This window comes from Hyperoodon ampullatus (genome assembly GCF_949752795.1).
Source record: "Hyperoodon ampullatus genome assembly, chromosome: 18".
NCBI classification, from domain to species: Eukaryota; Metazoa; Chordata; class Mammalia; order Artiodactyla; family Ziphiidae; genus Hyperoodon; species Hyperoodon ampullatus.
This window is the reverse complement of record NC_136931.1, coordinates 31,673,081-31,794,976: the sequence shown is the minus strand read 5'-3', so window position 1 is coordinate 31,794,976 and position 121,896 is coordinate 31,673,081. Positions and strand designations below refer to the sequence as shown.

At 41.2% G+C, this 121,896-nt stretch overlaps 2 protein-coding genes across 3 annotated transcripts; one reads left to right on the top strand and one right to left on the bottom strand.

The window, feature by feature from the left end:
* Window positions 1-386: 386 nt before the first annotated feature.
* RBL2 (RB transcriptional corepressor like 2) lies at window positions 387-55,393 on the top strand (the record flags this gene model as incomplete). The annotated part of the gene is made up of 23 exons (XM_079723146.1): window positions 387-629; window positions 2,977-3,107; window positions 5,343-5,543; window positions 8,763-8,827; window positions 12,327-12,455; window positions 13,762-13,922; window positions 14,015-14,079; window positions 14,696-14,882; window positions 21,977-22,143; window positions 24,548-24,657; window positions 25,370-25,473; window positions 26,560-26,697; window positions 28,120-28,284; window positions 28,803-28,914; window positions 31,493-31,762; window positions 31,962-32,242; window positions 32,343-32,519; window positions 36,830-36,901; window positions 37,889-37,994; window positions 38,959-39,164; window positions 39,778-39,942; window positions 47,744-47,915; window positions 54,726-55,393. 22 exons carry the CDS (start codon window positions 387-389, stop codon window positions 47,912-47,914), a joined length of 3,426 nt encoding a protein of 1,141 aa, XP_079579272.1. The 3' UTR covers window position 47,915; window positions 54,726-55,393.
* AKTIP (AKT interacting protein) lies at window positions 49,250-56,174 on the bottom strand (the record flags this gene model as incomplete). Of its 2 annotated transcripts, none has more annotated exons than XM_079723157.1 (9): window positions 49,250-50,045; window positions 50,213-50,273; window positions 51,074-51,181; window positions 51,274-51,372; window positions 51,451-51,539; window positions 52,057-52,157; window positions 52,242-52,306; window positions 54,524-54,729; window positions 56,133-56,174. In XM_079723157.1, 9 exons carry the CDS (start codon window positions 56,172-56,174, stop codon window positions 49,935-49,937), a joined length of 882 nt encoding a protein of 293 aa, XP_079579283.1. In that variant the 3' UTR covers window positions 49,250-49,934. The 2 variants fall into 2 exon arrangements, with proteins under 2 accessions (XP_079579283.1, XP_079579284.1); XM_079723158.1 differs by having other exon boundaries at window positions 49,250-50,042.
* Window positions 56,175-121,896: the final 65,722 nt, after the last annotated feature.

Sequence of the window (121,896 nt, the reverse complement as noted above, 5' to 3'; positions counted from 1 at the left end):
TGATGAGTGTTATTTCTGGGGACACTTTGGACACTAAACTTTCACATGTCAACATTTCTTGGATGTTTTCTCTTCAGTACAGCCCTGCTGAATGGTCTCCCGATGAGGAGGTACTTGAAACGGAGAGAAATCGCTTTTATTTCCACCCGAGGGAGACGACGCGAGATGATTTTTCTAAATATGATTTTTGATCCCCGTGGGCCCCCGTCCTGGACTACATTTCCCATCAATCCGTGCTCGGAACTACGGGCGCCGATGTGTGGTCCAGCGCCGTTGGCCGCGGCGCAGTCGGCAAGCAGTCGGCCGACTGGCGGGCGCTTCGCGGTTTGAATGGCTGGGGGCCCAGGCCCTCGGCTCACCTGAGGCCCCGCCGCCCAGGTGTCGCTATGCCGTCGGGAGGCAACCAATCGCCGCCGCCGCCCCCCCCTCCCCTTCCGGCGGCGGCGGCCTCGGATGAGGAGGAGGAGGACGATGCCGAGGCGGAGGACGCAGCGCAGTCGACCCGGTCGCCGGCCCCTCAGACCCAACAGCGGTTCGACGAGCTGTGCAGCCGCCTGAACATGGACGAGGCGGCTCGGGCCGAGGCCTGGGACAGCTACAGGAGCATGAGCGAGAGCTACACGCTGGAGGTGCGCCCGGGGGGAGGAGACGAGCGGCTTTCCGGGCCTAGTGGTCCCGCCCCGCCTCCGGGAATGGGGCCCCTTGTCTCCCCGGCTCGGGCGCCCCGCGGTTGGCGGGGAGGGGGGACTCCTCCGCCCCGGCCGGTCCCGGCTCTCTGGGTCCCCAGCCTGGAGCGGAGAGGGGAGTCCTCTTTGCGCACCTTAGTCCTGGAAACCTGGCTTTTGAAAAGCTCTGTAGCGGCCGTGAAAGTGAACCCTGTCTCGCTGCTCTTCCCCCTCCGGTTCCGAAGCGGGAACAGCCCTTGCCCTAAAGTAGCACCGCGAGGCTGAGGTCGTGCTGCGGTCTGATTACAAAAACACAAGCACCTTGTTGGCAGGATGAACAGGTGCAGTTGTCAAGACCATACGCAGAAGGGGGTGGGGTGGGGTGGGGCGGGGGCTTGCCTGCGTTAGCGCTGAAATTAACCCGATGTTAGCGCCTGCGTTTCCGGGCTTCTTCTTCAGTTCTTTTTGAACTGTACCAAATTGCCTTTGTCCAGGCCATTGCCTCCGTTTGAGTAAAGGCGTTACGTTTCGAGCTGTGTTTATGTATGCGTGAACAAAGACGAATTTTTCCCCTACGCAAATGAAACGGGCTTTCTGCCCGCCTGGATAAAGACACACATTTGTCTCTAGGAAGTCAGGACTGCGACGACCTTGAGGACCTATTGGTCACCCCAGACATTGCCCAGGACTCTTATAGTCGCTGCGATCTAGGCATGTTTTGTCCCTTTCTTCCGACGGGGCTTGCAGCGGAGAAAATGGCCATTCTAGCCAGTGAGGCTCAACCCTGTAGGCACCTCCCCTTTATGGGCCAATGGGAAGTGACACGGAAGTCTGCATTGTTTATCCGCTGTTTGACTGCCTGTGTGAGTGGTATTTAAACTGCAGGCCATATGATTTTAAGTTGTTGAGTAGTTTGTGGAAAGAGTAGGGCAAATAGGCTCAGAATGGGAAGGCCTAACCGAGGTGTTATTTAACTATAAGAGGGTGTTTTTGCCTGTGTGGCACTCACTAAGGTTATTACTTTTTTATTCTTGCATTAATAGAATTTTAATTCAGTTCTTTCCCATTTTTACATCTGCAGCGGGGCGGGTGGTGGTGGGGAGGGGAGGCTAGTAATATACTGGCTTTGGAACCTGACAGACCTAGGTGACTTTGGGCAATTTACTTAACCATTCCAAACTCAATTTTGTGGTATGTTACTTTGAGATATTTGTACCTACCTTACAAAGCTGTTCTGATGGTTAAATAAGGTAACGTGGAGTTTCTGGAGCATGAAACACTCATATGGAGAGTGCTTTGGAGTTTACAAAGCTCTTTCACATGCTTTGGTGATCTGGCTGAATAGGCCATGTTCTTGTTTCTTTCCTAGTGGTTCCTGTAGGCAGACAAAGAGAAGGACTCTTTTTTTGGTGATGGGCATAAGTGCCTCCAAATAAGCTCTTATTTTACCCTCAGGATAACCCTGTAAATTAGATAGAAAAAGCATTATTTCAACTCACAGTGGTTAAGTTGTGTGAAGCCCAGGGTTATATAAGCAAGTGACAAATAATAGATGGTTAGTAAGTTATTTTTAAAAATACTTGTTTGATTTCTCAGTTTTTTAAAGACTTCGATCTCAGATTCTTAGCTCAGTTTACCCAATAAGTGAATGAATATTCATTCATTTCCCAGATATTTTTTGATCACCTGTTCACGGCCAGACACTGTTACATAGGTGCTGGGGATAGAGCAAGGCACAAAACATAAAATCCCTGCCCTTGTGGAACTAGTAGTCAGATGCTGTAAGATAATGTCGGGTGTCAGTCTCGTGGAAGTGTACCCTGGAAAATAAAGCTCATATGATATTTAATATAGAATAGTGGTTACAGAATTTTATCTTTATCTTGTATTTTCTGTGCTTTATACTTGTAATTCTCAATTCTCACAGTCCTCAGGCAAGAAAAGTGAGCCTCTACAATTGTTAAGTAATTTGCCCAAGGTGATCTCCTCCCATGCTGGGACTTCCACGGTGTATGTCCTGAGAGGGAGCACCAGGTGGAATCTGTATTGCCTTTTATGATCTTGAAAGTTACATAGCATCACTTTCACCTGTGGTACTGGTTGAGAGAGTTCAAAGTGAGAGAACACAGACTTTACCCTCTCCGTGGAAGAATGTCGGTGTCACATTATACGAAGAGCATTTGGGACAGGGACATCATTGAAAATGCAGTTTCCCACAAACATATAAATAACACTTTGAATTTAAACGAGTTTTTCATACTGAAATATATATAGTTCATTAGCTAAAAATCAATTTTCTTTTCTTTTACAGGGAAATGATCTTCATTGGTTAGCATGTGCCTTGTATGTGGCTTGCAGAAAATCTGTGCCAACCGTAAGCAAAGGGACAGTTGAAGGAAACTATGTATCTTTAACTAGAATCCTGAGATGTTCAGAGCAGAGGTAACTATGTCAGAGTTTGTAGAGTGTGACTAATATAAAAGCATAGTGACAGTAGGAATTCTCTTTATCATTTTCCAAGCATTTGTACCTATGGAGTGCTAAATTTAGAAGTTAGGTCATGGTTTTTCTTTGCCACATCTAAGTTAGTGTCCATTATATTTTATTTCTTTGGTGAAAAATAATTAAATTTTAGCGTATTTGGCACTTGTATGAAGCGTTTACTATTAGGTTATCATTACATTTAATTACATTAAGATAATCAATTACATTTTCATTACTATTAGGTTAATATTACACAATGACTTATCATTGTGTAATATTGGGAGAATTCTAAGTAAAGATACTCTAAATTGAAAAAGTAAATATTATATGGTATTAAACTGAGAACTACATGTACCGGACTTGTATCTAAAGAGGAGGCAGAAATTGCTTTTTCTACCTGTTGTGTAATTGAATTGATTACACTTATTATTTGTGCCGTTTGGGTTAATCTTCTCATGGCTTATTAAAGATTGGTGGAAAAAGGATGTTTGGCATTTTGGAGGAAGTGCCACTGTCAAAATTTATGGACCTAGTGGTTAAAAAAAAAATCACTTACTATTAAAATAATTAACAAGAAATGTAATCTTTTAGCTGTAGTCTATTTATTAACCTTGAACTCCATCCTGAGTTATATTTAGGCCTAAGAACAAGAGGCAGTGTGTAAAGAGTTGAACACCTGGGCTGTAAACCTGCAGAAGTGGGCTTAAATAAGGTGCAAAGTATAATCATTACAAAGAAGAAGAGTGGAGTCAGACTCATCCAGTTAAATGACAAACAAGGGGCTTTAGAAGCAAAGGTCAAATTATGGAATCATCATTATAAACTCTAGTAAACTAAACTTACCTAATATTTTAATGCAAGTAATATCTCAGACTTCAGTTTTATTTCCAATTCAAAAGCTCAATTTTTATTTTTAAATTTTTACCTATGGGTTCAGATTATTTACTTCTCTGCCATAATGGACTAAATGGATTAAAAAGAAAGAGCAGATTGGGAGAAGATATTTACAGTGTAACAAAAGATTAGTATTCAGAATTACATAAAGGACTACTAACAAATAGTTAAATAATTGACAAATAGCTACTAAGAAATGGGAAAAGTATATGATTTCACAAAGGCCTAAACTCACATAGCTAATAGATGTAGGCAAAGATGTTCAATCTCACAAGTAATCAAGGAAGTTCGAAGTAAAAATAAGGTAATATTTCATTCTCATCAGATTGGGGAAATTTGGAGTCTCCTGATACCAAGTTTGGTCATTATGTAGGGAAACAGGAACTCTGTATTGCTGGTGTACTTTGGAGAGAGTATAAATCGGCACAATCACTCTAGTGGGAAATTTGGCAGTATCTAGTAAAGTTGAAGATGCATATTCTCTGACTCAGCAATTCTGCTTCTCAGGGTAGTTCTTAAAGAAACGTCAGCATACAAGTACAGAAATGTGTTCATTACAGCATTTTTGTTATAGTGAAAAATTAGAAACCTCTATTTCCGTTGGTTGGGGAATGAACGCAAAACATGGTAGTTCATATGAAGGAATATTTTTAGCAATTAAAAATTAGATCTACACGTAGCAACATTAATCTCATAAACATATTGAATGAAAAAACAAGTTGTAGAATGCTACTTACGGTATGATACCATTTATATAAAATTTTAAAACCACACATACAAAAGACACTACTAAACTGTTTATGGGTACATATATAATCACATAGTAAGCGTAAAAACTCGGATGGGAAGACTGAGACTATACAGTGGTGCTTATCTTTGGAGAAGAAGAGTCCAAAGGGAACTGGCTGTTTCTGTAGAATCTGAAGCAAACATGGCAAAATTTATTTGATATGTTAATATTTGTTAAATCTGGCAATTGTTACATGAGTGTTGGTTATGTTCTCTGGTTAACTACTTATTTTCCACTTCTTTTGTATTGATATGTATTTCATACTTTTTAAAAACTTTTAGGTAATCTCAGGAAAAGAGATTAGGGAAATTAGATTTGGAAGATGAGAGAAATAAACCAATCTGTGAGATTAAGCTAGCCAGAGAGACATGAGTTGTGATTTTATATCACTGTCTAAAAGTAATATAATTTAATGAGTTAACTTCAATTTACTTTTAATTATCTAATTTGTATATTTTACCCTGTGTTAATTACAAAAAAAAAATCTCATTTTTTATTTTTAATATCAGCTTAATTGAATTTTTTCACAAGATGAAGAAATGGGAAGACATGGCAAACCTACCTGCACAGTTCAGAGAACGGACTGAGAGATTAGAAAGAAACTTCACTGTTTCTGCTGTAATCTTTAAGAAATATGAACCCATTTTTCAGGACATTTTTAAATATCCTCAAGAGGAGCAGCCTCGTCAACAAAGAGGAAGAAAACAGCGGTATGTTTTTATATTTGTTAAGCAGGAATACACATTTGTCTGTACTACAGTTTTGATCCCTTAGTTTGTGTCCCTCAGTTTATTTTGCTGGTCTTAAGAAACAAATGTGATTTCATAAGTAATCTTTTTTTCCGGTAATAATTTCTTGCTTCTCATTGTATGTTAGCTCTGAAGAGTTTGGCTTCTTTCACGTTGCAAAATGTGTAGAATCTCTGTCTCTATAAACTTTCCCTGTTCATTTAAGCAACCGAAAATGCAAAAATCAGACCTTAGATACTCTCACCAGTTAGCAATCTTGGGTATAGAATTTAACTACTTAATTTTCTATTATCGACGATATTGACTATTTCTATTATTTTCTACATATTATAATATATATAGACTATTTCTTTATTTGACTTTTATGTCAAACTGAATAGTAAAAAAATCCCCCTGAAAAGGCTTCTCTATGTATTTTTATGTTTACAACCAGTGAAAAGTAGAGAAACTGGATTGGGGGGAGAATAGTGGAACTGAAAACTGAAACTATTATGAAATTCTGTTTCTGACTATGTCTGCAAGTCTGTAGACTTATTCTGGCTTGATGTTTTCCATCTTTCCTGGTAGATAAGGGCAATTATGGGATACAAATTCTCTACTTTTATCACGAAAGTTTTTTCATGAAGTAGAAATGAAAATTTGTTCTTAAAATAGAACTAGAAAAATGTTGACAAGAAAAGTAGGGGAAAAGAAGTTATTGTAATTGAATGAATAATGTTTGCTTCTCTTTCAATATAAAATTGTTCCCAAACTGTGAAGAATGTTTACAGTAAGTGAGCAGCTTTAAAAAATAAAACAATGTTTATTTTTATATACTCAACCCCACTGATACGGAAGCAGCTGGTCTAGTTTGCTTGCAGTTTTAGGGAATTGTCTATTTATAATTAAGTATTTTAAAGTTTGGATAGAAGCTTGTTTCTGAGTCTAAGTGAGGCTGATATGATCATTTATAGAAAGATATAGAATATCTTCTTTCTTTGAAGTGTTGTAGAAAATGATTTCAGATTGTATTTGCTTTGATATTTATTAGGGTGTATGGACTACTTAATTCTAATTCAGAAAATTCTAAGATAAGTTTATCTAAAAATTTTACATCTATATCACCCTGTATACTTTTTATTAGTACTTTTGGCTAATATTAGTAATAGTAATATATACCATTTACTGAGTATTTATTATGGGGCAGGGACTCTTCTAAGACTTAAGCATGTATTACTTCAGTTATTCATTATGACGGCTTTATGAGGTTGATACTGTTGTTACAGGTGGGGGGAAACAAGCCTTTGAGAGGTTAAGTAATTTGGCCAAGGTCACACAGTAAGTGTGGAGCTCTTATTGAAACTTAAGTAGTCTGCCTGCAGAACCCATGTATTTCACCATGACTCAGTACTGCATCTCACACACTGGTCTTTGAAAATTTCTCACTGAGTATTTATTGAGAACTTACTGTATGTAGGATACAAATGTTAAAAAAACAAAACAAAACCAAAACCCAGAGTCACTGTCCTTTGAGAGCTTACAGTAAGTATAGTCAGGGAAAGGCATGTATAAGTGCAAAAGATAATAGAAATGTAGGACTTTTGAGGCAAAAATAAGCCACTCTGTATAAGCCAGTTAGGTAAGGTTCCATGGAGTAAGCAGAAATAGGTCTGGAAGGATGGGTAGGATTTTGATAGGTGAATTTGGAGATACAGGTAGCCTTCTATGCAGAGGATGAAGAATGAAGACACCAAAGCAGCAAAGTAGGAGGAAATTTGGCTAAGTAGGTTAAGTTTGTTCTAGAGTTCTAGAAGCCAATTTTTAGAGTGGCTTGAGTGTTGTTGTTTTTTTCTTCCAGTATTATTGCGGTATAATTGACATGCAGCACTATATAAGTTTAAGGTGTACAGCATAATGATCTGACTTACATACATCATGAAATGATGACCACAGTAAGTTTAGTGAACAGCCATCATCTCACTTAGAAATACAAAATTAAATAGAAAAATAATTTTTCTTTGTGATCGGAACTCTTAAGATTTATTCTCTTAGCTTTCATATATAACATACAGCAGTGTTAATTATATTTATATTGTACATTACATCGCTAGGACTTATTTATCTTATAACTGTAAGTTAGAATGGCTTCTAAAATGTTTGACTTTTATCTTGCTAGGTATCAAAACTAGATAGTTTATCACGTGCCTATGTTGGGGAGGCAACTTTTTAAAGCAGGGCAATGACGTTTAATCCTTGCCATCGACTGGTGAATTAAATACAGTATTATACCCAAGTAGAACGATCTTTTAGCAGATGGAGAGACTAAGGCACCTGGAGAGCAAGTGTACTTAGCTAATGACAGTGCGGGAACTAAACCCCAGTCTTCAGATTCTTCTCTTCAAAGCACCTTGGTAGAATAAGGCTATTGGGATACGGAACCAACAGATGTCTTATCTAAACATTGGCAGAGGATTTGGTAGAAAAGGCAAGTTTAAAACAGGTCTGAAACTCCCTGTAGCAAACAACTTAGCAAATATAACAGGTACTTTTTTATTTTCCCCCTTCCTCCTCCCTGCAACAGGTACTCCTAATGATAGAAGTATAAGGAATTATGGGGAGCCCCGAATTTACATTAAAAAGTCCTTTTGTGGGACTCCCCTGGCGGTCCAGTGGTTAAGACTCTGAGCTCCCACTGCAGGGGGCACAGGTTCGGTCCGGTCGGGGTAAGATCCCGCATGCTGTGAAGCACAGCCAAAAAAAAAAAAAAAATCCTTTTGTGACTCGATATATAATCTGGAATGTCTTTAGGGAGGGAGGGTTTACATTTCATCAACTATGATGGAGGGGAAAAAAGTTGGAGGAATATCTGCCTGCATACATGGGTCTTAAAGCAGCATTAGCCTTGCTGATGTCATCAGAAGAACTATTGTTACTCGTTTTATTTTCTACCTTACTTATATTGACCTGCAAAAGCTTTTACAGTTCTTCAGAATTTTCTTCTATGATGAGTGCTTTCCCTCGCTCCCAGCTATTCCCTTACCAGTATTTGGTTGGAGCAGAACTTCTTGCACATTTTCCATGTGAAATGAATCTGCTGTCACTCCCACTAACTGTGGGTTTTGTTTCTCACCTAGTTTACAGTCATTTGTCATGTCTTTTTCTGATTCTTCTGTTATCTCATGACTTTTTTCTCCCCCAAAGGCGACAACCCTGTACCGTGTCTGAAGTTTTCCATTTTTGTTGGGTGCTTTTTATATATGCAAAAGGTAAGGAAAGAGTGATATTTATTTAAATATTAGTTTATTTAAAAGTTCAGGTACTACTGTTGTCAACCTATAATGTGTATCAGGAAAAGATTCTCACTGAAAAATTTCTCAAGGATTTTAGTCCCAGGTTCTTTTTTAAGTATTGCCTTTTCATAAGAGTCTTTTGAATTTCTTTACAGTATCCCAAACTTCCTTCATTAAATGGAAAATCCTTCGTTTTGTTCTTACACAACATTTTTTCCAAAGCACATTATCTCTGAATTATGGACTGAAACACATTAGTGTGTCTGTGCTTATATCTTGGGCTGTATTTTTCATGAGACATCTCTTATTTAATTGAGTGGGACTGATCGTTCTCAGAGTAGTTCAGATTACTTTTTACATCTTGCTCAGATAAATATGCTTGATCAAATACCTTTAGATACAACTTATTTTCTCTACCTCCTCTTCTCACTTAACCTGTCCAAGGTCTGCATTCAGTGAAATACATTTTTATTATTATTATTGTCCTCTGTATTTTTTTTAAAATCAGGAATGAATTGACTATCACTAAGTTTATTGAAATGAAATATAAAACATGTGTAAATTTATGCAGCTTATTCCTAGGCATAGTGTCTTTTTTTTTTAATTGAGGTATAGTTGTTTTACAATGTTGTGTTAGTTTCTACTGTACAGCGAAGTGGAGTTCCCTGTGCTATACAGCAGGTTCTTACCTCTCTGTATTTCTATGTAGAAATGATTCTCACTAATATACAGAAGAGCAGAAAGTACAGTTACACAGATTTTTCTATAGATTATGTAGAATGCCTTTGCCATTAAGATATCCCAATAAAATGCAAAGTTAAAAGCAAAAAATTATTAGAGCTGGCAGGTGTTTCATAAATATAAGAGATTCTCATTATTAGATCAATTTGCCCAACTTATTTAAAGAGTCAGTAACTGAGGCCCAGAAACTAGCTGCTAGAAACAGAGCTAGGATTTGAATCCACATCTCCTAGCTCTTGGTTTCATGCCGCATGTGTAGGCCTTCTAGCAGGGATGTGTCACTCCCTTGGTGTCACTGCGATTTGCCTGATTGTAGCTGGTCCTTTCTAGCTAGTTAGGTTAGAACTTATTCTTCCTTCCCTGAGTTGCATGCTTGATTGAAAAGAAAAATCTTTTTTTGTCAAAAATAAGCTCTTGGTTATTTTTGCTTTCCATCACACTGGATGTTTCTTTAGCGGAGATGAAGGTGGTGTGATCAGTGGCATGAAATTTAGAAAGACTTAAGAGCATATAAACTGTTTTCATGGTGGTTGGAACATTTGCTACCACTTGGCTTACTGTGGCTGGTGTTATATTATGATATTAGTCTTGACAGTAGATTATGGGCAGGTATATCTGACTTCTAGGATTTTTATCTGTTTTATGTCTTTTATGGCATATGTATACTTGGAGGTAAGTATTTGGTACTATATAAATTATTGGAAAATAAGTGTATTGTCTTTATTTAGGTCTTGGTCTCACTTGATCAACTGGGGTGACATATTTTTTGTCTCTACAATTAACTCAGTGTTTGAGTTTTACCTTACTATTATTAATTCCATATATAATTATTTGGTCTAAAGAGCCTTTGTCTACCCACGATCCAGCACTATGATCATTTATGATTCACTAGGATCTTTTCCAATAGAGTAGTTTAGTTGGTTTTATTCAGTTCTTGATTTAGTTACTTGGGGGAAGGTGTACTCTTATAGACACCTTTTTCATGACTTTGTCTGCAACAGTGGGCATCCCAGATTATCTCATTCCTGATAAACAAGCTAACTTTTGCCTGTTATCTTTGTTGACTTCCAATGGCAAGTACACACCAGTGACAAGTTTGGGCTTGTTGTCCTGAAGGGCTTTGTGGACTGAGGACTGTTAGGTGCCACTTCCTGTTTTACATGTTATCCCAAGTCTTCAGTCAGATTATCTTTGTTGATTGAAGGATAAAATATCTCAGGAAGTGAGATTTATTTCTAAAGTCAGGATTTAAAATGTAGAGTATGTCATGATGGGAGAGTCCTGGAGTTTAGATTCTGATCTTTAGGGGCATTTCAGATTTTTGTTAGAAGTCACTGTGCTGCCAGTTATTTCCTTCCATGGCAGGTACACACCAGCGACAAGTTTAGGCTTGTCAGTGTGTAGGGCTTTGTAGCTTGAAACTGGTAGGTACCACTTCCTGTTTTACATTTGAGGAATTGAATATATTTTAATATTAAGCATCTTTTTTGTGAAACCACGCAAGTTAGTTTGGTTATATCAATGCAAAGTTTAGCCTATTAATTATCATTTGTCTTTTTGGCAGCAGACAACTATTTTTTCTCTTTAATCCATTTAAATTGATTTGTTGAAATATTTCCATCTATTAAAAAAAAAAAGAATTGCTTATCCTGCTATGCTGAGGTAAGTGGTAACTTTCTTTAGAGGAAAGGAGAGAAAACAGCCTGAAACAAAGTAGTGTGAGTGTGTGTGTGTATGCATTTGGGTAGGCATTTAGTGTGAAAATGTCAAGGTTTAGAAATAATTCTTCAGATGTATGTTAGCTATTTAAGTTGAATTCATCTGATGTTATAAGAGTGTAAAATCAATATGAAGCATATATATGCAGTGTTTAATGCTTAAAGATACAAAAAATCTAGAAATATTTCTTAATTTCTAAGAATAATAAAACTGTTTTAACTGTCTTTAAAAACTGTTTTCAATGTTAGAGTTAAACCAGAACTACAGAAATGACATGTTTCTTTAGGTTTAGGTTTTGGTTTATTTTTTTCTTACCAAGCATCAACAATTATTCCTGGGATACTAGCTCTAGAACTGAAATATCTTTTATTGTGGTCCTGTTGCGTTAATTTATATGAGCTTGTATTACTACATTGAAAAGTATTTAAAATATTACTGTTAGGAGTCTGATTATAGTTTCTGGTCTTTTTAAAACACATACATGAAAAAATAATTATATTAATCATTTTTTCAGCTTTTCCCATCTAAGTATTTCTACCAGTTTTCTTGACAGAAAAATATTTTCATACCAAACAATTTCTTACAGCTTGAGATAATTTATGAAGTTGTTTGTGTTCAGAATTTTCAAAAGAAAAACCAATGATGATAAAATTTTGATCAGCTACTAGGCATTTAATAAATGCTTATTTAATGAATATTAATGAATGGCATTTTTAGTAAAGTTTTGGTTTTTCTTAAACTCTTTTTTAAAAAATATTTATTTTTTTAACTTATTTATTTGGTTGCACCAGGTCTTAGTTGCGGCCAGCGGGCTTCTTAGTCTTACTCTTACTGTTTAATAAATTTCTAAGAGTTTAATATTTCAAACTGTAAATTTTCCAAAACACTTTCTGTAGCTCTTGAGTCAGCTTTGTACACTGTTGTATAATGTCATTTTAATTAAAGGAAGAAATTATTTTAAAAATATTGTGAAGTTGATGCAAATTTAACTCTATAATTGTTTATAATCCTGCAGGTAATTTCCCCATGATTAGTGACGATTTGGTTAATTCTTATCATCTTCTGCTGTGTGCTTTGGACTTAGTTTATGGAAATGCCCTTCAATGTTCCAATCGTAAAGAACTTGTGAACCCTAATTTTAAAGGTAAGTTTGTAAATCAAAGACTATCAGACAACTCACATTTCTACATTATGTTTACTGTTGGGAGTTGTACACATACCACAGCTTTCCTAGCATCAGAGAACATAAATGCTTTTCAAAGCTTCATCACCGTAGTTATCCAGAGTACTTATAACTAGGCGTTGAGCTCTCTGTAAAAATATTTATGGAAAAAGAAATTGCAAATATCACAAAGTTTAAAGTCTTAGATGACAACTTTAGAAGTTTCTGAAATATATACTCAACAAGAAGGAATTTAAAAACCTGGAGTAGCAAAGATGACATTAGAGCTGACGGTGATTTTCTACATTGGCAAGTTTCATGCCTGACACACAGGAGGAGGTCAAAGCAGATTTATTGAAAGAATCTCCATTTCAGATCTTTTCTACAGAAGAGGAGTAGCTATGGTTCTAAAATAAGTAAAATGAATTTTCAACTCTAAACTAAAAGGTGTTTGGAAATGATAGTTATTTTGGCAATCCATTTAGTAGGCTTTAAGGTATATAATTTCTATGAACGATATACAGTAAGAGACCAACTTATGATGTATAAAGCAAATATTAAAAAGTCTTTATTGAGCTAGTATATAATGCTGCTGCTATTTGAATCATACCTTGGTAGGATTCTGAGTGATTGTCAGTTGTGGAGTGGTTACAATTAGAATTTCAGCTTGTCTGAATCTCAAGGTAGATTTTTAAAGTTAGTGGAGTTAATTCCTTCAGTTGCTTCTGATTTGGTAAGTTTAACGTTCTCTGTATTCTGTCTTTATTTCCTTCCTGACTCCCTTTTATGTTTCTATGTAGCTGCTTCCCTTCATTTTTTTTCCTCTTCTTTATTTCTCTTGCATTGAGTCTAGAACAAGAAGGGCTGTAAATTAATATGATAAATACATATAATATAATTAAAGTATATAAAGAGTATGTACTTTGAACAGTAATTTTTTTCAAAGTGCTATTTTTTATTTGAATGTAACGCTTATTGGCAAAATTTTATTTTTCTGGTTTTTAGATCTTATAGCAATATACTAAATTATTTTTTTAGTTTTTCTTTTTTAACCATCTCCAGGTAGATAACTGAATAACTGATATCTTTTGAGCAGTGATACGCTTTACCTCTATTTGCTATTTTTGAAGTATATTTAAATAGAGTCAAATTAGGCCCTTACACTATTTCCTGTACACTCATATGCTAACTCAAGTGCTGATTAGACTCTCTATTATTTATATTTTAGTTTATTACAGTTTGGTTTATGGAATGCTACCTGCTATCTCTATGGTTTTACCCATCACAGGCCTATCTGAAGATTTTCACGCTAAGGATTCTAAACCTTCCTCCGACCCACCCTGTGTCATTGAGAAACTCTGTTCCTTACATGATGGCCTAGTTTTGGAAGCAAAGGGAATAAAGGAACATTTCTGGAAACCCTATATTAGGAAACTTTATGAAAAAAAGGTTTGTAAGTAGTAAAGAAGTAATTTGAAAATATCTTCTGGGCAAAGACTTGATTTAATACGATGACTTAAGGATCTTTTCTTTCATCATAGCTCCTTAAGGGAAAAGAAGAAAATCTTACTGGTTTTTTAGAACCTGGGAATTTTGGAGAGAGTTTGTGAGTACTTCTGTTATAAACGTACTTTAATGTTTTAAATTATGTACCTAGGAAACCTCAGAGTTTCATGTTTTTATTGTTTGTATCCTGGAAATTTAGAATGTCTTGTGGCAGAATATAGGGATGCAATAAAAAATTCTATCAACTATTACTCGAAGCACATGTTTTAGATTTATTGAAAATTGTATGGCTGTTCTTTAAAGCTTTAATAGTTAAACTTTTGGATCATGATTTTTGAAATAAAGAAATTCTTTTGGAACTACACAGGTGAAGAATGATGATGTGGAAGTACTGAGGTCTTCAAATGTGCCTGGAGCAGCTAAGAAAGATAATTAGGCTTCTCACCAGAAGCTGTACCTACCAGGCAGCTTGGTACAGGATACCCATCCTGAAATACTGTCACCAAAATATACTTACTGTACAATGCATGAGCATAATGGAGCAAGCTTGCATTTTATACTCCTCAGTTTTTATAATTAACAGTAATCCCACTAAAACTTAACTTTCACAAAATTATTAGAATTTTTAGTAAATGAAAAAAATGAAACAAGTAGCCTAAAACAACTGAAATGGCAGTTCTGTGAGTATACATTTTGCCTATTTTTTTTCCCTATAGTAAATCCATCAATAAGGCCTATGAGGAGTATGTTTTATCTGTTGGGAATTTAGATGAGCGGATTTTTCTTGGAGAGGATGCTGAAGAGGAAATTGGGACCCTCTCAAGGTGTTTGAATACTGGTTCAGGAACAGAGACTGCTGAAAGGGTGCAGATGAAAAACATCTTGCAGCAGCACTTTGACAAGGTGAGTTGAGCCATGCCAGAAGCGTGGAAATACAGGAGCAGACATGCCAGAGGTTCTATTTTATTTTGGTAATTGTGTGTGTAGGTGTGTTTTACTTGCTTCCAGTGTGAAAAAGAAAATCCACATCCTACTTACCTTAATTGAAAAAGATATCTCTATGTTTACTGTTTTAAATTTTGTCAACCTTGACTTTCAAAATTTTTGGTTAGATCTGAGAAAAAGAATTTAATATAAATGTAAATGAATGTATCATGCTGATGATTGTTGGTTTTGAGAAGATGGGCCAGTAATATACAGCCCATATTGAACATAGTAAGTGTTTAGAAAATGTTGATTGACCCAAATTGGTACCTTCATCTAAGAGACTAGAGAAACTGAGAATCTGTAGTCTTTAAGGAAGTTCTGTTAAACTGAGTTTCAGGATCATGTGTTATTTCATGCAGACACTTAGGATGATGGTGACTAGGAGTTTCCCTTCTGTTGTGTGGTGTTCATACAACAGTAAATAAGCAACTTCTGACAGGTGCTTCCAGAGGCAGTGTAGCTAATTCCAAGGGGTAACTCACCTGTAAGACCAGACTTAAGACTGGTTTGCTTTCTCATTCAACAAATATTCTCAAGGTATGCTGTATGCCAGATTGTGTCCTGGACACTGGGGCTATGTCAGTGAACAAAACAGCTATGAATATCTTGGAATTTACTGATGGCTTGGATCTAGGGTGTGAAAAAAAAGAGAACAGTGATGACTCCAGTTGGATGAATGGTATAAAAGCTTACAAATGCCTAAAAAGTCTTCAGTGATCTAGCCCTGCTACCTCTCTGAATTCATCTCCCACCACTTTCCTCCTCACCCTTTCCACTCATGCCACATTAACCTCCTTTTTCAGTCTTCAGATATGCCAAGCGTACTCCCAACTCAAAGTCTTTGCTCTTGCTGTTTCCTCAGCCTAGAGCATGTTTCTTCAAGATACTCATGTGGTTTACTTCTTCGCTTCCTTCAGATCTCTGATAACCTGACTACTACAAAAAATAATAACCACTAGCATCCTCCCCTACCTCAGGACTTACTTTCCCCCTTACTCTGCCATTAGTGTTCCTGTTAGTATTTATCAGTGTCTGATGGTTGGTAGGTAGGTAGGTAGAAAGAAAGAATTGTTTGTCTCAAGATAATAGATACATAGAAAGAAAGAGAGAGAAGGAGAGAAAGAGAGGGAGGAAGAGAGGGAGAGAGGAAGAAAGGAAGGAAGGATAGATGGATTGTTTATTATCTGTCTCCCTGCATTAGAATATAAGCTTTATGAGGTCTGTGACCAGTGTTATATTCAGTGCTTGTAGGCATTCCATAAATATTTACTACTGACATTTATTGAGGGGAAAGAACAAGTCTAGGGGGGCAAAAATCAAGAGTTAGAGTTATGAGCATGTTAAGGGTGAGATGTCTTTTAAATATTCTAGGAGAGGAGTTAAGTAGGCCATTTAGAGATACAAGACTAGAGCTCATAGCAAAAGTAAGGGCTGTGTATGTATGTATGTATGTATGTATACATACATACATACATATATATATATATATATATATATATATACCCTTAGGATATATATAGTGTCATTAGGATACAGATGGCTTTTAAAGACCTGGAATTAAGAGAGGTTACCTAGTAGTATGAGTTGATAGACAATAAAAGAGGTCTAAGGAGTTAAAGAGAGACTCTTCTTGATCAGAATGCACAGGAAGCTTTAAACTAAGAACTTAAACAGGGCTACCAAGAAGCCCCATGCTGACCTTGAGGACTACAGGCAGGAAGTTGTTTGTGGTCGTCGTATGTCGTTTCCTTTGTGGAAGCGCTGCTACTTGTGGGCCATGTGGTGAGATGCTGCTGGCTACTGTTGCTTCTCCTCCCAGCAAGGCACTGGTTCATATACAGGGAAGAAGGTGGCTGTAAGAAAAGCTGTTAATATAGGGAGAAATCTTCTGAATGTAGTTAATCTACCTAGATCATCTTATTGACTAAAAAAAATTACAGAATTAATTTCTTTGAAACAAAGTGAAAGTCTTGGCTCTACTCTTGTTTAGTTCACAGAGAAAGCATATAGATTTATTTCTGTATGGCAAATTTCTGTGTTTTTCTGTATCTCATGAAACTTGAATAGTTCTGTTGCCACGTAAAAATTTTGCTGGGTGTTTTTACAACTATCTCTAGAATAAGCACATTTAATACATAGGGAAATATAGTCTATCTTGAATAGTAAAAAACTCTTTAGCTATCTTAACCTTTCAGAGTTTGTTGGAAAAATTAGAAAAGATATTTTATTAGCCTATGTATTTTTTTAACATCTTTATTGGAGTATAATTGCTTTACAATGGTGTATTAGTTTCTGCTGTATAACAAAGTGAATCAGTTATACGTATGCATATATCCCCATATCTCTTCCCTTTTGCATCTCCCTCCCTCTGACCCTCCCTATCCCACCCCTCTAGGTGGTCACAAAGCACTGAGCTGATCTCCCTGTGCAATGAGGCTGCTTCCCACTAGCTATCTGTTTTACATTTGGTAGTAAATATATGTCCATGCCACTCTCTCACTTTGTCCCAGCTTACGCTTCCCCCTCCCCGTATCATCAAGTCCATTCTCTAGTAGGTCTGTGTCTTTATTCCTGTCTTGCCCCTAGGTTCTTCATGACCATTTTCTTTTTTTTTTTTTTTTTCAGATTCCATATATATGTGTTAGCATACGGTATTTTTCTCTTTTTGACTTACTTCACTCTGTATGACAGACTCTAGGTCCATCCACCTCACTACAAATAACTCAATTTCATTTCTTTTTATGGCTGAGTAATATTCCATTGTATATATGTGCCACATCTTCTTTATCCATTTATCTGTCGATGGATACTTAGGTTGCTTCCATGGCCTGGCTATTGTAAATAGAGCTGCAATGAACATTTTGGTACATTACTCTTTTTGAATTATGGTTTTCTTAGGGTATATGCCCAGTAGTGGGATTGCTGGGTCATATGGTAGTTCTATTTGTAGTTTTTTAAGGAACCTCCATACTGTTCTCCATAGTGGCTGTACCAATTCACATTCCCACCAGCAGTGCAAGTGTGTTCCCTTTTCTCCACACCCTCTCCAGCATTTATTGTTTGTAGATTTTTTGATGATGGCCATTCTGACTGGTGTGAGATGATATCTCATTGTAGTTTTGATTTGCATTTCTCTAATGATTAATGATGTTGAGCATTCTTTCATGTGTTTGTTGGCAATCTGTATATCTTCTTTGGAGAAATGTCTATTTAGGTCTTCTGCCTATTTTTGGATTGGGTTGTTTGTTTTTTTGATATTGAGTTTCATGAGCTGCTTGTAAATTTTGGAGATTAGTCCTTTGTCAGTTGCTTCATTTGCAAATATTTTCTCCCATTATGAGGGTTGTCTTTTGGTCTTGTTTATGGTTTCCTTTCCTGTGCAAAGGCTTTTAAGTTTTATTAGGTCCCATGTGTTTATTTTTGTTTTTATTTCCATTTCTCTAGGATGTGGGTCAAAAAGGATCTTGCTGTGATTTATGTCATAGAGTGTTCTGCCTATGTTTTCCTCTAAGAGTTTGATAGTTTCTGGCCTTACATTTAGGTCTTTAATCCATTTTGAGCTTATTTTTGTGTATGGTGTTAGGGAGTGTTCTAATTTCATTCTTTTACATGTAGCTGTCCAGTTTTCCCAGCACCATTTATAGAAGAGACTGTCTTTTCTCCATTGTATATTCTTGCCTCCTTTATCAAAGGTAAGGTGACCATATGTGCGTGGGTTTATCTCTGGGCTTTCTATCCTGTTCCATTGATCTATATTTCTGTTTTTGTGCCAGTACCATACTGTCTTGATTACTGTAGCTTCGTAGTATAGTCTGAAGTCAGGGAGCCTGATTCCTCCAGCTCTGTTTTTCTTTCTTAAGATTGCTTTGGTTATTCGGGGTCTTTTGTGTTTCCATACAAATTGTGAAATGTTTTTTTCTAGTTCTGTGAAAAATACCATTGGTAGTTTGATAGGGATTGCATTGAATCTGTAGATTGCTTTGGGTAGTATAGTCATTTTCACAATGTTGATTCTTCCAATCCAAGAACATGGTATATCGCTCCATCTATTTGTATCATCTTTAATTTCTTTCATCAGTGTCTTATAATTTTCTGCCTACAGGTCTTTTTTCTCCTTAGGTAGGTTTATTCCTAGATACTTTATTCTTTCTGTTGCAATGGTAAATGCAAGTGTTTTCTTAATTTCACTTTCAGATTTTTCATCATTAGTGTATGGGGTTGCAAGAGATTTCTGTGCATTAATTTTGCATCCTGCTACTTTACCAAATTCATTGATTAGCTCTACTAGTTTTGTGCTAGCATCTTTAGGATTCTCTATGTATAGTATCATGTCATCTGAAAACAGTGACAGTTTTACTTCTTCTTTTCCAATTTGGATTCCTTTTATTTCTTTTTCTTCTCTGATTGCTGTAGCTAAAACTTCCAAACCTATGTTGAATAATAGTGGTGAGTGTGTGCAACCTTGTCTTGTTCCTGATCTTAGTGGAAATGGTTTCAGTTTTTCACCATTGAGGACGATATTGGCTGTGGATTTGTCATGTATGGCCTTTATTATGTTGAGGAAAGTTCCCTCTATGCCTGCTTTCTGGAGGCTTTTTATCATAAATGGGTGTTGAATTTTGTTGAAAGCTTTCTCTGCATTTATTGAGATGTTTATATGGTTTTTCTCCTTCAGTTTGTTAATATGGTGTATCACATTGATTGATTTGCATATATTGAAGACTCCTTGCATTCCTGGGATAAACCCCACTTGATCATGGTGTATGATCCGTTAATGTGCTGTTGGATTCTGTTTGCTAGTATTTTGTTGAGGATTTTTGCATCTATGTTCATCAGTGATATTGGCCTGTAGTTTTCTTTCTTTGTGACATCTTTGTCTGGTTTTGGTATCAGGGTGATGGTGGCCTCGTAGAATGAGTTTGGGAGTGTTCCTCCCTCTGCTATATTTTGGAAGAGTTTGAGAAGGATAGGTGTTGCTATTCTCTAAATGTTTGATAGAATTCGCCTGTGAAGCCATCTGGTCCTGGGCTTTTGTTTGTTGGAAGAGTTTTAATCACAGTTTCAATTTCAGTGCTTGTGATTGGTCTGTTCATATTTTCTATTTCTTCCTGGTTCAGTCTCAGAAGGTCATGCATTTCTAAGAATTTGTCCATTTCTTCCAGGTTGTCCATTTTTTTGGCATATCGTTGCTTGTAGTAATCTCTCATGATTCTTTGTATTTCTGCAGTGTCAGTTGTTGCTTCTCCATTTTCATTTCTAATTCTATTGATTTGAGTCTTCTCCCTTTTTTTCTTGATGAGTCTGGCTAATGGTTTATCAATTTTGTTTATCTTCTCTAATTACCAGCTGTTAGTTTTATTGATCTTTGCTACCGTTTCCTTCATTTCTTTTTCATTTATTTCTGATCTTTATGATTTCTTTCCTTCTGCTAACTTTGGAGTTTTTTTAATTCTTCTTTCTCTAATTGCTTTAGGTATAAGGTTAGGTTGTTTATTTGAGATCGTTCTTGTTTCTTAATGTAGGATTGTATTGCTATAAACTTCCCTCTTAGAACTGCTTTTGCTGCATCCCATAGGTTTTGGGTCGTCGTGTTTTCATTGTCACTTGTTTCTAGGTATTTTTTGATTTCCTCTTTGATTTCTTCAGTGATCACTTCGTTATTAAGTAGTGTATTGTTTAGCCTCCATGTGTTTGTATTTTTTACAGATATTTTCCTGTAATTGATATCTAGTCTCATAGCGTTGTGGTTGGAAAAGATACTTCATACGATTTCGGTTTTCTTAAATTTATAGCCTATGTATTCATGCTTAAACTCTTGATGTTGTTATATCTTTTTCATATTTGTGTTCAAAAATTTCACTTAAACTTATTTCTCGGAAGGTCTGTCTGCTTTGGGGGGAAAAACTGTGATACGTTCTAGTAACTAAAGGTAAAGAAGGGCAAGAAGACTGAACAAGGCTATTCTGCATCTGGTTGTATACTGCATCTAAGAATGTTTGTTTTATCCTCTTTGTGAAGCAAATTTGATTATTTTTTATTTTTTTATAAATTTATTTATTTTATTTATTTACTTTTGGCTGCGTTGGGTCTTCGTTGCTGCGCGTCGGCTTTCTCTAGTTGCGGCGAGCTGGGGCTACTGTTTGTTGCATTGTGTGGGCTTCTCATTGTGGTGGCTTCTCTTGTTGTGGAGCATGGGCTCTAGGCACATGGGCTTCAATAGTTGTGGCACGTGGGCTCAGTAGTTGTGGCTCACAGGCTCTAGAGCGCAGGCTCAGTAGTTGTGGCGCACGGGCTTAGTTGCTCCGTGGAATGTGGGATCTTCCCGGACCAGGGCAGAACCCATGTCCCCTGCATTGGCAGGCGGATTCTTAACCACTGCGCCACCAGGGCTGTCCAAATTTGATTATTTAGATGAGCTTTTGTTAAATCATGGATATCATTTGGGCCAGATTTATTCTCAGCTTTCCTTTGTCAATCTTTGAGTAATTACAACAATAGCAGTAGATGGGAATGGTGAAATTCTGTTTGTCAGAGATAGCCTTAATATGTTCATGCTTATGTTTGCCTTCAAGCTTAAGTTTTGAAGGAGGAATAATAGGGAACTATGCCTTATCTTAAACATTTAACCTTTTTTTTTTATTTTTACTTTTTTTTTGGCTGTTGTGGTTGGTGGGATCTTAGTCCCCTGACCAGGGATTGAACCTGGGCCCTCAGAAGTGAAAGTGTGGAGTCCTCACCACTGGACTGCCAGTGAATTCCCATAAACATTTAACTTTTAAGAGACAAACTTCTTAGTTGGCTAAAGTGCAGATTGTCCTTTCACACAACTTCACATGGATAGTGGTGGCTCTTGGTGGTGTAACGTTTAAATTCCAAGAATAGTGACAGAAATCACTAATGTTTATTAATAATACAAAGTTCTGATTAGCTTGAAATTCCCATTCATGAAGTAATTGAAAATAATTTAGGTCTTTTTGACCTAAAATAATGTTCTTTTTCCTCCTCTTTAGTCTAAAGCACTTAGGATCTCTACCCCACTTACTGGTGTGAGGTATATTAGGGGTAACAGCCCTTGTGTGACTCCAGTTTCTACAGCTACACATAGCTTGAGTCGTCTTCACACCATGCTCACAGGCCTCAGGAATGCACCAAGTGAGAAACTGGAACAGATTCTAAGGTTAGTTTGAGCCCTTCTTGTCTTCTAAGATTTGGTTGTTGACTATTTTCTAATTTTCTATTTTAATTTTTCACCCTTTGTGCTTTAATTCACCCACTGATAATTTTATATCAGTTGCATGCTCAGTTCTGTTGTTAGTCCTTAGAGGACATAGCAATATAAAACATATGAATAGAAAATGACCCTTTGTTTTCTCAGTATCTTAGTCTTCTTGGGCTGCTATAACAGAATATGGTAGACTGCTTATAAACAACAGAAATAAATTTCTCACAGTTCTAGAGGCTGGAAGTCCAAGATCAAGGTGCTAACAGATTCAGTGTCTGGTGAGGACTGCTTCCTGGTTCATAGATAGCTGTCTTTTGCTGTGTCCTCATGTAGCAGAAGGAGGCAAAGGAGCTCTCTAGGGTCTCCTTTATAAGGGCTCTAATTCCATTCAGGAGGACTCCACCCTCATGACCTGATCCCTCCCAAATGCCCCACCTCCATACACCATCACAATGGGGATTAGATTTCAACATATAAATTTGGGGCAGGGGGTAAGGAGGGGGGCAACACGAACATTTCAGCCCATAGTTCTCGATTTTTTTTTAACATAGTTCAGGAGGTAGTAACTAATAACACTAGACACTGTAGAATAAAGCACCAAACTATCTATTACCAGTTGTTCTCTCTTAAGATTTCAGGGAAGCGGGGGATCTGTAAAGATGGGTGTTTGTCAAAGGGCTTCAGGAAGAGGATTGGACCTGAGCAAATTTCTGAAGGGTTGGTCAGATTTGAAAAGATAGCCAGTTAGATTCATAACCAATGTAAAACCACTGTAACTTTCTAAGTTTTATAAAACACCCTTAGCCTGAAAAGGAAGTCAACTACCTTTAGTTCCTTTGATCTATGTGATACTAGTAGGAATATCAGGGAGCATTAGTGAAAAACACAATAGACTGAATTTCATTACCTGTGCATAATTTTTGGCAAATTTATTTGACAAAATTACCTCCAAGACTGCTCCTGTTCCTAAAAATTTATGATTTAATGATGTAGACTCTATAGGAGCCAATTTGATTTCTGGTGATATGGTGTAAGAAAGCCCTGTATAAACATACAGTAATTTCCCACTCATAGCTAGACTCATTAAATACCAAGGCTGACTAATTTTCCTGTACATTTTCATGAAGTCTACTTATTCATAAACTTGATTGTGATTGACACCCAGCAGGGTTTGTCTGTATGGCCTCTTCCTAAGTCATATTTCTCAGATGGACCTTGTTTACCTAGAATTCAGAAGCATTTTATAAATACATTTTAGAAGCCTGTCTTAACTGTTATGTCTTCCAGATCTCTTTACAGTCTCTAACTAGGAGTAGCAGCTTCTTTAATCTTAAATAACCATTAGTGGAGTTAAATATTGCCAGTAGATACTAGGTAAAACCAAAGGGTCCTGTTTTTGTAACCTCTGTGTATGTTCATAAATAAAATTCTGCTTGCATATGATATTCAGTAGCCATCTCTACCGGGATTATAATTGATTATATTTCCTTTATAATTTTCTAAACTTGCTGCATTTTTATAGAGAATATTTATGTTTATGATCAAGATAAAGACATAGTTGTTACAAAAGCCCACATGGGGGCTTCCCTGGTGGCGCAGTGGTTGAGAGTCCACCTGCCCATGCAGGGGACATGGGTTCGTGCCCCGGTCTGGGAAGATCCCACATGCCGCAGAGCGGCTGGGCCCGTGAGCCATGGCCGCTGAGCCTGCGTGTCCGGAGCCTGTGCTCCGCAACGGGAGAGGCCACAACAGTGAGAGGCCCGCGTACCGCAAAAAAAAAAAAAAAAAAAAAAAAAGCCCACATTGGTGATCATCTGTATTATGCTTCTGCATTGAACATATATTGCCTTTCTAGTAAAAAAGAAAAAAGAAAAAAATCAATGAAATAAACTTCATTTTGGAGGAAAAAATGTAGAATGTCAGTAATGATTTATATAAGTTTGTTGTAGTATAGATCATATACCCCTTCGTTCTGTTTTCTTCTAGGAGTTCTTAATAAGACCTGTACTGCCCTCTAGGGAAACAGTTGAGGGCAATTTTGTTTGTCATCAGTGATTGCAGATGTGTAGACTAGGTGGGTCATGTACATCAAATAGGCACAGGTCAAAGTTGCTAAACTTAACTGCAGTAAAAGGTACAGCGCCAGGAAAGAAATATTTTTTCATTCAAATGGTAATACTAACACCTTTGATAAGGAATTATGGGATCTCCTGGATTAATAGGGAAGTGTGTAGTTTCTGTTTGAAGTATTTTATATTTACAGGTTAAAATTACTCTGAAATTACAGAGTTGTAAATAGCTTATCACTTTGTGACTTGACAAAACCTTTAAATCAGATAATTTCTTCTTATTTTTTTAGGACGTGTTCCAGAGATCCAACCCAGGCTATAGCCAACAGATTGAAAGAAATGTATGAAATATATTCTCAGCATTCCCAGCCAGATGAGGATATCAGTAATTGTGCTAAAGGTAAGGCTTAATATTATCTATATTGTTCTCATCTTTGAAACTTAACTACATGCATTCCTTTCTTGGAAACTGAGTCCGAAATATGAAGAAAAAATTTGACTTTAGACTGAGGGCCGGAATATGGATGTCCGACTTTTCTGTCAACCAACTGATTTCTGGGCCATTCTCAATAGAGAGAAATTTTAGACTGATAATCTTTATTATGTTGGACTTCTGGCACTTTAAAAAAATCTTTGGTTTTCATTTGTAGACTGGATTTTCAGTATAGAACTATAGTGATTCTTCAGAATGTTAAGAACAAGGACAGAATATAATAGTTGTTACATGCCCAGACCCATTGAAGTTGTTTGATGTCATGAAGTATGAATACCAAGTAGGAGTGGAATAATAAAACAATTACATACCTCTTAGCATAGAGCTGCTCTATTCAAAATACAACAACAAAAAAAAGTGTGAATCTTGATGGAATGCTATTGCAGTTTTTATGTGCAAATTTCATTTCACAATTTTAGAAAAATTTCAGTGTTACCAGGAAGAAGAAATTAAGGAATCTTAGAGATGATTGAAATAGCAACTGTAGGAAGTGCATGTATATGAAGTGTTGGGTTGGTTTTTAAATTTTATTCTGCTGTAGGGGATGGGATGGACCCTAATTTTCCACAATATTTATGTTCTTTGCATTTGATTTTTGTGTTTTTTATTATTTATGCAGAAATTGCCAGCAAACATTTTCGTTTTGCAGAGATGCTTTACTATAAAGTATTAGAATCTGTTATTGAGCAGGAACAAAAAAGACTGGGAGACATGGATTTATCTGTGAGTAAATAGCCAATGTACTGAGCACCACAATAAAATGTAGTTTCCTTTCAGCCCCACCCACCAAAAAAAAAGCCATTATTGAAAAAATAATATATGGCTTTGAGGGAATAAGATGGGCATCTAAGGAAACTTGTGTTCTGAGTCCTCTTACGTCCAGTCCTCCACTTAGTGTTTCTCATTGCAGCAGTTTCTGTGGGTAGTAAGACTCTGTAGTCAAGGATTAAAACATTCAGACTTAACCTTAATTGAGGTTTTTAAATAACATAGAGTTTTAATTCAAGCCATGTATAGAATAAATTGAGTATTGACTATATAGGAATTTAACATAAATATTCAACCATTGATCTTTGGCTAAGATAATTTTTCTAGATTGTACAAGTGATATTACTTTTAATGACATCAATAAAAATAATTTTTTAAAATTAATTTTTAACATTTTAGAGAAAATTGTAAAAATTGACAAATAATTGTTCTAATAACTCCTTGTAACTATTTACATTTCTCTTATTCTATATAAAAATCTGGCTGTGTATACAATGGAATGTTACTGAGCCATAAAATAGAGTGAAATTCTGCCATTTGCAGCAACATGGATGGACCTAGAGAATATTATGCTTAGTGAAATAAATCAGACAGAGAAAGAAAAATACAGTATGATATCACTTACATACGGAATCTAAAAAATATGTGAAACAGAAACAGACTCATATATAGAAAACAAACTTGGGTTATCAAAGGGGAGAGGGAAGGGGGAAGGGGCAAATTAGGCATATGGGATTAACAGATACTAACTACTATGTATAAAAATAGGTAGGCAACAAGGATATATTGTATAGCACAATTATAGCCATTTTCTTGTAATGACTTTATTTAGAGTATAATCTGCAGAAATACTGAATCACTGGGCTGTATACCTGTAACTAATATAATATTGTAAATCAACTGTACTTCAATAAAAATATTGTATGGCTATATATGGTTGTAGGAATTTAAAAGGCTGTTTTAGGATAATTTTTTAATTTTGAAAACATACAGAAGGGTATACAAAGGTTTCTAAGTGTTAAAGTTTTGTTTTTTTAATAGGGCATTCTGGAACAAGATGCATTCCACAGATCGCTCTTGGCCTGCTGCCTTGAGGTCGTCACTTTTTCTTATAAGCCTCCTGGGAATTTTCCATGTATTACTGAAATATTTGATGTGCCACTTTATCATTTTTACAAGGTATTTTTAAAAATCTGAAACTGATGAGGAAATTGTAGATGAGATCCACTTCCTGTGGTTAGCCATCTAACTCATTTTAATATATGAGTACATTTCTTCTATTTTAATTACATCTTTAATAATTTCCACTCTAAATGGGGAGCAGAGAAGAAATAGGAGTCTTAAGAACTATATATATTCTTTCAGTGTATTATATAGACCTATTTTGTGTAAAAGTTTCATATAATTCCTCCTTTTGTCTGATAAAGTCTTTTAGAATACTTTCATTTTATGAGCTAAGAAGGTTTTAGAAAAGTAGCAAACATATCACTAGCTAATCGTGATAGCAACCTTCTTTTTTTAAAAAAAAATATTGACTTATTTATTTGGCTGCGTCAGGTCTTAGTTGCAACACGCGGGATCTTTGTTGCGGCATGTGAGATCTTTCATTTAGGCACGCAGGCTCAGTAGTTGTGGTGCACAGGCTTAGTTGCCCTGCGGCACGTGGGATCTTAGTTCCCCGACCAGGGATTGAACCTGCATCCCCTGCATTGGAAGGCAGATTCTTAACCACTGGACCACCAGGGAAATCCCCACAACCTTCTTTTTTATTTTATGAAAATTAAATGAAAGTGTCTTTCAAAAAAAACAACTCCTTTTCACATGTTATATAGAGGCACAGAGTTACAGCATTGATTTGGTTTCCCTCTTAATATTCATTTAGTGTATGGATTTAATTCTCCTACAGTAGTCAAAACTAATTTTTATAGTGGCATAGACTGAATGTTCAGAGTTTTTAAATGTGAAATTTTGGGACTTCCCTGGTGGCGCAGTGGTTAAGAATCTGCCTGTGAATGCAGGGGACACGGGTTTGAGCCCTGGTCTGGGAAGATCCCACCTGCCACAGAGCACCTAAGTCCGTGAGCCACAACTACTGAGCCCGCGTGCCACAACTACTGAAGACCATGCACCTAGAGCCCGTGCTCCACAACAAGAGACGCCACCGCGATGAGAATCCCGTGTGCCACAGTGAAGAGTAACCCCTGCTCACCGCAACTAGAGAAAGCCCGTGTGCAGCAACAAAGACCCAATGCAGCCAAAAATAAAATAATAAATAAATATGAAATTTTGAGTAATGTTTTTTAATGTCAATAGACAAGGCATGTTTTTTAAAGATTTTTGAAATGTATCACTATACAAAAGATTTTATATAATCCATATATGCAGTTTAAATAATTATTTATGAAGACAGTGAAAGGAAGAGCAGCTGTTTCAAAATAGTACTATTCTTTAAACTTGTAATTTTTGACAACTTGACTTTTTTGTTTCTATAAATATGTAAAAAAGCTTATTTAAGTTTACCAGTTTTGCTTTTGCACTTGAACAATTTTTTTTGTTAAAAAATTATTACTAAACAAACCCAGGCATTTTAAAAATTTTCAGGTGATAGAAGTATTCATTAGAGCAGAAGATGGCCTTTGTAGAGAGGTGGTAAAACACCTTAATCAGATTGAAGAACAGATCTTGGATCATTTGGCATGGAAACCAGAGTCTCCACTCTGGGACAGAATTAGAGACAATGAAAACAGAGTTCCTACATGCGAAGAGGTTTGTGAAAAGATGTTAACATCTTTCTATGATAAAAGTATATCAATATATAGTCTATTCATAATTCTCTTTCACCGACCACAGTTAAACTTAGCATCTTCCTCATGAGTATGGGAGGGTAATAGCTGGGTTTAATTTGGTACAATCACCCCTATATCTAAGAGGAACCAAGAGTCAGAAATAATTTGTGACTGCCCCAAGGTTTCAGTGACAGAGTAAGAGTTCAGTGTTCTTTCTTGATTTTCTAATCAGGTTTCTATGCCTTAAAATGGTTGTCCAATTCTCCAAATCAGTAATGAAGGTTAATTTATATTTAGTATCCAATTATTAGATTTGAATTTTTTAAGCCTGCCAGAATTTTTTTTAACTTCAGTATGAAAGTGGAAAAGACAGGGGATTTTATTTAGGTAGAATAACTGATGAGCCAAGATAGTTTTCTTTTGCCTTAGATTATTATTATATTTCTAATTAAAATACTTTTTTGAATAATGGCATTCTGTGTAAACATTCCCTAATAGGTCATGCCACCTCAGAACCTGGAAAGAGCAGATGAAGTTTGTATTGCTGGCTCCCCTTTGACTCCCAGAAGGGTGAGTGAGGTTCGTGCTGATGCTGGAGGACTTGGAAGAAGTAAGTTTAAAATATTAAGGGAAGTATTTTGGGGCCTAGCATCTGGAGATTTAAATTCCATCTAAAACTACAAGTGAAGTTAGTAGGGTATATATAGAAGAAAATATTCTGTACATTATACATGGATCACTTTAATGCTTTTGAAAAATATTAAAGAACACAGGAAAATGCGTGAAAAGTCAAGTGTCTTTTAAAATTGATAGAATGCTGTATATTAATGTGATTCCTATTTTTTAAGTGTATTTTTTTTTCTATAAGCATGAAAAAGGGCTGAAATGGAAAAACCAAACTATTAATGATTATTGTTGGGTAATAGAATTCTAGGTGATTTCTGTAAATTTTTTAAGATGAATATGTATTACTTTTAAAATCGGAAGAAACAGAAAAATCTTCTTAAAGGTAGAGTGTATGATCTAATTAGGTACACATGAGCCACAGAGTTAAGAGGACTGAATGGCCTGAGCATGTTCAGCTTTTTTTTTTTTTTTTGGCTGCGCCTTGCAGCTTATGGGATCATAGTTCCCTGACCAGGGATTGAACCCGGGCCCTGGAAGTGAAAGCAAGTCCTAACCATTGGACTGCCAGGGAATTCCCAAGCATGTTCAGCTTTGACTCTTGTCAGTTGAGCAGTGCTACCCTGGTTAATACAACAGCATTGCTGGCCCTGAGGTACAGAAAAGGGAAGTTTTGCCTTTCATCTGGTTACATTTTAGGCAGTTCTTTATAACATTTGCCAGGTGCAACATTTAAGTTTACATACTTCAGATAAAACTACTTTTTAAAAAAAGCAATTCTGTAAATCCAGAGAGTTCTAAATCCTTGGATTCCATTAGAAGGATATTCTTGTTTCTAGATCAACTTTTTAATGTAATTGATAAGCACTGGCTATAGAAGAAAGATCAGTTTTAAAATGAGGAATCACTCTGTGTCAGTGTATACTCAGTGAATATGGATGATCTATATGAAAACTTACTCATTTTTGAAAGAGGAGGCATATGGCTTAACGGTTTATTTTTCTGCTTATTATCCACTCAGACCCATAGATCTGATAGCTGGTCTTCCTCAGTCCTATTTCTATAGAGTTTTTCCTTCCCTAATCAATGGATTAGGACTTGACTTTAAACTTCATTTTTTTGTACTTATCACTTCTCCATTTTCATGAGGTCTTTTAATATTTTACGAGATAATGATCATAATTTGAAACACTTTTTTTTTTGGCCGTGCCACGCGGTAGGTGGGACCCTAGTTCTCCAGCCAGGGATCAAACCTGTGTCCCCTGCATTGGAAGCATGGAGTCTTAACCACTGGACCGCTAGGGAAGTCCTTGAAACACTTTTTTAAAAATTTTATTGAAGTATAGTTGATTTACAATGTTGTGTTAATTTCTGCTGTATAGCAAAGTGACTCAGTTATACATATTCTTTTTCATAATGGTTTATCAAAGGATATTGAATATAGTTCCCTGTGCTATACAATAGGACCTTGTTGTTTATCCAGAGATAATGATCATAATTAATGTATTCTTCCTAACTCTGCAGCTTTGTTCCAAATATAAATCTAGTACATTTATTTGCTTTTGTATCACCAGGAAATTATAATGTTAAGCCACAGTCTGTCAGAACTACTCCTGTTAGTCCTCTTATGAACTCCCTACATAGATTTTAGTATTTAAAACCCAGTGATGTGCAGTTTTTACAGCTGGACATGGAAGAGGGAAAGGGATGCCTCTCAAAAATTCAGACAGCGGTGTGAATACTTGACTATAATGGTTAACAGAGTTTTTGTGTGGGATGTTGAAAAAGCTTTGGAATTGGAAAAGATGGTGTTGGTGTTTGCACAGCACTGTGAATGCAGTGCCGCTGAGCTGTACACTTAACAGCGGGTGAAATGCCAAGTCCTATGCTATACGTATTTTACCACAATTTTAGAAAGCTAGTAATATACCCAGAACCACTGAATTATACAGTTTAAGTGGGTGAAATATGTGTGAATCGTATCTCAGTAAAGTTGTTTAAAAAAAAAAACTAAGCTTAATTGAATCCAAAACATGTATGTCCATTCTTGCTAAAGAACCGAATTGAATTTTAGTAACTTTCTACAGGTAAAAAATGACAAAGATGAAAATGTATAAAACAGGGGGTAAATGCTCCCAGATGATACATAGTAATATCAAATCCATCAAGTCTTCTTATCAAGTAGTATCTTTACAGTGAAATCACATCTTACATGAGTGTTCTGTAGAAATTGAATATGGTAGAAAAATAGAAAATTATTTAAATTACCCCTCAGTCCTCAGGACCCTGTGGTAGTGGAGGGCAAAGTCTAGTTTGATTTAGCAAAAGGTGGAGTGAAGAAGGGAACACTGTGAGACACATAGAGAAAAATCCTTTCTTTAAATTTTGCTCTTAATAGTATTCAGTTGAATTTTCATTCATTGAATGTAGCTATGATGTGACTCCTGTAACTTTTGTTTTTTGATTATATAGTATTTCAAACACTAATTAGTTGTGAACATCACTTCTAGGATGGAAGTCAGATCTGTCTCCTTGAGTTAAATGATTTTTTTTTTTAACCCTAGGCATAACGTCTCCAACCACATTATACGATAGGTACAGCTCTCCAACAGCCAGCTCTACCAGAAGGCGGCTATTTGTTGAGAATGATAGCCCCACTGATGGAGGGACACCTGGCCGCATCCCCCCACAGCCTCTAGTCAATGCTGTCCCTGTGCAGAATGTATCTGGGGAGGCTGTTTCTGTCACACCAGTTCCTGGACAGACTTTGGTCACCATGGCAACAGCCACTGTCACAGCCAACAATGGACAAACAGTGACTATTCCTGTACAAGGTAAGGAAGGCAGAGTTGAATATTGTGTTCCTTCTCTGTGGCACTTATTAGAAAGTTACTCGAGATTTGGCTGGAATGATGATTTGAGAGAAGAGTGGGGGAAAGGGGTTGGGAGGGGAAATAATTGAAAACCTCTGCCTGTAGAGTCTTATAGTATCAACATTTTCTTCATGCTTTTTTTCTCTGAAACAAATTTTAGGCATTGCCAATGAAAATGGAGGAATAACATTCTTCCCCGTCCAAGTCAATGTTGGGGGGCAGGCACAAGCTGTGACTGGCTCCATCCAGCCCCTCAGTGCTCAGGCCCTGGCTGGAAGTTTAAGCTCTCAACAGGTGACAGGAACGACCTTGCAAGTCCCTGGTCAGGTGGCCATTCAACAGATTTCCCCAGGTGGACAACAGCAGAAACAAGGCCTACCTTTAACGAGCAGCAATATTAGACCCAGGAAGACCAGCTCTTTATCGCTTTTCTTTAGAAAGGTAATTTTTCTAAAGAAAAATGTACCCTTACCAGTTCTAGAGCTTGGGAAATACAAGGGTTAGATAAACAAAGTTTGAGATATTTTTGTTTATCTACTAGGTTTATCACTTAGCAGGTGTCCGTCTTCGGGACCTTTGTGCTAAATTGGATATTTCAGATGAACTGAGGAAAAAAATCTGGACCTGCTTTGAATTCTCCATAATTCAGTGTCCTGAACTTATGATGGACAGACATCTGGACCAGTTGTTAATGTGTGCCATTTATGTGATGGCAAAGGTGAGTACCATTAGGAATTTAAAGGAAAAAGTAAAGATGCTACTTCCTTACTCTCAGAACACTTTTAACAGCTTTATTGAGATAAAATTCACATACCGTATAATGCACTCATTTAAAATGCACAGCTCAGTGGATTTTAGTACATTCATAGGTATGTGGGACAATCACCAGTCAATTTTGGAATATGATATTCCATTGTATGCATATATAATATTTTGTTTACCAGTCATCAGTAATGGACATTTAGATGATTTCTACTTTGGGGCTATTACAAATAATGCTGCTATGAACATTTGTATACAAGTTTCTGCGTGGACATCTTTTCATTTTGCTTCTGTATATACCTTGGGGTGGATTGCTGGGTCATAGGGTAAACTCTATGTTTATTTGAGGACCTGCCAGACTGTCTTCCAAAGTCATTGCACCATTTTACATTTCCACTGATAGTGTATGAGGTCCTTATTTCTCCACATTCTCACCAACATTTTTTATTATCTTTGTTTTTTAAAATAATTTATTGAGGCGAAACTCACATAACATTACCCATTTTAAAATAAACGTTTCAAGTTTTAAAATTGGTAACTTTTTTCTTCTTTTTCAAGGTTTGGCTAGTCTAAATCCCTTGAAATTCTTTATGAATTTGTCAGTTCTGACTTCTTGTCACAAAGAAGTCAGGTGGGGTTCAGATAGATATTATGTTGAGTCTGTAGATCAATTTGGGGAATATTGCTATCTTAACCATATTTCACTTTCTGATCAATGAACGTTTGGGACCTATGCTTTTCTTTATGGGTAGTTTATTGACGGATGATTCTTTTTCTTATTATGAGTCTATTCAGATTGTCTGTTTCTTCTAGAATCAATTTTGGTAGTGTATGTCTTCCTAGGAATTTGTCTGTTTCCTCTGGGCTTTCTAATTTGTTGGCACACAGTTGTTCATAATATTCCTTTTAGTCCTTTTTATTCTGTGTCAGTAGTAATTTAACAATCTCTCTTTTTATCTTAGTGTAGCTGAAGGTTTATCAATTTTGTTGATTTTGTTAAAGTACGAGATTTTGGTTTCATTTATTATTATATGCTCTAATCTTTATTATTCCCTTCTTTTTGCTTGCTTTAGGCTTAGTTTTGTTTTGTTTTGTTTTGTTTATCCTGGCTGTGCCACACGGCTGGTGGGATCTTAGTTCCCTGATCAGGGATCGAACCCAGGCCCTCAGCAGTGAAAGCGCCAAGTCCTAACCCCTGGACTGTCAGGGAATTCCCTAGGCTTAGTTTTTGCTCTTCTTTTTTCAGTGTCTTAAGATGAATGGTTAGGTAATTAATCTTTCTTCTTTTTTACTATAGGCATTAAGAGCTATAAGTTTCCCTCTAAGCACTGCTTTAGCTGCATCACATAAGTTATGGTATGTTGTGTCTTCATTTTCATTCATCTCAAAGTGTTTTCTAATTTCTCTTTTGATTTGACTTGCTGGTTATCTAGGTGTGTTAATTTCAGCATATTTGTGAGTTTCCCAAATTTCTGTTAATGATTTCTAGTTTCAACCCATTGTGGTAAAAAAACACACTTTGTATTAATTACTTCAATCCTTTTAAATTTATTGAAGTTTCGTAGCCTAGCATATGGTCTATCCTGGAGAATGTTCAGTATTCACTTGAGAAGAATGTATATTTTATTGTTGGGTGGAGTGTTCTATAGATGTCTGTAAGGTTTTTTAGTGTTTTTTATAGTGTTAAAGTCTTCTGTTTCTTTGTTGATCTTCTATCTAGTATCCATCCATTATTGAAAGTGGGGTATTGAACTCTCTAAATATTATTATTGAATTGCCTATTTCTCCCTTCATTTCTGTCAGTTTTTACTTCATATATTTTGGTACTCTGTTATTAGGTGCATGTGTGTTTTTAATTTTTGTACCTTTCTGATGGATTGACCCTTCATCATTATGAAATGTCCCTTTTTATCTCTAGTAACTTTTTTGTTTTAAAGTTAGTTTTATAGTGTGATATTTGTATAGCCACCCAGCTTTCTTAGGGTTGCTGTTTGCATGATATACCTTCTTTCCATCATTTTCTTTCTTATCTGTTTGTTTGTTTTAATGTAAAGTGTGTCTCTTATATAGGGAGTATAGTTCGATCTCTTTTTTCATCTAGTCGGACAATTTCTTTGATTTTGTTGTTTAGTCCATTCATATTTTAACATAATTGTTGTAACTGGATTTACATCTGTCATTTTACTTTTTGTTTTTTGTATATGTCTCATGTCTTTCAGATACTCTCTTCCTCCTTTACTGCTTTCATTTTCATGTGCATTCATGGCATTTTAATTTCAGTGATGACTTTTTAACTTTTTTTTTCTTAGTGGTTTCTTTGGGGCTTACCATATACTTTTTTTTTCTTTTTGCTCTATCCCCCCCCCATTTTTTTGCCCCATCTTTATTGATATATAATTGACATATCACATTGTGTAAGTATAGAATGTACAGTGTGATGATTTGATACATGTATATATTGCATTATGATTACCACCCAGCTACTTTTTCTTGGTAGTAAGAATACTTAAGATCAACTCTCTTAGCAACTCTCAAGTATACAATTCAGTTTGTTAACTATAGCCATCATGCTGCAAATTAGTTCCCCAAAATTTATTCATCTTATAACTGGAAATCTGTACCCTTCAATCAGGATCTCCCCACTTCCTCCAACCCCCACATATACATCTTTACTTATGAAGACCAGCTTCAAATTTATAGTAACTGAATGCCAGTGAGATATAGAAGCGTTAAAGGAGCTGAGAGAAGAAAGGAGTGCAAGTATTTATTTATAGCTTTTATCATATTAACCTTATTTACCATTTACTTATTTACCTTATTTCTCTCTGTTGGTTCCTGGGGATTTGAGTTGTCATCTGGAGTCATTTCCTTAGCCTAGAATAGCTTTCCTCCCAATCTCCTCCTTTGTGCTGTTTTTGGCAAATATATATATCACGTTTCTTCATGTATGTATGTTGTTTTATACAATTTTTAAAAAATCAGTTAAGAGAAGAAATATGCATTTTATACTGTCTTTCCAGTTACATAACGATCTTTAACATTGCTCTTTGTTTTTTCATGTGTATTTGAATTACTGTGTGGGGTCACTTAACTTTTATTTTTTAATTTTATTTATTTAATCTATTTATTTGGCTGTGTTGGGTCTTCATTGCTGCGCACAGGCTTTCTCTAGTTGCGGCAAGTGGGGGCTGCTCTTCATTGCAGTGCACGGGCTTCTCATTGCGGTGGCTTCTCTTGTTGTGGAGCACAGGCTCTAGGCGCGTGGGCTCAGTAGTTGTGGTGCACGGGTTTAGTTGCTCCGCAGCATGTGGAATCTTCCTGGACCGGGGCTTGAACGCGTGTCCCCTGCATTGGCAGGTAGATTCTTAACCAGTGCGCCACCAGGGAAGTCCTGGGGTCACTTACTTTTAGTATGAAGAACTTTCCTTAGTATTTTCATGTAAGATGGTTCTGCTAGCTGCGTATTTTCTTTATGTTTATGTGAGATTGTATTTATTTCATTTTCATTTATGAAAGATAACCTTGTTGGATACCGGATTCTTAGTTTTTACTTTGTCCATCATCTCATAGCCTCCATAGTTTCTAATGAGAAGTTTTCTGTTACTTTATCGGAGTTTCCTAGTAAGCAAAAAGTTGCTTTTCTCTTGATGCTTTCAAGATAGTCTCCATTTCTTTGGCATTCAGCTTTTTTACTATATGTCTTGGTATGGAGCTCTTTGCATTTGTCCTACTTGGAATTTTTTAAAATTCGTGGATATGTAGATTGTTTTTAAAATAAATTTGGGAATGTTTCAGCCTTTATTTCTTTGAACATTTCTTTCAGCTCCTATCCCTCCCCTCCTTCTGATACTCCCACTCTCTTGGTGTGCCACATTTCTTTGAAGCTCTGTTTAATTTTTCCTCATTCTTTTTTTTCCTCTGTTCTTTGGATTGCACAACTCCGTCTTCAGGTTTGCTAAATGTTTTTTGCCAGTTCAAGTCTAGTCTTTCATTCCTCTGATGAATTTTTTGTTACTGTAATTTTTTATTCTAGGTCTTGGCTCAAATACCATTTATTCCCTCTGTTGTTACTGAATTTTAGTAGATTTTCTTGAATATGTATTTCTTCATTTGTTATATGCCTTTTAGGGCCATTTCCAGAGGCTTTGAATGATGTTTTGTTCATATAATTTTCACCAGTTTCACTGGGGAGCAGGTTCACGGACCATCTCATAGTATTATGCTGGAAGTCAAATTCTCTCTCAGAGTACTCTTATTCTTTGCCAGGTCACAAAAGAAGACAAGTCCTTCCAGAATATTATGCGTTGCTATAGGACTCAGCCACAGGCCCGGAGCCAGGTAACTTACTACATTTTCTCTCATGGCTGAAAATAAAGATCAAAGTCTTTGAGGCATACAAAAAAGTTAAGTACAGTTGATTCTGTGGCCTTTTCTCCAGGATAAAAAACTAAGATTCTACTTTAAGGGAAGTCTTTATTTTAATCTTATTTAATTATTGACAGACAGCAACACATCTTTTTTTTTTTTTTTTTTTTTTTGCGGTACGCGGGCCTCTCACTGTTGTGGCCTCTCCCGTTGCGGAGCACAGGCTCCGGATGCGCAGGCTCAGCGGCCATGGCTCACGGGCCCAGCCGCTCCGCGGCATATGGGATCCTCCCAGACCGGGGCACGAACCCGTATCCCCTGCATCGGCAGGCGGACTCTCAACCACTGCGCCACCAGGGAGGCCCCAACACATCTTGATTAACAGACAGCTACACATCTTGATTAGTTTAAGTTCTTAAGTTCTCTTTTCACCAAAAGGTAATGATGTTTCACATCAGTTATTTCATAACTGATTCCTTTTTAATTCAGATAATCACAAGATAGATGTAAATTAGGAAGCTGTTTGGATTCTATGTCACCTTGAATTCAGTCTGGTTTAGGAAACATAATGCTGTACATTTAACCAAAACAGCATTAAGTGAAATTTTAAAACTCTTTTTACCTTTAATGCTACTCATTTGTTTCAAGAGGTAGGTAGGTATGTGAGATCTTTGTATTGATATTTGACTTAGAATGACCTGATTTTACAATTGCATATTATTACTGCTCTGTAGTATTGTGGGCAGTACTTGGAAGTTGAAGCCTGACAGGCCATGATGTAAATCCTGTATCTGTTATTTAATAGATATGTAACCTTGGCTGCATTTATTAACTTCCCCTGAGTAGGAAAACTACTACTATATGGAGTTGTGAGAATTAAATAACATGTCAAAGTCACATAGTCTAGGATGTGCTCAGTAAATAACTCGTTTCTGTTCCCTTCTCATGACCTGTCTAAAGGTGTATAGAAGTGTTCTGATAAAAGGGAAAAGGAAAAGAAGAAACTCTGGCAGCAGTGATAGCAGAAGCCATCAGAATTCTCCAACAGAACTAAACAAAGACAGAAGTAAGTGGGATCTTTATGAACTTACAAAATGAAATTAAGAGCTTCTCTTATTTTTTAGGCCTAGGACTAAGGATTAATAAATTACTGTTGTAGAAACTATGGAAATATTTTATTGGCAAAAGATTTGTTGGACAATAAACCAAATTCTAAATTTAGTCACAGAGCTGTTTGTCCTTTATCCCGTGGCTTTGAGGCACATTGTGCATAACACTTTTCTCTAGAGGGATTAGCGAAGGATGGAGAAGGCAGGCGTTTGTTGACTTGAGTTCGAGAAAAATGTGGCATGTCAACAGAAACCATGCTATGGAAACACCATCCTTAATTGTTGGTTTATACCACTTAATGCAGGGCTCAGGTCCTAGAAAGCTTGGTGCAAATTAATGAAAACTACTCAGTAAGCCCTTGCTACATTAACAGCATGGTAGTACAGTTAGTATTTTTTTTAATTAATTAATTTCTTTTTGGCTGCATTGGGTCTCTGTTGCTGCGCGTGGGCTTTCTCTAGTTGCGGCGAGCTGGGGCTACTCTTCGTTGCAGTGCATGGGCTTCTCATTGTGGTGGCTTCTCTTGTTGCGGAGCACGGGCTCTAGGCACGTGGGCTTCAGTATTTGTGGCATGTGGGCTCAGTAGTTATGGCTCACAGGCTCTAGAGCGCAGGCTCAGTAGTTGTGGCGCACGGACTTACTTGCTCTGTGGCATGTGGGATCTTCCCGGACCAGGGTTCGAACCCGTGTCCCCTGCATTGGCAGGCGGATTCTTAACCACTGCGCCACCAGGGAAGCCCTAAAGTTAGTATTTAATATCTGTGCTTTGCTCCTTGGTATGAAGAATAAGAGTGCCCATTTGCTGCTATTCAGTAAGTAGAGCAGGTAGCCATTCACCCTTATCTTACTGAATTTTCTTTTTAAAAGCAATCTGCACTAGCAGTCTTCCTGTTTAACACTTTTTGTTCCACCGGTTATAGCCAGTAGAGACTCCAGTCCTGTCATGAGGTCAAGCAGCACCTTGCCAGTTCCACAGCCTAGCAGTGCCCCTCCTACACCTACTCGTCTCACAGGTGCCAACAGTGATGTGGAAGAGGAGGAGAGGGGAGACCTTATTCAGTTCTACAACAACATCTACATAAAACAAATTAAAACATTTGCCATGAAGTACTCACAGGCAAATGCAGTAAGTTTGATGAGGATTATTTCACACTTTTTTCACTTGTGAGGAATGAGAAATCACTTATGTTTGAGCTGCTTCTGTGTAAACTAGTTTTACAAATAATTCTTTTTGTTAAGTAAGACTAAGGAAGTCTCTAACAGAAATAATGGGCTTAACCAACATAATTTCTACTGTTGTGAAGCATTAAACAAGATGATATTTGGATTCCCTACAAAGTATAGTAATATGAGACAGATTGCATAGGTTCAAATTATCCAAAACTTACCAGTTTTGGTGACCCTGCAAGTTATTTAACTTCCTCTGTACCTCGTTTCCTCATATATAAAATGGGACTAGAAGTAGTCCCTCACTTATAGGGTTGTTGTGAGGATTAAATTACATAATGTATTTAAAATGCTTAAAACAGTGGCTGGCACAAAGAAAGCACTTAGATGTTTGCTATTTATATGATTTTCTTTAGGTTTAATTTTTGCTGCTAATACATCACTATCTACCATTCATAAAGTTATTGGTTTATTATACCTCTTCACTCTTTCAATAAAAATAATCATTTTCAAAAAAAGCACCTGGTTAGAAATTTCGTTTACCTTTCTTAGAAATTTTTTTTGTTAAACAGATGGATGCTCCTCCACTCTCTCCCTATCCGTTTGTAAGAACAGGCTCTCCTCGCCGAATACAGTTGTCTCAAAATCATCCTGTGTACATATCCCCGCATAAAAATGAAGCAATGCTTTCTCCTCGAGAAAAGATTTTCTACTACTTCAGCAACAGTCCTTCAAAGGTGAGCCTAATATAAATATTGGCCTTTATTAACCCCAAAATGCTTAGGATTCTAGAAACAGGGTTGTTGGGAAACCCTCAGTACTCACATGAGTGATGGGATCTGTCAAGGAAGAGTGACCGGTAAGTCCCAAAGCAGCAAAAAACAAGGGTTTGGGGGGAGAACTTTAGAGCTGGAAATAGGGTAAGGGATCTGGATTTTCATTCCTCCCTTTTCCTATTTGTATATTTGAATATTCTGCTATAAATCTGGAATTTTATTCCATTTGTAAAACTTTAAAATTCCAAATTTCTGTTAGGGAAGGAAAATTTGGATCCCTTAACTGATTTACTAAGTGCCTCCTTCTGGGACAGGAAGTGTCTCTGTCCTCTGGATTCTTAGTCTAAGGGGAGAAATGGGCATTTTGGACACTTGGACAGTGTCACATTCGCACAGATTTAAGTGGTAGCATCTGCCTCAGTCTGCAATGGGGAGGGAAGCGTGAGTGAAGCCTTAATGGATGAAAAGTTAGCAGATTGCTGAGGGGTAGAAGGAAGGGCATCCAGGATGAGGCAGATAAGGGAACGGAAACAAAGTTCTTGAGGCAGTAAGGCTAGATCCCTCGGAATCATACGCTATGTTAAGGAGTGCACCTGCATCTTAAAGGTCCTTAAGTGATATTTGTATTTATAGATTGCTTAGGAAAAACACATATATAACACATTGCCTAGACTCTCAAAAAAATGCCAGTATCATGAAGAGATAGATGATAGATAGATGGTAGGGCAAGTACTGATAGAGTAAAGGAGACTAAAGAGACATGACAACCAAATGCAAGGCATGATGACCTTTGATTGGATCCTGCATAGAAAAGCACAGCTATAAAGGATATTTGGGGGACAAGTGGGAAAACTGAATATTGACTTTAACACTAATGTTTATCTTTAAATGTCTGTTAAATGTCTTTGGTATTGATGATGGTACTAGATTATATAGGAGAATATGTTTTTAAAGTATTCAGAGATGCAATGCCCCAGTGTCAACAACTTACTCTCAAATGGTTCAGCTAAAAAGAAAATTATAGAGAGAACAAATGTGGTAAAATGTTAATGATAGATAAATGGGTGCTCAATGAACTATTCTTCTAACTTTTCTGTAGGCTTGAAATCTTTGGGGGGAAAAAGTTGGGGGAAACAAGTAAAAATGATAGCAGCAAAAATCTATTAGGAAATGTTTTTCCATTGTATTTTCTACAGTAGTAACAAAGTATCACATGCCTTGGAATAAACTGATCCTGTGTAGAAAACTTTTTTAACTTGAATAAGAGATTTTTTAAAAACTGGAATAAATGAAGATATACTAATGTTTTTCAGTAGGAAGACCAAATATTAAAAAGATACAGTTTCCTCCAGCCATTACATAGGTTTAATCTAATTCCAATGATAACCCAGTGGAATTGTGAAAGCTGGAAATATAAATCTGCAATAGCCCTGAAAGGCAATTTTAGTTGGTGGAAACGGCTCTGATACTCCTCTATTAGTAGATTTTCATCCTATACCAAATAAATTCCAAATGGATTAAAAAGTTAAATGGAAAAAATGAATTGGAGTAAGAATATTCAATTCAAAAGGCCAAAAAAGGAAGAAGATAGCAAATAGCAACTAAATATAAATGGTCTAAATATACCAATTAAAATGCAGAAATTGTAAGACTGGACAAACAAGGAAGACCTAACTGTTTTACTGCTTATTAGTAACCCACTTTAAATATAGACACAAATAGTTTAAAGTAAAAGGATGATAACCTAAATGTCCCATTAACTGATGAATAGATAAATCTATATCCATACAAGGGAATATTACTCCAATAAAAAGGAAGTTCTGATACACGCTACAACTAGGATGGACCTTGAAAACATTGTTAAGTGAAAGAAGCCAGTCACAAAAGGACAAATATTGTACTTCGGTTTCTATGACATGTACAGAATGGGCAAATTTATAGAAGCAGAAAGTAGACTAGTGATCCCCTGAAGGGAATGGAGGGTTTCAGCTAATGGATCAAGTTTCTTTCTGGGATGATGAAAGAGTCCTAAAATTCAATGTGGTGATGGTTGCACAGCTCTGGGAACATACTAAAAGCTATGGATTTGTATACTTCAAATGGTTGAATTATATGGTATATAAATTATATCACAATACAGCTGTTTTTAAAAAGAAAAAGGATGGACAAAGTTAACCTCTGCTAACACTAATCAAAAGAAAGCTGGAGTGACTACATTAATATCATTAATATTGGTATCTGAAAGCAGATTTCAGAGCAGAGAATGTTATCAATGATAGAGAAGGTCATTTCCTAATTATAGAGAGGACATACAGTCTTAAATAGAAAAAAATCATTTACAGTCAAGAGATTTCAAGATAATTGCTAGAATAAGTAGACAAGGAAAAATCAGTAAGGGATATTCAAGATGTAAACATTATCAACCAAACTGACTAAATGACACTAACAGAATACTCAACAGCATCAAGCTCACATGTAACATTTACCAAGATAGACCCACTGTGGACCATAAAACAAGTCTCAGTAAATTTTAAAGGATTTAAATAATGTATTTTCTCTGACCACAACAGAATTAAATCAGAAATCAATAACAGAAAGATATCAGGAAACCCCCCAAATTTTTGGAACCTAAACTGCATAATCTCTAAGAGTTAAAGAAGAAATAAAAGAGGGCTTCCCTGGTGGCGCAGTGGTTGAGAGTCCGCCTGCCGATGCTGGGGACACAGGTTCGTGCCCTGGTCTGGGAAGATCCCACATGCCGCGGAGCGGCTGGGCCCGTGAGCCATGGCCGCTGAGCCTGCGCGTCCGGAGCCTGTGCTCCACAACGGGAGAGGCCACAACAGTGAGAAGCCCGCGTACCACAAAAAAAAAAAAAAAGAAGAAGAAAAAAAAAGAAGGAATAAAAGAGAAATTGGAAAATATTTCGAACCAAATGAAAATGAAAACAACATATCAAAATTTGTGAGATGCCATGAAAGCAGTGCAAAGAGGGAAATTTATAGCACGAAATATCTATATTAGGAAGGAAGGTGTCAAATTAATGACCTAAGGTTTCACCCTTAGGCAACTAGAAAAGCAGGAATCAATGAAATAGCTGAAAAGTAGAGAAAATTAAGGTCATTAAAAGCTAGGGGTTTTGTGTAGATTTTTAAAATTTATACATCTCTGTGCAGGTTAATTGGGAAAGAAAAAGAAATGACACATTACCAATACCAGAAATGAGAGATTCAGTACCGGTCCTACAGACATTAAAAGTATAATGAAGGATAAAAAACTTTCTGCCAATAAATGCGATAATGCAGATGAAATGGACAAATTCCTTGAAAGTCAACATTTCCAAAATACACTCAAGAAGAAGTAGTCTCAGTAGAATTATACCTATTAAACAAACAATCTATAGTTTAAAAACTGTAGGCCCAGATGGCTTCACTGGTAAATTCTACCAAACATTTAAGGAAGAAATAAAGTAAAGATATATCATCTCAGTAGTTGAAGAAAAAACATTTGACAAAATCCAACATTCATTCATGATAAAAACTCAGAGGGAACTTCCTCAACCTGATAAAGAATGTATACAAAAAAACCTCTACAGCTAACCTCATACTTTAATGCTGGAAGATTGAATGCCCTCCCTCGAAGATCAAGAATAAGGCAAGGGGGGCTTCCCTGGTGGCACAGTGGTTAAGAATCCACCTGCCAATGCAGGGGACATGGGTTTGAGCCCTGGTCTGGGAAGATCCCACATGCCGCGGAGCAACTAAGCCCGTGCACCACAACTACTGAGCCTGCACTCTAGAGCCCGTGAGCCACAACTGCTGAAGCCCAAGCGCTCAGAGACTGTGCTCCGCAACAAGAGAAGCCACCGCAATGAGAAGCCCGCGCACCGCAATGAAGAGTAGCCCCCACTTGCCGCAACTAGAGAAAGCCCATGCACAGCAACAAAGACCCAACGCAGCAAAAAAAATAATAAATAAATAAAATAACTCTATAAAAAAAAAGAATAAGGCAAGGATATCTGCTTTCACCACTCCTATTCAACGTTAAAACTGTAGGTCCTAGCATATACAATAAAGCAACTTAAAGATGGCATGCAAATGGAAAAGGATGAAATAAAACTATCTACATTTATATGATTTTCTACACAGAAAAATGACAAAATGTACAAAAAGTTACTGGAACTAATAAGATTAGCAAGGTTACATGATTAATATACAAAAACCCAGTGTATTTCTATATACTAGCAACAAGTAATCATAAGTAAAAATTTTTTAAAACAATGTAAATAGCTTTAAAAAATTACTTACAGATAAGTCTGACAAAAGATGTTCAAGATTCGTATCCTGAAAACTAGAACCTTGGTGAGGGAAATTAAAGACTGAGAAATGGACAGAAATATGTTCATGAATTGGAAAACTGTATCAAGATGTCAGTTTTCTTCCACTTAATGTATAAACTCACTCCAATTCCTGTGAAAATCCCAGAACTGTTTGTATAAATTAACAAACTGGTTCCAACATTTATATGAAGATGCAAAGGAAACTAGTTTAAAACAATTTTGAAAAAGTTGGAAAACTCACACTTATCTGATTTCAAGACAATATATAAAGCTACACTAATTAAGACAATGTGGTACTGGTGCAAGTACATACAGATTAATAGAACAGAATAGAATCCAGAAATGGAACACACATATATGGCCAACTGATTTTCAACAAAGGTGCAAAAGCAATTTAGTGGAAAAAGGACAGCCTTTTCAACAGATGATGCTGAAACAATTGGATATCCATAAACAAAAATAATAATAGTAAACTTGTGCCTATACTCTGTACCATACAAAAAAATTAACTCAGAATGGTCCATAGACCTAAAGGTAAAACCTAAAACCGAAACTTCTAGGAGAAACCACAGGAGAAAATATTTGTGAACATGAGATGCAACATCATAAAGCACAATCCATAAAAGATTGATAAGTTGGATTTCATCAAAATTAAGAATTTCTGCTCTTTAAAAGAAAAAACAAGTCACACTGGGAGAAAACTGTATGAATCTCATATCTGATAAAGGATTTGTGTCTACAATATATAAAGGATTATCAGAATTCAATAGGAAAACATCCAAACTGAAAAGTGGGCAAAAGATCTGAATACACTTCAGCCATTATGTGCCTATTAGAATGGCTAAAATCTAAAAAAATGAGAATAACAAATCAGTGGCAATGATGTGGAGCAGTTAGAACGTTTATATATTGTTAGTAAGAATGCAAAATGGTATAACGTAGCCATCATACCTGGAAAACAGTTTGGTAGTTTCTTTTAAAGGTAAACATATCTTTACCATATAACTAGCAATCTCACTCCCAGGTATTTACCCAAGTGGAATGAAACTTAGGTTCCTACAAAAACATGTACATGAGTGTTTATACTGACTTTACTCCTAATTGCCAAAAAGTGGAAAACCCAAATGTTCTTCAACTGGTTAAGGGATAAACTAACCTGTGGTACACTCAGATAATGGACTACTACTCTGCAATAAAAAGGAACAAACTACTGATACACCAAGCAAACAGGTGAATTTTTCTGTGTGTAAACTTAAAAAAAAGAGACATTTTGTGCAAAAAAGTTAAGTGTCAAGATCAGTAGCTTTCAGTCCTGCCTATATATTATCACCACCTGGGGATATTTCAAAAAAAAAATTCTAGCACAGAATTGGGAATTTCTCCAATAAATGATAGCAGTATTAGGCTGTTGGTTGGAGAAAGATTTGTCATCACAACTTAATAGGTGATGGCTGAGATCAAGGGAGAATATTGCAAAGCAAGAAGTATCTTGGGTCTAGAATTAACCTATGATATCCTAACATTTACACTACCATGAGAAAAAAATTACCAAACACCACACAAGATCAGGTAAGTTGACTGATCAATCATTAGTGATACTTGTTGGGGCAATTTCAGTGAATTGGTACAACTTGTTAAATAATAAGTTATGGTAACAGTGCTTATAGTACTGAACAGTTGGGAGGAAATAATACATCAATAAGGGATTAAACTATGATACAGATTACCACAGAATACTATATAGCAGTTAAAGAGGTGTGATCCATATATACTGATATGAAAAGACCTAAGACAATGCTAACTGAACAGTACATAAAATATACCATTTTAATTTTTTTGAAACCCCACTTAATGTACATTATTATATTTCTAATGAGTGCATTCCTAGAAAAGAGAAAGCTACACAGTAGCCTGATTTTTTCAGTGAATGAATGATAACAGTAGGTGTCCCTAGGGATGGGGTGAGGACAAGAAGGTGTATTCTGTATGAATTTTGGGGGGCAATAAGAATTTATTCATTTTTAAACTATCATGTATATATTGTATAAATTATGGTGTATAAAAACACTGTACTGTATATAAATTTATACATATTAATGTACAATGTATAAATGTATGTTCTACATTAATGTGTTATGTATAGTAAGGTACACAATTATACACTGCACAATATATACATAATATAATGATGTATACACATTCTATACAAATAACATTTATACAATTAGTGTATACAATTAACAATTTAAGGAATGTTCAAGTAAATGGGAGACTAGAGATAGGAAGTGCAGAGCAGACTTAGGGAGGCAAAGAGCAGAAGAGTCAGTCAGAGGAAAGCTTTCTTAAGATGGTTGAAATTTGAGAAGGTGTATATACTGGTAATGAAAAACTGGTGGTTTTATTTAAAATCTCAGAAAAGCCTATTATTTCAAAATAAAAGTAAAATAAATATCTAGGATTTGGTTTAACACAATCTGGGGGGCGAGAAATGAATGAGGGGTATAGATCAAATAAGACTGGCCAAAATTGTTGAAGTAGGGTGATGGTCATGTGAGGGTTCACTATACACTTCTACTTTCCTGTATATGTTTGAAATTTCCTATAATAAATGCATATGAAATCTGCTCAGTATGCTTTCCACTAGGAAACATGGACAATGACATTAGCAGCACATGAAAAAAAATTTTTTTAACTACCAGAAAATAATGCAATAGCTAACTTTTGGGGCTTTGGAGAAACTTAGTGCTGAAGGCACCTATAAATAAATCCAGTCTCTCTAGCCCTCTGGCGAAGTTTTTCTCAATCCAAGTTCTTCAGTGTGAACCAGAGAATGCAGAAAATAATTTGCCTGAATTTTTCTCAGTTCTCCCAAGGATGACATGTAACTAATATCAATACATTCTAGAATTCTAGATCATACTAATAAATTACCTACAATGGATGCCTTAGGGAATTAAGGCTTCTCTTGTGAAATTCCATGGCTGTTAGAAAATGAGTAACACTAGACTGGGGGAAAAACGGCCTAATACTGTGTAAAGTCATGCTATTTTTTAAAAAAGGAAAATGGAAATGTATGAAACTGATTAAATGTGGCATAACAATGATGCTCTATAACTTTTCTAAAAAAAAATCATAAATTTGTGAACTCTTACATTGTGGAAAAGCTTACATCAAAATCACCTCTGGAGCTTGTTAAAAAATAGAAATACTCTGCCTCTATCCCAGATAGTCATCAATGTCAGCCAGCTGAGAAGTGAAATTGGAAGGACATAAAATTTTGTAGTACGTTCCTTTATAAAGGTGTTCAAACCCTTCAAGATAAACTGCTTAACTTATTTGAGGTTCTTGACTTAACACTGAACTATGTGTATTAGAATTTTAAAGTTTTTATATTTATTTTTAACCCCCCACCCCCCCACCCCCCAGAGACTGAGAGAAATTAACAGTATGATACGGACAGGAGAAACGCCAACCAAAAAGAGAGGGATTCTTCTGGAAGATGGAAGTGAATCACCTGCAAAAAGAATTTGCCCAGAAAATCATTCTGCCTTATTACGCCGTCTCCAAGATGTAGCTAATGACCGAGGTTCCCACTGAGGTTAGTCTGTTGTACTGAAACTGTCTTTTCACAAACTCTGTTTAGCAGCATCATGTAATGCATGCTAGATTATGGGGCTCTTTTCCTTAATCCTTTCAGTATCCTTAGTATATTTTTACTTATCCCAACTGCCTTTTCCCCTACCTTTCAGTGCTTGCCATCAAGGCTGCTTAGAATCCAAACTTGGATTTTTTTTAAACTCTTTGGCAAAGCTACTACAAGAATTTCAGAGAACAAATCGTACTCAAATGTGTGTATAAGTGGTCTCTGTTAACGTTTTCCAGCAGAGGAACTGTATTTCAATTCATTCCTACCTGGCCCTCATGAAAAGCAAAAGTAGGTATTTTGTCCTAAAACACTTGGTAAGAGTGTAAGATTTTTGCATTCCTAAAAGGTAACAAGGTAGAGCGCCCAGATTTGAAGGTCCTAGGTTATTAGTCCAAGTCTCCCATTCCCTTTGTGTAATTCTTCCCTCTCCTCATTAGGTGTGGTGCAGTGCTTGACTGGTGTGCAATGTGTGAGTGAACCTGTATAAGAAGTGGCACTTTAGGGCTGTAAAAAGCATGATTTTGTAACCCAGATTTTGCTGTGTATTTGCAATGGCACTTTCTACAATGTGAACTTTATTAAGTACAAAACTTCTAGGCTGAACTTAATTCAGTATCTTCTTTGATGCTTTTGTACTTTTTAAAAATTGTTAGAAAGCCCCAGTAGCTACCTTTTGGGCATGTGTTTTAAATTCTCCATTTTTTGTTGATAGGGATCAGCTGGCTAAGTAAAGATTTTAAATCAAGTTGAATTAAGAGGATTATTATGAAAAATTATGACCTCTTCCTTTAGGAGGTAGTTATCCAAAAGACATGTGTCTTTATTAAGGTGATATATTTTAAATATCTTTGGGTGTGTTCCTGGAAGTTTAAAAAATAGATTGGAGAATTTAGGTTTTTATTAGTACATAGTACCATTTATACAAATTAGAAAATGTTAATTTAACAGCTACTGAATTATCTATATATACCTTTATTAATCACTATTGTTCCAGCAGTTTTAAAGTTGAATGAATAATCTTATTAGGGAGAAAATTCAATTGTAAATTGAATCAGTATAAACAAAGTTACTAGGTAACTTCATATTGCTCTGAAAGAAATATGGAACTTACACTGTTCAATTAGAATAGTGTTCTGCAAAAATATTTATAAAACCTCTCAAGATACTTACTGCTACTGTAATTTTATATGAAAATAAGTATTTTTCAATAAAGCACTTATAAATTAATCTTTGTTTAGTTATATTGAGAAAAGGGTATTTAATGTCCTGCATAAATGACAAAGAACAATCATTTATTGGTTTATTGTCTCTACGAAACACATTAGTCATTCATCATTTAAATATCTGACTTCATTAGAAACCGTTTTAACACTTTTTCTCCCTCCTGCCATAAAAATACAATAAGTAATTTGCTTTAAAAAAAACAAAACTGTGAACAAGTGTTCTGGTTTCTTCTCACTCACCTAATATGTACCTCAGTGACAGCAGTTTGTATATCAGTAACACAATAGGCTGAAGACTGAGGTTCAAATGCTCTTCCACTTAAAAGTGCTAATAAGCTAAGGAAACTGCTCTCTCTATACATCTCCTCTCCATATCCTAACATATGTACACCTGAAACCACTGATTTAAAAATCATTAGATAGTGCTGAACTCTGCCTACTTCATTAGTTTAAATGAATGCAACTTACCTTTAGCATTATATTCAGAAAAATGCATAAGCCTCCAGGTCCCCAAGAATTTGGAGTACTGAACTAGATAACCACCCTGAAGACACTTCTGACAGAAGTAATGCATTACGTAAAGAGAGGTTTCCAGAACTTGCCGTTAGAACCTAAGCATACACGGACAACACTGACACCAGTCACTGCGCACACCGTTTTACTCTGCAGGCAGTCCCCTTTGCCATTGGTCAGCTTTACTAGCCCAAGTCCAGCAGGAAAGTGCACGGTGCACCAGATTCACCAGCTCTTAAGTTGCTACCGTTTTCTCTTCTTTACTGAAAGGTTGTACTGAGCCAGGCTTTACCCATGACAGGCCAGCAACGTGAACACTTTTATTGTGCTGTTCTTCAGGCTTCTTCTAGGCACAATGAAAAACAGACATTAAAAAATGACTGATGAGGGGATTTCAGCACTGTACAAATTTGTTTCCCCAAAAGTTATTTGTATATACTGAGTAGTCTCCAGTGAAGATATTTTAGAAAGGAAACAGTGAGTTAACGATTTCCAAACTGGTAATCTACTTACTTTCTGAGTTAGCATCTTCTCTCTGGCTTCATCATGTACAGAAGGATTCCATGGAGAAAAGCTTCAGGAAGAGAAAAATATTAAAAAATAGCTCACTAAATTTGTTTAACATCCATCTTTTTACATTTTTAACCCAGTTCCCCTAACAAAAGTTAACAAGGAACAATCTTTAATCAGTTGTCAATATGTAAGTTTTAGACATTATCTAAATGATTTTCTCACAATAACTATCCCTTAGCACTCTTTACATGGGTTAGCTCATTTAAGCCTCACAACCACCCCTGAAGTCCTATTACTTGAAGAAAGTGAGGCACAGTAAAATTAAGTAATTGCTCTGGGTCACCAAAGCCAGTAAGTGCAAAAGTCACTCAGCCTAACTGTAGAGCCCAAGCTCTTGACCACTACCGCTAGGCACAGCAACACCAGTGCTGCCCCAGAGCTCAACGGCTTCAGTTTTCAATACTCCTGCAGACACTCCTCCTCAACATAAACTAACACAAGCTCAAGGAAACCCATCGTTCACACTATTCACTCTCATACTGTTCAGTTTCCCTCTTTTCACCAAATCTGTAAGTTGGTTGGGGTATGGGAGTATAAGAGGGGCTCCAACTGGAAAGAAAAGTCCTTACATTTGAATGAGCACATTACAAGGATCCTTAGGAAACCAAAGTCATTAAATAGCTTGCTATTGGCACAATGTGTCAGTCCATGTTGAAAGCAGAAATCAAGCTGATACCAAGTTAGAAAGGTTGTAGGCTAACAGATGATACACTTTCCTTTTAAATCCCCATTCTAAGGCCACCTGGAAAACAGCAGCACAGTACTGCAAAGTGCAGTTTATCTTGATAAGGTACCACTTACCTAATTGCATAGGGGTCTTCTATTTTAGGTTGGTCAAACAAATGAGCAGTGCACACCTTAACACTGTCAACCACCTTACTTTTAAAAAGCTGAATATCTTTTTCGTACCTGTGTTAAAAGTTTAAATCAAAAGGTTACCAACATAATCTACTCTGCTATCTCTTCAAATTTATCTTACATAACAAAGCAAAGTAACATACAGTACTGCAGCCTCTGGGTTTAGGGGGCTTGCTGTATCAATCTTGTAGAAAACTCTCCTTGCATACATCAATACTTGCCAAATATGATTATGGTTCCGCCTAAAGGGAAATACGGCAGGATTACTGAGGCTTCCTCTTGCTGGCTTATGTCACCACACGAAACTCTTATTTACTAACCTCCATTTTGCAAATGCTCTCTTCACATCCAGTTCACCTGAGGTGGGATCAACTAGCGGGTGAAAGACGGGAATATCAAACACCAAACGCTACATTGAAAGAGAGACACATCCTTTAATGGAAGCAATGGAGCACATTAAACCCACGCGGATAAGTTGTCAAAGAAGCTTCAGGACAAGGCAGTTTTGCTGCTTAAAGTCAAAGAGCTGCCTCAAGAGGGACACCTAACTACTTTCACCATTTTCCTGTAACCAAATTTTGCAGTGAAGCAGGGGAAAAGTCACTCTTTTCTACCATAGCATAACAATCGCAATTCACGTAGTGAGAGCTGTACTACAGCTTCCAGCCTCACTTGCACACCCTGAGCAGAGAAACAAGTAAAGCTGAAGGCAGAGGCTAGCATGGCAAAAGATGCAACAAAGCAAAAAAATCCCCCTGAAAGACTATACTGAGTAGACAAAACATTTCGGGAAACTGAAATCATAAAAGTATTAGGCCAGGAAAAGAACCAAGAAATCTTTAAAGCCCCTTAAACCCTCCTCCTGCAGTAAGGAGGGTGAGGAGGGTCCAAGAAAGAAAAGAAGCCAGACCCTATCCCCAACTTACTGGACAGTCACCATCTGGGTAGTTATCGGGGATGTAAACTGTAAACTTAAATACACCATCTTGATAAAGTCCATGCCGTATGAATATTACTCCAAACCACACTGTAGGAAGAAATAAGAACAGTTAAGGGCTAAGTTTGTGTCAGAGGAACCAAGTATGCTATAAAAAGAGCGAATCCTTCTTACTTAATGCAGATCGATAAGATGGCTGCACATAGACACCAGGTAACTTCTGCTTCACAACCAAGGTACTAAAACAGAAGCAGCAGAATAGTGAGATTGCATGGGTGGAAATGACATACAGACCAAACCACCCACGTCCATTTTTTGAAAGAAGGAATAGTCCCTCGAAGGGCAGCTGATGCTCTAACCATACAGACAGAGTCATCACAGTCTCTCACCTGGCCCTGACTGCTGCCTGTTTACTGGTTTCATAACACATGCTTACAGAGAAACACAGCCAAATAAGGGCCCCAGATTAAGAAATTAAAGCCGGACAGGGATACACAATCAAGTTTTCCACCCAGAAATCAGCTCCCCCAAAACACCATCTTGGAAACCAACCTGTAGGTAATTCTGGACATTAAATTTTAGGTCAGTGAGAGTATCTGTACGATTATTGCTTTTGTGACCATGAACAATAGATCTTACCCACACACGTTTAAAAGCCTTTTTAAAATACAACTTCAGGTAATTAAGACATTAAAATTCCATGGAATTACCCTCATTTGGGGGTCATTTTAAGTTTGAACACCAGTTGGTGCGGCAGTGTTCCTGGTAGAAGGCAGGCAGCCTGAGGCGCTCACACTGTACCCTGCTCCTGAATTTACCCCCAACTCAGACACTTGAACTCTGTGGGCCATGGCGTGGGAAACGGTGGGTGCTGAAACAAGGGAAGACAGAGGCTGCACTGGCTCTTCTGGGACCTGGTCACCTGACAGCCATTCTGCTCTGTTCCTGTTTTAGCTGAGCTCTGAGCCTAAACAGGTAACACTCTGACCAGACCTTGAAAAGAACAATGTTGACTGAGGGTCTTAAAACACATTAACCTGCCAATCCTGAATTTTACTGAGAAGCAGCTTATTGGACCTCAAAACTGACTGTTTTTATTTATTACCTATTTGCTACCACACTTATTTTTCAATCATTTTAAAGTAGTTATTCCATTTTTAACTCACTATAATTCAGCATGTCAACAGCAGCATGGTTGGCAGATGTATCTACTACAGTGAGGTTTGCCAAAAAGGCAATTTTGTGTCCTAATACAGATAGCAGATGTAATGCCACAATAGAAGCCTGTCCAACTCACTGCCTCGCCTCAAACACAGGCTTCCATTATAAAGCTAAAGGGACCCGCGCTACCAAATCACACTCGCCATTTACACTGGGGCCTCAGACCCTCTGACCATTACAGCGTTAGCACAGTGAGGGACGCCTGGAGGATGCTTTTAAAATAACTTCACGTACAAAGGAAGTTTTACATGACTGAAATTCAGAATGAATTCTCCAGACTTTCTGCCCGTATAACAAATGATCAAATCAAATGCCATCTGCACTCAATCACTATTTGAGCCCCTCTGATGGGCCAAGCACTGTGTCATCACTACTAGACTCTGCAGAAGTACCCATCTCCTCACACTCTACTGGTATGTGCAACTTCAGTCCAATTTTTGACTTCTGTGACTAGTCAAGTTCTTACTTACATGGAGCCCAAATCTTTAAAAAACTTCCCCATAATGGCCTAGCTCTGCCCTTGGGGGTCATACAGAATAAGTCAAATCCCCTTTCTAATGACGGACCTTCAGGTGAAGACAGCTTTAATAAGTACTTTCCAGGTTTTCTCCAAGTCATTGGTTCCCATTCCTTCAACTGTTGACTGCTAAGGTCAGGCTTCCTGACCTCCGCCTACTGGGACCATCTCCTCCTGGGACCATCTCTTTTGGGGACCCTCTCCTCAGTCTGTCAGGATAGATGCCTCTTACAGGGTGATCACCAGAATGGAACACAAACCTCCAGCTCGGTCCGACCCAAGAAAGAGTAGATCGCCACCCTCCCACTGTCCCTCCCTCTACAACAACCTCTTCAGGAGGTGAATTCCTCACCTCATATAAAGGTAGACCAAAATTAAGTTCCTGGATGCTTAATAAATCTGTTTCCCCCTCCTCTTGCTCTCCAAAACAGACATGGAAATTAAAGCACACATTTGCCTTTAAATCTTACTTACCCAAGCTCTCAATAAGAATCATTACTTTTAGAAGAGGGTATTTATATAACACCACTTAGGCCTTGGTGAAGAAAGGTTATACTGCTGGCAATAGAGTCCATCCTATATACATTAAGGCTAATACTGGAGGGGGATGGGTTTGAGCTTTAAGATTAAATGGCTGTTTACTGAGTCCTTCAGAATAAGTTTCATCCTTCACCTTCAAGGGTCATTCAAAAGTTAACCAGATAGTTTCAGAACTTACAATTCCGCAAGAAGGGAGTATTCCAGGTAGAAAGGTCCGTAAGAAGCATGCGTGCCATTTGCTGACTGTGTTGCCGGGGCAGGAGATGAAGGCTTAGTTATGGGCAAAGCATTTTTGGGAATAGAAGGCAGCTGTTTCTTTGGAGCAGTGCGTGGAGGACTGGTTTTCACATCCCCTGTTAATGTCTTTTCTTCACCATCAGATCGCTATTCAAGATGAAGCGGTGAGAACATTTGTTAGGATGATTCTTAAATCACAAGACTATATGTGATGTCCTTTAGTCTTTGACTGAAAAGTTGGAATTACTCTTTTACAAGGACATTCTAGCACCATGATCAAGATGACCTGAGGGCTTCCCTGGTGGCGCAGTGGTTGAGAGTCCGCCTGCCGATGCAGGGGACACGGGTTCGTGCCCCAGTCCGGGAAGATCCCACATGCTGCGGAGCAGCTGGGCCCGTGAGCCATGGCCACTGAGCCTGCGTGTCCGGAGCCTGTGCTCCGCAGCGGGAGAGGCCACAACAGTGAGAGGCCCGCGTACCGCAAAAAAAAAAAAAAAAAAAAAAAAAAAAGATGACCTGAAAGTCTGTTGAGCAGGCAGGCTATTACAGAGAGCAGAACAAAGCTGAAGCAAGGCTAAATCATAAGAAAATTCATTCTTCAGCTGCATCCTATAAAGACAATGCCAATAGTTACAGGATTTACTTGAAATGGAGAAAGAAATGGTTTCTCCTGGTGGCCCCAGAAAGAGGGCAAGGGGTTACTACACAATTAGACAAGACTAGAAAGGTCCCCTAGCATTTAGCTGTAGAAAGTCGGGTGCTAAGCATCTCAAAATAAATAGTATAGAGGACTGAAATCAGTCACTACCTGACGTCACCACTTCGGTTAGAAACTAAGAATGAAGCTATTCTCTCACTTGCATGGGTCTGATTTTGATCTTGTCCCTAATGGACATGTTTCCACATCTGGACTATCATCAGCATAAACTGTCAGTCAAAGACAGAGGTCTAAATGAGTCAGAAACTAAACTACCATCTCATAGGTATTTCCTTGGCTCAAGTACAGTCAAAGCCTGCTTAATTAGCTGTATTAAAAACGTACACAGTATCGTGTACAGAAAAAAAGATTAATAGTGTGTTCTCTTACACGTGGAATTATGGGTGACATTCATTTTCTTTTTGTTTGTGTATTTTAAGCTTCCCTAAAATGTATTTTATTTTAAAAAATATTTTATTTAGAAAACTTAAACCAGTGCCCTCAAGTCTGGCTTGACCATATTGGACTGGTCTTGCCCAACACTTCTCTAACCATGAAATCTTGCAGTTTGTCAAAAAACTACTACAATAAAGTGTCACAAATTTCATCATGTGTAAATATAACCTTAGTCAAAATAATATAATTTTGATTACTAGAATGATTTCTATTTGAGATGTGATCTTGGTCTCAGGAACTGACTTTAATCAACCAAATAATTGTTTCCCAAAAGTAAAACCTAAACTAGAAAAACAAGGTAATTTTGCTAAGATTATAGGCAACCTTGGTATGAATTATTTTGGCTTCTGTTCTGACACAAATGGATTTCCTCAGTAAATTTATCAACTATACCTACTTTGCGTACAGAGCTTGTAGACATGCTCCAGAAAGGGTTCATAACGTGTACTCCAAACAAAGAAATTCAGTGGTCTGTGTCATCAAACTCTTCCGTCCGCAGAATTCACTTTACCTTAAAATGAGATGGGAAAACAGAGAAACAGACCAACACCAACAGTTAAGACTTATGAAATAGTTAAGAACTAAATCTGTATCTCTAAGCAGAAATACAGTATAATGTTATATAACATGTAGTTATAAAAACCTAGGGGGAAAAATCTTTAGAAATAGTTTCCTTCTATACCCCCTCCCTCTCCTGACTCCAATTTCTTTCCCATCTTTAAATGCCAACAGGAATCTGTGTACCAAGTCCTTGGCCAGGATTCAGAATATTCAGTGACACAGTTCAGCTCTGTTGCCAGAAGTGCAAAAGATATGGACTACAACAGCTGCTACTAGCATAATATCTAGGCATTTAACTACTGGGAAAGCCAGGTTCAGACTGCACTGTACCCACAGACACAAAAGGTCTATCACAGTTCTCAGGGTTATGGGAATTAAAGATCCAAGGGAGCTGATTCGACAGTGTCTTAAGTACAGAATGATTCTCTCCAACAAAACTAGCAACCAAAGGCAGAGCATACGAGACAGAGGGGGAGGGAGAACTGGGTCCTGTCCGGACCATCCACAAAACAAACAAACAAAAAACGACCTTTTCCAACTGCTTCAAGTGTGGAAACAGCAGGATTATGCATTTAAGGAATTGCCAAGCAATATGTACAAATGCAACAGAGGAATGCAAATGAGACCTTTCACAAACACAAATCCTCCACCAAAGCTTCATGAAGTGGATAAGAAAGCATGTCTCAAAAGTTACAAAGTCAGTGGGTCATTTACTAAAAATACAAAGGAAGAGGCAAAGGACAAGCAGCAAGCGGAGCTGTAAGAATAGTAATTTGTCTGCTCTGGTGACTTCCCCCAGGCTTGGTCATGTTTAAAACTGAGTTCTGCTAAATTCCTACTTGCAGCAGTCAACAAGCTGAAGGTGAAAAGGGTAAAAATTTAAGCAACATTTTACAAAATTTGTAAGAAGCAAATCGTTAGAGAAGCATGTACCAAATGTCCCTAATCAGCAAAAATTTGTTTTCTGCCGAGCCTATGACATCCACAGGTGGGTCCCACACCCTACCAGTGCCCATTACTGCTGCTTTGCTTTCCAAGATACAATGCCACCCAATAATTGAATCCAAGTAATGAGGATTCTGGTTCTTCCACCTACCTGATGACTTACATCCAGTAAGTAGCAACTTATTGCTGAGAGCTCTCTGCAAATCTGCCTTTAAAGGTAACTATGATACAAGCCAAAATGGCTGGGACATCAAAACTGTGTGGGTGTATATGTTCTTGTTTGGTGCAAATAAGAACAACACTGTGGGGGGGCTTCCCTAGTGGCGCAGTGGTTAAGAATCTGCCTGCCAATGCAGGGGACAAGGGTTCGAGCCCTGGTCTGGGAAGATCCCACATGCCGCGGAGCAACTAAGCCCGTGAGCCACAACTACTGAGCCTGCGCGTCTGGACCCTGTGCTCCACAACAGGAGAGGCCCTGACAGTGAGAGGCCCGCGCACCGCGACGAAGAGTGGCCCACGCTCGCTGCAACTGGAGAAAGCCCTCGCACAGAAACGAAGACCCAACACAGCCAAAAATAAATAAATTTATGAAAAAAGAAAAAAAAAAAAGAACAACACTGGTTTTCAGATCCAGAGTAATGTGCAGCAGCACCCATCATCTAGGACAGACCTAATTTAACAGAGAATCCTGTCCCCCTGGGATACAGCGCTTACCACCATGGAGATTTACTGGGGTGGATCAAGTCACCTGTAAGGTCCCTTCCAAGTCTAACACGTAAAGATTCTATGACTTTGCCCTTAAGAATCAAATAAAACTTAGCCCCAGTTCCTCCTGTCTTTAAGAAGGAGGTATTGTCTACTGCTGCCTTTGTTTCCAGCAACGACATAATCACCTAGAGAAATTGTAGCACGCTTTTCAGGAGTAACTACGCTCTTTAATAGCTATCTACTTTACCCAGGCACAGTACAGCATTTTTCCAACAGGAGTGACATACATGGAAGAAAACACAAGGCACGTCCTGCTCATTCCGAAACAACTTTAGAATTTCTGCTGGTCTGGTCGTACAAACAACACATGATTGTCTCTCTTTATATCATACAGCTGAGAAGTCGTAGCTCGGCCCTATACGAATGATCCGCACCTGTCCTGAGCCAAAACTTAGAGACGGGCGGTGCTTACCTCCTATTTACCATAGTCCCTAAATAGGCACATCACCCCGAACAGCCTTAAATTCCATGTTAAGAGGCGACGGAGCAGGGCCCAGGGAAAAGATGAAAACAGCCTCGGCCCCGTCTCTCTGGGGACAGCCAGGACGGGCACCCGCGCCCGGGGCGGAAACGCATCTCCGCGCACGCAGAGAATCTGGACAAACCTGTCTCGGGATGATGCAAGGCAGGGGCCAAATCCCGACCTCGCAAATAGCTCGAGGCCGGCCAGGGCCCGCGAGACCCTCTGGTGGGGGGCTGCGAGCGTCGGACGCCCCCCTCAACCTGGGAGCGGGGACAGAGCCGGGCGTGGGGAGGGGGCCGAGGAAGGCGGGCCCCGGACGGGGCAAACCGGTCCGGCCCACCTCCCCTCCTCAGGCCGGCCCGGCCCCGCTCCCGGACAGCCCCCAGCGCCAGGCCTCGGGCCCCGCGGCGGCCGGCGCAGCAGGTGCCTGCGAACGCGGACAGGTGCCCAGCCCCGCCTCCGTGTCCCAGTGCGGCCGCCGTCGCTACGGAGTCGAGGGCCCCTGCTAGGGCATACAAATGCTGGCCCCGAGGACGCTGGCGGTCCGCGTTTGAGGACTCGACAGCCCTCGCGTACCTACCACCGGCCTGGCAGCACACCCCACCTCGGTGTTTTTAATGCAGTGCTCCCGGCTGCAGAGCGCCGTCGCGGCCCCTCAGCATCTCTGGCCGCAGAGCCAGCCCAGCCCCTACCTACTCCCCGCCCCGCCCCGCCCAGCCCGGCTCCCAGCCTCCGGCTCCGCCCCCTGCCCCCCTCCCTTGGGCCCGGACGCTTCCGCCCAGCCTCGCGGCGCCGAGTGGCTCCTATACCTGCCCGTCAAGGACGTTCTTCCGGGGGCGGTGGGGCGGCAGCACTAGGTCCTGCCAATCAAATCTGCCCGGTTCGGGTGGGGCCGCACTTCACCCTCCCCTTACGTAACAGCGTCCAGAGAGAACTGTCAGTCACGGAAGTATCGGCCCCGGGGGAGGGATTGGGCGGAAACAAACGCCGATACATAATTGGTCACAGCGTCAGCCAGTCACCATGGAGACCCGCCCACAGGTTTGTGCGTGGCCGCCGCTGTGGTTCAGGCAGACTGTGGCTGCGGGTTTTCCAAACCCGAGGCAGGGCGGGGCCGGCCTCGGGGCAGGAGTCCAAGAGAGGAGCCCGGTAGCCGCTCGACCGCCTGGTGCCCGCCCCTGCTCGGTCCTCAGTCCCTGGCGTCGCTGCGGGGCCCGAGACCGCCACGTCGGGTCCGCCCGACGTGGGAGGGGCTGGGGCCGCTGTCAGGTTGATAGACCCTGGAAGAACTTACGGTGTAACATTGAGAAACGCCCACTTTCTGTGTCAAAGAATGGAGGAGCGAAGGGATGCAGAGGATGGGAGCTAAACTCCCAACTCATCCCTTGGCAGTAGCGCTGACAGAGGGCTTTTTTGAAAGTGTACGTATCGGACCCAACCTACAGAATCCCAATCCGGGGGGTGGTGAGTACCAGGAATCTACATCTGTCACAAGTTCCTCTGGTAATTCTGGTACGGACTGAATTTTGAGAACCTCTCATGGTAACGTAGCTCCCTGTCCTCTGATTTTTTTTTTTTTTTAACCTAACAAAGGTGATCTGGAACACCTTTACCATATCCAACTCCTGACTGTTTAAAAACGTTCCACGGGGCTTCCTTTGTGGCGCAGTGGTTGGGGGTCCGCCTGCCGATGCGGGGGGCGCGGGTTCGTGCCCCTGTCCGGGAGGATCCCGCGGCTGGGCCCGTGGGCCGTGGCTGCTGGGCCTGCGTGTCTGGAGCCTGTGCTCCGCAACGGGAGAGGCCACGGCGGTGAGAGGCCCGCGTACCGCAAAAAAAAAAAAAAAAAAAAAAAAAAAACATTCCACGGAAGCCGTTTCAGACTGAATAAAATCTAAACTTAGCCTGATTTACAAAGCACACCCTATGCTGACCTCGTTCCCATATTCCCATCTCATTTCGCACGTTTTTCTCCAGCCTCATTCTGTGACGGATGCCCTTGGCTTACACCCTCCGAGCCTTTTCTTACGATGGTGCCTCCTCTTGGGATGCCCTTCCAATCTCCACCTAACTCAGTATCTTACACTCAGAAGAGGAGAAGTATTCCCTGATCAGGTTGTTTGTTCAATTTTTGGTTGCCTTTGAAATTCTGGTAAAATGACCTCCTTGTAAAATGGCAGACAGCCAAACTCCCCTAATCCCAAGGGTTGGTTCTGAAATCCAACTTCCTCCTCTAGTGAAAACATTCCTGAGCCACTTCCTTTTGTCCAGTTTGAATACACTTAGGAATGTTGTAATGCCCTTCCTTAATATTAGTCTCAATCAATATAAAGAGTAAGATAAACAGGAAATCCTTTCTCCTGGCCACAGGTGGTCTCCCTTGGCACCTCTCTGACCCAATCCCTCCTAAACTTCTTGGCAGTCTCATCCTCTCCTAAACTTTTTTCTGATCTCACCTTCTACCCTCCTCCTTGGCAATCTATCCCTTCCCTCAGCTTCACCAAGGACTCACATATATTTCTCCAGCTCGGACCTCTCCACTGAGCTTCAGCTGCACGTATCCAACTGCCCATTCGGCACCAGATGCTTCAGACACATATCAGACTCCTTACAGCCGCACATGCCAGAAAATCCATCTCAAAAATCGGCTTGCATAGCCAGGGGATTTGCCTCACATGTAGGGCAGGTTCCAGCGGTGCCACTCTGGGCTTTAGGCACTGCTTTCAGGCTGGTCGCAAGATGGCTGCTGCCATTCCAGACACACCCAGATGTGACAATGTCTAGCAAAATAAAAAGCATCCTTTTCTCCCAAAGGTCTTTTTCGAAGACAAGAAACCCTTTCCCAGAAGCTCCCCCCAAGCGATGCTTACCAGAAATGAGTCACTGGGTCTCTGCCCTCAATGAAACCAGTCAAGGACAAGTGGAATGAGTCTGCCATGATTGGCTAGGGCTCAACAAGATTTACCCAATCCCTGGCCTTTAGACAGAGAAGTGATATGATTGGATTTGTATTTTGAAAAGGCCACTTTGTATGGAGAACAGACTGTGCCAATACAAGAGCGTTTGGGAAACCACTGCGGTGGCTCAGCAAGAGACCATTGCATGAATTTGATGGTGGAGACGGAGAAGTGACTGAGTTCAGATATTTAAGAGGTGGAATGGACAGGACTTGGCTATGGATTAGATATGGAGGGTAAGGGGTTGAAGACAAGGGGGAGTATCATGGATGGAGCCTAGATTTTGACTTGAGCTACTGGGTGAATAGTGAGGCCACTCACTGAGATGAGAAACAGTAAACCATACTGTTTACGGGCGTGGGGGAGATGGGGAAATAGTTCTTTTTTGGATAGGCAACGTTTGGGGTGTTTCTGTAAGTACTGTTGCTTGCGTACCTGGTAACCATTTCCCCCTTCTTCATTGCTAACAAGAGCCTTGATTTTTGTTGAGGAGCCCCGCCCTTCAGTGGTTTCCTGTTGCTCTTGGGACAAAGACCAAACTCCTTACCATCACCGAGAGCCCAGCATGGCAGGGCCAACACCTGTCCAGCCCCACAGGCCCCAGGTTCCAACCACTTACATTCTTTTAATTCCTTGGAGGTGTGATGCTCTCCCTCTCTGCCCCACCGCAAGAGGGGGCCTTTGCACTGGATGTTCCCTTTGCCTGGACCGTTCTTTTCTCTCCCCCTACACAGACCTCTGCTCAAACACCACTTCCTCAGGGCAATTTTCTGTCTATTGGGGAGGTGACTTATTAGTAGCTATCTCCATACTATACAGTAAGCTCCACCAGGCAGGAACCATGTCTCTTTCATTCTTTCTGGTCTCCGCAGCATCCAGTCCAATGCCTGGATGTAGTAGGTATGCAACAAATACTTGACAAACGAAGGACAGAAGCAACTAAAGTATATTTAAAACACCTGCCTACCTGCATGCCCCCAGCTCTGCACCAAGAAAGGAGCTGATTATGAAAATGAGGATGATTTATTTAAATGGAAATGAGGAGGCAGCCTTGAGGTACCATTTCTTTAAGACTAAAATATAAAGTACTAAGAAAAAAAAACTACTGGCCCTAAACCTTACCTGTAAAACATTTTTAATCACTTCATATTATATTCATTATTGTAAGTTTTGGGAGCATACCTCATATTAGTGTCAAAAGATGAATTCTTGGGACATCCCTGGCAGTCCAGTGGTTAGGACTCTGCGCTCCCAACGCAGGGGGCGCAGGTTCAATCCCTGGTTGGGGAACTAGGATCCCTCATGCCGTGCAGCTAAAAAAAATAGAAAATAAATTTTTTTAAAAAAATGAATTCTGGGCTTCCCTGGTGGCGCAGTGGTTGAGAGTCCGCCTGCCGATGCAGGGGACATGGGTTCATGCCCCGGTCCAGGAGGGTCCCACATGCCGCAGAGCAGCTGGGCCCGTGAGCCATGGCCTCTGAGCCTGCGTGTCTGGAGCCCGTGCTCCTCGGGGCAGGGGGGCCACAGCAGTGAGAGGCCCGCGTACCACAAGGGAAGAAAAAAAAAAAAAAAAGATGAATTCTTCTTGCATCAGGACTTAGTAGACGTGTGATCTGTATGAGTATTCAAGACTCCTGCTCACGTTCTAATCAGCAAAAGATTCATTGAATCCATTCTTCTTTTGGTCTTTGGGAAATTAACTGTACAAATCAGTTTAGATCACTGATTTACTACTAAAGGGAGGCCTGAACAGAAGGAAGGGGCCAAATAATGGTTAGTTGGAATGTGTATGTGTTTCATACATGTGCACACATATGAGCCAGTACGTTAAGCTCAATTCATTTGCCTCCTAAATCCTTTTCTGAAAGGTAGATTCCTATATAGTATGGGATGTGTATCACTGATTACACCCATTGTTAAAGATACATGCGATGATTGTATAGCTATGCCTTTATTTTAATACATCAGAGAAAAATTCAACAACACATAACAACCATGACTTTATGGATAGTAATGTTTAGGATGAGACCACAGTAGGCATTTAAGTTGTTGTTTTTTTCCCTTAAGTGAATGGATTTAAGGGAGGATATTAAGTATTATAGTTAATGATCCTCAGATATGGCAGAAATCATGAATTTCTGTCAATGATTGAAGTTTGAGAAACACTGCTGTAGAGGATGATGTGGCTCTTATCCTTTCTACATCCTCACTGATCATTATAATTCTTGCTTATAACATCACAAACGTGCTTCCAGTCTTGGGGTGCATCACATTTTCTTCCCTGACCTAGTTCCTATAACTCCTGGTTCTTGAATAAATTACTGAGTGGATGGTTGGATGATTGGATAGATAGATAAAAGGATGAATTTTACAGAATACAGTATTTCAAATCTAAATCAGAGTAGCCGATGGACCACTGTGAGTATTGATGCCTTAAGGAAAAGCAACCAGTATACAACATTGCAGCTCATAGAGGGCCAGAATAGAATTGATTTTCTTTTATAAACAAACAGCGCTTTGGGGACTTTCCTGGTGGTCTGGTGGGTAAGACCCCATGCTCCCAATGCAGGTGACCCACGTTTGATCCCTGGTCGGGGAATTAGATCCCGCATTCATGCCGCAGCTAAGAGTTTACATGCCACAACTAAGAAGCCCGCATGCCGCAACTAAAAGATCCCACATCCTGCAACGAACATCCTGGGTGCCACAACTGAGACCCAGCACAGCCAAAATAAATAAAATAAATAAATAGAATATTTAAAAAAACCAAAACAGAACACAATCAAACAGCACTTTGAACATGGCATGACACCACAAATAACCACCCACTCTCAGCATGCTGCTAACTATTCCACCAGCCACAAGAGCTACCTTCTCTTTGATTGGCATTCTTTGCAAAATCATCTCACTCTGCAGTTTTAAAGCATTTGGAAAGATGATAAAGGCTTAAGGTTAGCTTTAACTAGAGTGGCAGATTTAGAAAAGGAAAACCAAAGAGAGAGAAAGAAATATTCATTCATTGATAAATAATTCAGGGTCTGCTGTGGGTAGGACACTGTTCCTGACATAGACACCTTCCTTTCTTACACAGGTAAATAGTGATTTGTGGAAGACAAGAAGTCCCAATGATTTTGAGAGTCTGCTACCCAAAGCAAATGACATTGTCACCATCATTTATTCCAACTTTTTATTGCAAAAATTTTCAGGGCTTCCCTGGTGGCGCAGTGGTTGGGAGTCCACCTGCCAATGCAGGGGACGCGGGTTCGTGCCCCAGTCCGGGAGGATCCCCCATGCTGTGGAGCGGCTGGACCCGTGAGCCACAACTGCTGAGCCTGCGCGTCTGGAGCCTGTGCTCCGCAACGAGAGGCCGCGATGGTGAGAGGCCCATGCACCGCGATGAAGAGTGGACCCCGCTTGCCACAACTAGAGAAAGCTCTCGCACAGAAACGAAGACGCAACACAGCAAAAATAAATTAATTAATTAATAAACTCCTACCCCCAACACCTTAAAAAAATTTTTTTTTCAGTCATACAGAAAAGTAGAGTACAATGACCATCCTTATACTCACCACCCAGTTTCAACAACGTTTAATGGTATAATTGTTCTGCTATATTTCCTTTCCCTAATTTTTTATTCCTGAATCATTTCAAAAGAAGTTGCAGAGAGAGAGAAGATGGCAGAGAAGGAGGATGGGGAACTCACTTCCCCCCACGAACACATCAAATACATCTACATGTGGAGAAATTCTCACTGAAGACCAACTGGAGACTGGCAGAAAGGCTCTTGTATAACCAAGGCTGAAAGAAAGTTCCACACGGAATTGGGTAGGAAGGGAAGAGAAGCCATCAGGTCGGGACCTGTGCCCCTGGGAGGGGACTCAGAGGAATTCCTTCAGACTCTTTTTACACAGGTGGAGTTCCTCCCTGGGGAGTAAGCAGTTTGAGCCACATACTGGCCACACCAGCCCTGGGGGATCTGACTCCAGGAGGAGGCGTCTGCTTGGCTGGCTGGAAGGCTGGTAGGACTAACAGGAGGGCTGTAGGAAGCCTGGACTCCACCTGTGAGGCATGCATAAATGCTTGCTTACTCCCCAGACAGGGGGGAAAGGGCAGATTGAAACTGCCTGGGATGCTGGGTTCTTGCGACCACCCTGGCACTCAACCCAGCCTGAGGTGAGTGCCTACACCAGCCCTGCCTGCTCTGCAGCACAGCTCCACACTACAGTGAGGGCTGCAGGGGCCAAAGGGAGACCTCCGTTGTGAGGAACAAAGGTGGCTCAGACTCAGAGTGGCCTCTGAGTGGTGTGGGGGCAGCCACTATGGGTGCTCATGGAGACAGCGCATCAGAAGCGATCAGGGACACTGACTGCAACCAGGACCACCACAGCTGTACCCAGACCCAGGCCAAGCACCAGCACCAGCCCCTCTGGCTCCAGCACTGTTCGCCTCTGGGACAGGGGAGCCAGTGCTGGGGTGGGAGGAGAGCACACCCTTAAAGGGAACAGAGCCAGGTCAGAACTGACCATCAGGGTTTCTGCTCCAGCAACTTGGAACTTGCCTCCACCCCCAGAATAGTGGTGTTGGCCACTGAACAGAGGAGAAGCCCTGGCTCACACTTGGTGCTGGCTCTAGCCCCTTCATCTCCAGCCCCACCTCCTACCAAGGTGATATCTGCCAGAACACCCTGGAGAAAGGGGTCAAAAATGTATTTGATGAAATTATGGCTGAAAACTTTCTAAACCTGAAGAAGGAAACAGATATCCAAGTGCAGGAAGCACAGAGGTTCCCAAACAAGATGAAGCCAAACACACCCACACCAAGACATATCATAATTAAAATACAAAGATTAAATACAGAGAATTCTAAAGGCAGCAAGAGGACAAAGAGTCATATACAAGGGAACCTCCACATAAAGCTATAAATGATTTTCTCTGAAGAAACTTTGCAGGCCAGAAGGGAGTGACATATATTCAAAGGGCTGAAAGGGAAAATCCTGCAACCTAGCCTAGCAATAATAACATTTAGAATTGAAGGAGAGATAAACAGCTTCTCAGACAAGTGAAAACTAAAAGAGCTCATCAATACTAAACCTACCCTAAAAGAAATGATAAGGCTCTTCTTTAAGTAGAAAAGAAAGGGCTACAACAAGAAGTAAGTATAGGAAAGGAAAAATCCCACGAGTAAAGGCAAATATATAGTAAAGGATCAACCTCTTAAATAAGCTAGTACAAAGACTGAAAGACAAAATATTGTAAAATCAATTATAACTACAATAATCAGTAAAGGGATAAACATAAAGATGTAAAATACGACATCAAAAACACAAAATGGGGAGACGAGGGGAAGATGGTGGAAGAGTAAGATGTGCAGATCACAGTCCTCCCCACAGATACACCAGAAATACATCTACACGTGGAACAACTCCTACAGAACACATACTGAACGCTGGCAGAAGACCTCAGACCTCCCAAAAGCCGTGTGGATGAAAGGCTCTTGGTGCTGCAGCCAGGAGTCAGTGCTGTGGCTCTAAGGTAGGAGAGCCAATTTCAGGACAATGGTCCACAAGAGACCTCCCAGCTCCACATAATATCAAACGGCGAAAATATTCCAGAGATCTCCATCTCAACACCAGCACCCAGCTTCACTCAACGACCAGCAAGCTACAGTGCTGGACACCCTATGCCAAACAACTAGCAAGACAGGAACACAACCCCACCCATTAGCAGAGAGGCTGCCTAAAATCATAATAAGTCCACAGACACCCCAAAACACACCACCAGACGTGGACCTGCCTACCAGACAGACAAGATCCAGCCTCACCCACTAGAACACAGGCACTAGTCCCCTCCCCCAGGAAGCGTACACAACCCACTGAACCAACTTTAGCCACCGGGGACAGACACCAAAAACAACGGGAACTATGAACCTGCAGCCTGTGAAAAGGAGACCCCAAACACAGTAAGATAAGCAAAATGAGAAGACAGAAAAACACACAGAAGATGAAGGTGCAAGATAAAAACGCACCAGACCTAACAAATGAAGAGGAAATAGGCAGTCTACCTGAAAAAGAATTCAGAATGATGACAGTAAAGATGATCCAAAATCTTGGAAACAGAATAGACAAAATGGAAGAAACATTTAACAAGGACCTAGAAGAACTAAAGATGAAACAAGCAATGATGAACAACACAATAAATGAAATAAAAAATACTCTAGATGGGATCAGTAGCAGAATAACTGAGGCAGAAGAATGGATATGTGACCTGGAAGATAAAAGAGTGGAAATAACTACTTCAGAGCAGAATAAAGAAAAAAGAATGAAGAGAACTGAGGACAATCTCAGAGACGTCTGGGACAACATTAAATGCACCAACATTCCAATTATAGGGGTCCCAAAAGAAGAGGAGAAAAAGAAAGGGACTGAGAAAATATTTGAAGAGATTATAGTTGAAAACTTCCCTAATATGGGAAAGGAAATAGTTAATCAAGTCCGAGAAGCACAGAGAGTCCCATACAGGATAAATCCAAGGAGAAACACGCCAAGACACATATTAATCAAACTGTCAAAAATTAAATACAAAGAAAGCATATTAAAAGCAGCAAGGGAAAAACAACAAATAACACACAAAGGAATGCCCATAAGGTTAACAGCTGATCTTTCAGCAGAAACTCTGCAAGCCAGAAGGGACTGGCAGGGCATATTTAATGTGATGAAGGAGAAAAAACTACAACCAAGATTACTCTACGCAGCAAGGTTCTCATTCAGATTTGATGGAGAAATTAAAATCTGTACAGACAAGCAAAAGCTGAGAGAGTTCAGCACCACCAAACCAGCTTTACAACAAATGCTAAAGGAACTTCTCTAGGCAAGAAACACAAGAGAAGGAAAAGACCTACAATAACAAACCCAAAACAATTAGGAAAATGGGAACAGGAACATACATATCAATAATTACCTTAAATGTAAATGGACTAAATGCTCCCACCAAAAGACACAGATTAGCTGAATGGATACAAAAACAAGACCCATATTTATGCTGTCTACAAGAGACCCACTTCAGACCTAGAGACACAGACAGACTGAAAGTAAGGGGATGGAAAAGATATTCCATGCAAATGGAAACCAAAAGAAAGCTGGAATAGCAATTCTCATATCAGACAAAATAGACTTTAAAATAAAGACTATTACAAGAGACAAAGAAGGACACTACATAATGATCAAGGGATCGATCCAAGAAGAAGATATAACAATTGTAAATATTTATGCACCCAACATAGGAGCACCTCAATACATAAGGCAAATACTAACAGCCATAAAAGGGGAAATCGACAGTAACACATTCATAGTAGGGGACTTTAACACCCCACTTTCACCAATGGACAGATCATCCAAAATGAAAATAAATAAGGAAACACAAGCTTTAAATGATACATTAAACAAGATGGACTTAATTGATATTTATAGGACATTCCATCCAAAAACAACAAAATACACATTTTTCTCAAGTGCTCATGGAACATTCTCCAGGATAGATCATATCTTGGGTCACAAATCAAGCCTTGGTAAATTTAAGAAAATTGAAATTGTATCGAGTATCTTTTCCGACCACAATGCTATGAGACTAGATATCAATTACAGGAAAAGATCTGTAAAAAATACAAACACATGGAGGCTAAACAATACACTACTTAATAACGAAGTGATCACTGAAGAAATCAAAGAGGAAATCAAAAAATACCTAGAAACAAATGACAATGGAGATACGAGGACCCAAAACCTATGGGATACAGTAAAAGCAGTTCTAAGAGGGAAGTTTATAGCAACACAATCCTACCTTAAGAAACAGGAAACATCTCGAATAAACAACCTAAACTTGCACCTAAAGCAATTAGAGAAAGAAGAACAAAAAAACCCCAAAGTTAGGAGAAGGAAAGAAATCATAAAGATCAGATCAGAAATAAATGAAAAAGAAATGAAAGAAACGATAGCAAAGATCAATAAAACTAAAAGCTGGTTCTTTGAGAAGATAAACAAAATTGATAAACCATTAGCCAGACTCATCACGAAAAAAAGAGAGAAGACTCAAATCAATAGAATTAGAAATGAAAAAGGAGACGTAAAAACTGACACTGCAAAATACAAAAGATCGTGAGAGATTACTACAAGCAACCCTATGCCAATAAAATGGACAACCTGGAAGAAATGGACAAATTATTAGAAATGCACAACGTTCCAAGACTGAATCAGGAAGAAATAGAAAATATGAACAGACCAACCACAAGCACTGAAATTGAAACTGTGATTAAAAATCTTCCAACAGGGCTTCCCTGGTGGCGCGGTGGTTGAGAGTCCGCCTGCCGATGCAGGGGACATGGGTTCGTGCCCCGGTCCGGGAGGATCCCACATGCCGCGGAGCGGCTGGGCCCGTGAGCCATGGTCGCTGAGCCTGCGCGTCCGGAGCCTGTGCTCCACAACGAGAGAGGCCACAACAGTGAGAGGCCCGCGTACCGCAAAAAAAAAAAAAAAAAAAAAAAAAAAAAAAAAATCTTCCAACAAACAAAAGCCCAGGACCAGATGGCTTCACAGGCAAATTCTATCAAACATTTAGAGAAGAGCTAACACCTATCCTTCTCAAACTCTTCCAAAATATAGCAGAGGGAGGAGCACTCCCAAACTCATTTTACAAGGCCACCATCACCTTGATACCAAAACCAGACAAGGATGTCACGAGGAAAGAAAACTACACGCCAATATCACTGACGAACATAGATGCAAAAATCCTCAACAAAATACTAGCAAACAGAATCCAACAGCACATTAAAAGGATGATACACCCTGATCAAGTGGGGTTTATTCCAGGAATGCAAGGATTCTTCAATATATGCAAATCAATCAACGTGATACACCATATTAACAAATTGAAGGAGAAAAAACATATGATCATCTCAATAGATGCAGAGAAAGCTTCTGACAAAATTCAACACCCATTTATGATAAAAAAAAAAAAAAACCTTGCAGAAAGTAGGCATAGAGGGAACTTTCCTCAACATAATAAAGGCCATATATGGCAAACCCACAGCCAACATTGTCCTCAATGGTGAAAAACTGAAACCATTTCCACTAAGATCAGGAACAAGACAAGGTTGCCCACTCCCACCACTCTTATTCAACATAGTTTTGGAAGTTTTAGCCACAGCAATCAGAGAAGAAAAGGAAACTAAAGGAATCCAAATCAGAAAAGAAGAAGTAAAGCTGTCACTGTTCGCAGATGACATGATACTATACATAGAGAATCCTAAAGATGCTACCAGAAAACTACTAGAGCTAATCAATGAATTTGGTAAAGTAGCAGGATACAAATTAATGCACAGAAATCTCTGGCATTCCAATACATTAATGATGAAAAATCTGAAAGTGAAATCAAGGAAACACTCCCATTTACCATTGCAGCAAAAAGAATAAAATATCTAGGAATAAACCGACCTAAGGAGACAAAAGACCTGTATGCAGAAAATTATAAGACACTGATGAAAGACATTAAAGATGATACAAAGAGATGGAGATATACCATGTTCTTGGATTGGATGAATCAATATTGTGAAAATGACTCTACTACCCAAAGCAATCTACAGATTCAATGCAATACCTATCAAACTACCAATGGCATTTTTCACAGCACTAGAACAAAAAATTTCAAAATTTGTTTGGAAAAACAAAAGACCCCGAATAGCCAAAGCAATCTTGAGAACGAAAAACGGAGCTGGAGGAATCAGGCTCCCTGACTTTAGACTATACTACAAAGCTACAGTAATCAAGACAGTATGGTACTGGCACAAAAACAGAAAGATACAACAATGGAACAGGATAGAAAGCCCAGAGATAAACCCACGCACATATGGTCACCTTATCTTTGATAAAGGAGGCAGGAATGTACAGTGGAGAAAGGACAGCCTCTTCAATAAGTGGTGCTGGGAAAACTGGACAGCTACGTGTAGAAGTATGAGATTAGAACACTCCCTAACACCATACACAAAAATAAGCTCAAAATGGATTAAAGACCTAAATGTAAGGCCAGAAACTATCAAACTCTTAGAGGAAAACATAGGCAGAACACTCTATGGCATAAATCACAGCAAGATCCTTTTGGACCCACCTCCTAGAGAAATGGAAATAAAGACAAAAATAAACACATGGGACCTAATGAAACTTCAAAGCTTTTGCACAGCAAAGGAAACCATAAACAAGACCAAAAGACAACCCTCAGAATGGGAGAAAATATTTGCAATTGAAGCAACTGACAAAGGATTAATCTCCAAAATTTACAAGGAGCTCATGCAGCTCAATAACAAAAAACCAAAAAACCGAATGCAATAATGGGCAGAAGACCTAAATAGACATTTCTCCAAAGAAGATATACAGACTGCCAACAAACACATGAAAGAATGCTCAACATCATTAATCATTAGAGAAATGCTACTCAAAACTACAATGAGATATCATCTCACACCAGTCAGAATGGCCATCATCAAAAAATCTACAAACAATAAATGCTGGAGAGGGTGTGGAGAAAAGGGAACACTCTTGCACTGCTGGTGGGAATGTGAATTGGTACAGCCACTATGGAGAACAGTATGGAGGTTCCTTAAAAAACTACAAATAGAACTACCATATGGCCCAGCAATCCCACTACTGGGCATATACCCTGAGAAAACCATAATTCAAAAAGAGTCATGTACCAAAATGTTCATTGCAGCTCTATTTACAATAGCCAGGAGATGCAAGCAACCTAAGTGTCCATCATCAGATGAATGGATAAAGAAGATGTGGCACATATATACAATGGAGTATTACTCAGCCATGAAAAGAAATGAAATTGAGCTTTTTGTAATGAGGTGGATGGACGTAGAGTCTGTCATACAGAGTGAAGTAAGTCAGAAAGAGAAAGACAAATACCATATTCTAACACATATATATGGAATTTAAGAAAAAAAAATGTCATGAAGAACCTAGGGGTAAGACAGGAATAAAGACACAGACCTACTAGAGAATGGACTTGAGGATATGGGGAGGGGGAAGGGTAAGCTGTGACAAAGCGAGAGAGTGGCATGGACATATATACACTACCAAACATAAAATAGATAGCTAGTGGGAAGCAGCTGCATAGCATAGGGAGATCAGCTTGGTCCTGTGTGACCACCTAGAGGGGTGGGATAGGGAGGGTGGGAGGGAGGGAGACACAAGAGGGAAGAGATATGGGAACATATGTATATGTAAAGCTGATTCACTTTGTTATAAAGCAGAAACTAACACACCATTGTGAAGCAATTATACTCCAATAAAGATGTAAAAAAATAATAATAACAGAAGTCAGTTGCCTTGGGGAAAAAAAAATAGAACACAGAATGTTTGGGAGGGGAGCAAAAAGTGTAGATCTTTTGGAATGTGCTTGAACTTAAATGAATGTGCTTAAACAAGTATAGTTTTAGGTCAACATATAAGAACCACACGGTAACCACAAATCAAAAACCTACAATAGAAAAACAAAAGTAAACAAATGGGACTTAATTAAACTCAAAAGCTCTTGAACAGCAAAGGAAACCATAAACAACATGAAAACACAACCCACGTAGTGGGAGAAAATGTTTTCAAACGAAGAGACTGACAAGGCATTAATCTCCAAAATATACAAACAGCTCATGCAGCTCAATATCAAAAAAGCAAACAACCCAATCAAAACATGGTCCTAAGATCTAAGTAGAGATTTCTCCAAAGAAGACATACAGATGACCAGAAAGCACATGAAAAGATGCTCAACATCACTAATTATTAGAGAAATGCAAATCAAAACTATAATGAGGTATCACCTCACACCAGTCAGAATGGCCATCATCAAAATAACTTACCAAAAAAAAATCTACAAACAATAAATGCTGGAGAGGGTGTGGAGAAAAGGGAACCCTTGTACACTGTTGGTGGGAATGTAAATCGGTACAGCCACTATGGAGAACAGTATGGAGGTTCCTAAAAAACTAAAAATAGAGCTACCATATGATCCAGCAATCCCACTCCTGGGCATATATCCAGAGAAAACCATAATTTGAAAAGATACATGCACCCCAGTGTTCATTGCAGCACTATTTACAATAGCCAGGACATGGAAGCAACCTAAGTGTCCACTGATGGATGAATGAATAAAGAAGATGTGGTACATACATACAATGGAATATTACACAGCCATAAAAGAGAATGAAATAATGCCAATTGCAGCAACACGGATGGACCTAGAGATTGTCATACTGAGTAAAGTAAGATAGACAAAGACAAATATCATATGATGTCACTTATATGTGGAATCTAAAACAAAAATGGTACAAATGAACTTATTTACAAAGCAGAAATAGAGTCACTGATGTAGAAAATAAACTTATGGTTATCAAGCGGGAGGGGGGAAGGATAAGCTGGGAGATTGGGATTAACATATACACACTACTATATATAAAATAGATAACTAATTAGAACCTACTGTATACCACAGGGAACTCTACTCAATACTCTGTAATGACCTGTATGGGAAATTTATTTTAAAAAGAGTGTATATATGTATTTGTATAAATGAGTCACTTTGCTATACAGCAGAAACTAACACAATATTGTAAATCAACTATACTCCAATAAAAATTAACTTTAAAAAAGCCCTACAATAGATACACAAAAACTAGAAAGAAAGTAACACAAGCATACCACTAAAGAAAATCATCAAACCATAAGGGAAGAAACTAAAAGTAGAAAAGAATAGAGAGGAGCTACAAAAAACCAGAAAACAAGTAACAAAAAGGGCAATAAGTACATACCTATCAATAATCACTGTGTCAATGGACTAAAATACTCCAGTCAAAAGACAGGATGGCTTAATGGATAAAAATCCTAGACACATCTATATGCTGCTTACAAAGAGACTCATTTTGGAGCTAAAGACACACACAGAGTGAAAGTGAGGGGATGGGAAAATATATTTCATGCAAACGGAAACAATAAGACAGTGGGGGTAACAATACACATATCAGACAAAATAGACTTTAAAACAAATTCTATAACAAAAGACAAAGAAGGCCATTATGGAATGATGAAGGGATCAATACAAGAAAAGGATATAATACTCATTAACATATGTGCATCTAATACAGGAGCACCTAAATGTGTAAAGCAAATATTAACATATATCAAGGGAGAAACTGACAATAATACAAAAATAGTAGAGGTCTTTAACATCCCAATGGACAGATGATCCAGACAGAAAATCAGTAAGGAAACAGTGGTCTTAAATGAAACATTAGACCAGTTGGACTTGATAGATATCTACAGGACATTCTATCCCCAAACAGTAAAATACACATTCTTTTCAAGTGCACATGGAACTTTCTCCAGGATAGATCACATGCTAGGCCACAAAACAAGTTTCAACAAATTTAAGAGCATAGAAATTATATCAAGCATTTTTAAATACCACAATGGTATGAAGCTAGAAATAAATTACAGGAAGAAAAATGGGAAAAACACAAACATGTAGAGACTAAACAACATGCAACTAAAACAAACAAAAAAAAAACAAAGAAAAAATGGATGGAGTTCCCATTTAAAATCACATCAAAAAGGATAAAATACATAGGAATAAACTTGGCGAAGAAGGCGAAAGACCTATACTCTGAAAACTATAAAACATTGATGAAGGGAATTGAAGATGATACAAAGAAATGGAAAGCTATTCCACACTCATGGATTGGAGGAAGCAATATTGTTAAAATGTCTATACTACCCAAAGCAATCTACAGATTTAATGCAATCTCTATCAAAACACCCATGATGTTTTCCACAGAACTGGACAAATAATCCTAAAATTTATAGGGAACCACAAAAGACTCCAAATTGCCAAAACAATTGTTAGAAAAAAGAAGATAGCTGGAGGTATCATGCTCCCTGACTTCAGACTATACAACAAAGCTACAGTAATCAAAGCAGCATGTTACTGGCACAAAAACAGACACATAGATCAATGGGACAGAATAGAGAGCCCATAAATAAACCCACATACTTATGGTCAATTAATCTATGACAAAGGGGGCAAGAATACACATTGGAGAAAAGAAAATCTCTTCAATATGTGGTGCTGGGAAAACTGGGCAGCTACATGTAAAAGACTGATATTAGAACACTTTCTCACACCATATACAAAAATAAACTCAAAATGGCTTGAAGACCTAAATGTAAGACGTGAAACCATAAAACTCCTAGAAGAGAACATAGGCAGAACACTCTTTGACGTAAATTTTAGCAATAATTTTTTGGATCTGTCTCTTAAGGCAAAAGAAACAAAAGCAAAACTAAATGAATGGGTCCTGAATTTGTTAAATTTGAAAGCTTTTGCTCATCAAAGGAAACCATCAACAAAACAAAAGGCAACATACTCAGTGGGAGAAAATATTTGTAGATGAGATGGACAAGGGGTTAATATCCAAAATATATAAGCAGCTCATACAACTCAATATCAGAAAAACAAACAACCTGATTAAAAGATGGGCAGAAGACCTGAATAGACATTTTTCCAAAGAAGATCTACAGATGGCCAACAGGCACATGAAAATATGCTTACCATCGCTAATCATCAGAGAAATGCAAATCAAAACCACCATAAGGTATTACCTCACACCTGTCAGAATGGCTATCATCAAAAAATCTACAAATTACAAATGTTGGCAAAGATGTGGAGAAAAGGGAACCATAGGGCACTGTTGGTGGGAATGTAAATTGGTGCAGCCACTGTGGAGAACAGTATGGAGGTTCTTCAAACAACTGAAAATATAAAACTACCATATGATCCAGCAATTCCACTCCTGGGTATATATCTGAAGAAAATGAAAACACCTATTTGAAAAGATACATGCACCCCAATGTTCATGGCAGCATTATTTACAATAGCCAAGACATGGAAGCAGTCCAAGTGCCCATCAACAGATGAATGGATAAAGAAGATGTGGTGTATATATATACAATGGAATATTACTCAGCCATAAAAAAGAATGAAATTCTGTCATTTGCAACAACATGGATGGACCTAGAGGGTATTATGCTTAGTGAACTACATCAGACAGAGAAAGAAAAATACTATATGATATCACTTACATGTGGAATTAAAAAAAATAAAATGAATGAATATAACAAAACAGAAGCAGACTCACAGATATAGAGACCAAACTGTGGTTACCAGTGGGGAGAGGAAAGGGGGAGGCAAGATAGGGGCAGGGGATTAAGAGGTACAAACTACTATGTATAAATCAAAGAAACAAAAGGATGTATTACGCAGCACAGGGAAATACAGCCACTATTTTGTAACCACTTTAAATGGAGTATAATCTATAAAAATGTTGAATATGTTGTACACCTGAAAGTTTTATAGTGAAAATCAACTATAATTCAATTTAAAAAAGTAAGTTGGGGTCATCATGAACTTCACTCCTAGATACTTCAGCATGTATCTCCTAAGGTCTAGGACGTTATGCTACGTACAGGGCCACTGACACACCTGAGAAAATGCTCTCAATTCCTAGCCTCATTGCATGCCTACACCTATTTAAATTGCCCTTATTTTCACACAGAATAAAAAAAGCTTTTATTGTTACTATTTTTCAAAACCACCATCCAATCAAGATCCATTCATTGCATTTGGTTGTGATGTCGCTTTAATCTCTGTTATAGAACAATCCTTCCCTCCGCCCCCATAACATGGACCACTTGAACAGACCAGGATGGATTTCTTGTGATGTTGTTTAGCTTGATCATCTATCCCTGTATTTCTTGTATACAGTAAGGGCTGAACACTTGATTAGATTTAGCATTTCCGGCAGGAGTACTTCGTGGGGGAGGAGCTTATTTTGACTCCTTGAACTATTGATTTAATAGAATTGCATCCTAATGATGATGGATGAACAATTAAAAACGGAAACATTGTGCTAACACAAGTTACTTGACTATCTGACACTGTAAATAGTAGTAAATTTTGAAGTTTCCAGTTGGATAATTTGGCCATTGCTACTTCCCACTTTTAAGGCTGACTTACTGTAAATGACTTTGTTCTCACAGGAATCAATGAGACCATAAATTGGACTTGCTATCATGGCCACTTGCTGAGCACTTAATGCCAGCCACGTTGAATCCAGTTGAAAAATTAACTGAATGCGGCTCGGAAAACACTAGGCGGAGAAGGGTGGTTGCTGTTTTAGCGAATGTGAGCGAGGAGAAGTGGGGCCGGCGGGCGTCTTAAGGACGATGGTCATGCATTTTGCACTTGAACGTTTGCTACATCCCACCTGCAGCCAAGCCTGGGCCTCAGGTCCCCACTAAGGGGTACCCTGTAAACCTGAACGACGCTCACTTTTTTCTCTCTCTCTGGATGTGACAAGGTACCAAACATTCCTTACTGCGTAGAGCAGAGAAAATAAACACTGCTTGAAGGAATATTAAAGCCTGGTGCACTGTTGCTTCCTTTGGCAATGTGACTCTAAACAAAGGTGACGGCAGAGACCGTTACTGTATATCCTAACGGGCTCATATCAATGTATTTGTATTTCCCCACTAACAGGCAGCAGTTTTTCCTGACACCATTTATATGGCCCTTCCCTTTCAATTGACACTAACTGGCAAACCTTGCCCTGCTGCATCTAATATGGCTCCACGCCCGGGAAGGCTCAGGGTGAGTAAATTACCCAAGGGGGAGTCGACCTTAACGCCTCCTGGTGGAGGGTCGAGTGCCCTCTGGTGGGCAATGGGAAGAATGCGTGCAGCAAAGCAGGAATTAATTTACCTGAGGATGTTTCTCATAGAGAATATTATATGTACATTTTAAATAGACCCCTGCTCTTAAAATCCTGCACCTACATTTGCATTCCTGAAAAAAATCCACAGCTAAAAGAGTTATATTTCCCTTACACAAAATGCTTAATAGTCTTAAGCAGGGAAGCATCTCCACCAGGGGTTTAAGTACCCAGAGATAAGGAACGGATTCAAGAGAGAGGTTTTTACTGAATCTTTCATTGAAGACGCCTTAAACACGCTGAAAGTATTATCCCAGAAGCCATTCCCCAGGGCTGCCCCACCTAAGAAAGTTCATGCCTTTAACCCCCAGCGTCTCCCCGTTGGTTCTCGCACTTGACTTTATCCCTCTACAACTACCCTCCTACTACCCCCATCAAAACCAGAACTCGGAATCTTCATTCCCTAAAACATGAATGACTAATGAAAGCTGAACCCTCCCGCACACTCTAGGACCCAAAGCCCGAAGTTAGAGAGATGAAATGCGAACGGGGCATTTCCAGCACTGACCCAGTGCACGTTGACCAATTCTATCCACCGCTGGAGGTGGCCTGGGGAATGAGGGGACGGGGGAAGGGATTAGGAGAAACAGGGCTGGGATGAGCAGGCGACCGCTGCACCCTCCTCCCCAAGGCTCCACACTCAAGCTGTTAGATGGCTGTGACACAGTCGAGGAAAAGGCCAGCCTCGAATATGCCCAAGTGACTATGCCCACGTGACTATATCCCACAGCTTGTGGGATCTCAGTTCCCCGACCAGGGATTGAACCCAGGCCACAACAGTGACAGCGCCGTATCCCAACCACTAGGCCACCAGGGAACTCCCTTAGCACAAATTTTAAGTGTACAAATTTTATACTTACAACTCTATTGCTAACTACACACACTATGTGTACAGTAGATGTCTAGGACTTATTCATTGTGATTAACTGAAACTGTGTACCCTATGAGGGCGGTCAACTGGGCGTCTCTGACCAGGTTTGCGTTTAGGTAGAAACACGGGGACAGAGGTGTTCCCTGGGAGATGCAGCACTCCCAGTGATATGAGTCGCTTAAGAGTTAGGCCATCGCCTGAGGGTCATGTGATCCAGCTTCTAAGGACAAATATTTACCTTAATCACTGATGACTGGAAGCTGCACTGGTTGCCCTGTTCTGCTGGTTTGGGCAGATTAACCCAGATGATGAGTCCTCTGGGGTCAGCTGGGGAAATCCCAACTTCCAGGAGGGTTTGGGCGAAAGCCCGTAGCCCCAAACCGCCATCCAGCCACATCTTCACAACCAGTAACTGGGTTTACTGGGGTCTTTCTATCTTAAATCCCAGCATGGGGTGCAGTAGGAGGCCCTGCCTACCCCTGCTGTGGGAGTCCTCCCCTTTCTCTTCCCTTCTGGAAGAGCCACAGTGACTCAACCCAGCCACTGTCCCAAATGCAGCTCTTTGGCTGATTAGGGTGTGTGTCGCTACTGCTTCCTGACCAGAAATTATCACTCAGCAGTAAAATGCAAGGTCACACACATGGAGAGGAAGGGGAGCAAAGAATTATGGCACAATACAGACAATCCCTAAGTCATTCATATGCCTCCACTGCTACCACCCTGGTCCAAGCCACCATGACCTCTGACCTCTCACCTGGATGACAGCACCAGCCTCCTTGCTGGGCTCTGGCTTCCCCCGCCTCCTCTTAGTCTGTCCTCAACATGGCAGGTAGGGTGAGCATGTTAAGTCTCAAGTCAGGCCATGTCACTCTCTGCTCAAACCTTTCAATGGTTTCCCATCTCATACTGACTAAAGGCCTAAGAGATCCTAGGTAATCTAGCCACTGCGGCCCACTCATCTGTCCCCAGATCCTTCTCTGACTTAATCCCCTACCACATTTCTCCTCCTCACCCTACTCCAGCCTTGATGGACTCAGCCGTTCCTGGAAATTTCCAGGCGTGTGCCTGCCTCAGGGCCTAACAGGAAAACCTTTTAGTTTTTCACCATTGTGTATGAGATTAGCTATAGGCTTTTCACATATGGCCTTTATTTTGTTCAGGTAAATTCCTTCTATACCTAATCTGTTGAGAGTTTATATCATAAAAGGGTGTTAAATTTTGTTAAATGCTTTTCTGCATCTATTGTGATGATCATGTGACTTTTATCCTTCATTTTGTTAATGTGGTGTATCATATTGATTAATTCACATATGTGGAACCCTCCTTGCATCCCAGGGATAAATTCCACTTGGTCATGGTGTATGATCCTTTTATTGTGCTGTTGAATTCAATTTGCTCATATTTCGTTGAGGATTTTTGCATCTATCTTCATCAATCTTTTCAGTTTTCTTCTCAAACACCCCTATCAGTGAGCTCTTTCCTGGCCACCATACTTAAAATAGCAAATCCTCCCCACCCTCCAGCACCTGCTCTATTTTGCCCCTTAACGTTTATCACCAAACATACTTCACATGTTTATTTATGGTCTGTCTCCCCCACCTCCTTCTCTGACCCATGTAAAGCCAGTAATTTTTATTTTTTGTCTGTTTGGTCACTTCTATACTTCTTTTGCCTATATAAAAAAAAAGTGTGGCACACAGCAGGCAAATAATATGGGTTGCATTGTGTCCTCGCAAAATTTTTATGTTGAAGCCCTAATTCCTAGAACCTCAGACTGTGACTATATTTCGAGGTAGGGTCTCAAAGTGTTGATTAAGTTAACATGAGGTCATATGCATGAGCCCTAACCTGACTAGTGTCTTGGTAAGAAGAGGAAATTTGGACACACAAGGAGACACCCGATTCACACTCTTAGAGGGACAACCATGTGAACAGGCAGTAAGAGGGTGGCTATCCACAAGCCAAAGGTGGAGGCCTCAGAGAAAACCAACCCTGCCAGCATCTTGATCTTGGACTTCCAGCCTCCAGACTCTGAGAAAATAAATGTCTGCTCTTTATGCTACCTAGCCTGTGGTATTTTGTTATGGCAGCCTGAGCAAACTGATAAAGCATGAAATATTTGTTGGTTGAATGAATGTCTTTGGAAGGCCTAAAATAGTTGCTTCCAGCTGTGGACTGGCTTCATTATTTTTCTCCTTCCCATATTAAGATGAGCGTCCACTATATATCTTTCACTCCTGGAGGGATCTGTTGGCCCCAGGGAAAGCTGGCCTGTGATTAAGGTTTCCCCACATCTGTACCAACATGTGGGATGGGCCACACTGGAGGTTCTCAGGAGCTAACTGTACAGAGGTGCTTCTAATGATGCTTTCCCCAATGGCCTGCAACGTGGGTCAGTAGAATTGGCCATCTCCTATGATGACTCTCTGACCACACTTAAAATCAGAAAACCCTATACAGCGGAAGGGGCCGTAAAGATCTCTGTAATAGTAGTAGCAGCTATGGCAGTAATAGCAGCTACAATTACTGTTGTTTCTGACATTTAGTGAGCTTCTACTCTGAGTCAGTATGGTAAGCACTCTGTTAATCTTAGCTCTTTAATACTTGGGATAATCCGGTGAGACGGGAGCTTGTACTGTCCCTACCTCACAGAGAAGGTAACTGCGGATTGGAGAATGAGGCCACAGTCAGTGAGAATAAGCAGAAATGGAATCTGTTTTTATTTCCCCATCTTGCCAAGCTCTGCTCCTCTTCCTGATAATAGCACCCTAATTTCCCTTGAGAAAGCACCCTCCCTGACTTGTTCTTTGTTAACAATGGTTAACACGTAAGTCCCTTCCTTGGATGGGCCCAAGCTGGGCTCTGTCAGCAGCACAAGAGGTACCAGAGGCAGATGGCCACAACTTTAATAGTTTGACATGGGAACCTTGGTGAGAAACCCAGGTCAGGAAAGAGAGACATCTCTTTGATTTGGAAAAACTCTCTCTTCCACAGCCCTCTTGGTTTGGCTGAGTGGCTCCCAAAGGCATCCTGACTTCTGTCTCATTTATTCAGGAGAAGGATCACATTTTATTTTTATTTAGCACAGCAAAGCCATGGGAAAGGTTCCACTGTCAGTATTTACACCACAACTTATAAAAATGAGAGAACATCCCAATCAAGAATAAGAGGGTTAAGTTAATAACTGTGAGGAGAAAGGAGGCTGCATGCAAATGAACATCTGGATACGCAGAACTCTGCCTGGGTCCCTAGGGCAGCTGACCAAACCCCAATCACTGCCCCCTCCTACGGTCCTTCTATCTGCACACAAAGAATGGGCAGCTTTAGGGATTCCAGTGAGCAGTGAAGGGACCATGAGAGAGCATCCAAAGAAGGAGAAATCACAGAGATAAATTTTCACACAGAGATGAAAGAACAGCCAGGAACCCTGCAGCCGTGGGTGCAAATAATACAGCTCTAGTAACTGGAAAAACCAAGGAAATTAATTCTTCCCCAAAGCTTCCAAAGGGACTGCAGCCCGGCTGACGTTATGTGGACCTGCCCACCAGAAAGACAAGATCCAGCCTCATCCACCAGAACACAGGCACTAGTCCCCTCCACCAGGAAGCCTACACAAACCACTGAACCAACTTTAGCCACCGGGGACAGACACCAAAAACAACGGGAACTATGAACCTGCAGCCTGTGAAAAGGAGACCCCAAACACAGTAAGATAAGCAAAATGAGAAGACAGAAAAACACACAGCAGATGAAGGAGGAAGATAAAAACCCACCAGACCTAACAAATGAAGAGGAAATAGGCAGTCTACCTGAAAAAGAATTCACACAAATGATAGTAAAGATGACCCAAAATCTTGGAAATAGAATAGAGACAATGCAAGAAGCATTTAACAAGGACCTAGAAGAACTAAAGAGGAAACAAGCAACAATGAACAACACAATAAATGAAATAAAAAATACTCTAGATGGGATCAATAGCAGAATAACTGAGGCAGAAGAACGGATAAGTGACCTGGAAGATAAAAGAGTGGAAATAACTACTGCAGAGCAGAATAAAGAAAAAGAATGAAAAGAACTGAGGACAGTCTCAGAGACATCTGGGACAATATTAAACACACCAACATTCGAATTACAGGGGTCCCAGAAGAAGAAGAGAAAAAGAAAGGGACTGAGAAAATATTTGAAGAGATTATAGTTGAAAACTTCCTTAATATGGGAAAGGAAATAGTTAATCAAGTCCAGGAAGCACAGAGAGTCCCATACAGGATAAATCCAAGGAGAAACACGCCAAGACACATATTAATCAAACTGTCAAAAATTAAATACAAAGAAAACATATTAAAGGCAGCAAGGGAAAAAAGAACAAATAACACACAAGGGAATGCCCATAAGGTTAACAGCTGATCTTTCAGCAGAAACTCTGCAAGCCAGAAGGGACTGGCAGGACATATTTAAAGTGATGAAGGAGAAAAAGCTACAACCAAGATTACTCTACCCAGCAAGGATCTCATTCAGATTTGATGGAGAAATTAAAACCTTTACAGACAAGCAAAAGCTGAGAGAGTTCAGCACCACCAAACCAGCTTTACAACAAATGCTAAAGGAACTTCTCTAGGCAAGAAACACAAGAGAAGGAAAAGACCTACAATAACAAACCCAAAACAATTAAGAAAATGGGAATAGGAACATACATATCAATAATTACCTTAGGGCTTCCCTGGTGGCACAGTGGTTGGGAGTCCGCCTGCCAGTGTGGGGGACACGGGTTTGATCCCTGGTCTCGGAGGATCCCACATGCCGCGAAGAAACTAGGCCTCTGCGCCGCAGCTACTGAGCCTGAGCTCCAGAGCCCGTGAGCCACAGCTGCTGAGCCCACGTGCCACAACTACTGAAGTCTGCACGCCTGGAGCCCGTGCTCTGCAGCGAGGGAGGCCACTGCAGTGAGAGGCCCGCGCACCGTGGCAGGGAGTGGCCCCCACTCACCGCAAGCAGAGAGGGCCTGTGCACAGCAACGAAGACCCAATGCAGCCAAAAATAAATAAATAAATTTATTAAAAATAATAATAATAATAATTACCTTAAAGGTAAATGGATTAAATGCTCCCACCAAAAGACACAGACTGGTTGAATGGATACAAAAACAAGACCCATATATATGCTGTCTACAAGAGACCCACTTCAGACCTAGGTACACATACAGACTGAAAGTTAGGGGATGGAAAAAGATATTCCATGCAAATGGAAACCAAAAGAGAGCTGGAGTAGCAATTCTCATATCAGACAAAATAGACTTTAAAATAAAGACTATTACAAGTGACAAAGAAGAACACTACATAATGATCAAGGGATTGATCCAAGAAGAAGATATAACAATTGTAAATATTTATGCACCCAACATAGGAGCACCTCAATACATAAGACAAATACTAACAGCCATAAAAGGGGAAATCGACAGCAACACATTCATAGTAGGGGAGTTTAACACCCCACTTTCACCAATGGACAGATCATCCAAAATGAAAATAAATAAGGAAACACAAGCTTTAAATGATACATTAAACAAGATGGACTTAACTGATATTTATAGGACATTCCATCCAAAAACAACAGAATACACATTTTTCTCAAGTGCTCATGGAACATTCTCCAGGATAGATCAAATCTTGGGTCACAAATCAAGTCTTGGTAAATTTAAGAAAATTGAAATTGTATCAAGTATCTTTTCCGACCACAATGCTATGAGACTAGATATCAATTACAGGAAAACATCTGTAAAAAATACAAACACATGGAGGCAAATCAATACACTACTTAATAACGAAGTGATCAATGAAGAAATCAAAGAGGAAATCAAAAAATACCTAGAAACAAATGACAATGGAGACATGACGACCCAAAACCTATGGAATGCAGCAAAAGCAGTTCTAAGAGGGAAGTTTATAGCAATACAATCCTACCTTAAGGAACAAGAAACATCTCAAATAAACAACCAAACCTTATACCTAAAACAATTAGAGAAAGAAGAGCAAAAAACCCCCAAAGTTTGCAGAAGGAAAGAAATCATAAAGATCAGATTAGAAAAAAATGAAAAACAAATGAAGGAAATGATAGTAAACATCAATAAAAGTAAAAGCTGGTTCATTGAGAAGATAAACAAAATTGATAAACCATTAGCCAGACTCATCAAGAAAAACAGGGAGAAGACTCAAATCAATAGAATTAGAAATGAAAAAGGAGAAGTAACAACTGACACTGCAGAAATACAAAAGATCGTGAGAGATTACTACAAGCAACTCTATGCCAATAAAATGGACAACCTGGAAGAAATGGACAAATTATTAGAAATGCACAACGTTCCAAGACTGAATCAGGAAGAAATAGAAAATATGAACAGACCAATCACAAGCACTGAAATTGAAACTGTGATTAAAAATCTTCCAACAAAAGCCCAGGACCAGATGGCTTCACAGGCGAATTCTATCAAACATTTAGAGAAGAGCAACACCTGTCCTTCTCAAAGTCTTCCAAAATATAGCAGAGGGAGGAACACTCCCAAACTCATTTTACAAGGCCACCATCACCCTGAAACCAAAACCAGACAAGGATGTCACAAAGAAAGAAAACTACAGGCCAATATCACTGATGAACATAGATGCAAAAATCCTCAACAAAATACTAGCAAACAGAATCCAACAGCACATTAAAAGGATGATACACCCTGATCAAGTGGGGTTTATTCCAGGAATGGAAGGATTCTTCAATATACGCAAATCAATCAATGTGATACACCATATTAACAAATTGAAGGAGAAAAAACATATGATCATCTCAATAGATGCAGAGAAAGCTTCTGACAAAATTCAACACCCATTTATGATAAAAACCCTGCAGAAAGTAGGTATAGAGGGAACTTCCCTCAACATAATAAAGGCCATATATGGCAAACCCACAGCCAACATTGTCCTCAATGGTGAAAAATTGAAAGCATTTCCACTAAGATCAGGAAAAAGACAAGGTTGCCCACTCCCACCACTCTTATTCAACATAGTTTTGGAAGTTTTAGCCACAGCAATCAGAGAAGAAAAGGAAACTAAAGGAATCCAAATCAGAAAAGAAGAAGTAAAGCTGTCACTGTTTGCAGATGACAAGATACTATACATAGAGAATCCTAAAGATGCCACCAGAAAACTAGTAGAGCTAATGAATGAATTTGGTAAAGTAGCAGGATACAAAATTAATGCACAGAAATCTCTGGCATTCCTGTACACTAATGATGAAAAATCTGAAAGTGAAATCAAGGAAACACTCCCATTTACCATTGCAGCAAAAAGAATAAAATATCTAGGAATAAACCGACCTAAGGAGACAAAAGACCCGTATGCAGAAAATTATAAGACACTGATGAAAGAAATTAAAGATGATACAAATAGATGGAGAGATATACCATGTTCTTGGATTGGAAGAATCAACATTGTGAAAATGAGTCTACCACCCAAAGCAATCTACAGATTCAATGCAATCCCTATCAAACTACCAATGGCATTTTTCACAGAACTAGAACAAAAAATTTCATAATTTGTATGGAAACACAAAAGACCTCAAATAGCCAAAGCAATCTTGAGAATAAAAACGGAGCTGGAGGAATCAGTCTCCCTGACTTCAGACTATACTACAAAGCTACAGTAATCAAAACAGTATGGTACTGGCACAAAAACAGAAATATAGATCAATGGAACAGGATAGAAAGCCCAGAGATAAACCCACGCACATATGGTCACCTTATCTTTGATAAAGGAGGCAGGAATGTACAGGGGAGAAAGGACAGCCTCTTCAATAAGTGGTGCTTGGAAAACTGGACAGCTACGTGTAAAAGTATGAGATTAGAACACTCCCTAACACCATACACAAAAGTAAGCTCACAATGGATTAAAGACCTAAATTTAAGGCCAGAAACTATCAACTCTTAGAGGAAAACATAGGCAGAACACTCTATGACATAAATCCCGGCAAGATCCTTTTGGACCCACCTCCTAGAGAAATGGAAATAAAAACAAAAATAAACTATTGGGACCTAATGAAACTTAAAAGCTTTTGCACAGCAAAGGAAACCATAAACAAGACCAAAAGACAACCCTCAGAATGGGAGAAAACATTTGCAAATGAAGCAACTGACAAGACTAATCTCCAAAATTTACAAGCAGATCATGCAGCTCAATAACAAAAAAACAAACAACCCAATCCAAAAACAGGCAGAAGACCTAAATAGACATTTCTCCAAAGAAGATATACAGATTGCCAACAAACACATGAAAGAATGCTCAACATCATTAATCATTAGAGAAATGCAAATCAAAACTATAATGAGATATCATCTCACACCGGTCAGAATGACCATCATCAAAAAATCTAGAAACAATCAATGCTGGAGAGGGTGTGGAGAAAAGGGAACACTCTTGCACTGCTGGTGGGAATGTGAATTGGTACAGCCACTATGGAGAACAGTATGGAGGTTCCTTAAAAAACTACAAATAGAACTACCATAGGACCCAGCAATCCCACTACTGGGCATATACCCTGAGAAAACCATAATTCAAAAAGAGTCATGTACCAAAATGTTCATTGCAGCTCTATTTACAATAGCCAGGAGATGCAAGCAACCTAAGTGTCCATCATCGGATGAATGGATAAAGATGTGGCACATATATACAATGGAATATTACTCAGCCATAAAAAGAAACGCAATTGAGTTATTTGTAGTGTGGTGGATGGACCTAGAGTGTGTCATACACAGTGAAGTAAGTCAGAAAGAGAAAGACAAATACCGTATGCTAACACATATATATGGAATCTAAGAAAAAAAATGTCAAGAAGAACCTAGGGGTAAGACGGGGATAAAGACACAGACCTACTAGAGAATGGACTTGAGGACATGGGGAGGGGGAAGGGTAAGCTGTGACAAAGTGAGAGAGTGGCATGGACATATATACACTACCAAACGTAAAACAGATAGCTAGTGGGAAGCAGCCGCATAGCACAGGGAGATCAGCTCTGTGCTTTGTGTCCACCTAGAGGGGTGGGATAGGGAGGGTGGGAGGGAGACGCAAGAGGGAGGAGATATGGGGATATACGTATAACTGGTTCACTTTGTTATACAGCAGAAACTAACACACCATTGTAAAGCAATTGTACTCCAATAAAGATGAAAAAAAAAAAGAAGAATAAGAGGGTCTGTCCATCAGCTGTGGCCTTCTGTGCATCTGTATACATTTTCCTTCAGTTCTGTCACTTCTTCCAGATCTGAGGGAGAATCTCGATGAACGGTTTTCTCAGAGTCAGTGCTTGGGAGGAGTGAATGGGAGCACAGTGGTGTGGGGGCGAAATTTAGTGATGCCTCAGGGTGGCCTCCACCTGCCAGAGCCTTCCTCTGGTTGGGTAGATCACTACCCTTATCTCTGCTAACACAGGAGACAGCTGACTGCATGTTGTGAAAAGGGGACATGAAAGACATGGATCTCAGCACAAAACAGTGGTCGCAATAAACCCCTTAGTTTGGTTTGACAGTCTCGGGGACACTGAGGATTTTCTTTTTTTTTTTTTCTTTTAATTTTTATTGGCGTATAGTTGATTTACAATGTTGTGTTAATTTCAGGTGTACAGCAAAGTGAATCAGTCATACATATACCCACTCTTTTTTAGATTCTTTTCCCATAAAGGCCATTACAGAGTATTGAGTAGAGTTCCCTGTGCTATACAACAGGTTCTGATTAGTTAGACACTGAGGATTTTCCAGTGACAGCAAATACTTCTGCTTGTCCCCTCCCTTTTGCTAACTACACACCCAAGAAGCCACCCAACAGTAGAGGAAGGGTCAGGGCCATGCGTCAAAGGAGCAGCCCCATCTGAAACAGGACCAGGACAGACCACATACATCCTGGCTCCAGAGGACCCTAGGTGGAGCGTCACACAAAATTTCTGCATAATTCAGGCCCAGCTGCTGCTTTGGCTGGGCTGTGTCCACAAGTTCGTAACTTTGCAGCTTGACTGACTGAAGGTTGGGGACTCCAGGCTCAGAGGTGTTTTCTGGCACACCCACCCTTGCAGGAGCCTGGCAGAGTTGGAGCCATGCTTCAGATTCTTCCATGGTCGGCCCTTCCTGAGAGCACCCACAGCTGCCGACATCCTCACATGTCATTTGTATTATTATGTCATTTGTATTATTTGGCTTCTTATTCGTGTCTCTCCACCCAACCCCTTGCTCTGGCAACGACAGGACATCTGACAACGTGGCCACTTGCCTGAGTGTCCCCAGAGAAAGGTCTTTGTGCTTCTACAACTTAGAGTCTTTCTGCTCCTGAGAAAGAGAAAAATAACCCTCGGCTGCAGGGAAGTTGGGGCTGGTGGAGCTCTGGTCAAGAAGTCCATTCCCCATCATTATCCTGCCATGACTGTCACTATCAGCTGGGACATGGGTTCCCTCTCTTGCAGGAGGAGCCTCTGCTTCCCACCCTGGGAACCGAGGAGACTGGTTTCAATTCCCCCGCCCCTCCCAGCTCTCAGTTTGTTGGTGTTAAAGATCTCGTCAGAAAGGACTTTTTTTTTTTTTTTTTTTTTTTTTTTGTGGTACGCGGGCCTCTCACTGCTGCGGCCCCTCCCGTTGCGGAGCACAGGCTCCGGACGCGCAGGCCCAGCGGCCATGGCCCACGGGCCCAGCCGCTCCGCGGCATGCGGGATCCCCCACAACCGGGGCACGAACCCGCGTCCCCCGCATCGGCAGGCGGACCCCCAACCACTGCGCCACCAGGGAAGCCCAGAAAGGACTTTAAAGATAAAATAGTGCAATCCTCCGATTTTGCAGAAGAAATGGGGACCTAGGAAGTGAGGTTGAGTGTCTCCCAGCTCATTAGCGGCACATGTGGTAGTGTGTAGGCCTGGTGGAGTGTGCGTGCCCGGGCGTGTGTGTGCAATGTATGTGCAGTGTGAGTGCAGAGAAGGGGCAGAGAAGGTGGGAGGCGGCGAGCGAAGCACAGAGAGAATGTCTCTTTCCTTTCACAGATCACCCCAGAGATTTTCCTGACTTTACAGGTGGAACTGAAGATAAATGGATTAGCCAGATGAATAAACCTGTATTAAAAACTTTCTGAAAAATCAATTTGAGAGAGAAGATTTGGGAGAATAAAATATGACCAACTGTGTCAGGTAGCTTGAATAAATCGATGCCTGCAAGTCTGATAAACAATTTCTGATCTATGGTCCCCATGGTCTCCTTGCTGGTGATAGTTACCTCGGTAATTGGACCGTGGGATGAGGCCAGGCCAGAATGAAAGGCATTAAAAATGATGTTTCTGGGCTTCCCTGGTGGCACAGTGGCTGAGAATCTGCCTGCTAATGCAGGGGACACAGGCTTGAGCCCTAGTCTGGGAGGATGCCGTGGAGCAACTGGGCCCGTGAGCCACAACTAGTGAGCCTGCGCGTCTGGAGCCTGTGCTATGCAACAAGAGAGGCCGCCATAGTGAGAGGCCCGTGCACCGCGATGAAGAGTGGCCCCCGCTTGCCACAACTAGAGAAAACCCTCACACAGAAACCAAGATGCAACATAGCAAAAATAAATAAATTAATTAATAAACTTCTACCTCCAACATCTTCTTAAAAAAAAAATGTTTCTTCAAGTTAGAATTAATTTATATACTGACCAACAAAGACCAAAGTAATTTCAGAATTTTAAGGATGGTGAGACATCATAAAATTGTTTACACTTTCACCCCCTCCTGAAATTAGACATAGAAATGAAAGAGAAATGAGCCTCTCCATCCCCACACATGATATTCCAAGCACAGAGACAGTCAGCTACTGTTTAGAGGAGCATCTGATGGCTCCAGGAACGGGGTTAAGGGTGTGGGTAGCAACCCACATCGGGCTACACTGAACCAATACCTGTGTGTACGGCAGGAGGGAAATCAACATGGAAAGTCAGAAAGGGCTTTCTCTTCTGCTCTGGACTTTCTCCACACAATAGTTAAAGAGAAGTAGCTTTTGGCCCTGGAATGAATCAGCCTCCAAAAAAAAAAAGATGAAATCCACTGCTGAAATAAAATTAAGACCTAAGGCTAGCTTTTCTATATAGAATGGATAAACAACAAGGTCTTACTGTATAGCACAGAGAACTATATTCAATATCCTGTAATAAACCATAATGGAACAGAATATAAAAAAGAATATATACATATATAACAGAATCACTTTGCTGTACAGCAGAAATTAACACAACACTGTAAATCAGCTACACTTCAATTTTAAAAAATTGATTAAAAAAGAATCTAAACTCAGTGTTTATTGCCAAGTAATATCTGCTTATGTACTGCTCTTTGGATATGGCTGAAACAGGTCAAAAATTCCCTTGCAATCTTCATAAGGAATATTCAATACTTTTCTTGTCAGTAGAATGAAGTGAATGTATGAATAACTAGTTTTATACAAGTGGATATACTAGTTTTATACAGCATTAAGAAAAACTGTCATTGTCTTTGAAATCTGTAATTTCAGAAGTGTATATACTTAGAACCTGTTGGAAATATCTAATTTTCTAAGCTCAACAACAACAACAACAAAAAGACCTAAGGCACCTTAGCAGAAAAGGAAGGTGGGATGTAAGAAGGAAATGCAAGGAAGTGATAGGCTTGGACCTGTAGCAAAGGTAGCGTAGGCATGTGCGATTTCAAGGACTCCAAAAAGTCCATACGGCAGCCAGCATGATCTTCTTGACATGAATCAAAGCATCTCACTTCCCAGCTTAAACCCGTGGTGTGCTGGAGCGCCTTCTTTCCAGCTTGGAATGTTTTGTTTTGTAAAATGCCCTTTAGTACTTTCAACAAAATGAATCCTGAGATGCAAAGAGTTATCATTTTCACCCAACAGATGGTCTTTTGTACACACAGCTCTTCCCAGTCTCGGGTCCATGGACCTCGCTTTAGTAGCTTGAAATCGGTCATGATGGGAGTATTTCCACCATTGAAATCTGCCAACACTACAAATCAGCCCACACGCCCAGCTGACTGTTGCACATTTACCAGTGCACCATTGCTAAAAACCCTCCTTACGCTTTAAACTGCAACCAGAGACAATCCAGTCCTTCACTGTGGCCTCGGGGGCTCACCTCTCCACCATCAGTTGCTATTTCTCTCCCTTTCACCTGCTCTGCATCAGCCCATGAGCCTTACACCTACTCCTCGGACGTTCCCTGGATAGCCTGTCTCCTCTGCGTGGAAAGCTCCTTCTCCAGATCCTTCTCCTTCAGGCCTCAGCAGAGATGTCACCTCCCCAGAGGCCTTCTCTGACCTCATCCTCTTCACTCACTGTTACAGCATCTTGTTTTATCTTTTTTTGCAGGATTCACTACTCCCTAAAATCCTCATTTGTTTGCCTAGTTTTCGTCCGGGCTCCTGCTAGGACATAAGCTTCCTTAAGTGTGGTGAGCCTAACTTTCTCATGTCCTCAGAGTCCAACCCAGTGTCTCATACATTCATTCCAGGCTCTCGGTCAGTAGTGGCTGAGTTGAATAATGAATGAATGAATAGCACAGAGCCTCCAATGCCACTATGGACCAGACATACTTTTTTGGTAAGTATGGCTCCTTGATTACTGTTCTGAAAGTAAATCATTTCAGGGACAATCCCACTTCTAGTCACTAAAACCCTTGAGGGAATAAGTTTCTCAATTTATTTCCTCCTGGGCAAAGGGGCCCAGAGCAGCTTGGACCTTTGGAAGAGGCCAAGCAAAGGAAAGGGCACCAAATACAGACTTTGCTCATATAATTCTTCTGCTGAGTGACATTTCTGGGGGCTGTGTTGAGAGCCACAGGCAATCTCACCTTTACTAAGAGAAATGCAAACTAAAAGTCCATTTTTAAAAACTCTGAGACTGGAAAAGATCGAATAATTTGCTTACAGACTGTTGGAAAATGTGTCAAACACTCTCATATATACGGCTTGTAGGAGCTTAAATTGGTACCACCTTTGGCAATATCTATTAGAAATCCAAATGCATATGCCCTTTGACCTAACAATTCCACATCCAGGAATTTACCCAAAAGAATTATGTTCACACGGGTGCAAAATTCCAAGCGTACAAGGTTATGAATTGCGGAAAAAGATTGGAAACAACGTAAAAGTCCCTGACTGGGGGTCTGGTTAGACAAATGACAGTACATCTAGAAAATGAAATACTACAGAAATAAAAAGAATCACGAAGTTCTTTATGTACTAATATGGAACAATCTTCAAGGTACACTAAATGAAGAACCATAGGCCTATGATACCATTTGTGTAAAAATGAGCAAAGGGAGAAGTGGGTGTCCACACGGACACACCGATGCTTGTATATGCTAAGAAGCTCTCAGGAAGAAGGTACAAGAAACTGGGGACCGGGCTTCCCTAGTGGAACAGTAGTTAAGAATCCGCCTGCCAATGCAGGAGACACGGGTTTGAGCCCTGGTCTGGGAAGATCCCACATGCCACAGAGCAACTAAGCCCGTGTGCCACAACTACTGAGCCTGCGCTCTAGAGCCTGCGCGCTGCAACTGCTGAAGCCCGCATGCCACAACTACTGAAGCCCACACGCCTAGAGCCCGTGCTCCACAACGAGAGAAGCCACCGCAATGAGAAGCCCGCGCACCGCAACGAAGAGTAGCCCCCGCTCTCCACAACTAGAGAGAAGCCCGTGCTCAGCGAAGAAGACCCAACGCAGCCAAAACTTAAAAAATGAATAAATAAAATAAATAAATTTATTTAAAAAAAAAGAAACTGGGGACCTGGGGGGCTCTGGGTAAGGAGTCAAGTGGCTGAGGGGCAAGGGTAAGAGGGAGCCTTTCCACTCTGCTTTTTGAATCTGAACCATGTAACTATATTTCCTATGCAAAACAAACAAACAAACAAACAAATAAATAAATAATTTAAGCTATAGATTTGGCACCAGAGCAGTTGAGAGAACATTCTGTATTTCAGTCATGTTAATAAGTCAGCAGAACTTTTCCACCCAACTTTCCTCCCTGTAAAAGGTGATCCAGATGGGGAACAACTTCTAACCCCACTGGCAACTGACCTGATGTTGTCTTCTTTCCTGGTTTTGCCATGTGTTCCTGGCCTCAGGCCCGGGACCTCCTCTCTTCTTCTACACTCACCCGCTTGGTGACCTCATCCAGTTGACACACTGGTGGCTCCCAATCTGAGTCTCCAGCCTGGATCTCTGTGCCTGAACTCCAGACTCCTGCCACCAAATGCCTACGCTGTGTCTTTACCCAGATGCGGTCATCTCATCTACTGTGACACACGAGTCCTCCACGGGCTTCTCCTGTTGTAATGGTCAGAACCTTGCAGTCAGCCCTCCTCTCACCTGTCAGCGCGTCTGGGTCGCCCCTGCTTCAACTATATGCTGAATCCAACTGCTTCGCCCCATTAACCTGGTCTATCCTGGCCGACGCCACTCTTACTGTTCGCCTGGGCTGTTGGCAATGCCTCCTAATCGATCTCTCCCCGTTTGCCCTGCAAACACAGCCAATGTGATCCTGTTAAAATCTAACTCAGACCATGTCACTCTTCTGACCCAAACTCTTGACGCTTTCCCATCTCAGAGTAAAATCCAAAGTCCTTGCAGGTCCCTTAAGACTTAGACCATCACCTGTCCTCACCCCATCACTGTGATCTCGCCTCCTAGCATTCTCCCCCCTCGCCTGTGCTACTCCAGCCATGGCAGCCTGCTCGCTCTTCCTCAGATCTGCTAAGCACAGGGCCTTTGCACTGGCCCTTTCCTCTGCCTGGAAAATTCTTCTTCCAGATAACTGTATGGCTCACCCCCTCGCTTCCTTCAGGGCTTTACTCAAATGTCACCTCCTCAGTGAGGTCTACCCTGGCCACTTTATCTACAATCGCAACCCTTCTCCCCCCATGTCCACCAACACCCTCCTTCCCCTGCTTGGCCATTGCCCTTCTCACCATCTACTGAACCACGTGTTTTACTGATCTGTCTTGTATATTATCTGTTTCCTGCTCATGGATATCCACTCCACAAGGGCAGAGATATTTGTCTGTTTTCTTCATGGCTACATCTCCAGAATTTAGAACAGTGCCTGACACATAGTAGATGCTCAATAAATATGTGTTGAATGATGAATCATCCACTTGATCGGCTGTCTGGGCAGTGAGTGTCAACCTCCTTGAGTTTGTGTTACACTGTCTAAAGACAGTTCTCAGTAGCAACCGTGATGGACTTAAGCTGCATCCCTGCTTATCACGCTGGTCACCTGTACATCACCTACATCACCGTCGACTGCCCTGACCACACTCAGCAGGCAGAGTCCTGTATATTCCTAATACCTGCTCTTTTTGGTGCTGCATTAAGGATACTGTAGAGCAGCAGTCCCCAACCTTTTTTGGCACCAGGGACTGGTTTCATGGAAGACAATTTTTCCACGGGCCAGCGGCGAGGGGATAGTTTTGGAATGATTCAAGTGCATTACATTTATCGTGCACTTAATTTCTATTATCATTACATTGTAATATATAATGAAATAATTATGCAACTTGCCATAATGCAGATTCAGTGGGAACCCTGAACTTGTTTTCCTGCAATTAGATGGTCCCATCTGGGGGTGATGGGACCACCTCGGCTCCATCTCAGATCATCAGGCATTAGAGTCTCATAAGGAGCGCACAACCCAGATCCCTCGCATGTGCAGTTCACAGTAGGATTCCCGCTCCTATGAGAATCTAATGCCGCCGCTGATCTGACAGGAGGGTGAGCTCAGGTGGTCATGTGAGCGATGGGGAGCGGCTCTACATACAGATGAAGCTTCGCTCGCTCGCCCGCTGCTCACCTCCTGCTCTGCAGTCCCGTTCCTAACAGGCCACGGACTGGTTCCAGTCCGTGGCCTGGGGGTTGGGGACCCCTGCTGTAGAGCATTGGCCAGAAATCCACAGAGACTGGATGGGACACAGAAGTGAGGGACTTGAGCCAGGCTCGGGCTGGGGTGAGGCAGAGGCCCAGCCTAAGGGGCAAACCCTGCCCAGCTCTACCTACTGCTGCCAGGCAAAGACAGGCTTTACCATCGTCAGGACTTCTGATTTTTTTAGAGAATCTGGAAATCTAGATATTTTTTAAAATGGGAGATCTCCTAAGTTTATTTTTTTCCTTTCATTTAGAATTCTTTTACTGAAGTATAGTTTTTAAAAATATTTATTTATTTCTTTAAATGACTGCACTGGGTCTTAGTTGTGGCATGCAGGATCTTTTTTAGTTGCGGCATGCAGGCTCTAGTTCCAACCAGGGATTGAACCCGGGCCCCTCGCATTGGGAGTGCGGAGGCTTAACCACTGAACCACCAGGGAAGTCCCTATTGAAGTATAGTTGATTTACAATGTTGTATTAGTTTCAGGTGTACAGCAAAGTGATTCAGTCATACACATATATTCTTTTTCAGATTCTTTTCCCTTACAGGTTATTACAAGGTATTGAGTATAGTTCCCTGTGCTATACAGTAGGTCCTTGTTGGTTATCTATTTTATATATAGTCGTGTGTATGTGCTAATCCCAAACTCCTAATTTACACCCACCCCGCCCCTTTTCCCTTTGGTAATCTCAAGTCTGTTCTCTATGTCTGTGAGTCCGGTTCTGTTTTGTAAATAAGTTCACTTCTGTCATATTTTAGATTCCACATATAAGTGATATCATATGATATTTGTCTTTCTCTGTCTGGCTTACTTCACTTAGTATGATAATCTCTAGGTCCATCCACGTTGTTGTAAATGGCATTATTTCATTCTTTTTTTATGGCTGAGTAATATTCCATTGTGTATATATGCGCGCGCGCGCGCACACACACACACACACACACACACACACACACACGAGATCTCCTAATTTTAAAAGCAGAGGTTTAAAAACGCTCAAACATTGAGGGTTTGATCCACCCACCCTAGGGGTCACTGGTTGGAGACCTCTGCATAAACCTTGGACCCTGTAGAAAGCCAAACCCAGGAGACAGGGTGGAGAGGGATAGGGTGTATTGGCAGTTATAATGTGCTGGGAAGCATACTGTCCCTCCCATTGTTTTCTAGGGAGGGTGGATCCCCGTAAGTGAAGAATCTTGTTCACTGAGTTCAGGCTTAGCCTCCTCGTCGTCGTAAGGCCATCAATACTTCAATGGCCTGTTCTCTGCTTACAGAGAACATTAAGTTCATGTGGGCAGCAGGCTTGATGGAGCAGACTGTGAGCTCACATGCATACGAAAGGAGCAAAATGAGGTGAGAAAACTAAGATGGATGGAGGAAGGCTTGGAGGGACCAAGAGAGGAGAGAGAATGAGAACAAGAAGGCCAAATGGAGACTTCTGTTCATCGAGCACTGCGGGTGTTCACGGCGGCCCCTTCCTTGGTCTGTGTACACAACCTTTAGTAAAACATACACAGCTGACTCCACGTATTTGTGCCGATGGAATTTGTTGTTGAGTGGGGGAGGAGTTTGAAAAAGGAGGGAAGGGTACAATTGACATATGAATCACTGTGGACAAGATTTTTTTTTTTTTTTTTTTTTTTTTTAATTTATTTATTTATTTTTTTATTTTTTGCTTTATCACAAATTTAATCAGTTATATGTATACATATGTTCCCATATCCCCTCCCTTTTGCGTCTCGGACAAGATTAATTTTAAATATTGATCAAAAGTTGGTGGCGATGACCCAGTGATTCTACTCCTAGGGATACATGTATTCAAAAGAATTGAAAATGAGTATTCCAACAGAAACTTGTACACAGATGTTCATGGCAGCACTATCTCCAATAGCTAAAGATGGAAACAACCCAGGTTCCCTTGAATGAATGAATGATGAACAAAATGTGGTCTATTCCTACAGTGGAGCATTATCTGGTCCTAGAAAGGAATGCAGTACTGATACACACTACGATTTGATGAAGCTTGAAACCGTTATGCCAAGTGAAAGAAGCTAGTCACAAAGGACCACATGGTATATGATTCCACACATCTAAAATGGCCAGAACAGGCAAATCTATAGAAACGTAAAGTAGATTAGTGGTTGCTTAGGGAGGGGGGAACCTATGGAGGTGAAGACTTAAAGGTATGAAGACTCTTTCTCAGATGATGACAAAATTCTCAAATTGACTATGGTGATGGCTGCACAACTATGAATATTCTAAAATCCATTAAAGGGTACACTTCAGGGCTTCCCTGGTGGCGCAGTGGTTGAGAGTCCGCCTGCCGATGCAGGGGACGTGGGTTCGTGCCCCGGTCCGGGAAGATCCCACATGCCGTGGAGCGGCTGGGCCCGTGAGCCATGGCCACTGGGCCTGTGCGTCCGGAGCCTGTGCTCCGCAGCGGGAGAGGCCACAACAGTGAGAGGCCCGCGTACCGCCCCCCACAAAAAAAATAAAATAAAAGGGTACTCTTTAATGGGAGGACTGTATGGTATGCGAATTACAGTTCAATACATTTATTTAAAAATAGATAAAGCTGGTGGCACATCTGTGGAAGATTCACAATATATGAGGTACCATGACTCACCCACAAAAACCACAGCCTGAGACGTGCTCAGGCAGGAAGGAGGGCCTGGACCATGGGGCAGGGCCAGGGGTTGGACTAGAAGTTCCCTTAAAGACCCCCACTGTGATGTGTGAAAAGAACACCAGCCTCTTTGCCACACCAAAGGAGGGAAGGATGGAGGAACAGGAAAGTCACCAGTACCCTCTCCTGCGGGGCCACCCCCTCTCGGCCCTTCCCCGTCGACTGCAGCATCTCTGTACTCTGCAAACGTGCTGCATTTCATAAATGGGAGGCATCACCCAAGACAAAGTGTGTGTGTTTAGAATTAAGACACTTTTAATATTAGAGACTAGGGGGATCAACCAAGAGGAGAGGGAGGAGGGACTCAAAGGCTCCCTCTTCTCTCCTTGCAGTGTGACTTGAAACCTGGGATGGGCATCAGAGTGGCTAGGGCTGTGCATGGTCCGGCTGGGACGGCCCAGCTTAGCAGGGACGAGTGCAGGGTCAGGATCTTTTGGGTCTATTTCTAAGCACTGAAACTTTTTAACAAAGGGCAGAGAAAGCCTGTTGGAGTCGCAGCCTTGTCTTTGAACCTTCAAGTGCTACTGACTGGGGCGATGGCTTGCTCTCCCCGGGGGCTGGTCTACACCTGGCTTCCTTGAACCCTGGACCTTCGTGGAGGACAAAGAAAGCCCAGGTCCTTGGTGGCGACCTGGTGGGAAGACTGTGGTCCCAGAGCAGCTGATGGCAGCTGCCTCTTTCTCCCAGCACTGCTTGCCCTCGGGCCTCCTCCTGGCAAAGCCCCTTCTTTTGCCACAGTGTGGGCTAGACCTGCTGCTTCCAGAGCCTTCATCATCACAGCCGCCATACATCTCGGCATCTTCACTTTTTATCAGCAGGACAAACATGATGCTTATCCCAGATGCTGTCTTCACGGACATTTAATGAGCAGAGTCACGTAAAGCACCAACCGTAGGGGCTTAAGAAGTGCTCGCCCTTGCGAGGCTATTCGTGGGCAGTTTGTTCCTACCTAACCGTTAATACTGAACACGGGCACGTGCAGAGGGGAATACGGTCCTGAGGATGACAGCTGCCCACGTGACCAGGCTCTAGCTACATCGGCCAGATAAAGCTGCCGAATGAGCGTCTGTGCTCCGTGAAAAACGGTGTCCTCTGTGGGAGTACCAAAGCATAAGCATGCACAACTGTAACGGTGGTTTCTCCTCTGCCACAGCCTGGCAGAGTCCCTGCCTCTTCAGGGGTTACGCAGCAGCCCCCAGCCCCACATCGAGTCACTCCATGGCTTCAGCTGGGGCGTCCTCCCTGCAAACCTGCCTCGGCCAGCCACCCGGGGCCCTACCGCATCTCTCCAGGGCAGGTGCCCAGGAGACTCCGTGCTCTGCACACCCACCTGGGTGTCCAGCCACCATCGAGGTGATCGGGAAGTACTAAGGCTGTGCGCTTTCCTTTCCACCAAAATAATCACCGGGAGCCCCTTTGATTTGCAAGGAAATCGGGGCTTCTTAATGCACTTGCTGTCAGGCCAGCCCTTTGAACAAGCTCACTCCATAATTTAGAGTTGGAATCTCGTTTTAAATGGCAGTTAAAAATTGTATGTGGCAGTTCACAATGAAATTTAGCTTGACAGCTTGGACATAAAACTAAAAATAAATGACTTCACATCCAAATAATAAGTAATAACAATGTTAGGCTGCATAAGAATAGCAGAGCCGGATTCAAATACAATATTAATTTTAGGAATATGAGTGACTGGGGAGAGACAGAGGCAAAGAAACAAATCCTTCATATAGCAATCGTCTCCTCTTATCCCCCAGGCAACTGGCTGCCTTTCACCTCCGCGGCACAGCAATTATGTGGTGTAATGGAGACAGCGCAAATAAGCAGAAAGATTTTATTAAACCAAATGAGCAAATCATCTGCGTATTATTGCGATTTGATTGACACTGACAAGTGTCGAGCAGACGCGGATGTGAATATGATAAAGAAGCTTGCAGAAAAGCTCTTGATAATGTTACTCTTGATAAAGTTGCCCGGCCACCCTCTCTAAGTAAATAAAGGGGGGAAGAAGATGACGCATATTAATTCACCCAGTTTGCAGCCTGCTGGAGGACGGGAGGGGGAAAGAAAGTTGCAGTGGGTTCAGCGTATGGCATTTTATATGAATACCAAAATTGCATTCATGATTCGCAGACTTTACGATAATATATTAATATTAAAACTAAAGGTCATTCCACATAACAGTTAAGCTGCCTGAGCTTCAACCTTTATACCAATAACAGACTCTGGAAAGTAAGTGAGAGATATTTGAATACTCTAAAAAAAATTTTTTTTTTTATTTGGGAAGATTGCTGGGCTAACGTTAGCTCCGGTGGCCCCTCACCCACCTGCCTTCTCCGGGGACAATTAAAGGGCTACCTGGAGGATGGCTGCATCTGAGACAGCTGGGGCTGCCGGGGAGGAGAGGTGATTAATTGCCACAGGCCTTCGGGCCCTCGCACACGGCTGCGTTCCGCTAATGATTCCCTTATGAGCTGGCGATGTGCGTTGCCACCGACGGGGCCCCACAGAGTCAGCACAAAACTTTACTCGGCTGCTCAGGGCGCTCTGAGCAAAGGGCCCCAAACGAGGCAGGCTCTGTCGAGGACGATTTATGGGAGACCTGCCTGGAGGCAGGGGGCTGGCTGCGATGACCTCTGGAGCGCCCTCCAGGGGGTGGTTTGCTCTGATTCTGTCAGCCCGGCTGGTTCCAGCAAGAGCATCCTGGCTGGGTGGCTGGGTAGGTGGGTGGGTGCCTGGACGGACTCTGAAGTTTTCTTGGAAGAGAAGAAAACGGACATCTGCTAAATTTACGGAGGGGCTGTCGACATGGGGTAGCGCTTCATCTCTCCATAGAGCGAGGTTAAGCCCGTGTGTCCAGAGAAGGGAGTGTTTGTTGCTGGAAAGTTTATCCGGCCCTTGGTCACATGGGCAGATGCACAGGCCTGGGCAGCTTAGGCAGGAGGACAGAGAACCTGATGACTCAGGCTCACCATCAAATGACCTCGCCGGCAGCCTGAAATTGGTGGAGTCTTTCCACCGCAGAAGTTGGCAAACTCTTTAAATCGGGGCTCCCCCTCCACCAGCCAGTTTGTCAACATTTTAGCGGCGCTCTGCAGGCTGACTCAGGGCAACATATGGGGAGATTTCACTTCCCACAAGTGGCTGGGTTGTTGCCATGTTTACTGGCTCACATGGGCATCGAACACAGATTTTTTTTTTTTTGCGGTACACGGGCCTCTCACTGTTGTGGCCTCTCCCGTTGTGGAGCACAGGCTCCGGACGCACAGGCTCAGCGGCCATGGCTCACGGGCCCAGATGCTCCGCAGCATGCGGGATCCTCCCGGACCGGGGCACGAACCCGTGTTCCCTGCGTCGGCAGGCGGACTCTCAACCACTGCGCCACCAGGGAAGCCCTCAATATAGTTTCTTTAACGTAGAAAATATCTAGTCTTTGTGAAGCCACATTTGGTGCAAAGCAAGAGGGGGAAAGACTAGATGAAGTCCCACTTAACATGATGATTCTAACAACTTCTCTAGGTAGTTTTCTGTCTGTGTTGAGAAAAGAATTTGGGTCTCTGACTTCTTAGTCTTCCACCTTCCCAGCTGGCTCCTCTCCCAGGTGGCACTTGAGTGAATGGCATGGGCTATGGCAGGTGTCTTGAGTGTCTGTGTCTCTCTGAAGGTGTCCCTTGACCACTGGCTTCTGCTCACCTGGCTGGCGTTTTCAAGTGTAGGAACTGGAGATCTGGTCTCCCTCGGTCTGCTCAATATCCCCAACAGCATGATCTTGGGCAGGTGAACCCGCCTTCTGGCCTAAGTAGGCCTCTCATCTTCTGCTGTGGCGCCTCCTTGCCCCTCCTGGACGAGGGAAGCTCCTGGTGCATCCACACCAGGAGGGAATGGAATGGACGGCAGCTCTGGGAAAGTGTGGTCCTCTGCCTGACCACATACCACCCATCTCCCCTTGCTGTGGCCTCAGCCAGGCTGGTGCAGAGTCAGGTGATGCATTTCTAGGGTCCTAAGGGGAGCTGGGGCAGATATACATCTTCCTTTGGCTTCTCGCATTCCTGTCCCTCTCCAGGCCAAAGCATGGACCAGGGGAAGAAGGACACACATCTGACTGCTCTCCTCCCTGCTCTGTCTCTCCTGCCTTCTTCCTCCCGCACCTGCCAAGGCCAGTGCCTCTACCTCAGTGTCCTTGAAATAAAGTAAGTGGGTCATGACCAGCATCAATCAAACAGGCAAAAGCAAAAACAGAATTTTAAAAGTGAGAAAATACCACATGTAACAAGGCTAAGAATTGTTCCTTGAAATTTGTTTTGATTATATACATACGTGTGTGCATGCATGGGTGTTCTGGTTAAAATGTAAAATGAAAAGATGCTCGTCATCGGTAATTATTAGAGAAATGCAAATCAAAACTACAACGAGGTGTCGCCTCACACCGGTCAGAATGGCCATCATCAAAAAGTCTACAAATTCCATTGTAAAGCAATTATATTCCAATAAAGATGTTAAGAAAAGGTCTACAAATAATAAATGCTGAAGAGAGTGTGGAGAAAAAGGAACCATCCTATACTGTTGGTGGGAATGTAAATCAGTGCAGCCACTATGGAGAACGGTATGGAGGTTCCTTAAAAAACTAAAAATAGAACTACCATATGATCCAGCAATCCCACTACTGGGCATATATCTGGAAAAAACTCTAATTTGAAAAGATACATGCACACCAATGTTCATTGCAGCACTATTTACAATAGCCAGGACATGGAAGAAACCTAGATGTCCATTGACAGATGAATGGATAAAGAAATGTGGTATATATATATATATACAATGGAATACTACTCAGCCACAAAAAAGAATGAAATAATGCCATCTGCAGCAACAGGGATGGACCTAGCGATTACCATACTGAGTGAAGTCAGACAGAGAAAGACAAATACCATATGATATTGCTTGTATGTAGAATCTAAAAAAAAATGACACAAATGAACTTCTTTATGAAACAGAACCAGACTCACAGACATAGAGAACAAACTTACAGTTACCAAAGGGGAAAGTTGGGGGGTGGGATAAATAGGGGTTTGGGATTAACATATACACACCACTATATATAAAATAGATAAACAACAAGTATAGCACAGGGAACTCTACTCAATATTTTGTAATAACCTATAAGGGAAAAGAATGTGAAAAAGTATATACATATCTATGGGTATATATGTATATGTATAACTGAATCACTTTGCTGTACACCTGAAACTAACACAACATTGAAAATCAACTATACTTCAATTAAAAAAATGTAAAATGAATTCGTGCTGTGGGTACTTGAAGAACACGTTTGGCAGCCACGTTTCTGACTCATGTTCTCCTGCCCCAGGGCAACAGGTCGCACATCCCAAGGCCCATAGGGATGTCCTCTCCACACTGGGAGATCGCCAAACACTGCCACTTCTAAGCTTGTCTCTTGATAAGCTAACTGAAAAGATAAAACAACCCAGAAAATCTTCCCAAGACAAGTCTGGCTGGCCATGCAAAACTATTTTTGAATGTCAGACCCTGAGGATGAATCTTTCTCTTGCTTCCTTCTGTAAACAATTGTGACCTTCCCTCTCTCCCTAAGGAAGACTGATGCCTCCGGCCTCCTAGGGAGAAAACACATTTGGAAAGGCCAAATTGATCAGTAATAAGACACTTGATTAGTAATAAGACACTTCACCTGTCACATGCTAATTGCCTAAGAGGCTCTTTTGCTTTGACTCCCATCCACTGGGTCCTCCCATCACTTAGTCAACCACTGGCCCGTGGGTAGTGATGGGCCCTGAGCTACATACTTCTCAAGAGTTACTCAGTGCTAGACTGGTCCTTCTAAGAAGCCTCTGTGATACTTCCTGGTTTCGGATGCCTAGGGAGCCACGCTTGGCTTCGATGAGCAAATCCATGTGAGATTATGAAAAAGCCAAACCAAAGCAAAGCCTTGGAGGTCCCTGCCACCAGGACTAGGCTGGGGCTGCCCTTGCCATTACTGTAGACTAAGCTTTAGGAGGGCAGAGAACATACCCACTTTACTCAGGGCTGGTCCCCGGTTCTAGCAGAGTATCTGGGGCACAAGGCAGGCCCTTGATAAAGCTGTGTAAAATAAGTGAGTGTGAACTTATATGGGAGAAATGCCAAACTTCCTATAATTCTTGAAAGCATCTCCATCACGGGTTCCAGGGAATATGGTTAATGGGCTACTCTGACCATGTCACGTCACTGTATTAAGACAGTCAAAAACGCCTTTTGTGTGCTCTTTGATGGATATGCTAATCAGGCAGAAATCTTAGCGACAGATTAAGTGCTTTCTGGTTTGTCTATTAATCTTTTAATAAACCGTCATCACTGCTGTTTGTTGCTATTCCAAAAGAGTCTATCTTAAGGGCTCATCATTTAAAATAAATGTACAGCTCTCAGTGTGATACAGCAGAGTATTGTATGCTCATTCTCTGGGTCTTTACACACATACTGTTACTGCTAGTAAAAGTGAGATACACACCCATCAATATATTTTATGCCCTTCTGTTCAAGAATACACACAATGATAACATCATTCCCTGTTTAATTTTGAATACTGGTCTGAGGGAAAAATAAACAAGGCTATATATTTTTTGGAATAATAGGTCTTTAAATTCTAAGAAATTCCAAGGGGTAAAATCAGTCAGATAGCTCTTAAATGTTAACTGCCATTTCCCTGTGTTCTTCTGTTAACAGAATTGGAAACCACCACCATTGGATATACAGTATCTATAAGATATGTGTGTACTAATTCCTGCTTCCCTTATGGCCCACTGCAAGCCAAACTTTATTTTGAATGAAGAAAATATTCCCAAGTTACCATTTTCAACACTGTTGTCCCACGGCTGACACACAGAGCCAACTTAGTAACCTGGCTCTCAAGCCTTATATTAGCCGAGCCTACAAGGCTCTCCCAATCTCATTTACTCATTCATACAATCGTCCATCAGAAAATACCTAGAAAGTCCCAGAATATGTGCTAAGACCTTGGCAAGACAAAGCCTTTCTCCTCCTAGAATTTACATTCCAGTAGAGAAGAGAAAAAAGTAAACAAACAAGTAATTATAGATTGTAAGAGGTGATATGAAGGAAATGCCTGGATGGTGACTTTAGGTGGAGGTGTCAGGGGAGGCCCTGGATCCGAGAGCCAGCTACCAGAGGGTCAGGTAAAAGCTAAGAGGAGAGAAAGTGCAAGGCTTTGTGGAGGGGAGCACCTGGCCTATTGACAGATCAGGTGAGCAGGCTGGGAGCACCTTGAGAAGAGGTGGGAGTGGTCAGTGGCAGCCAGATCACCCAGGGCCTGAGGACCACAGTGAGAAATCCATTTTATGTTAAGAGCATTTTGAAGTCAAAGCTCACTCTTCTTTGTCTTTATTCATAATTGCCCCCAAAGAGGGGGAAACTCACATATTCCTCAACTACTAAATGGATAGATAAACTGCGGCACAGCCATTTACTCAGCAATAAGAAGGAACAAACGGCCAATACATGCAACAAGATGGGTGCATTTCAGATGCATTATACCAAGTGTATCTATTATCTATGCTGCATAACAAATTACCCCCAAACTCAGCAGCGTCAGGGAAATATAATCTTACCACGTATCGGAAAGGAAAATTGTAAGTATTGGAATGAGTGGGACAACAGCCCATTATAAAAGTTAGAGCTATGGTGCTTCATTTCTAGAGAGAAAGAGAAGGTTCTATCATTCTTCACAAGTGAGCCTCATCCATGGAGGTTTGTAGTGTGGTAGAGACAGAACCATGTAATTCATGGTTCTTGTTAGTCACATTACTGGAAGCAAAATGTACTATTTTGTTGGGTCAGCTGGGATAAGAGAACCTCCCATGACGTGACATAGCTGTGATACGCATGAGACGGCACGTGGCTGACGTGATCTGTGGCAGCAGGCACACAGCTGCGGAGCCCAGTGCTGGTTCCCTGCTGACACCTGTGGGACCCCAGACCTTCAATGCTTCAGAGCCTCAGTTTCCCTCACCTGCAGAAGTTGTGGCTGAGACCTAACCTCTAAGGCTCCTTCTCTATAAATTATCAGCCACCATTCTGTGACTTGATGACACACTGCTTTATGTATGATGCTCTTGCCCGCATTCCCAGGCAGAAATGGGGGCTCCTGAATCCCTTTAGCACATCCGTGAGACTTCCCAGGGCTATTTGGGTACCACCTGCACAATTCCTGCTACATTGGCTAGCCACCTGCTCTACTGTTTACTTGATCTTTTCTGTCAAATAAACTTGCTTTTTAAAATTTGAGTACGTTTATTTTAAAAGTAAACTTTATGTCACAATAGCAAGTGGAAGAAAATCAGTGAGACTAGTCAATTTGAAGCCAATTGTAGAATGAATACAATTATGGCAAAGTGATGTTGCCAATCGCAGCTGGAAACTTGGGTCTAAGTCTTTTTTTTTTTAAAGGGGGGGTTTATGTCTGCTCAATTTTTAAAGTGATTGAAGAGAGCACCAAACCGAGACGTCCTCTGTGCTTTATCTAAAGGCTTAAAAGATAATTGAAAAGGGAATAACTTTGTCCTTTGGTGATTCAGTGTTATCTAACGCCACGTCTATGTGCCATCTAACACCACTGCACACCGGTATGCCCTCCATACTTTGGGAAGTGTTGAAAATGGCATGCATTATAATTATTTCAGAGTTGGTTTCCTTGCTTCCCTTGACTGAGCTCCCGGAGACCAGGTGGGTTCTGGTTTATCCATCTCTGCGCCCTTACCAGACACCCCCTGTTAGCTCCTTCAGAGGGCTTATGACAGCTGGCACAGGTCAAGCCCTCATGGGGTGTGAGAAGGAGGGAATGAGATGAGGGCAGCCACCATCACCAGGGTGGTATTTGAGTCCCATCAAGAGCTTTGTCTGAAGTTCTAAAGAGGGGAAATTAGCACACCAAAGGAGGAGTTGGCCAAGTTCAGGTATGGTTTTGAGGTGATTTTCGTGGGTTTAAGGCTACAAAACAATAGCTGCACAGAACTGACCCCTAAAAGCAGTGAACATATTGGAGTGAAATTTTTTCAAGTGAAAAGACATGGGGTTTAGGGTTTTTAATTTTTTTCTTGAAATATTAAAGCTGAGCTTCCCCTGCAATGGGACAACACAGGTAAGAGGTGCCTTAAAAGTCTTGAAGGTCCACATGATAACTTGTACACCGGTGCTCATAGCAGCACCATTCACCATAGCCAAGAAATAGAAACAACCCAAATGACCGTCAACTGATGAACAGGCAAACAAGATGCGGTCTATCCATATGCTAGAATATTACTCAACCGTAAAAAGGAATACAGCACCAAAACATTCTATCAATACACCATGGGCAAACTTTGAAAGCATTGAGTTAGATGAAAGAAGTCAGACACAAAAGGTCTCACATATTGTATGATTCCATTTATATGGAATGTCCAGAAGAGACAAATTCATAGAGACAGAAAGCAGATTAATGGTTGCCAGGAGCTGGGAGGATAGGACAGGACTGAAGGGTGATGGAGTTTCCTTTTGAGGTGATGAATATGTTCTAAAATCGATGTGGTATGTGAATGATATCACAATAAAGCTATGGCAAAACAAACAAAAAAAAGTCTCAGAGGAGCACAGCTTTGTAAACCAGCTGGAAGGGTGATGGGTGTTGCCTGCTGATGAGGTTTGCTTAGAGCTGCGGTCCTCAGCCCTGGCTGCCCGTGAGAATCACCAAGGGGAGCGTCAGGAACTACCGATGCCGGCCCCACTTGGACTGCTCACATCAGAAGCTCTGGGGGTACAAATGGCCTTCATAGTTTTGAAATCTCCCCAGGTGATTCTGAGAGGCAGCTGAGGCTAGAACACTGGCTCAGGAAATTGGCAAATAAAGAGGTAGACTCAACCCAGATGCATGCCCTTGCTCATTACAAGATTGGCTCCCTTTGTCCCAGATAATGCCCCGTCCCCCCCAAAACCCCCTCTTTTCCATTTTGTGACCTTTAAAAATAAGTCAGTTACCTGAGAAGCTACATGCTCAACACTCATCAGTCATTAGGGAAACACAAATCAAAACCAGAGATACCACTTCACACCCATTCGTATGGCTATGATCAAAAGGTGCAAAAGTGTTGGCAAGGAGGCAGAGAAATTGGAACTCCTGCGCAATGTTGGTGGGAATGGAAAATGGTGCAGCCACTGTGGAAAACAGTATGGCGCCTCCTCAAAAAGTTAAACTTAGATTCCTATGTAACTTTGCAATTCCACTCCTGGGTATATATCCACAATAACTGAAAACAGTTAAGCAAGTATACACATGTTCATAGCAGCATTATTCATAATAGCCAAGAGGTAGAAACAACCCAATTGTCCACCAGCAATGAATGGATAAACAAAATATAGCATATACATACAATGGAATATGACTCAGCCATAAAAAGGAATGAGATTCTGATACATGCTACCACATGGATGAACCTTGACATTACGCTAAGTAAAATTAGCCAGACATAAAAGGACAGATATTTTATGATTCCACATATCTGAGATACTTAGAAGCAATTTCGTAGAGGTTGAATGTAGAATAGGTTACTAGAGGCTGGGGGAAGGAGGGAATGGGGAGTTATTTTTGAATGGGTGCAGAATTTGCTTGGGATGATGAAAAAGTTCTTGAGATGGAAAGTGGTGATGGCTGCACAAAACTGTGAATGTACAGAATGCCGCTGAATTGTATCCATTAAAATGGTTAAAAGGATAAGTGTTGTATGTCTATTTTACTACAATTAAAGAATTAGGAACTGAAAAAAAAAGTCAGCTACCATGGCAGGCATAGGGAAAGCTTTCCGAACTCCACAGGGAACAGACCCATTAGAAGCAGTGGAGGGGAAGGGCGGGCACCACCCTGGAGTCGGACCCTGCGATGGTGGGCTGCCAGCTCCATCTCTCTGCACCTTGGTTCCCTGATCCACAAAAGCAGGATAACAATAAGGGCCACCTGTTTGGGGTTTGGTGCAGATTGAATGAAATAATAGGTAAAGCACTCAGTGCAGAGGTAAGTGCTCAGTAATGGCTACTAGTATCACCACCACCATCATCATCATTATCCAGACCCACATCGATGTGTCTACCTTGACTCTGACCGCCATTCAAAAGGCAGAGTGGGGCTTCCGTGGTGGCGCAGTGGTTGAGAGTCCGCCTGCCGATGCAGGGGACACAGGTTCGTGCCCTGGTCTGGGAAGATCCAACATGCCGCGGAGCGGCTGGGCCCGTGAGCCATGGCCGCTGAGCCTGCGCGTCCGGAGCCTGTGCTCCGCCACAGGAGAGGCCACAACGGTGAGAGGCCCGCGTACCGCAAAAAAAAAAAAAAAAAAAAAATGCAGAGTGTATTTTGGGGGTGATGAAAATGCTCTGGAACTATTGGTGATGGTTGCACAATCTTGTAAATATACTAAAAACTACTAAATTGTACACTGTAAAATGGCGACTTTCTACAGACTGTAAATTCTATATATAAAACAGAGCAGGGTATACAATCATGTAGTAACATAGACACACAACTGAGTGTAGGAAATACATACTTGCTAGGGGCAAAGTCAGGACCACATGGCAGAGAAATAAATACTTGAGCTGCTGTTTGGGAAGAGCCCCCTGCTCCCTGGTATTAGTGACCAGCTGGGGCTGGAGCTCGGGACCTCAGCCACCTCTGTTCTCTCTAGAGCTGCCCCGTCACAGCCTAGGGGCCTGGGGGCGGGTCTGGCTCCTGAGACCCACGCTGAGCAGGAAGGGAGGATTCTAGGCCCTTGGGGGCAAAGCTAAGGCAGACCCCCTGGAGAATGGAGCTCGCGCTGAAAGACATCCCAAATCCTCAACCTGTGCCCTTTCCCACGTTACACTTACCGCCTGCAGCGTTCCTACTGCCTCCTTCCTGGAAGCTGTCTTCACCTTGGCCATCAGGACAAAAACGGCAGGGCAGAAGGGATGGAGGAAGATGTCGACAAGCAGCTCTCCCAGCCGCGGCTTCCTTGTTACTGACCAGAAACTAACAACACTGGCCTTAAGAGCCTGCTGGGAGGGGGAGAGATGACGCAGATCCCTGGCAGAGGGCGGCAGGCCCCAGGTAAATGCTCAGAGGCAGCACCTGCTTCGTGATGTTAAGTAGCAGCGCCTGCTTGGGCAGTGGGTGCTCCCCGGGGGCCACGCCTATGTGGTCAGCGCCTCCACACCTGGCACCTGCTGGCAAGGTAATTCCCCCTTGGAAGATGCATTGGCGCCAACCTGGGGTCCGAGAGCCCAGCTGGAGCGAGGATGCGGATTCAAACACGTGCGTGGCGAGCTGTGGGAAGAGGGGCGCTGGAAGTAGCGGGCAGATTCTTAGGTTTCTCGAAACTCAGACTCTGGAATCCTACGAACTAGCTTGAACAATTTCCTTTTGGGGCAGGAAAGACAATTCCTGCCGTGATGATTGTGTGATAAGGTGGAAACCTAGCAACACCCACCCTGAGTCCACCTGGGAAACAACGGATGGAAAACGTGCAAACTGTAGTAACAAAGCCAATGTGTGGAGTCTCAGGAGAGAGGAAGAGAGAGAACAGCCAGCAGTCTGTTCAGTTTGGAGGTCCAAAAATAGGAAGGAGGGAAAATTGTACAAAACAATGAAAAATTCAATGTTCTTATGATTACTTAGGAAAGCAATTATAGTATGCTTTAAATATGCACATTCTTTGTATGCCTATCACATCTCAATAAAGCATTTGAACCTTAAGAGGTTCAAAATCACCTGACCCTTGTAGTTTACTTATCAAATCTCATTTACTTCTCAAAACAGGGTGAAAGGGCAGATGTAAGCTATACCTGAGGTCTGAGACTCATGGTGTTCAGGTGATCTGTTAGAGGTCAAAGAGCCAGGGTGGGGCTTCCCTGGTGGCGCAGTGGTTGAGAGTCCGCCTGCTGATGCAGGGGACACGGGTTCGTGCCCCGGTCCGGGAGGATCCCACAGGCCGCGGAGCGGCTGGGCCCGTGAGCCATGGCCGCTGAGCCTGCGCGTCCGGAGGCTGTGCTCCGCAACGGGAGAGACCACAACAGTGAGAGGCCCGCGTACCGCAAAAAAAAAAAAAAAAAAAAAAGAGCCAGGGTGGCGGGGCCGGGCCTCTGATTCCAGCCCCTATGAAGTATCCACAAATATTTATGAGCCTGGACTTTCCTGCAGTGGTTAAGAATTCGCCTGCCAATGCAGGGCACACGGGTTCAAGCCCTGGTCCGGGAAGATACCACCTGCCACAGAGCAACTAAGCCCGTGCACTACCAACTACTGAGCCTGCGCTCTAGAGCCCGTGAGCCACAACTACTGAGCCCACATGCTTAGAGCCTGTGCTCCGCAACAAGAGAAGCCCCTGCTTGCCGCAACTAGAGAAAGCCTGCACACAGCAACGAACACCCAATGCAGCCAAAAATAAATAAATAAATAAAATTCTATAAAAAATATATATTTATAAGCCTTTTTTTGGCCGGATGGTGGGGAAAGTGTTGGAAAAAATTACAGGGAGTGTTTCCATTTGGGATTTGCCCCCAACTTGCTGTGTAAATGACCAGCTGACGTCTCTTTGGGCCTCAGTTTCCTCATCTGTAAAATGGGGCCAGCAAAAAGGGTCTCCAAGACCTCTTTTTGCTCTGAGAACCCAGCAAGGATTTGTGAGTAGTTTTTCTAATTTCAAAAGCAATAATGCCTCTCTTTCTCACCTAAGTATGGGAAAGAAAGGCCCATCTGTTTTCCAAGTTAAGTGGCACGTTTTCCCCCCCAAAGATAACTTTGATTCTGCTCTGAAATCAGCTCCCTACTTCTCTTACTCAGGACTCCAAAGTTACGAATTTTCTAATTCCAATGTCTTGGCTATTTAAGTGTTAGAGAATTATCTTTCTATGAATCAAAGCAGGTTTTTGGCTTTAAGACTAAAAGGTTTGAGTATCTTATTTTTTTTTTTAAGAAAAATGACAGATATCAGCCCTTAGAAAAATCAGCTCACTTCGAGACCTCCATGGCATTATTGCCTCCTTTAATATTGCTGACAGTCTCTTGCAAATGTATCACAAGCTGGCATTTATTAGTGTGAGGCACAAGTAAGGGGCATGTTATTTGATTTGAATAACAGCTCGGAGCTACGGTTTGAGTCCAGAAATATATTAGTCAGAAACAATCTCATTTAATAACACAGAAACTAATAAAAGAAAAGTATTCCAACTGATTCAGAATTGAATTTATGAATATTGCTTTAGCAGGATTAATGATCAAAACCCCAACCTGTTTGTCACGATATAACTGACTTTTCCATTTAAATGCAAAACCAGAAGTCAATGAGTCCGAAGGATTGTATATTGCTTTGAAGAAAACCAGTTCATTTTACATGTAAGCTTCCAAATTGGCAATAAACTTTAATTACAGGGTCAGATAATCAAATTATAATCAAATAGCCTCACATAAAAATCTATGTTTGAAATTAATGAGATACAGGGCTGCCACTTGGTATCAATGCACCTCTGTAGCTTACTAGCAGACATTTCATTTTCATTTAGAAGTCACCTTAAGGACTTTCTCCTCAATTTTCACCGTGTAGCTTAATTTGCTTTAGAAAACATTTCCTTCTCAGGTCATACGGTCCTTTGGATTTTCATACTCATCTCTGCCTTCCGCTCCCCCTCTCACCTCGGGGGAGGTCTGGTTTATAATTGACAACAGGATTTCCAAATTGGCGCTGTTGTACACCTTTCCAACTGCGGGGTGAGTACATATCTATCTGTGTTGGAAAGAACCCTGACCCGGTGTCAGGTGTCATCTGACAGAGGCAGCATCATACCATGGGGCTGGGTCACCTGGGAAATTTTGCCAGAGGAAAAAAATTGTGTTTGGCTTAGAACTACGTAAATTGTTTTGAAATCAACCAATCCATTGGCAAGTGAATGGCGTTAACGCTTACACCTGCCTCCTTGTCTGATTAGCTATGAACAAGAAGAACGCAAAGTTGTGATTTACAACCTCTGTACTTTAACTTTAAAATCAGCAGTTTCTTGTCTTCATCAGTAACAGATTTTTGGGGGGGCGGGGGGTCAGAATGATGAAGAGCCATCTTCTGGGGCTTTCTCTTCCTGGCAGGCAGGAGAGCTGGGACCAAGGAAAGAGACTGATGAGCTGGGAGGCACTGAGAGAGGGATGCAGAAAGGACAGCCTTCTACCACTGACATGCTTTCTCTTTCTAAAAATTAGACTTTTCTTGAGCTTTTCCATATTACACAATAAATGAGGTGCATAGCACCTGACCATGTTGCCAGATAAAAATTAATTTTTAGCATAAGTATATCCCAATTATGGCTTGGGACATACTTCTGCTAAAGAAATTCATTCCTTGTTTATCTGAAGTTCAAATTTAACTGGACATCCCTTATTTTTATTTGCAAACTCTGGTGATCCTAGTCTGTAATGATAATAAAGCTTGGCATCTTCTAAAAAATTAAAGGATTTCTTGGGGATTCCCTCAACATTTCCCAAACTGGCCGGATCACCCAATCACAAGGATCAGCTGGGAGTTTTTTAAAACTACAGTTGCCCAGGCCCATCCTAGAAAAGCCGATTCACTAAGTCCAGGGTTTGGCCTGGGAGTGTGTATTTTGACAAGTTTCCCAAGTGATTCTTGGCATCGACAAGTTTGGAAAATGCTGCAAGTATCTCTTGTCACGACATCCCTGAGAAGCAGGTGGTGATGGAGTACAGGAAGTAGGACAAAATGATTCATTTTCACTTCCAGCTGGGGAAATCATGGCCCAGAAAAGTACGGGGAGTGCTCAGCTGTCTTCAGAACCTTGGACCTATCGAAGTGCCAGCTTCAAAATATTTTATTTCATTGTAGCATAAAGTAAAGGTCATTTGGCTTAGAGATGGACCGTAGAAGGTGTGTGACCATGTAAGTTAGTTCTATCTGTGTAATTAGGACCTTTGCTGTTTTGTCTGGCACGCTCAAGGGTCCTCCTGTGAGCTACTTAAGTGTGGGACATCTACGGTGTCTGCCTTGGCTTTTTCATCTGTAATGAGAACATCTTCCCCGCCTCAAGCCCTCCCCCGTGGTCTTACCACTAGGACAGAAAACAGAGAGAGAGAGAGATGAACGGAAAGCCTGGAAGAAGCTCCATCCATCAGGGTCCTGCCCCCAGCGTGAGGGTGGAGGGGTGCATCACACAGGTGAGCATCTCTGTCCCCCAGGGGCCCCTCTAGCCCCTTCTCCACTTCACGCTACAGGGACACATGGAAGATGCTGGCCAACACTGCAGGGCAGGTAGGAGAACACCGTTTCAGTGTGAACCAGAACCTGAGTCTCACCCTCACTCTCTGCATGACACTGTAAGTGTGTAAAAGAGAAACTGTAAGGATGTCAAGGTGATGAGGACATTCAATAAAAACAGAGAGGACCGTGGGTCACGCCTGTGCTGCCCTGCTCTGCGTGCGCAGTTATCTCCAGGGCAGGAACGGTGGGTTTGAAGTCAACCACTTATCTCCTCCTGTTCACCAGCAGAAGCATGAATCAACACAAAAGAACGGGATCCGGTTTCTCCTTCTCCTGGCTGCCCTCTTCCACCTCCCGTTTTGGGTGTCTTCTTGCTCCCCCAAAACCAAGGTGGTCACATTTTTACTTCCAGAGTAAAACACCCTCTTTTAGGTCAGCGATGGAATGACCACTGGGCCAGCAGCCATAAAGGCGGGTCTCCCTCCACCCCATCTCCTGCCATGACCTCGGGCAACCCTTGTCTCTGCCTTGCCTTGCCTTCCACTCAGATTACATTTGGGCCTAACGTTCTGGAGTTCTCTGCTGCATCTTCCCTTTTATTGGTAACTGATGAGAGTCAATTAGGCAGCCCTGAAGATCAAAGGAATGAAGTTTAATTCCTCCTTTTCACCTGCAGCTAGTTACTTCTGCTCCTTGTCTTTCCAACATTAACCCCTAAATGACTTTTGCTGTGCACTCCTATCTTGTAAGATCTGCTGTTTCACCATCCCTCAAATTGTTTCCACCCTATAGGAGACCAACAAAGGGATAATAAGGAAAGTGTTTCAATTCTAAAAAAAATGATCTGCAAGTCCTCCCTAAGCCAGTGCACTGACGCTGCAGATCATACCTCAGGTTTGAGGGGTGTCAGGATTTTTCCAAAGACCTGATGAATGCAGTTGCCTCTTACACTGTGGCCTCCAGAGGAACCCAGCTCAACCTGATGAGATGTGCAGGACAAGGCAAAGCAGCCATGGGAGCAAACTGTGTACAGGGTGTGGAAGAAGGTAAAACAAACCGGGGGTGATAATAATCATGGCAAGTGGTGGGGTTTGGGTGATGAAGATGAATAAAATTATCCTATCTTCCTAATCTGAGCCTTTGGTAATGTTCTATTGACTACATACCAGGTCTAGGGCTTCCCTGGTGGCGCAGTGGTTGGGAGTCCACCTGCCGATGCAGGGGACGCGGGTTCGTGACCCGGTCCGGAAGGATCCCACATGCTGCGGAGCGGCTGGGCCCGTGAGCCATGGCCGCTGAGCCTGCGCGTCCAGAGCCTGTGCTCCGCAACGGGAGAGGCCACAACAGTGAGAGGCGTACCGCAAAAACAAAACAAAACAAAAACAAACAAGCAAACGAAAAACATACTCACCAGGTCTGCAACGTCTTACTGCCTGTCTTCCAGAGGCATCTCAGTGTAAATCACCCACGAGTTAAGGAATTTATCAAAAACTATTCTGAACCACTCTGTTCCTCCAGCTGTGATGCTCGGCCAAGCTCCCGAGGAGGACCACTCGGCATCATAGCAAGCTCTTTCTGGAATGGTGAACACTCAGGGCCCCTAAAGTTCGATTTTGGTTCAGATGTGATGTGAAATTCTGGGAGGTTGCTGCCGGATGGGTCTCAGAGGCGTCGAAGGTGTCCACCCTCTTTAATCCAGAAGTTCCACGGCTAGGGGCTCATCTTAAGGAATATGTGTATAAAGCTTACAATTGTGGAAAACTGGGAATCTTGTATCAAGTAAATTATGGCTCATTCCTATGAAAGAACACCCTGCAGCCATTCCAAATCACGTAGAAGAGCATGCAGGGGCATGCAAGAATGTTCATCTCCTATGGTTTAGTGAAAATACAGTACCAGTTTTATAAAGACAAAAGTCGTGCAGGGCCACTTTAAACAGTTAACAATGGTCATCTTTGGTTGATTGGATTATGAATGCTTTCGATGCTGTATTCCTTTTTTTCTTGTTTTCCAAGTTTTCTGCACAAAGCTAATAATTATTTTTGTATTGTTTTAAATTGGGAAAAAGCTTATTATACTTCAGAGGGGAAAAAAAAATTGAACAGGACAAAAATCTTACTGACCCTTATGGAACTGACTTCCAGCTTGCATTTTGTCATGAGTCAAAGGATTTTATGTTCTCTGTGTATCGAGCTCTGCACCCACTGGGGACCTTGGACTTTCTCCTTTCCTCTTCCTTGACCCATGTGGAAACATTGCGGCCAACAAGAGGAAGTAGCAAAGTTCTCTCTGATGAGTCAGTTATGGGACGTGTTCAGACCTGACTTATCCTTGTGCTTACCATGGAACCTGACACGTGGAAGGTGCTGAGTGTTTGTTGAATGAATGAAAGAAAATGCCATCTTGTTCTTTTGAGGGCTTTTATTAGTTCCATTGTTAAAATAGGGGGAAAAGTGAAAAAAAAAAAGCCATTTAACTCAATTCATAACAAACAGTGGTTTAAAACAGAACTCCAAACCAATTTTGGCTGAAAGTGTTCTAGAATAATCTGAACAGCTGCTGTTGTAGACGCAGCCTGAAATAAAACTTCTAGCGTAGTTCCAGGTCTGCGTTGAATAAATGCACAGACGGGGGAAAGGGCTTTATTAGCATTAATTGCAGTGCAGGCCCGGCTGTTGCTCAGAGAGAAACCTCTAGGCAAGGAACCTTCTGCAGGCTGTAGATGGAGCCATAGCCTTACTAAAGAGCATCCCAGCGCGCGGGGTGGGTGTTTTGTGCTTTGAGAGCCAGACGTTTGGAAGTTTTTCGGCGGCTTTCGGCTTTCGTTTCTGAGTGTGAACAACCGGTAAACTCAGACCTTCTTCTTTTCTCCGAAGCTGACCGCGCTGGTCGAAGCCAAGATGCTGGCTTTGGGGTGGATTCAGCTTTCATTCTCCCAGCAATTATCACCTACTTGCACCTCCCTCTCTGACACTTTCTCTGCTCCAGGGCATCCCGGGGCTGGTGAGTTCATTGAGAACAGCAGACCGAGTCCTGCTCTTCACAATCTCTTGCCTTCTTCTCACAAGAGCCACTCACCCGAGGGGCCCGGGTCTCAGCTATCCTCACCTGCTTACACCTGGCCTCACCCGGCATCCTGGCCAGAGCGGGGCTCAGCGGCAGGTTTCACAGCTACAGACGGGGCCTCCGTGAGCTGGGCGGGTGCCACCACCCCTTTCCCACCGAAAGGCCCAAATTTGATGAACTGGAGGATCCCTAAAGCGTCTGGCTTCAAAAGCCCCCCTAGCTTGGTTAATCTCTCAGATTTCTTTCTCTTCTGACTCCTGTCTTCTCTCTTCACAACACCCCTCCCCCTCTTTCTCCTCCTCTCTTCTTCATCCCCCTCTGCCTTCCTCCTCTCTCTCTCCTGCCTTCTCTGCCCCTTCTCTCCCCCTCTCTCTCCACACACACAGATCCTGGAAGCCAGGGTCTCGAGACAAAGGCCATTTCACATTCGCCGCACTGTGTCGTCCCACTGGCCTGCCATGTCTTCTCACGTCACTTCTTTCCTCCCAAATATTCCATGGCTCCTGCCCTGCTGTCATTCTGGGAAGTCCCACCTTGGCCTGACGTTCCCAGGCGTATTGATCTCCCTCCCCGGCCCCAGTGCCGTAAGCACAGGCCACGGGAGGCGAGGCCGACCTGGGCCCCCCATGCATCTGCCTTGATTCACAGCCCACTCCACCGGCTGGGCTCTCACTCATCCCTCCAGGCGCACAGCACATGCTCTCGCCTCTTTCACGCAGCCTTCTTTGCTTGCCTCCAGTGGGATTCTTCTCTCTCCCGTGAAAGCGCTTCAGGATGGCACATATTATGTTTGCCTTGGATTCTGGCTACTGGGGTGCGTGTCTGTGTGATAAGATAAGCCTTTAAAGGGTTTTCCTGTATTCCCTTGTACACTCTTCCCAGACTCATCATTACAAGAGAAGGAGAGCTGTATACCAGGGTGATAAGCTGCCAAGGTGACAGCCTACGCCCTGTAGGGGATGGGGAGGTCCCTGGCAAAAACAATAGCTTCAGGACACTACGTGCTGGTAAGAGAGGACGTCTTCCCATCCCTGAGGTGAGATGACAGGTCCTCAGGCCAGGTGGGGGGAGGGCAGAGGGAGAGGTGAAGAAGATGGGAGTGTAGAAGCTGCTGGGGCCTTGAGAAGGGGCCGTGTCCTTGCCCCACAGTAGGTGGGAAACTAGACAGCTTTGTTGGATTTGAGAACAGAGGGCCCCTGAGCTTGGCTTGCTGGGGGACCTTGAAGAGTCTAGAGGCAAACCAGCTATAGGACGGATCTGGGCAGAAAAGGCCTTAGACTGCCTTGCAGAGTTAGTTTCCAGTCTCCCAGCCTGGCACAGGAGAGACTTGGGGATACACAGAGTCGGGCCTTGCAGCAGAAGCAGTTGGTGTCCTCCAGCTCCTGTGGCCCTTGGGCTGTACCTTCTCCTTGCCTTCTGCCTGACTGCCATGCACATGGCAGGTCACTGTGCCAGGAAACTGACACCACAGCAGCCCTGACCTCATGACTGATGGAGCTGGTAGATCAATACCCCAGCTCTTTCCCCTCACATGGAATCACTGTACATTGTTTCCCAGAGTTCCCAGGCGAGACTGAGCTCCATCTGCCCACGAGGTACTGTGATAACATGCTCGGTGTCAGCTTCCTTCCCTTCCCTGTCTCACTCCCGTACTCCCCTACCAGCTTTGGGTATCACCTCCAAATAAACTATCTTGTGGTCTGATTCTGGAGGAACCCAAACTCATACAAACTCAAAAGAGGCTCTTGGAAAGGAACAAAGAATGCTACAGGAGGAAGCCACAGGGACGGACACCAGTGTGGGAGTGGAACTCTCTCAGATGATTCCATCACAGGCAGGTAACGCCCTGGGCCAGATATGCCCCCTTTCCCATAAGCCCCTTCTCCCCACAAAAAACTTCAGAGCAACCAGGAAGAAAGGGAATGGGGGTTTGTGCCTTAAATTAAATTGACTTGTTGAAAGAGGAAAATTGCATGTTCTTTTCATCTGAGTTTGTGGGTGCCTCCTCCTCCATCTCTTCGCCTGCTTCCCTCTCTGTTTTAGCTGCTTGAAGGCAGGGAATGGGCCTTGCTCAGCTTGTGGTGTTCCATCCACCAGTGTCCCCTGCCAGGAAGGCTTGTTGAGCCAGATTCAGTCCACCTGGCAGTGTGACAAGAAGTGCAAATGGCCTTGAGGAGCTGAGAGCAGCCCCCAGCTGACGGCCAGCAAGGAGGTGGGGACCTCAGCCCTAGAGCCCCAAGGAACTGAATGCTGCCAACAACTGAATGAGCTTGGAAGTGGATTCTTCCCAGAGTCTCCAGATGAGAACCCAGGCCAACTGACACCTTGACTTTGGCCTCGGGAGACACAGAGCCGAAGAACCAATCAAGCCCACCTGAAACTGTGACAACTACAACTCTGAGATAATAAATTTGGGTTGTTTTAAGCTACTATGTTTGGAGTAGTTCGTTCCAGCAGCGACAGGAAACTAATCAATAGATTATTACGACCAGTGAGTGCTACTGTCTGTGGCAACTCTGATTGAAATACTGAAATGCAATCTCGAGAGCAATGTTCTTTGTGCTTCTGTCCATCCTACAAAGCCTGTAGGTCACATGTGCACTTCCTGTGAGGATGGCTTGTTAAGGATAATAAGTGAATGAAGAAAGTTGCAGGCTCCTTTGGGCCTTAAGAAGGGAGCCGTGGATACGTATCTGCGGTGGCCTTTGTATCGTAGAGCTCGATGACTCTATTCTGACTTTATTAACTTCCTCGGGGTTTTTGGCAGATACAGCCCTGGGATCTGCCGGGAAGTCTGATTGCGTGGGCATAAGAAGTGGCCCGGGAGCACGACGGACAGCACCCCGGCCAGTTCATCTCGCCGTCCAGGAGGGAGGACGCCCTGAGGTTTACCTTCAACTTTACTTAAGCTCTCTTGCTTTTCTGCACCCAAGAACAGGGTACCTGGAGACAGGGTCGGGATTTGCTTTTCCTTCCCAATTAAACTCTGTTTTGACAGGTTTTAAGCTAATGGTCGCTATAGCTGCCAACTGGAGCTGTGCATATATGTCCCGGGGGTTGTGGTAGGGACAGGAGTTCACGCTTTGATCTCTGCGAAGAATGTAAACAGCATTTTCAGCCCCCAAATGGAGGAAGTGGGAGCTGGTTTCCTGCCTTCATCACGGAGCTCTGTGGGATCGACTTCCTGTCTGGGATGGAAAGCCCTCGTCCTTTTGGCTTGACTGTCGTGTCTCTTGCTGCTCTATCTAGAAAGACTGTGAACTAGGGAAGTAACCAAGTGTAGGCTTTGGGAAATCACCTCTGCCGAGGTTCAGGGGAGACTGACCATGGGGCAGGGGATGTGGACTCCAGTTTGGAGCCCGCCTCACCCTCACCTGTCCTCTCTGGCCCTCGGCTCCCTCACAGGTGAAGACACTGGGCCTTAGACAGCTTCTAAGGTTCTTTTGGACTTTAGAATTCTAGGATTGAAAAAAAATGTGGTAGAACAGACACTAGCTGTTGACAGCAGTAATCTCTGGGTGGGGATGGGGAGTAGTATTATAGATGACTAACTTTCCAGGTTAAATTTTTTAATAAGACTTTTTTTTTTTTTTTTTTTTTTTGTGGTACGTGGGCCTCTCACTGTTGTGGCCTCTCCTGTTGCGGAGCACAGGCTCCGGACGCGCAGGCTCGGCGGCCATGGCTCACGGGCCCAGCCACTCCGCGGCATGTGGGATCTTCCTGGACCGGGGCACGAACCCGTGTCCCCTGCATCGGCAGGT